The following is a 144,179-nucleotide window of genomic DNA, read 5'->3' as shown; positions in this document are numbered from 1 at the left end:
GCATGCGCATTGACCTTAAAAGTCACGGGCACTGCAAGGAATCGCCACGATTCCTTGCAGTTAGATAAAGAGTGGATGAGCCCCTATAGTCTCGCTTGCTCGATGCGCATGCGCATCGACAGGCGAGACCTAACAAGCAATTGAGGCTTGACTTAATACAGGCTACACGTTGAGAGGTGCGCACGCCTACAAATCTTCAGGGCTGAAGGCGGTAAACTGTTCACAGCATCTTGAATTAATCAAAGGCGTGCCACGCACTAACGACCTCTGGCCCCGGCTGGGCTGGGTGCTGCACAAAGCGCACAGAAACACGAGTTGCGCAGAAAACCTTTACTCACAAAACATTGTGCCTGTAGCAGGACAGTGGAAGTGCTGTCTTGATCCTAAAATTAACAAGACGGAGGGGAGGGGGGAGGAGAGATGCGACACGGCGGGAAGGGGAGGGGGCGGTGCGGCTCAAATAAACAAACAAGCCGGAGGGAAGAGAGGGGAGGGGGGAGGAGAAATGCGACACGGAGGGAAGGGGAGGGGGCGGAGCGGGTTAAATTATACAAACAACAAGCTGGAGGGAAGAGAGGGGAGGGGGGAGGAGAAATGCGACACGGCGGGAAGGGGAGGGGGCGGAACGGGGGCGGAGAGGGGAGAGAGAGAGTAGGCAAGGGTAAACAAACACGGACGTGCACGCGCCCGTGACTTTTAAGGTCAATGCGCATGCGCATAAGCTTAATGCGCATGCGCATTGACCTTAAAAGTCACGGGCACTGCAAGGAATCGCCACGATTCCTTGCAGTTAGATAAAGAGTGGATGAGCCCCTATAGTCTCGCTTGCTCGATGCGCATGCGCATCGACAGGCGAGACCTAAAAATGTGACAAATGGAGGTGTCGTACTCCATGGTGTTCCCCACTGTGTTACGGATAGTACACGCAGGGGAGACCAAGTTCTTCACTACCCCTCAAGATGTGTGGGACTGGAAAGAGGAGCGGGGATCACAAGATCGGAGATGCAGCGGGGGAGAACAGCCCGAGAAGGACCACGCACAATCGTGTAAGAAACAGGGAGAGTGTGGTGGCAGCAATAGCCTCCCTGAGTGCCACGAGCCCATGGAGCAACCCCTTTCTCTCAGGAGAGGATCAGAGGGACTCGGACTCTGACACCAGCTCGAACACCGTGGGGGAGGCCAGTCAGGTGCTGCCAGACGTGACTTCTAGATCGGCACCGACGGCATGCAAGCCTGCGATGGACACATCAGCTAGGGGGTGAGGGATCATAGCTCTAGACTACTTTGAGGGTATGGGGGCCACGGGAGGGTCGGCACAAGAGCGTACTGTGGGATGGGGGATCCGGGGGGGGGCAGAGGAGAGGGCTTCCCTCCAGCCGTGCATTTATCTAGCTACCACCTGAACGTTGGGTACTTGACTGTTACCATGCCAAAGGGCAGTTTGGATAGGGGAGATGTTCTCACTTGTCCTGGGGAGGGGAGTTGGGGAAGTTTAGTTGTTTTAAGTTTGAGGCACTGCTGTCTATAAGTTAACGGGGGCACTTGTTACAGAGTGTAGGTTACCTCACTTATCATATAGAACCGAACGCCAAGCTTGGGCGCGGGAGCCAGGCAGAGATAGACAGGTTACTCTGAGATGTCGTCACAGAAGATATATAACCACCTCTCTTGGAATGTCCAAGGGATGCATTCTATGCACAAACGCTACAAAAAAAATTCCCACTTGAACAGGTGAGGAATTTGTATAGCGATGCTGCCGGAAACACACATATTAGCTTCAGAGGGAGCGGTCTTAAATCGAAGATGGAGAGGGCAAGCGTACTATACTTCGCATTCAGCATTTGCCAGAGGGGTCCTCATTTGGATCAGGGCAGTGGTCCTCTTTCAGAATACTGGCCACAAGGTAGACCCAGAGGGGAGTTACGTGGTGGTCACGGGCGCCTGGATGGGAAGGATTTTGCGCTCACAAATATCTACGGCCTGAATGTGGACCAGGGACTCTTTCTGGAGCAACTATCTGGGACTCTGGCACCGTATTTGACAGGGTCGATTATCATGGGGGGGGCATTTCAATTGTTTAGCCGACCCAGCCCTTGACTGATCTCACCCACCACTCCGAGACGTCCCGGTACACAGGGTAGCCAAGGCGTTTAAGGCCTGTCAATCATACTGGGGGTTGGTGGACACATGGAGACGTACACACCCAGTGGACAGAGAACACTCCCACCTTTCACATGTACATGACTTACATGTCCAACTGTACACCTTCCCATGCTACCCGGATGTAAATGCCCGACTACACAGGATGGAATACCTCACTCGCATGTGTCGGACCACAACCCGATACACACCAGATTACACTGGGGTCCCAGCAGCAACCTATGCCCACTCGGCGCCTCAAACCTGAGGCACTGGAGGACCAGGTGTTCCTACAGGAGATCAGGGATAGTACTATCACATATTTTGCTGAAAATGCCCAGACCACGGAATCTAGGGTGACAGAATGGGAGTAATCAGGGGATGATGCATGGCGCTCTCCATTGGGGTGAGGCGCACGCTACTCAGATGTAGAACAGGCTGAACCAGTACTGCGAGAGGTGGAACTTCCCCACCCGAACCACCCAGAACTTCACCAAGAGTTGCTTGAGAAGAAGGAAGAAGTGGCTGTGCAAGAGGAAAGGTTGAGGTTCTTCGATTATAAGACTTACAGGGATAGGACACACGCAGACTGGGATAAGGCCGGTAGACTACTGGCGTGGCTGGCTAGCCCGACATGCAGGGGGAATACCATCATAGTGCTTGCGGTCTCTGAGGGGCACTCCCTATATCAGCAAGATGCCATTAACAATAGGTTCCGCGGCTATTATGAACAGCTTTACAAGAAGGGGAAATAGAGGACTACTTGGCGGACCTTCCTCTGCCTTCCCTGGCGGAGGAGGATGCGGAATATTTGGGAGCAGCGATCACTAAGCGCGAGGTAAGGGTGGCTATTAAGGCATTGGCCAGGGGGAATTCCCCAGGTACAGATGGGCTCCCGAAAGAATTCTACGTGGCATACGTGGATGAACTAACCCCCAAACTGGTGGAGATGTATGCAGAGGCAGGAGGGAGGGGGCACTTGCCGGACACCACTAGAGAGGCGGTTGTGATTCCGCTACTGAAGTCTGACAGGTCCCCCCTGGAGTGTGCAGCATTTTGGCCTTTGTCGATGTTGAATCTGGATTTTAAGATTCTAAGTAAGATACTGTCAACGCGGTTCCTACAGCATATGACCTCCCTGGAGCATCGGGATCAGGCAGGATTTATTCCCCGCAGGAATATGACCCTGAACATACGCTGCCTGCTATCATTACTTGAGCTTGGGGCACTGGGTGATCAGGCAGGAGCAGTGTTTACCATGAACATAGAAAAGGCCTTTGATAGCCTTGAGTGGGGGGTTCCTGTACGCAGTTATGATCAACATGGGCCTTGGGCCAGGGCTCCTGCGCTGGGTGCAGTTGCTGTATGCAGATCCAGTGGCGAGGGTCCGCACGGGGTGCACCATATCGGAGCAATACTGGGTGGAGAGGGGCACGCGTCAGGGGTGTCCTCTATCTCCCTTGCTGTTCGCCCTGGCTGTCGAGCCATTGGCATGTGTTGCGCGATCTGACAGGGCTTACTGTGGACTAAAACTGGGGGGCCAGAAGCATAATATAGCATTGTATGCAGATGACCTCCTGTTGTTCCTACAGCGTGCAGGGGAGGTCCTGCCGGGGGCACGGAGGATGATGGATGAGTTTGGTTCCCTCTCGGGCCTTCGAATAAATTGGCAGAAGTCTAGTTTGTTCCCCCTTGTAGCGGATATGCCACCACCTGAGGACCTTGGTGATCTGCGATGGGAGCCCTGATGCTTCCGCTATCCCAGCTATTATATTTGTTATCCCCTGTGTTTCTTGGGTTAGAATATACCAGTATTCAATTTGACATGGTCTTATGTTGGATGGGTCAGCACAGTATTTCTATGCCAAATATCACTCTCCCTTTTGCTTTTCAAATTTGTTTACTTTGGGAAGGCCAAATATTATGGCTCATGCATCGTTGTAATATCTCTTATCCCCTACGTTTCATGATTTGCGCTTTCGCCATTGGCCAATTGAAGTTGTCTTTTATTTGATGGAAGACTACAGTATCTTTTCAGATTTTTCACATAATTCCACGCGATTTTACATCAGGCTCCCATAGGGGATATGTGACGGGGCGGGTTCCCCAGTGGAGGTACCGACCCCGGAACTGGAGTGGTGGTCCGCCACCCCGCTCTCACCTGCTTCCCTTCCATCCTTACAGCAGCCCGAATCAAGCCTGCAGGAAGAGTGGGCGGTAGGAGACCCTGAACACTGGTGGACCGACGAGGAGGTAGAGGTACCTGGTCCCTTTAAGTGGGAGTATACAACGGACGACGACCCGCCCATGACGAGCGTCCCAACGTCAAAAGGGGAGAGATCCCAGGAAGCGACGGACGGCGTTTTCCCGGAGGAGAAAGGAGTGTTCTACAGCAGAGAGGAGAATAAGGACGAGGAGGATCGAGCGGATCAAGCCCTGCAGACCAGAGGAAAGTCAGAGAAGCCAGGAGGCCACCGTTTCCACGCGTCGCCCCGCCACGCTCCCACAGGAGGAGCGTGGCTCCAACAGGTACGGGGCAGAGTGGCGGGCTGGGTGGGACGTCGGGCCCCACCTAAGGAGAAGCCTGCATAATTGTATAGCCCTGTATATAGTCCTTAGATCCTCTCCCCTATACCTGACACAAGCACTCCTGCACTTTGAAAGTAAAAACTCACCGTTTGCACTAGGTTACCCTCACTCCCGGTCCTTGCTGTACCTGAGTACAGACATAATCAACGCAGACAAAACAAAATGTATGCTGTTTAGCAACCATAAAAAAGGTAAGGAAAAGCTGATGCCAGGCGATAAGGTCCTAGAGAGGGTTGATGTGTTTAATTACCTAGGAATCAAATTGTCAGCCAATATGTCATGGTATCCACATATCAGTAGTTCTTGCTTGAAGCACAGACAGACTATTGGTGCCGTCCTGAAAGAACACCAGGCTTCTTTCACTAAGCCAATAGTGCCAGATTCACAGGTGTATGAGCCCAAGGCACTTGGCTCAGCACTATATGGTGCTGAGCTGTGGGGCTTTGGTGACACCTCGGTTTTGGAGCAATTGGAGAAATTCTTTTAAGATCACTGATTTCCCTTCCACGAAGTACACCATTGCATCTTCTATTTTTGGAAGTGGGAGATAAAAAGGTAGCCCTTAATGTCCCCCTTTGGTCTATGTTATTCTGATGAAGATGATGGGCTACCCCAGAGCTTGATCAATATGCTGCTGCCTTACTAGTCATCATTAAGTTAGATAGAATTTAAAACATTCTCTGGTTGACCGCAACCAAAAAATTGTCTTTTTTTAGGCTTTAGAGATATTTGACACTACTGAACCCCAAATACCCTCCTAGGAGACACTAAAAAAACAGTATTGGTAATTTATACTGCAGAGGGAAAAGCAAAATGTTGCAGGCACTTCACTGACAGGGGAATGCTTTATGTTTAAATCAGTGTATGGCCTAAAGAATTACAACGACTTAATTATGGGGCCTTTAGACACAATCAATGTACAGTAGGGACGCTCCATCTGAAATCATTCACTGCAAGATGGTTGGAATCTGTCTCTCGGAATTATCTTTTCTGTCTTGATCAAAAAGAGTCTTTACCACATTTGCTGTTTGCATGCCCAGCTTATATCCAGTCACACTCTGCACTGCTGTCTACCATTTGCAGACAATTGGACACATCTAGCCACTGCATTGCTTTGAGACTATTTAAATCGGACCCTTCGGATACTGTATACCTGTGCAGTCGCAACAACTTTAGGGCGGATGTGGGCGAAGAGCAGAACTGTCATAAAATGATTATGTCATTTATATTGAATTTAGGGTAGTGATGCACTGGTATTGGTGTTATAAATTTTTTAATGTTATGTTATTTTTAACAGTTTGTGTGTTCCAATGTTGATTGATACTTTGCATTGTGACAACTTCCACAATAACAATGTAATAATGTGTCACACTTTTCTTTTACCTATATATTTCTTGTATTTCGTCAAACTTTTATGGCTTTGCTGGAATAGAGTTATATTTGACGTGAAAATTCAGGATTAAAACTGAGGTGATCTCTAACAAAGAAGGTAGTGTTAACCTTATTACTGACAGAAATGATGTCATACCGTGGATTATTTGAAATTTTGTAGTGAGTGTTGATCCTTTTGTATTCCCTGTTTGATGAAAAAATCAGAGCAAAGGGATCTGGCATTACATCATAGCGCCGACTTTGTAACTGGGAATCAGCTGTGAGTCTCGGCGTCAGGGCTCACCATCCTGTGATTCTCTGCAAATCTCTTAATCTCCCTGTGCAACCCCTCCCCTCCCAAAAAAAACATTAATTGCATAATACAGCTAGTGCTCATATGAAGGACTTGTGTGCCTTCGGGTGGAGTTTACGCTATATAAATATACCAGAATAAAAATTTTAAAAATACCACGTTGGAAGCTGTTTACAACTGTGCAATATCAGTAATTGATTACTGGCTGTAACATGAGAGTAAATAAAATACATTGGAATACCCTTAGGTACCAGATGTTTCTCATGTCTGAGCATCATCTCAAGTCTCTTGTTTTATGCGTTTTGTCTTTGGCATTCTGAAGTTTTCAGGAGAATGATTTGCATAGAAACGTACATCATTTTTTCTATGGAGGTAGGTTTGTTTTTACTCAAATATAAGGTTCTAAAATACAATATGAGCAGTTTTACCAACAGTGGTTGAAGGGAGATGGGCCATGCAGCACCTGGATATCTTTAGTGAGTCTACTGCTCGCCGAAGGTGACTAGGTATAATACTAAGGAAAGAACTACTCGAGGACTTGGTGAATCTATTTTCTCAAATGCCTGGTGAGCACAAATGAAAGTTGCAATAATGTATATTGTAGGTGGTACCAATTGCACATTGCAACTCAGAAAAGAAAAAACAATTAAACATAGTGAAAGCTGTTTAATATTTAACAGTTTGAAGACTCACTCTTTTGATACCTTAGATGAAAAAGCGAAGGGCAGGGAAAGCGCGGTGCATGCCCCTTTGTGAGAGTCAGGCCCTGACTGAGTTCCAGTCTGTTCCAAGCAATGCCTGCTTTCTCAGCCTTCCACTCTCTAGTTCCTGGCTCCCCAGCAGCGGTTGCTCTTACTCTTTATATTCCCTTTCGGCCTGGACATATGGCCGAGATACCCGCCACCCCCTCTCAACACAATCCCCAAAAGGAGGGAAACCGGAAACAGTTCTTGAAGTTTTTGGAAGTGGGATGGAGTGACCATCCCGGCCGTATTTATTAAAACAAAATTAAAACATTAAACGTTTCATGTTATGTACAATTTCATTACCATATTGCGATGTTTGGCTAACTTTAACAGATTCTCTAATACAGAGGTTCTCCTAGCCGAACTAGCATCCTACAAAACATTTCTTGACATATTGAAATTGTACAACCTAACGTTTAAGGGCCAACGGCAAGGTCATAACCGGTGTCAAGATCCCTAACCAGACTTACCCCTCCCACTTGGGCTGGGCGACAGCACGGAGGCATACCTCAAGTGCAACTATTACCAATTTCCCTTGACTTGACGGGGGCACCTAAAGACTCGACGCCAGTTAAAGGTCGTTCGAATACTCGTGTGAGGTATCTAGAAGGTACCGTAGACCTTATCCCAACCCCACACAACTTACCGCATCTGCCGTCGCAGATGTCACTGGCCCCGGGAAATTCCCCAGGAGGGGGCTGTAACCCCTCCTACAAAGGAAGGGGCCTTGACCGCCTTTCCTTTTACTTCCGGCGACCCATCCTTAGAAGGGACCGCCTCCCCATTGAGGGGCCAATGGCCACCTCTCCCGAGCGCTCCCATCCGTGTTGGGTGACGCCCACTCATAGGGATCTACTAATTAGTGCTCACCGATCATGACCTTACCGCCTACCAAAATAAATACGACAGTGCAAATTAACCTACGAATACATTGGCCACTATGACCGAAAGAGCATGCATTAAAATTCAACACTAAACTGAATATCTTTAATGGCAAACATACTCAAAACGACCATTCTTTATTAACTCAGCATCAACATGGCACTACAACCTGTGTACGAAAACCGAAGCAAAATTAATCAACTTTATTATACACTACTGGCTGTCTTCAGGGGCTGGTGGGTGGGTCAAAATTGGCACTTCGTTCTGTCCCGAGCTCACGTGCAGCGAGGAGGTGCAGCTTCAGAGCACAAGAACAAGAGGATGTCTTCTGGTCTTGCGTCCCTTTTTATCCGTCTTCAGGGCGGGCGTATACCCGCCCCTGCCTGCCCCGAGGGCGTGGCTGGCTGCGTCGGTGTCTAGGCCAGCCCACTCTAGGTCGGGAACGAGCGCGCCCCAGCTACGCCGCTTCGGGCATACCAGCTGAGACGCGCCTCCCGCCCAAAATGGCTTCCCGGGGGGATCGAGGCACTCGGCCATACGTTCGGGGGGACCGAGTTGGTCGCCCCTTTCCATATGGCCGAGATACCCGCCACCCCCTCTCAACACAATCCCCAAAAGGAGGGAAACCGGAAACAGTTCTTGAAGTTTTTGGAAGTGGGATGGAGTGACCATCCCGGCCGTATTTATTAAAACAAAATTAAAACATTAAACGTTTCATGTTATGTACAATTTCATTACCATATTGCGATGTTTGGCTAACTTTAACAGATTCTCTAATACAGAGGTTCTCCTAGCCGAACTAGCATCCTACAAAACATTTCTTGACATATTGAAATTGTACAACCTAACGTTTAAGGGCCAACGGCAAGGTCATAACCGGTGTCAAGATCCCTAACCAGACTTACCCCTCCCACTTGGGCTGGGCGACAGCACGGAGGCATACCTCAAGTGCAACTATTACCAATTTCCCTTGACTTGACGGGGGCACCTAAAGACTCGACGCCAGTTAAAGGTCGTTCGAATACTCGTGTGAGGTATCTAGAAGGTACCGTAGACCTTATCCCAACCCCACACAACTTACCGCATCTGCCGTCGCAGATGTCACTGGCCCCGGGAAATTCCCCAGGAGGGGGCTGTAACCCCTCCTACAAAGGAAGGGGCCTTGACCGCCTTTCCTTTTACTTCCGGCGACCCATCCTTAGAAGGGACCGCCTCCCCATTGAGGGGCCAATGGCCACCTCTCCCGAGCGCTCCCATCCGTGTTGGGTGACGCCCACTCATAGGGATCTACTAATTAGTGCTCACCGATCATGACCTTACCGCCACAGGCCCGGATAGTTGACCGGCTATCCGGACGACTCGACCATTGAAATCCGCCAAAAATGCTAACCAAATACGCATGTCTTGGCGGACCTCGGCCGATAATCTCGTGCGATGATGACCCTCTTTTAGGCCGACCATCGCCTGGGCAATTGAACGGGAGAAGGGGCGGGCCATCGGGATCACCCTCAGGGCAAAATTCAACTTCCCCACCAATTGCTGCAATTGATGCAGCGTAACTTTAGATGCAATAATACACATTTGCAGGGCTGCCCTGAATTTCGACACTTTGGCAGCTGGTAAACGAAAACAACCCTCACTAGAGTCCAACTCAATCCCGAGAAACTCGAGGCAAGTCGTGGGACCCACAGTTTTACCTGGTGCCAATGGCACGCCAAATTGATTCATTAGAACACAAAATTCAGTCAAGGCCCGGGCACATTCATCATCCCCAGCGGCCCCAAGGAACAGAAAGTCATCGAGGTAATGCATCACATTTCGAAAACCCGTTTTCTTCGTGTAAACCCATTGTAGAAAACTACTGAATTTCTCGAAATATGCACAAGATATAGAGCACCCCATCGGCATACACCTATCCATGTAATACGAACCTTGAAACATGAATCCCAAAAGCCGTTGGTCTTCCGGGTATACCGGGAGCAAACGGAACGCTGACTCGATATCTGACTTCGCCATCAGCGTCCCGGGCCCCAGGCGATTCAAAATGGCTACGGCCTCATCGAATGATGCGTACCGCACCGAACATATCTCTGGATCAATTGCGTCGTTTACAGAAAGGCCATGAGGCGCTGATAAATTGTGAATCAATCGAAACTCACCTGGGTCCTTCTTGGGGACCACCCCTAAAGGGGAACAAACAAAATTCTGTACCGGGGGAACACTAAACGGGCCGGCAACCCGACCTCGGGTAACCTCTTTCCGGATCTTATCCTGTACTACAGTCGTATGCTGCAAGACGGAAAGTTGGTTTTTGCACGACCCGACACCCTGAAAGTTCCCCACCGGGATGCGGAAACCATATGAAAAACCGTTTCGTAGCACCCCAGCTGAAGTACGATCTGGGTATTCGCTGAGCCAGGGAATCATCGCCAGGGTATCAATCGGGGTTGGTAAAGGCGCCCCCCGGACTATATTAGACCTGTTTGGCGCCCCCTCTACCCCCATTTTCACCCGATTTGGCTCTGCACGAGGACTCAGGATGGGATGCCCCACAACCACTACATTCGTGTTTGAATTTACAAGATCCCGGGGGCCTAGTACATTTACTTCTGTTGAAATTGAAACAGAAACCCCTCTTCCCTGTATTGCCGGCGGGTCTCGGGTAATCGTCTGTACCCGTACCCGACCGAAAGGGCGTCCCCCCATTTTGGCGGGAGGACTCACCAACAGTACTCCCCACCAACGGCACTTTCAACATCCCCGACTCTTTCATTTTATTCCATGTCAAAGAATCGTAACAGTCCCAGGTTAAACTTTTGTTATGCTCCATCGCTTTCCTGAAAAAGGTTGTCATAACAGAACCATTGGTTACCTTGGTGCGATGTCGAGTACCCCATAATTCGTGACTGATATACTGGAAATTCAGGGAGCAATTCAGGCCTACGTTCCCCCAAAATTGACGTAAAAATTCCCCAAGCATTACCCCAGTTACCAATATTCTCATTCACTTTAAAGGCGGCCATTTTTGCGCGCCAAACACTTGGATGCATCAGATCCTTTTGGCCCTTAACAGTTTCAACCTCATAATGATCAACGAGCAAGGAGAAAATGTTTACGTATTCCCCCGCCCAAATCTTTTCCTTTATTGCCAAAGGAACATGTTGCCCCAACTTTTCTCTACGAGAGGGTGTTGACTCATCCCTTGCGATCGGCAATGGCCGCTTACCTGCACCGGACGCTGCCTCCGCCACTCGTGGCTTGTCTATCACCGCATCCGACGCGGGCACCTTGGCTGTATCACGTTTCTCGCGCAACTGTTTAATGAGTGCTTGCGCTTCGGCAGCCGTGGCGCCCTCGCTACTGTCCCCCAACCACGCCGCTAACTGTGCCGCCAACTCGGGAGGCATATCTTCAGTGGATGTCGGGGTGACTACTACGGGAATCGGATTCCCCTCCTTCGGTACCGGGGCCGGTACCGGGGCTGGCGCCTCGAGCGGGGAACAGGGAACCGGGACGTCTCCCCCGACCGGCCCCCTTCTCGGCCTCTTTGGCTTCCCTCCGGCCGGTGGACGCCCCGATCCCTCCTCACCGTCTCGCTCCGCCAACCGCTTCTTAATTTCGGACATGTCCTTCATGAGGGCCCGAACCAACTGGTCAGTCGACATTCTCTTCGCGCCTTTCTTGGGCATCTTTTCAGACGAAGTATCTAGAAGACAAAAAGAGAGATTAAAACGCTCAAAATTGGCTCTTCGTTCTGTCCCGAGCTCACGTGCAGCGAGGAGGTGCAGCTTCAGAGCACAAGAACAAGAGGATGTCTTCTGGTCTTGCGTCCCTTTTTATCCGTCTTCAGGGCGGGCGTATACCCGCCCCTGCCTGCCCCGAGGGCGTGGCTGGCTGCGTCGGTGTCTAGGCCAGCCCACTCTAGGGCGGGAACGAGCGCGCCCCAGCTACGCCGCTTCGGGCATACCAGCTGAGACGCGCCTCCCGCCCAAAATGGCTTCCCGGGGGGATCGAGGCACTCGGCCATACGTTCGGGGGGACCGAGTTGGTCGCCCCTTTCCATTCTTTCCTCAGCAGTCATTGCTCTCCCTCTTCCTCCGAAAATTCTTGCCTACAAATCTCCTGCTCTAATGCGTTTCCTCCCTTGGCCCCCTAGACGCGCAGCAGTGCAAGCTCTCTCACTGTCTCTCCCCCTGCCTGCTCTGTTCTCAGTATTTCCTTATCTTATTCCCTCACTCTCCTTGGCCACTCTCCTCTCAACAGTGCCTTCTTTCTATCCTGTCCCTTCTCCTGGGTACAGCTTTCTCTGAAGTGTTGCTCTGCGTTGTAAAAGAGGGTGCTACACTTTTCCTGGTGAGACTGACCACAGCCACATCCCAGATCTTGGTGTCATGTATCTATAAAATGAATGTTATAAGGCTGTTGTGGGAAATTGGGTTATTGGTTGAGGGGAAGGGAGGTGAGCCCTTCTAAAGCAACAGTCACAATACCGGTCAGAGAAAACCTTAAAAGTTAATAAATTAATCTTCTTTAACCTTCTGGTAGCTTGGCAAAAAAAACAGTCAGGCTTAACTTAGAGGCAATGTGTAAAGTATTTATGCAGCATATAAACAGTAATAAAGTGAAACACAAGACAAAAAAAATCCCAATCCAATGTAGAAAATGTAGATACATTTTAATAAATGTAATTACACCAAAACAAATCCAATCAGCACAACTGAAGTTATGACTTTTAAAAGTTTTCAGTAAAATCTAGAGCCTAAAAGATCAAAGTGCCAACCATGGGTATTTGGTTGCGCAAGACCGGTATAAAGTCAAAAGTTAGGGTTTACTGCAATGGAGCACAAGTCAGATACACAAGGTGGATTGGATCTAGTCTTGGCTTACCTTTGGACTGAGAAGAAAGTTTGAAGAAAAGAAGAAGGAAAAGGTGAGGTTCAATGGGGCACGGCAGCAGGCTGTGCCCAAAGAGGATTCGTCATCGCTGGGGAGTGCTGGACAAAGTCTTGGTGAAGCAAATGACATTGGCAGGAAAAAGCTCTGAGCAGAAAAGGCTGAATTTCCAGGCTGAGGAGTTTGGCATTGTTGATGGAGAGCTGATCGACATTGAGCCCGGTGAAGACTATTTCCTTTCAGCTTAGACAACTTTTTGGGAGTTGAATACCTCCAGCGGGACAAAGCTACAAGATGTAGCCAAAGAAGGCTCCACAAGGCCAGATGCCATCACTGAGAAATCCAGGTGAACAGGATTTGCTGCTGAGGTGAAGAAATTAGCTGGAGCTACTGCAAAGTCAAACCAACTAGCAATGCACCTTGGGTGGCTCGATTGGCAGGTAGGTTCCAGTCTTCTGCTGGTTCTTCTAGCACTTTATGGTGAAAGGTTTTTGAAGTAAAAATATTTAAGGGTAGGTGGGAGCAGCACCTCTAACACCACTTCTAAAGGTGCAGGATGGGGGAGGAGCAGCATTTAGAGGCTGTAAGGACTAACTCTAGCAGAGTGACCAGGTGAGGGTTCACGGTCTCTGGAGCTCGTTATGCTCCTGTAGCTCACACAGGAGGCCCAATTAAACCATAGAGTCACATCTAGCTGTCCGGCTTTCAAGGAGATGGTGCAGTTCTCTTCTAGCAGAGAGGTTGGGCTCTAGAAGCAGGGCAATCTTCTGGGAAGCAAGGCGGGTCTCAACCAGCAGTGCAGTATTTTGGTAGCAACATGGCAGTCCTCTGGGGACAGCGGCACGCCTCAAGCAGCAGGGCAGTAATCTGGCGGTCCATAAAATCCTTCTAAAGTCTTCCACAGGTTCAGAGACATACTGAAAAGACGATCCGAGGTTCCAATAGTTATACCTGGTGACGGCCTATGAGGTGGAGGCATTTCTTATGCTACCCCCACATCTGGTTCTAAGGCTCTAAGAATTCTGGGGTGAAAAAGACTAGTGCCAGGTTTGATTGGGTGTGTATGCTAAAGGCATCCCTTTTGAATCGTAGGTGTGGCAAGGAACAGCTCCATCCCCAGCTATCCCACCAGCATGGCACAACCTGCCAACACCTAATCCCCTTGTGTCTCACTTGGAGTAATATACAAAGCCAAACAGCTAAATTACTCAGTCTTGTGACCCAGAAAACTGGCAGAAGGCACCAAATGGCCAGGACAAGAAAAAGTAATCTTTCTCAAAGTGGCAGTCTCTGAATTTTAACTAAAAATCAAACTTTACCATTAAAGAGGATTTTAAGTTACAATTCTTTTGAGTCCAAATTTGACATCCTTACCTGTTCCCCATCAAAAATCACATTTTAAATGTACTAGAGTAACACAATGTTATCAAATGGGCGAGACAGTCCTAACAGTAGTGAAAATTAATTTAAGAGTTTTTCCACGACCAGGACATGCAAACTTAAAAATATATGCCCTACCTTGTATTTATTTACAATGCACCATGCCCTGTGGGCTTTTTAGGGCCTAAACAAGGAATGCCATATGTATTAAAAAAGAAGGTTTCGGCCTGGCAAAAAGTCATTTCACCAGGTCGGATTGGCAGTTTAAAACTGCCATGGCAGGTTTGAGTTGTGTTTTAAAGTGCTACTTTAGTAGGTTGCAAAATCAATGCTGCAAGCCCACTGACAGCATTTCTGGTCAAATTTCTCAAAATGTCATGCAACATAGTGGAGCAAGACACCTTGCAGTGCTGCGTGACAGGTAGACAGTATGAATGTACCATATTTACCATTACATTGCGCATTACTGTTCTTTGCGTGCGCTGGTGCACTTGTGGCTGCCTATCGCAAACGCAGATACACTTGTACCATGGTGCAAATGGGCCTGCGAGGAAAGCAAGATTGTTTTTGTGCAGGAGGGGACATCTTCCTGCAGAAATACAATATTGTGAGGCTTGTCCCTCTTTCTACATGTGCTGCATTCTGAGGAACAAACAAGTCGAAATATAGATATTTCTCCTTATTATGCCTCCCCTGGATTCCGACGCATTCCCAGGCCTACCACTCATGGTAAATCTGGGAAGGCAGCCAGATTCATGGGTGGGTTCACAGGAACACCCACACTCCACCCCTGGAACGCATCCCTGGAACAGAGTAATGCAAGACAGCGCCTTGAGCTCTTAGCGTTACTCCAGGTTTACCAAGTCACCCAGCCCGGCTCATTTAAGCTGACCTTGCTTGGCCTCTTAAATCTCAGTCTAGATTTGTATCACCCTGTGTCCCGTTGCGTGGCTCTAGTACCATATAGTCAGGGCCGGACTGACCTTAGCCGGCACCAGGCTTTCCCCCAATGGGCCACCAGGACGGGGGCCGGATTTGGACGTGGGGGGCGTTTTTGTTACTGGGGGTCGGTTTTGCAGCATAGCTGCAATATCGGTAACCTGTAAAAAAAAGTGGCCAAAACTGACCCTGACAAACAGCTCTTCCGCCCCCTCTCCTCTCTGGTATGCCAGCCGAGCTAATTGCCAAGGCCGGTTTTGGTTCCCAGTCCGGCCGTGCATATACTAGGGACATACAAAAATAAATTAAATGTACCACTCAGATGTATCCTGTTTTAAGGAAAAATCACAAGCATTTAAACACTGGTTGGAAGTAGTAAAGTTGGGAGTCCTAACACCAACAAAAACTAATTAAGAAACATAAGAGATAAAAGCAAAAAAGGTTTAGGAGTGACCCCGCAAAGAGGGCCAGGTCCAACCAGTACCTTGATTATGAGAGGACTTTAGTGAAGTCATTAGGCGGCTGACCATACTTGCTTTCTCAATATGGAAGGGCAAAGGTCTAGCAGAGGACCATATTTAATTCTCAAAAATAATTTGGTTAGAGTATCAATGCCAACTGGATGAAATTCTGATCTTAATGTAACATAGAACAGATCAAGCTTTGAATTCACTTATAAAAAAATCTTTTTTGGGGGCAGGCCAAGATTGCACTCGCTAGGTCGTGTCTCTCTGTCTCTTCGCAGCCCGCTGTGGCGAGAAACAGACTGTGAGGACCCGGCGTTAAAGATACTGGGTGGCCCGAGAACTAGTCCACGAGGGGCCGGGAGAGCGGCAGCGTGACTGAGAGAGGCCCCGTATAATGCCGCACCAGCTATTGAGCAAAACAGACCGCAGAAGGAAGAGCTGTGCTGAGTCTAGGGGCTGCAGCCTCCAGTGAGCCTGGTGCACAGGAGCCTGGTGCACAGGCAGCTGTGGAAGAGAAGCTGTGCCAGGAGAGTCGGTGCCGGGGTTTTGGCGGTGCAGGGTCGCTGAAACCTTGGTGCTGTCCGGCAATGAGGCCAGCGCCAACGAGCACCCACAACGGGCCAGTCGCATCGATGAGGAGCACCACAGGCTGCGGGGCTGTGCCACCATTGCCTGGGGAGGAACTCTGGCCAGCATCCGGGCCGAGCTGATGGCCAGAAAACCTTGAGCCAAAGGGCAGGGGTAAAACAAGGCCTACAGACGAAGAGGGATGCAGATGGTGCAGGGAACTGTGGCAGCTGAGGGGAGCGTTCCGTGAATTCCGGCAGAAGCAGGCAACACAAGGCCAAGGAGGTGAGGGGCTGTGGTGGGCTGAAATTAAGAGCACAGAGATGGCAGAGGCCTGAAAAACTTTGCAGCGCAATGGCGATGCCACCCCCAACCCAACTCAAAGTGAAGTCCTTCCATGGACAAGTTCCACTCAAGAGCACCTTGCGGGGCTGGGATCCCCCACCATAACTAGGGGGGCCGTGACACCTTCAGGTGTGCGCAACGAGTGGGGAGTGCCAAAGGGGAGAGCGGAGGCAGCAGAAGGAGGACAGACCCAGGCCTGGACTCCACCACACGGTCTAGAGGACCGCCTCGTCCCCCCTGAGGGCCCCTTGATTACTGGCGATTCCCCACTGAGCTGAAGCCCTGGGAAGGACATTGCTGCTCTCCTAACTCGACCCCCAGGGCAATCTATCTAACATGCAGAGTGCTATAAGCTACCAAGGAGCCTGTGGTTTGGCCAATCTTCTAACTACACGCATACCAAGATGAGGTCGACTACAGCCTGCAAGACGGGGTGTGAACCTGGTCATGGCCTCCGGTAGAGTAAAAAAGGATAGATCGCTAAAGGACATGCTTCTCAAGACGACCCAATCGCAATCTGAGAATCACCCTTCCCTGTAACCCGCAACAGAAGTGGAGGGAGCTGAGGACGCGGAGACCTGGTCAGCCGCCCCTTTCTGGAATCCCTTTTTGCTTCCCTTCAAGAAGACCTCACCTTTATGAAGCGTGACTAATCAGCAGACCTCAGGGAGGGGCGCCGGGACTTAGATTCACTAGAAGAGAGAGTCAACTCCCTGTAAGATAATGAATCCAGCAGGGTTAAGGAATTAGAGGGCCTGTAACAAGAGGTTCTTCACCTCTGAGAACCAAACCTTGACCTCCAGGCGCACACATAGGACCTCGAAAATAGGTCCCGGTTCAACAAAATACATAGCAGAGGTATTGTGTCCGGGATGGAGAATGCAACCATGGAGCCCATGATGACAGACCTTTTCCACATGCTTCTCAGGGAGCCGAAGGACTTCCACATTAAACTTGATTGTACACATAGTCGGTCCTCGGAGGCATGCCCACCCCCTCCCGGCCTATATCCTAACTTGTGTAAACGATTTGCAGCAATAAAGAGCAGATTTTACGTGCTGCTAGAGATGATCCCACATTTAAATACAAGGGCCAGAAACCTGCTCTATACCAACACCTGGCTGCCTCAACCCTGCTGAAATGCAAAGCTTTCAGGTCTTTTACCATGCATCTCAGATCAACTGGCATCTCTTACTCCTGGGGCCATCCATTTAGAATCCTGCGTATCGAGGTCCAGTGGGAGGAAGAACCTCAACCAAACAAGACAAACAGAAACCAAAGTAACAGCCATGGATGGACTACAATTAAAGCCCCAGCAAGCAAACTGCCCCCCTGACCCAGATACCATGGCCAAGGAACGGCAAGCCATGGGAATCCTCCAGTGAATGCAGTGAATGAAGGCTGGCATAAGTGGGAGGAAATAGTTGACATTCTGCAGATACCTCTTCCTGATCCTTTTTTTTTTATGGATGTTGGGGCTGGGTTCAGGCGGGGGCAGGGTGAAACTGGTCACAAGTACCCGTTCATTGTTTCTTCTTTGGAGCACACTGCTCCAGACTGAGGTTCACTCCATGATGTTGGACATTTGCCTCATGGGTTCAATTGTTGGGGTTCATTATGCTTCTTTTTATTTTACTTTGTTTGTCCCACGAATCTCTATACTTACCTATAGACACTGCTTCCCACAGGGTGAGACTCCTAGATCTCAAGAGAAGGCTCACAGGGGGAGGCGCTGGGAGGACACTGGCGTCCCGCATGGCTTTTATTTGATATCATAGTTACATGCTGGAGAACATTAATATCCTCACACTAAATGTAAAAGGACTGAATAACCCGATAAAGCAGATAACTATTCTAACTTACTTACAACCTTCAGGCCCACACATATGCTCATTACAGGAAACTCACATCCTGGCCAGGGACACGCACAGACCTAGATTGAGGGCTTTCCCACAACAATATTTCTCTTCACACTCTAGCTAAACCAGACAGAGTTGCTATCCTCACCTCATGCCCGTTTAGGGGCAAAATAGGCATGAAACAGACTGAAATTAAGGGGAGGCTCCTGGCCCTCTTGGTTACCATTAATGAGCATACTTATACCCTAGGCACTATTTGCGCCCCTAGTGAGGGGCAGGAGGCATTCCTAAGACGGGCAGTGATGGAACTATCAGCTTCGCCAGACCGGCAACTAATACTAAGGAGAGGTGTTAGCTCCATTATCAACAATCAGTTAGACCGTTCAGCGCAACAACATGGGCAGGCCAGGGCTCTCTCACAGATGGGGCAGGAGTGGCTGCGGGATCTAGGACTATTGGGCATCTGGTGCACTATATATCCCCAGGCGACAGATTACACATTCTACTCGCATGCTCATAAAACTTATGCCAGAATTGATTATTTTATCAGGTCCAGTTCGCTACATCAGCACACGCTGACCTCAGATATTGAACCTCGTTCCCATTCCGACCAAGCCGCATTGACACTTACGCTTGTGATTCCCTCCCCAGACAGAGCATCATACACATGGCAGCTGCCCGACACACTTTTATATGTCCAGGGGTGATCACACGCCTCGATAAGGCACTAAAGGAATTCCTGATTTTTAATGATATCCCCGACACCTCCATCACTACCCCTTGGGAAACACTCAAAGTATTCACTAGAGGGGAACTCATCGCTATATCCACAGCGGACAATCAAATTAGATGGGACAAAAGAGAGGGCCTCAACAGACAAGTGCAGGAGCTAGAATGCATTCATAAATGAACCGGGACCCCTGGGTATGGTGACAGTTAGAGGCAGTGCGTCTGCAACTCACTCGCCTAGATTTGGATAAGGCAGCGTTTGCAGCCCTTAAGCTGCAACATTCTTTTTACATGAGGGAGATAGATGCGGACGCCTTTTGGCTAATGAGCTCTGCGCCCAACGCCAAGCAGCCTCCATGCATACAGTATTCAACGAGTCTGGCAATGAGTTCTCAGATGACACAGCCATAACGCGAGCATTCCGTTATTTTAATGCAAAACTATACACATCCCAACACCTTTCAGAAGAAGATTCTCTCACCTACACACAGCGGACAATTCTCCCCAGACTAACACTGGATCAGGCAGCCAGCATGGAGAGCCCTATTCACATAGAAGAGGTGATAACAGCTATAGCCTCTTAAGTTCCAGGGCCCTGATGGGTTCACCATCACCTTCTATAAGACCTTTTGCACAACATTGACGCCAATTCTCACCAAGCTTTTCAACGAGGTAGGCGATACCTCGGACATTCCCCCCCACGATGCTAATGGCCTCGGTTGTAGTGATTCCAAAACCTGGCAAGGATGTTTGACTCTGTGCCTCTTACAGACCGATATCCATTTTAAACGCTGATTTAAAGCTCTTTACAGGGGTATTGGCGGCCAGGCTAGGTCCAATGATGCCAAGATTGCTGGATCCCGAACAGTCTGTCTTTGTGGCCACCAGACAGTGAAGTGACAACACATGGAGGCTACTTCACCTTCTCGACAAAGCTGAACACCAGAAAGAGGAACGTGTGGTGCTATAGGTCGATGCTGAAAAAGCATTCAACCGAGTACATTGGAAGTGTCTGGAGACCACCCTAGCGCGGTTTGGGATGGGCGACTGTTTTTGGAAATGGATATTCAGCAGCTGTAGCCACCCCATTGCCACGGTGCGGGTGAATGGCTGCTCCTCCGACTCTTTCCCAATCGCCCGTGTCCACTCTGTCCCCTGCTCTTCGCTCTTTACATGGAGCGCATGGCCCAGAGGGTGCAGGAGAACCCGTTGTTCTCTGGGGTTAGAATCAGGGAGGACCTTCACACTATCAGTCTGTAAGCAGATGACGCAGAAGCTACACTGGACAAAACCCAGACTTCCATCCCCGTGTTTTTCGCTTAACTCGAGAGCTTTGCGGAGGGCTCTGGGTTCCAGGTCAACGTTGTGAAATCGTGAGTCCTAGGGATTTCCCTACGGCTTTCCACCCAGGAGACCCTTGCGCGTCCTGTTCCACTTCAGTGGGAGACGGAATCAATTCCATATCTAGGGATCATGCTGACGGTGTCCACATGTGCTACAGCTACCCTGAACTATGAACATCTTCTCTCCCAGGTTCATAAAGATCTGCGCCTCTGGAAGCCATTCGGCCTTTCCTTGCTTAGCCGAGTAGCAGCACTCATGATGAACGTGTTACCCAAGATATTATACATCTTTCAAATGCTCCCAGTGAAGCCTCCCACTGGTATTATTAAATCGCTTCAGCTGGAATTCTGTTTGTTCGTGTGGGCTGACAAAAAAGGCTAGAAGGAGCAAAGAATTGAGCTACAGGCCCTCCCGAGAGGGAGGACTGGGAGTCCCCAATATAGCTTGTTACTACCAAGCTACCCAATTGCGTGTTTTGGTAGAATGGTCCTGCAGCGAGTCGGAGAAACTTTGGCTGTTTATGGGAAGAGAGATCTCAGGTCAGGCGCTGTGTGGGATTCCTTTCCTTCAGATGAATCAATGCCCAGCTGGTTTATATGGCTCGCCAATCACTCACACGATTTTGCGGGTATAGGACAACACTGCAACAAGATATGTCTTAACTTCCTTCCCATCACCCCTGACACCTATAGTCAAAAATGCGGAATTCACCCCAGATCTAGATCAGAGGGCTTTCCAATTCTGGGATAGAGAAGGGTGTAGGTCAATAGGACACCTTTTTGACTTGGAGGGTCCTTTGACCTTCAAAGATCTTTGTTCCGAACTCGTCTCGGCCATGGTCCGAGCGGTACCACTTACATCAGGTACGACATTGGCTGATGCACCCCTCAATGCGACTAGGGGCCCAAAGACCACTAACCCCATATGAAAAATGGCTCCAAACCAAGATGTCCAACTCACACCTTATCACTGTACTTTATCACTTTCTGTGCCCCCAAGAAATGATGACCTCCTCAGCAGGGTAATGGTATTGGGAAGTAGAATTGGGGCGAGCACTTTTGCAGAATGAATGGGGCGACATTAACTACCACACACATTTCTAGCATTGAAACAGCGACCAAAGTAGTCACCTACTGGCACCTTACGCTCCCAAACTACACAGACACAATCCCAATCGCTTTTCGCAATGCTGGAGATAATGTGGCGCAGAGGGGACACTGAGACACTTACTAGGAGACTGCCCTGTCATTTCACCCTACTGGAATCAAATTTTAGGCGACATAGACAGCCATTTTAACACACAGATACTGTGTTTCCCGGTGTATGTCGTCTTGGTCCTAACCAACACACTTATGTTTCCCCTCAGGTCGCGCAAGGGTAGACAAATGGAAATAGCCTTTGGGGCAGCATTGCAAAACATAATATCCCACTGGGGCACAAATAGAATAACTACATACCAGGGGTGGTTGCACAAATGATGGCACGTTCTGGGCATAGAACGCATAACTCTTTCACTACAGGGAAATGGGGCCTCTTTAGCAGATCTTTGGCGCCCGTTTCTTTCCTTACTTGGCACTGGGCTGAGGGAATTCACCTGCCCTAAGTACTTGCGCCTTTTGCAGCTCTCGTAACCCCCACAAGAATCCACGCCACTGGCACCACCAGGCACAACATCCTAGTGAACTTGTATGGGTTACAGCGACATGACATTCAACTGGCCCTGATGGGAATAAGACAGGTGTAGGGGTCAGGAGCATCCAGGGAGGGACTTGGAGGGGTTGGGGTTTGGAAAGGGAGTTGGTTTTGTTTCTTTTTTATGTAGTCTGCCATGCTGTGACTCATTGCTCTCTATGACAATAAAAACAATTGAACCTAAAAACATTGTTTTCAATCCCCCTTCTGATGCCATTGATTTTTCATCCAGTTGTTTGCTAAGCTCCCTAGAAAGAGCTTGTAAGAAATTGGGTTACTGATTGAGTGGTGGTGAAACCCTTCTTAAGCAGCAACCACAATTCTTCTCAGGGTAAAGTCACAAGCAAACCCTAAACTAACCTGTGCTGAACCCTTGGATAGATTGCACAGAGCAGTCAGGCTTAGCTCAGAGGCAATGTCTAATTGTGCAACAGTAATAGAGTGAAAAAACTCTACAAAAGGATTCCAGACCAGTTTAGAAAAATACAGTACATTTTTATAAATAAAAGAAGATAAAATCAACAAAAATCAAATAAATAGAACCAGAGATATGCAGGTTTTAAGATTTCAGCAAAAATAGAATCAAAAGTCACTAAGTGTCAACTATGGATACCTGGTTGCACCAGATCAGGACAAAGTAACAGGTTCAGGCCAACCTTTGATGGAGCGTGGGCCAGCTACAGGAACCCAGTTAGGCCTGCTGAACAAGGTACCTTCAATCCTGGTTTGCACAGCATTGTGTGGTTCTGAGTCAAAGATGCATCGCCAAACTGAAGGGATGCGTCAGTTCTGAGGTGCAGCAACACTGCGGTGCAAGATCCTGCGCGGTCTTTGATGATACTATTGATGAGGGCTTGCATGCAAATTCCATATTCAAGATAGGGTTGCACTGTCTGGGCAATGCATCGGTTCTGAGGAGCTAAGAGGCTACGATGCTCCACTCTGCATCATATTCGAAGCTGCCGTCCATGAGGGATGAGAAGCCCTGCACCAAGAATGCATCGCACATTGGCAGTTCCGATGCGTCAATGGGCTGAGATGCAATACAGCTCTTTGTCACAGTACTGATCCACTCAACAGTGGCAAACATCGGTTCTGCTCAGAGTTGTGCTTGGAAGCAGTGGAGATGCATCCATTCCACTGGATTCACAAAACCTTGCAGAGCACCTTAGGCCCATTTACAAGGGTTTGGGACTGAGGTGGCACCATTTTAGAGGGTAGACTCACGAATGGCACAGTCCAAGAGCTGAGTTCAAGATTACTGGAGGCTACTGTTCCTGAGGCCCAAGTCAGGATGACCGCCAACTGACCCATTCAATCAATCAATCAATCAGAGAACTTGTACTTACCCTTGAGGGTCTCAAGGGGCTGAGGGGAGGTGGGGGTGCCGCTACTGCTCGAAGAGCCAGGTCTTGAGTAGTCTTCTGAAGGCAAGTAGGTCTTGGGTCTGCCGTAGGTGGGTAGGGAGGGTGTTCCAGGTCTTGGCGGCGAGGTCGGAGAAGGATCTGCCGCTGGAGGTCATTCGTTGGATGCGAGGGACAGCGGCGAGGGCGAGGCTGGTGGGTGGGGGTGTAGAAGCTGAGTCTGCTGTTCAGGTAGGCTGGTCCGACGTTGTGGAGTGCTTTGTGTGCGTGGGTGAGGAGCTTGAAGGTGATGCTCTTGTCGACCAGGAGCCAGGGTAGGTCTCTCAGGTGGGGGGTGATGTGGCTGCGGCCGGGGACATTGATGATCAGTCGGGCAGAGGCGTTTTGGATGTGTTGCAGTCGTCGTAGGTGTTTGGCTGGGATTCCTGCGTAGAGTGCGTTGCCATAGTCCAGTCTGCTGCTGACAAGGGCCTGTGACACCGTTCTTCTTGTTTCGGTAGGGATCCACTAGTAGATCTTGTGGAGCATGCGGAGGGTGTTGTAGCAGGAGGAGGAGACGGCGTTGACCTGCTTAGACATGGAGAGGGAGGAGTCGAGGATGAATCCTAGGTTGCGTGCATGGTCGGTGGGTGTCGGTGCTGTTCCCAGTGTAGTAGGCCACCAGGAGTCGTCCCAGGCTGAGGGGGTGGGTCCGAGGATGAGGACCTCCATCTTGCCCGAGTTCAGCTTCAGACGGCTGCTCCTCATCCAGTCGGCGACGGCCTTCATTCCCTTGTGGAGGTTGGTTTTGGCGATGTGTGGGTCCTTGGTGTGGGAGAGGATGAGCTGGGTGTCGTCGGCGTAGGAGATGATGTTGTGGTCATGATGGCGGGCCACTTGTGCGAGGGGGGCATGTAGATGTTGAACAGCGTCGGGCTGAGGGATGAGCCCTGGGGGATGCCGCAGATGATGTCGGTGGCTTCGGATCAGAAGGGGGTGTGGCAGAAGCTCTGGGTTCTGCCGGAGAGGAAGGACGTGGTCCAGTCAAGGGCCTTCTCATGGATTCCGGATTCTAGGAGGTGTGTCTTTAGAGTGTGATGCCAGACCGTGTCGAAGGCGGCTGACAGGTCCAGGAGGATGAGGGCTGATGTTTCGCCATTGTCTAGTTTGTGCCTGATGTCCTCTGTGGGGGCGATGAGGGCTGTCTCAGTGCTGTGGTTTCATCTGAATCCGGACTGGGATTGGTCCAAGATGTTGTTGTCTTCGAGGTGGCGGGCCAATTGCATGTTGACGATTTTCTCGATGAACTTCGCCGGGAACGGGAGAAGGGAGATGGGCTGGAAGTTCTTGAGGTCCTTGGGGTCCGCCTGCTTCTTGAGGAGGGCGTTGATTTTGGCATGCTTCCAGCTTTCCGGGAATGTCACTGTTTCGAAGGAGATGTTGATGACCTTCCGTAGTTGGGGTGCGATGGCTGCGTTTGCTTTGTTGAATATGTGGTGTGGGCATGGATCTGACGGAGATCCTGAGTGGATGGAGTTCATGACCTTGCGTGTCTCGTCGTCGTTGACGTTGGACCAGGAGGTCAGGCGGTTGGCGCTGTTGGTGTTCACAGGGGAGGTGGTGTCTGGCGTAGTCGGGGCGGTCGTGGTGTTGAAGCTGTTGTGGATGTCAGCGATCTTGCGATTGAAGAAGATGGCTAGTGAGTCGCAAAGTTCTTTTGAGGACGGGATGTCGTTGGTGTTGGCGCTGGGGTTGGGGAGTTCCTTTACGATGCTGAAGAGCTCTTTGCTGTTGTGTGCATTGTTATCCAGGCGGTCTTTGAAGGAGGATCTCTTGGCTAATCTGATGAGGTGGTGATGTCTGAGGGTGGCGTCCTTGTGGGCTGCGTGGTTGTCCGGTGTGCGTTTGTGGAGCCATATCTTCTCCAGTTTCCGGCATGCACGTTTGGAGGTCTGGAGTTTGTCTGTGAAACAGGTGGCTCTCTTGCTGGTGTGGCTGTTGGAGGGTCTCTTGAGCGGGGCGAGGGTGATGGCGCAGTTGTCAATCCACTCTCTGAGGTTTCGGGCTGTGGTGTCTGAGTTGATGGGGTCGGTGGGTGGGTTCTGGGCGAGGGTCGTGATCAGCTGGTCTTCGTTGACTTTGCTCCAGCAGCGGCGAGGCAGCTTTTGGGTGCGGTGGTGCGTGGTTGGTTTCTTGAAGGGGAAATGATTGCAGCAGTGGTCGGTCCAGTGGAGTTTGGTGGTGTGGTTGAAGGCGACGTGGGTGCCTGTGGAGAAGATGGGGTCCAGGGTGTGGCCGGCGGCGTGGGTGGGTGCGGTGACGAGTTGTCTGAGGCCGAGGTTGGCGATCAGGGTGGCGGAGTTGGCATCTTTGTTGTTCTCGAGGTGGAAGTTCAGGTCCCCGAGGAGGATGTAGTCCGTGGAGGCGAGTGCGTGGGTGCTGGTGAGGTCAGCGATGGAGTCGCTGAACTGAGCCCAGGGTCCGGGGGGTCTGTAGATGAGTGTTCCTCTGAGGGTGGTGTTGGGGTTGGTATGGATCCGAAAGTGCAGGTGTTCGGCGGTGTTGAGGGTGTCGTCTACGTGGGTGGGGACCTTGAGGGTGGACTTGTGGCTATTGCTCCTCCGATTCCGTTGGCGCGATCCTTGCGGGTGATTTTGTAGCCGTCCGGGATGGCTATGGCGATGTTGGGCGCCGAGGAGTCATTCCACCAGGTCTCAGTCAAGAAGGACACGTCTGTGGTGGAGGTGTCGAGCAGGTCCCAGAGCTCGACGGCGTGTTTACGTGCAGAGCGGGTGTTTAGGAGTATGCAGTGGTTGGGTCCAGTCCTTGGTGGTTTGGTGGCTCTGTCGCAGGTGAAGCTGCAGGTGCGGCAGGAGAAAGGTCCATGGGTGCGTTTCGGGGTGGCCTGGAAGCAGCTGCGGTCTCGGCTGGTGTTGAGTGCATGGAGGGTGCTGGCGTCGTATCGGAGTCTGGTGTTGTGGCCTTCGCAGGGGTTCTGGTGCTGGGCGCGGTCCAGGCGCGGACGGGCGCAGTCGGGCTTGCCTGAGGAGCGCCTTTGGCGCGTCAGCGGCGCGGCCGCGCTGCGTCCGTCATATATGGAGAGATGGTAGGGAGGAACAGCTGGGAGGCGGGAGCAGCGAGTGGGCAGGGGGCGGGGCCGCAGGGGGCACAGCGGCAGGGAGAACGAGAGGCACAGAAAGAAAAACGGGGCAGAAAAGAGGGGGAAACAGTGGCACAGAGCAGAGAAAACGGGGCACAAAGGAGGGGCAAAAACCAGTGGCACAGAAAGAAAAATGGGGCAGAAAAGAGGGGGAACAGTGGCACAGAGCAGAAAAACCGGGGCACAAAGGAGGGGGAAAAACGAGTGGCACAGAAAGAAAAACGGGGCACAAAGGAGGGGAAAAACGAGTGACACAGAAAGAAAAGGAAATGGATGGGCACAGCGAGTCTTTAGCAGCGGCAGCAGGGGCAGGGGCACACAGGTGGAGCTGCTTGGAGGGGGAGCGACCTACCAGGAGGGTCAGGTGTTGCTCTATTAGGACCATTTAATCACTTTGTGGTCCTGGGTTCAACAGATGCAGATCCAGTCCTTCTCACTCTGGCAAGATGACAGCAGGTCAGCATAGCAGGGCAGTGGTCCATCTTCCTGGCAGAGTATCTACAGCTCCAGAAGTGTACTGAAGAGTTAGTGTCTGAGGTCCAGTATTCATATCAAACTGTGCATTAGAAGTGGGGAGGAGCTTCTAGATGTTTCCCTCTAAAGTCCTCAGGGATCCTGCCTTCCCTGCCTTGGCTCCAGACTAACTACAGGAGGTATGCAGCCCTTAGTGTGGAGTCCGGACACAGCCTAATCAAGTGTAACTAGGGCTGGGTCCAGCCCCACCCTCCAATCCTGCCAGTGATGGAAACTACTAGGCACACCGTAGCTCTCTAGTGTGTGTGCTTGTCTAGGAGGAACATACAAAGCCCATCTGTCAGCTGACACCCAGTCATGTGACCAAGAGAAATGTTACAGGCACTAAATGGCTAGGGCAGGAAAATGCCGACTTTCCAAAAGTTGTATTTTCAAAATTGTAACCTAAAATCTGACTTAATCATAGGTTAGGATTTTTCAATACAACTCCAAAACCACGAAACATGAACTGGTTGCCTGCTCCCATTTAGAAATTACAGCTTATTAAAAGTAATAGAGTAACAGCAATGCTATCCTGTGGAAGAGGTATGCCTTGTAGAAGAAACAAGTGAATTTAAGGATTTTTGACCACCCGGACATGTCAACACTGCACCCTGCACCCTGTCCTCAGGGCAGTCCACGTTCTACCCTGGGGGTGTCTTATATGTATTAAACAGGAAGGTTTGGACCTAGATAAAAGGTTTTGCTAGGTTCAAATGGAAGTTTAAATGAGCTTACACATTCTGTGATGACAGGCTTAGAAATGTTCAGAGGGCTACTTCAGTGGGTGTCCCAATCAGTAATGTAGTCCTATGAGTAGCATTTAATTTACAGACCCTGAGCAAAGGTAGTGCCACTTTACTAGGGACTTAAAGGATATTAAATATGACAATTGGGGATAAGCCAACGTGAACATGTTTAAAGGATTGAGCACATGCATTTTAGCACTGGTTAGCAGAGGTAAAGTGCGCAGAATCCATGGAGGAGGAAAGCCAAATGTTTGGGGAAATCTCACCTGATGGCTGGTAGATCTATCAGAGCTTGTCACTTCATAACTACTCAAGAGGTAAACTAGGGTAGATGCTTCATGATGGAGGTGGAATATGTTTGACCCATCCATCATTTGGTGTAATGTTTGAAATTTCCAAACTAAGACATATGTATGATTTATTAGAATATCAGATCCATCTTTCTGAGTCATTATTAGGATACATTTACTAATACAAGGATCACCACACAAAAAAGTAATAACCCACTGAGATGTCCACTTAAAACACAAAGCTATCCCACAAGAATACATACTTGCATGTTACACATTGTGCTTTGCAACAGTCATATTAACCCTTAATAAAATTTAAAAACAATCTTTTATTGTGTATTTAAAGTGAAAATACAATGAATACACAATAATGCATTTGAGTCACAATTCATTATACAATGCAGCATACGTATCAAGGTGTAAACATCTTGGGGGAGGGAGGGTCATGCCCTCTGCTGGTAGTGTTGGAGCAAGATCTGGTGAGAAATCTATGCTATTTTATGATAAATAAAACCTGTAACTAGGCTGTACACAGATCTGTTCAGCAAGGACATTAACCTTCATAGATATCTCATCAATGTTATACATAGGAATTTGCTTACACAGTGATCTCAACAGCAAGTGCCTTATTGAGAGGTAATATAAAATGTAGACTATTTTTGACTGAAAAAGTACACATTTACTGTAATATGTCAATTTCTTTGGATCTGATTATATATATATATATATATGTATATATATATATATATATATATATATATATATATATATATATATATATATATATATATATATATATATATATATATATATATATATATATATATATATATATATATATATATACATGTGTGGGTGTGTGGGTGTGTGGGTGTGTGTGTGTGTGTGTGTTTGTGGGTGCGTGTGGGTGTGTGGAATTCTAACCCCTGCTCCTCCTATCTCTGCCACTTTTGACTAGCATTCATGCCAGGTTCCCCTGATCAATGCATGATGTGCTGTTCTAGCCAGGTTTTTCCTTTAATTCTCAGATTCGAAGTTCAGTGTAATGGAATAAACAGGACTACAAGTCACAGAATTTTAAAAACAAATCTGGATTGGGGACATGGGAAACTTGGCAGGGTTCCTCCAGTCCATTCATCTACCACTTCAGCCCCAATTTATGGGATCCTTTAGCCATTTTTACCACATCCAGCACCGGTTAAAAGAAAAGTCTTCAAGTGCCACAATGTGGATCTGTCCCTGTAGCATCTTTAAAGATTTGAATATGTTTTATTATTAAAAAGCCAAAATGTTTTCTTTCTCCTTTGTTTTACACGTAGTGCAGTTTAGTTCAAACAGTCAGAGGTCAAGGCAAGATAAACAAACAGTTAAGTGGGACCCTTTCTTAGTGTCCCCGTAAACAGAGCGACTGGGGCAACAGCTTTGCTTGGAGCGCTGCTGCTTCTGCCAGCTAAAGCCGAGGCTCGCCTCTCCTGAGGTGGGCAGGGCTGCTGTGGGCCAGTCCAAGATTTCCAATAGGCAGGACCTCGAAGTCTTCCGAAGAGCAGGGGATACACGATCCCAAGAGGATACCAAATATTACACAGCACCTGTTCGTTTCTGCTGATGCACCGGTATCTCTAAGTCAGAGACTTGTTTGCTGTCAGTACATTGAGGTTCCAGAGTCATGTAGCTGGGTGATGGTGATCCTGCAGCGGTTCAATCACCAAAAGATGCGTGAGCCATCAAACCCCTCCCCGTTCCCAAAAGAGATGCTATTGAGTTTTTTCCGTAACACAGTAGCCAGTGTGCCTGCTTCAAGCACAGATTGCGGCTGAGGTGATCACAGAGTCACAAGATACACTTGCAACACATGCAGTGTACTAAGAATCAAGGAAAAACCAAAGGAAATGATGGACGGAGCGTTGACAATACAAGCACTCACCCCCAGTCAACTGATCTGGGTTTAATCCATCACCGTTCTTTAGCCCACTCTGCCACCCCAGTTCAGACATGGCCATATGCAAATCAGTCTGACCCTGTGCATCATGGGAACAGTCCAGCCCGAACTGCCAAGCCATGCCTTCCCTGCACCGGAAACAAGCTACCGAGGACCGGTTTCTGGCATTTCAGCCTTCTTCAGCCCGGCTTGCTTGAATCCAGTGGCAAAGTGAGCAAGGGACTCACGTCTGAGCATACCCTGCCAACTTATGGCGAACAAAGAAAAACCAAAGGGAATGATGGACGGAGCGTTGACAATACAAGCACACACCCCCAGTCAACTGATCTGGGTTTAATCCATCACCGTTCTTTAGCCCACTCTGCCACCCCAGTTCAGACATGGCCATATGCAAATCAGTCTGACCCTGTGCCTCATGGGAACAGTCCAGCCCGAACTGCCAAGCCATGCCTTCCCTGGACCGGAAACAAGCTACTGAGGACCGGTTTCTGGCATTTCAGCCTTCTTCAGCCCGGCTTGCTTGAATCCAGTGGCAAACCTTTGGTTTTTCTGTGTACTAAGAATCATCAGTGTGCTTACAACTGGCAGACTATCTGCAGGAGAGGTGACGGGCCTAGTCAGCATGCTTTCCTTCCGAGCAGGATATAGTACACAAAAGAGTGCTTGCATGGCAGGCCTAGTCAGCATCTTATCCTTCCAACCTTGATGTAGTACGCATGGGAGTGATGGCACGAGGGGCCTAATCAGCATCTTACTGTTCCTAGCTCAATAGAGTGTGCATCAGAGTGCTGGCACGAGGGGCCTAATTAGCATCTTATCCTTCTGAGATCTATATAGTACGCATCAGAGTGCTGGCACAAGTAGCCTAGTCAGCATCTTATCCTTTGGAGCTGGATATAGTATACATTAGAGTGCTGGTACGACGGGCCTAGTCAGCCCTCTATCTTTCCAAGGTCAATGCAGTGTGCTTCAGAGTGATGGCACGATGGGCCTAGTCAGCATCTTGTCCTTCCCTGCTGGATATAGTTTGCATCAGAATGCTGGCACGAGGGGCAGAGTCAGCATCATATCCTTCCGACCTTGGTATAGTACGCATGAGAGTGATGGCTGGAGGGACCTAATCAGCATCTTATCCTCCCGAGCATGATATAGTGTACACCAGACTGCTGGCACAAGGGTCCTAATCAGCATCGTATCCTTCCGAGCTCGATATAGTAAGCATCCGAGCGCTGGCGCGAGTGGCCTAGTCAGCATTTTATCCTTTGGAGCTGGATATAGTATACATCAGAGTGCTGGTACCACGGACCTAGTCAGCCCTCTGTCCTTCCAAGGTCGATAGTGTCCTTCAGATTGCTGGGACGAGGGTCCTAGTCAGCATATTATCCTTCTGAGCTTAATGTAGTATGCATCACAGTGCTGGCACGAGGGGCCTAGTCAGCATCTTGTCCTTCAGAGCTGAATATAGTATACAGTGGAGTGCTGGTACGAAAGGTCCAGTAAACCCTCCATCCTTCCAAGGTCGATGTGCTTCAGATTGCTGGGACAAGGTGCCTAGTCAGCATTTTATCCTTCCAAGCTTAATAGAGTATGCATCAGAATGCTGACATGAGGGGTTTGATCAGCATCGAAGGTCGATAAAGTGTGATTCAGATTGCTGGGACGAGGGGGCCTAGTCAGCATATTATCCTTCTTCGCTGAATGTAGTATACATCAGAGTGCTGGCACGAGGAGCCTAGTCAACATCTTATCCTTCCCAGCTGGATATAGTATGCATCAGATTGCTGGCACGAGGGAAATCGTCAGCATCTTATCCTTCCGAGCTTGCTATAGTATGCATGAGAGTGCTGGCACAAGGGGCCTAATCAGAATCTTATCATTCTGAGCTGGATATACTGTGCATCAGAGTGATGGCACAATGGCCTAATCAGAATCTTAACCTTCCGAGCTGGATATAGTACACATCAGAGTGCTGGCACGAGGGGCCTAATCAGCAAATTATCCCTCCGAGCTGGATCTAGTACGGATCAAAGTGCTGGCACGAGGGGCCTAATTGGCATCTCATACTTCTGAGCTGTTTATAGTATGCATCAGAATGCTGGCACAAGGGCCTAATCAGCATCTTATCCTTCTGAGCTGTATATAGTACGCACCAGAGTGCTGATACGAAGGGCCCAGTCAGCTCTCCGTCCTTCCAGTGTGCTTCAGAAAGCTGAGACGAGGGTCATAGTCAGGATCTTATCCTTCAGAGCTGAATGTTGTACGCATCAGGGTGCTGGCACAAGGGGCCTAGTCAGCATCTTATCCTTCCGAGTTGAATGTAGTACACATCTGAGTGCTGGCACGAGGGGCATAGTCAGCATCTTATCCTTCCCAGCTGGATATAGTATGCATTGAAGAGCTGACACGAGGGGAATTTTCTGAATCTTATCTTTCTGAGCTCAATAGAGTGTGCATCGGAGAGCTGGCATGAGGGGCCTAGTCAAAATCTTATCCTTCCGAGCTGGATTAGGTATGCATCAGAGTGCTGGCACGAGGTGCTAAATCAGCATCTTATCCTTCTGAGCTGGATATAGTACACATTAGAGTTCTGGTTCGAGGGCCTAATCAGCATCTTATCATTCTGAGATGAATATAGTACGCATCAGAGTGCTGGCATGAAGGGCCTAATGAGCATTTTATCCTTCTGAGCGGAATTTAGTATGCCTCAGAGTGCTGGCACAAAGGGCCTAGTCAGCCCTCCGTCCTTCCAACAGTGTGTTTCAGAGTACTAGGATGAGGGGGCTAGTCAGCATCTTATCCTTCTGAGTTCGATAGAGTGTATATCAGAGTGCTGGCATGAGGGGTCTAGTCAGCATCTTATCCTTCTGAGCTCGATAGAGTGTGCATCAGAGTGCTGGCACGAGTGGCCTAGTCAGCATCTTATCCTTCTGAGCTGAATGTAGTACACATCTGAGTGCTAGCATGAGGGGCCTAGTCAGCATCTTATCCTTCTGAGTTCAATAGAGTGTACATCAGAGTGCTGGCATGAGAAGCCTAGTCAGCATCTTATCCTTCTGAGTTCAATAGAGTGTACATCAGAGTGCTGGCATGAGGGGCCTAGTCAGCATCTTATCCTTCTGAGCTCGATAGAGTGTGCATCAGAGTGCTGGCACGAGTGGCCTAGTCAGCATCTTATCCTTCTGAGCTGAATGTAGTACACATCTGAGTGCTAGCATGAGGGGCCTAGTCAGCATCTTATCCTTCTGAGCTCTATAGAGTGTGCATAAGAGTGCTGGCACGAGTGGCCTAGTCAGCATCTTATCCTTCTGAGCTGAATGTAGTAAGCATCAGAGTGCTAGTATGAGGGGCCTCGTCAGCATCTTATCCTTCTGAGTTCAACAGAGTGTAGATCAGAGTGCTGGCATGAAGGGCCTAGTCAGCATATTATCCTTCTGAGTTCAATAGAGTGTACATCAGAGTGCTGGCATGAGGGGCCTAGTCAGCATCTTATCCTTCTGAGCTCTATAGAGTGTGCATAAGAGTGCTGGCACGAGTGGCCTAGTCAGCATCTTATCCTTCTGAGCTGAATGTAGTAAGCATCAGAGTGCTAGTATGAGGGGCCTCGTCAGCATCTTATCCTTCTGAGTTCAACAGAGTGTAGATCAGAGTGCTGGCATGAAGGGCCTAGTCAGCATATTATCCTTCTGAGCTCGATAGAGTGTGCATCAGAGTGCTGACACGAGTGGCCTAGTCAGCATCTTATCCTTCTGAGCTGAATGTAGTACACATCTGAGTGCTAGGATGAGGGGCCTAGTCAGCATCTTATCCTTCTGAGTTCGATAGAGTGTAGATTAGAGTGGTGGCATGAGGAGCCTAGTCAGCATCTTATCCTTCTGAGTTCGATAGAGTGTAGATTAGAGTGGTGGCATGAGGAGCCTATTCAGCATCTTATCCTTCTGAGCTGAATGTAGTACGCATCAGAGTGCTAGTATGAGGGGCCTCGTCAGCATCTTATCCTTCTGAGTTCAATAGAGTGTAGATCTGAGTGCTGGCATGAAGGGCCTAGTCAGCATCTTATCCTTCTGAGCTCGATAGAGTGTGCATCAGAGTGCTGGCATGAGGAGCCTAGTCAGCATCTTATCCTTTGGAGTTGGTTATAGTATACATCAGAGTGCTGGTAAGACGGGCCTAGTCAGCCCTCTGTCCTTCCAAGGTCAATAGGGTGCTTCAGATTGCTGTGACGAAGGTCCTAGTCAGCATTTTATCCTTCTGAGCTTAATGTAGTATGCATCAAAGTGCTGGCAAGAGGGGTCTAGTCATCATCTTGTCCTTCCGAGCTGGATATAGTGCACATCACAGTGCTGGCACGAGGGGCCTAGTCAGCATCTTATCCTTCGGAGCTGGATATAGTATACAGCGGAGTGCTGGTACGAAGGGTCCAGTAAACCCTCCATCCTTCCAAGGTCCATGTGCTTCAGATTGCTCGGACGAGGGGCCTAGTCAGCATAATAATAATAATAATAATAATAATAATAATAATAATAATAATAATAATAATAATAATAGGGGCATTTATAGAGCGCTGAGTTACGCACACCGGCGTGTCCCCGCGCTGACGATGAGAGGGGCGGAAAACAGGGAAAAGAAACTGCAGGCCGGCCACTATCTAACATAGAGGTAGGTTTTTAATTTAGCTCGAAACCTCGTTTCTGCTGGCTCCAAGCGTAGGTCGACTGGGAGTTTGTTCCAGTGGTTTGGCGCTAAATACCTAAAGGATCTGCCTCCCATGCGAGCTTTCTTCACCTTGGGGATCCTCAGCAGTCCCCCACCCCAAGATCTAAGCGCTCGGGCAGGTTCATAGGCTTCAATCAATCTCTGCAGAGGTCGAGGTGCCCTGCGATTCAGAATCCGATGACAAGTGCAGAGAGCCTTATACTCGACTCTGCTCCTCACAGGGAGCCAATGTAGCTTCTGCAGGGCCACCTTCGAGGGCACCCTTTTGGGCAGCCTAAGGATCAAACGAGCTGTCGCATTCTGCAGCACTTGAAGGCGACCAACACTTTTACCCGGTGCCCCCAGATACAGCAGGTTCGCATAGTCCAGCTTTGCGGTCACCAATGCATGTACCAGGGTTTGACGAGCTTCCATCTGCAGTAGGTCAAGGACTTTCCTAAGCCTTTTCAAGACCCCGAAACACACGCCGACCACACGGTTGATCTGGGGCCCAAAAGTAAGACCCGCGTCGAACCATACTCCTAGATTTTTTGCCTCCTGACAAGGGGTGGGGGCCGGTCCTAGACAGGATGGCCACCAGGCCGACGACCAGGCAGACTGGGATCTCCCTACCACCAGCACCTCTGTCTTGCTGCCATTAAGTTTCAAACAATTCATGGCCATCCAATCAGCAAGATCTTTCATGCACGATCGGAAGCCATCTGCAGCAAGACAGGGCGCGTGCGACAGGGAGATGACCAGTTGCGTATCATCGGCGTAAGATACCATTTGGAGGCCATGACTCTCCACAATAGAGGCAACAGGCGCTACATACAAATTAAAAAGGGTCGGGCTCAGGGACGAGCCCTGAGGCACGCCCTGGCCCAAAAGTACCCCTTTGGAGTAGCAGTCGCCCTGCCTCACTTGGAAGCTTCTTCCCGTTAGGAAGGCCTGGATCCACCTCAGCGCAGTGTTAGCGATGCCACCTCTGTTCAGACACTGTAGCAAGGTGGAGTGTGCTACAGTGTCGAACGCCGCGCTGAGGTCTAGCAGGATCAGGGCCATAGTTTGCCCCTCATCTACACCCTGTCTCAGATGTTCTGTTGCCATGAGAAGGGCGGACTCTGTGGAGTGGCGCGGTCTAAAACCGAACTGCGTGGCGTGGAGCAAACCCGCCTCCTCCACATGTTCCATAATTTGGGTGTTTTCCACCTTCTCAGCCACTTTGGACAGAAAAGGCAGGAGTGAGATGGGCCTGTTTCCACCCCTTGGGTAACATGCCAGACTTAAAGGAGGTATCCAGGACATGCCTTATGTAGGGCTCCAGGACTTCCAAGCTGTCCCCCAACCGTTTAGGGGACACCGGGTCCAGAGGGGAGCCAGATTTTACTGAGAGACATACCTTGACTAGCTCTTCAGGAGGAGGAGAGGTGAAATTTGTGAGGACCCCCTAAATCTTCATGCCCTCCGATGTTACCTCAAACTCAGCCCCTGTGGGGGGAGGATTAGGGAAGGTTGAGTAAATTTTCTCGACTTTAGTGGAGAAGTAGTCGGCGATGCGATCGCATGTTTCCGTCGAACAACTCTACGGGTCTGCAGACGAGTCTATAGTAGTCAAAGACTTGTAAATGCAGAAGAGCTCCTTCGCAGAATTTTTTGCCCCTAGAATTTGCCCAGCATAGAATGCCGCCTTCGACTTTTTAATCAGCCTATGGTGCAGCCGCCTTTTTTCTAAGAACAGTTCCCTGGCCTGAGTGTCATATGATACCCTCCAGGCCCTTTCAGCTCGCTTACATTCCGCCTTTGTCCGCCGCAGCTCTCCATTGAACCATGGGGCGGATCTTTCCTTGCGGCCACACGCGGATGTTCGGCAGAGTGGTGCGGTCTGATCTAGCACCTCTATAATGCGCCTATTCAGGTTAAAAACAGCAGATTCTATATCCTCACCTCCAGGCTAGCCTTCCCTTGTCAGCGCTTCATTAAAGTCCTTAAAGGAGAATTTTTGCCCACTTCCTCCTTAAATAGTTCAGGGGTGCCTGACTATGTTTTATGGTTTTAGTGCTATTTATGGAGAATACCACCAGAAAGTGGTCTGTCCAGGGGATCGGCTCGACTGTAGAGACCTCAACCCCTCCCCAGTTTGCAAAGACCGGGTCCAAGAGATGACCTTGACGGTGCGTGGGACTTGAGAGCTTGAGTTCAAGCTGAAGGGCTTGAATGTCCCTGCAAAACTCCTCCACTCCTTTATCCTCCGGGCTGTTCAGATGCAAATTCAGATCTCCCAGTAGGAGGAATTTGTCCCTGCGTAGCGCTGCCTCTGTTACACTTTCTAACAGACTCCCCCTGAACTTGGTACAGGACCCAGGGGGTCTATATATAAGGAAGCCTTTAATCGTCAATCCCCCATTAATTTGTATGGTGAAAGCTCCCGCCTCACTCTCAGCGACCAGGGTAAACTCCAATATACATCCAAGACTCTTCCCTCGGTACGCCGCACGGGTGGGGGCCGGTTTTGGGCCCCTAGGGGTCGTTTTTGTTACAGGGCCGTTATTGCAGCATAGCTGCAAAATCGCCCCTGTACCAAAATCGGCCGAAAACCGGCCCCGGAAAAGAGCTTGGCGGCAACTCCAACCCCCCCGAGTGGGGAGGGGGGGCGGCAGAGCACTTTGCCAGGGCTGGTTGTGGTTCCCAGTCCGGCCCTGCTTCAGAGTGCTGGCACGATGGGCCTAGTCAGCATCTTATACTTCTGAGCTCGATAGAGTGAGCATCAGAGTGGTGGTTCAAGGGGCCTAATCAGCATCTTATCATTCTGAGCTCGATAGAGTGTGCTTCAGAGTGCTGGCACGACAGGCCTAGTCAGCCCTCCAGCCTTCCAAGGTTGATAGAGTATGCATCAGAGTGCTGGTACAAAGGGCCTAGTCAGCATCTTAACATTCCGAGCTCGATAGAGTGTACATCAGTGTGCTGGCACAAGGGCTAGTCAGACCACCTTCATTCCAAGGTACAGTGTGCATGGGTGTTCTGGAAATCTTCTGAATGCTGACAACAGCCAGATTGTCTGCAGACTAGCTAGCCTCCCTTCCTTCCAAGCTTGATACATTGTGCCTCAAAGTACCGGCACGATGGGCCTGGTGAGTCTCCCATCCTTCTGAGCTCGATACAGTGGTCTGTGCCGTGATAGATAGATAGATAGATAGATAGATAGATAGATAGATAGATAGATAGATAGATAGATAGACAGACAGACAGACAGACAGACAGACAGACAGACAGACAGACAGATAGATAGATAGATAGATAGATAGATAGATAGATAGATAGATAGATAGATAGATAGATAGATAGATAGATAGATAGATAGATAGATAGATAGATAGATAGATAGATAGATACACACTGCGCACCTTAGACACACCACCCTAGTTTTTTAAAATCTTCATAACTTTGTAAAGGAAAAATGGTTCTAAAGTACTGGCAGCATTTTGACTTGCTGTCTTCAAATAAACATCAGGGACGTGGTTCTTCATGGCTTTGGAGTGTTATCTTCCTTGAGAATCCCTTACCCCATAGTCTATCTGCGTCTCATGAAAGAGCTCGGCCTTAGGACCGCTTATTTTGTACATGCCAGGCGCGCAGCGCCCATAGGGCTGAAAGGGCTTCAGCCCTTCCCATCATGTGTCCCAGCCCGTGCTGCTGCAGCTCAAGCTGCTGTAGGCTAGGCTAGGCTAGGCAGTGTCTGGAGTGTCCGGCACGCCCGAGTTTTTCACAGGTCTTGAAAGACAATTGGCATATATACATACCTTTGTAAACTTGTCACCGACGCTTCATTTATTTTCTGGTTTCAGTACCCCCTGGGCCCCCTTACATTTGTATTTTACATTTACTGTTGTAGTATAAGAATGCATTTCATAAAAAGGAATGCAATGTAAGGTTGCCAAAAGAAAAATGGCAGCCATGAGTTGTTTAAAGAGCCTGCAAAGACAGTGTATTGACCCTAAATAGGGTTATAAATAAATAAAAGTATGTATTCATTTGTAATGTGACTTCTCTGTCTTTGTTCCCTTTAATTATCAGTCATGGATCATTCAGGCAGCTCTATAACACAATTAAAAGTGCTTTCTATATATATTTGCTGTTTGAAGTATCCACAGATAAATGCTAAAAATACAGCGTTATGTGACTGTTCATTTTTGTACCGTCTGGGACATCAAAATAATGAGCTGGCAACCCTAATTATAAGACTGGAAGTTTGTTGCAGGATCAGCACATTATTTATCTCCTCCTCCCTTGATCCCTGGTTAAGGCCATAATAGCAGGGCTTTAAGTGGGCCAGGACCTGCCGGTGCTCAGCACTGCAGTTCTTAAAAGCAGATGCCGAGACGGGTGTCTATATGGCTCTACATTTTCACCTTCATACTCAGAATGGAAAAAAATCTTAACTCTGCAGCAGTTCACTGTTTTGATGTAATTTTTATTTTTTTGCTGTTCTGTATTGCCAAACTCAAAGTGCTTTACATCAACACCAACAAGGACGTCTTCATTTATTTTTTGGTAGGCACGGGCGATTAAGTGATTTGCCTTTATAACACATGTTGAGCCGACGTTGAGACTCAAACCTGCTTACTCAGCACCAAAGTTGACAGCTCTAGCCATTACGCCATAACCACTTGCGCAAGAACTAAATCATTTTCTATTATAATACACCAAAAAGCAATAGTTGTATGTATGCATGTAGTATATTTATCTTATGCAACTATCAACCTTTGACAAAGCCAATAGTCCTGGCTTGTTGTAGGTGCAATGTTACTTATTTGGAGGCAATAACAGAAGCAGTGAATTACCAGTTGGGCGGCATATTATGCTGAGCACAGACTTTTAGCATAAATGTTTTCATCATATCATCCACGCCCCTTTGAGAGGACCCCCCCCCCATTTCTTTACCCCACTTAAAGCCCTGCATATTAGCAATAGTTTAACTTTTATCTGAAACCCTATGCCACCGTCAATAACATGCTGAGTTACTCCAAGTGTCTGGGAGTGCACCCTGCATTCAGACTACTCACTCCTCATTCTCGCCCCTTCACTTTCATGCTCACCCTGCACTCATAGCGATCAGAATGCACTCACACTGATCACCATGCACTCACACCATTCACCCACTCACCCTGCATTCACAGTTATCACTCTGCACTCATAATGCACTTGTGCTGTTCACCCTGTACCTCACCCTACAGTCACACAAGCACACTACTCACCCTGCACTTATGTGACACTTTACTCACCTTTCAGCCTCAATCCTCACTTTGCAATCTAACTCAAACAAGCCCATCACTAACCATGCATTCATTAGTCCCACTTTGCACTAACATGCACACCCAAATTCATATGGTCACCTCACTCACCCTGCTCTCACACTATTGCATCGCTCACAGTGCACTCACATGGGCACTCCTGCCACCCACACAGCGCAGAGGATTAACATGCCTGCTACCAAGAAAATATACCAATCAAATCACAGAACTGAGTGTAAGTAAACTATAAGTATCACTATAAAAAATTAAATTTTTGTCAGAAAAGTGCTACTGCGAGATGAGGTGCATTGTTGGTGAGTGGAAGTGAGGGAATTCATGAAGAAGGAGGAAATGGGGAAGGGGGCCACAAAAAAACAGTTACATTGTGCCAACCCATCCCTCCCCCGCCTCCCAAAGTTCGGGTCTTGTTGTGCCCAGGTGCGCAACGCCCAGCTTTACCAAAGCCCTTATCATTACAATAAACTAAAACATTACCATTCTACATATGATAATATACAACATAGCGCTGTGCTTACAAAGATGTAAACCCCTCTATTAATAAAAAAAACGAATGTCTGCAGGAGAGTTTCAAAATTGGAGCAAGGTACACGCATTTCACTGTACTAGTAATGCCACATTCCCTCTGTTGCTTTTAAATGAGTGAAAGCGTGTCCTAAATACAAGTTAGAGGGAAAACAACTCGTACAAGAAGGGCACATAGTGAAAATAATACGAACATGCCACAAAGCCTTTCAGGTCATGTGCACTGTTTTAATCATCCTGTTTACGGACTACTTCCAACCATACGATTTCTGTTCATTTGTAAACTGGCGGTTTCCTTTTACAATTGCCATGAGAGAATCAACACGGCGTCTTAACCCTGTATGAATGAGATGGCTCCTCGGCTTTAGAGCAGAAAGGTGCAGTCCCAACAGCAGTTTGGCTCGGCACGCTGCTGCTTCTGCCTGCTAAAGCCGAGGCTCGCATCTCCAGCGGTGGGCGGGGCTTCCGTGGGCTCGTCCGAGGTGTCCAATAGACGGGACCTCCGGAGGTTGCCGAAGGCCAGGGGATACCAGATCCCAAGGGGATACCTGATATTACACAACACCGGTTTGGTGCATTTGTTATTTAGTTTGGCCTCTTTGTCCACTATGTCTTTACCAGCAAGAAAAGTGGCAGGGTGGTGTGAAGCTGATGCCAGATTTCTTAAGTGTGGTTTTTGGGGTCACTGGCTCTAGAACTCACTTCTGTTATAGTAATGTTATGTTCTGTTAAGATCTGTTGTAGCCACCAGCAGTGATTGCATGGTCTCCATTGGTCTTGTGGTCGATAGAGCACAGCTCTGATGCAGCTCCATTGTAGGTGATAGTAGTGGTCACTTGGGTGACAAAAGTGGTCTCTTGGTGTGGCAGTGGTCTTAATCTGGGGTTAGAGATGAGGGGAGGAGCAATGGTTAAGCTGGTTTATGAGGTACCACCCCCAGTGGAGCACCAGAGACTCAATGCACAGGTGCTTGCAGAGTAATAAGCAGGAAAGGTGTATGGATGGGGTTACACAAGCCAGGCAGAGCTAGGACCAAGGGAAAAGCTGGTCCCTTAGAAGATCGCACCAAGCCAGAGATGCGATGTTTAGCAGTAGTCATGTCAGAGGTGTTCATTGGATTCAGTAGGTTTCTTATTTGGTTGACTCAACTGGATGACAGCCTAGGAGTAATTAGGTTAGCAGTAGCCCTAGATCAGAGTCAGTGCAGGGAGTGTCAATCTCATAAGGGTTTCACAGTGGAGTATGTTTCACTGTAGTATCTTCACCTTCATAGAGGGAGACATGGCATGCCTGAAGCTAAGTGCAGAATTGGCCAGAGCATGTAAGTAGCAGGAAACTGATTCAGTCAGCATACACTCAATTGGTGGATTGGGCTTGATCAGCCCTGTCCCACGATATTGATCTGATGCAGAGTGTTCCGTCAATATTCCCTAGAAATTCAGTGGATTTCATGTTCAGCCGCCATTTTAAAGTCGTCGGGACTGTAGGCAGACATGATGGAGCAGTCTCCAGGTGAGCATCTATATAACGTAGATTAGGCAGTGATGACTGAGCCCCTGGAGGGACATTAGAGCCATAAAAATCCTTACTTGACATTTGTGGAACACTGGGTCCCAATGTCGTTGCCTGTGTTAGATCGAGACGGCAGCCATTTTGCCGATCTCAGGGTGCATGTCTCTAAGCTCCGGAAGTCCGGGTTAAAAAACCATTGAAATGCAATGGATATATCTCAACCTAAGTATACTCTTCGAAGCCTCTGGTGTTTCGATCCCTGGATCTGGGGGTCATGTTGCAGAATCTGGACTATAAGGTGAGGCAGCTCGCTGTAAAAGTCTGTGGTGGCATGTACAGCACAGTTAGGACCAGATGCCACGCTGTCCTAGACGCTCTCCTTGAATACTGTTTTTTAAAGAGTTTTTCAATGAAGAACAAACAAAAGAGGAAGAAGATGGATAGGCAGTATATGTTGGGATGGAACTTTCTTTTTCATATTGTGATGTTCTTACTTTCTATTTGAAAATGTTTTAATGGTTTGCTGGTCTGACAGAGTGCATGCAAGTTAACCATAATGCTAGCCTCCTTGTCTTTAATGAAATCTCATTTTTTTAATCAGTAAACCTACAAGAATTGTAATTCCTACCCGAAGAACATCTCCATTAATTATGTTTGCTACAAATATTGACCGTGGAACTTTGAGCTCACAAGAGACAGTCATTTTGTGTCATCTGTGTACTCAGACTTTACGTCTTCTACATGCAAACCTGTTTTATAGCAAAATGGCCTAAAAATATATACTGACGGCAAATAAAGAGAACTCTAGATGCAAATAATGCACACTTCTAGGTGCATTCACTCCTTTTAACCTCTGCCAACCTCGGTCTGTTGACGCTTTCTTGCTGAATTAAGTAGTTCATTAGCATTCTTCTTTTTGCTAATATTGACGCTTTGAAGCGTGGTTGCTATAATGCGGGTGCTATCAGAAAGACTTTCACAGTAACAAAAATAGTAACAACTAAAGTTGTTAAATCCATCATATTTTATAGTTCAGAATGTATTGTGAATATTATTTTATTTACAAAATTTGGCTGTTATTTATTTTTTGCATTAGCTTGGTGTTAGGTTGGACCCTTTTGTTTGCAATCTCCTTTTGCTAGTTTAGGTAGCTTTACCTGTCTGTCAGCACATTGCAGTGAGGAATAAGCGGCTGATGTACTATTATTCTATTTTTTAAAAAGTGCCTGCGAACTGAGCACCGATTTGTTTGTTAATGTAACCTGATTTTCAAACCAACGTATATAGTACTAGATTCGGTCACTAAATAACGTTTTGTGGATGCTTGCTGCAGGGCAGCCCCATTAATATTCATTAGGCAGGTTGCAATTTGCAGGTCCCTGTAATTGGCTGCAAACTGCCTGGCCTGCATGGGGCAGTGGGCCACTATCCCTGTGTAGCAAGTTCCCTAAAGAAAACACTGCTGCGTTTTAAAAAAGGAAAGTTTCCTATTTTGGAAACCTTCCAAAGGAGAAGGCAATGGTTTCCTCCCCTGATCCAGCCAACACCATTCCCATATGGGAAGGTTCGCCTTTGAAAACCAGTTATCACCTCCCTGGAGGTTTTGGTAACCAGTCAATCTTATATGACTGGATTTGGGATCACAAACTGTTGACAGAACTGCCAACACACAATTTCAGACATACAAAAGGCCACCCAGTGAGGAGTCGAAATCACATGGTGGCAGGCAAGGCAAAAATATTTGTACAAAATATCGGAAAATGATTGAATCCTACAGTAATATTGTGTCAAGAATATCAGGATATAAAAAATATCGTCAATATGATATTGTTTTTAGTGTTGTTTTTAATATAAATGTCATAAATATCAATGTGTAAAATATTTTTGCTGTAATACAGTTTCTAAGTTGTAATTAGTTCATAATTTATTGTTGTGTGTTTGATTGGATATGCTTATTATTATCATTTAACTGTGTTCCCATTGCTATACTTTTTTTGGCGATGAAATTGTGAAATGTTAATTTTTTTAGTTTTATTAATGTACATAAATAATGTTTCAATATTTTTTTTCCAGCTGCGGGTTGGATTTTTAGGGGCTACGGGTGAGAAGATTTTTAAATACTTTTAAAAATATGCTAATCAAAAATGTAGAATTTAAAAAATGTATTATATTAATATTTAAATACATTTTAATTGTAAATTAATGACAAAATATGTCAATCTCGTAAAATATAAAGGTGAACAAAATTAGTAAATAGTATAACAATAAAAAATATAGAACAAAACCTTTAATGAAGTTCAATAATCAGAAATATTTTTATGTACAGTTTTTAAATTTGTTAAATTTGTATCATGTTTTTAAACATGATGAGCGATTCTAAATATTTTGAAAAATATATTAATTATTATTAGTAGCAATTACACATTTCTTTAATACTGACATATGTAGAGGGTGTATACCAGCAGCAGGGCAAAACGTGCTGAAAGCACTTGGAGGACCTGTGATGCTGGGCTGGGATAAAGGTTCAGGACTTCATGTGCATGTCTTCCCAGCCCCACTCACAGAGGCCCTGCCTAAGCCCACTGTACAGAAGGGTCCTGAAGACAGCATGTCCTACCCTCCATGCTCAGATGGAGGCGTTTGAGCAGCAGCAACTTGGTTAGCACATGAACGTCATTATGGATCTTGAAGTAGGATGAGAGTGCTGAAAGAGATGTACCATCTAATGTGTATTGTCACCTTTCACCTTATCAGAGTAATGGTTGCAATACTTTTAAGGTCTTTGCTTCATTGGAGCAAATGTAATGTTGTTTTCACAGGGCCTTCCTGGACTTGTAGTGTTCTAAACAAAACTGGCTAAATTACCCTTACATTTACATTTCAGTGCCTGTGTCCTAATCATGTCTAGTGAACCAAGGGCCTTAGAACCGTTGTATACTATGGTGAATGAATGGCTTGCGCAATGTCTAATGTTGGCATATGAGGAGTTTGGGTTTTTTATGCTGTATCATGCATGCCTTTTGTGTGTGTATTATGTGACCTTTCACTTAATCAGGGTAATGGCTGTAGTACCTGTAGGATCTATGCACCATTGAAGCAAACAGAATGCTGTTTTCTGAAGGCATTCTGGGGCTTGCAGTGTTGCAAAGAAACTGAATGAATTACCTTTGAATTTGCATTTCTGTGCAAGAAAGCACTTACATAATCGTGACTAGTGAACAAAAGGCCTCATGACTATTGTATGCAATGGTAAAGGAAGGGCTTGAACAATGGGTATTGTTGGTATGGGGAGGGGGTTGGAGTTTGTTGTACACTGTATCATGCATTTTCTTTTAAAAACTCATTTGATTAGACAAAATACCAAAAAGTACAGCAATGCAGATCATCAGCATCATACATTCTGGTACAGACAGTGTACAGATTGATCTCAATGTAATATTCCAGAAATGATTCTTCATCCCAGTATCTCCCCCTCAATATTTAATGGGTCTTGCGATCTTCCTTTATGGAGCCATAGCTCCACAGTAGGAGACAAGCATATTTCACCCCTGTGCATATTCCAGGCAGCCCACTTATGATCCCATTTTATGGGGCAACCTCTGTGTTTGAAAACATCCTTCTCTGCAAACTTGGCTCTGACCAAATATGCAACCCAATCTCTGGTAGTTGGTAATATCCCCACACCCCATTTTTGTGCAATGTTTCGATTTGCGAGGGCCCATTCTAACGAAATCCATGATTACTCAGTTTGGGTAAGACCCATAGTCTCCGATATGTTTAGTAATCATAGTTTCGAAGTGCAGTCAGTTTTTCCCCCCTGCTTTATCCATTTGTTCTGCGACTGCTTTCCATTATGTTTTGGCAACTGGACATTCCCGGATTGTGAGAAAAATAAGTTCCCTCCTGGTGGCACTGTCTGAGGCAATAATTATCGGTCCTCCTACCCATATTGACCAAAACTCCTGTGGCAAGGTAATTTTGTTATGCCAGCCAATTTTTTATTGACTGCATCCCAGATTTGAATTGTGTGAGCCGTCGGTCCGGTTAGGCCTGATTTGCTGGGGTTTGTGTATAATGCTTTGTGGTACATACCTTGTCCCATGAGCTACCAATCTGTGAGGAAACTCAGGTCAACTGGATCCCAGTGAGCCTAGCGGTTGACCACCATCAGTTAAGATGCCCAATAGTATGACCTAAGGTCAGGTAAGAGGATTCCCCGACATACCATCCCGCCGTTAATTTCTGCATCACTATAAGCGGCACCCGTCCATCCCACAATAGGGTGCGCACGCAGCTGTCAATGCCTGAGAAGTAGGAATCAGGGACCCTGTAGGGATTGTTTTGTAGAACGTAGAGAAATCAGGCCCATATCAACATTTTAAAAAGGGCTGCAAGTCCCAGGAGAGTCAATGGAAGGGAGCGCCAGTGTTTTATGTCAGTGAGAAAGCACTTCAGGGGCCTTGCAGATTTGTTTTAGAGAAGCGAGTTGAATCCGTTGTTATAAATTCCTAGCTAATGGAAGCCCTCCAGAGCCACAGGGATGTCATACTCCCTTGTTATTCGTGGCTGCAGGCCACGCAGTGGGTATAATTACGAGTTAGACCAGTTTGTTGTATACCCTAAGTGATTGCCAAATACGCAGAAGATGTGACGGATACGGTGGAGGGTGGATGTTGATGAGGCCATGTATAAAAGTATGTCACCCACTTAGAGCAAAATTCTGTCCTCGTGATTCTTAGTCCATTTGAGTCCCCAGATCAGAGGGTCTCCCCTTACCCAAATCGGGAAAGGTTCTAATACTAAAGCGAATATTAGGCGTGACGGAGGTTGCGCTTGAAGAGTAACCGCACCCAGCTGAAACTGTCTAGATGTGTGCCAGTTCACTATGATTTGGGCTGTAGGGCTGGTGTATAATAACTTAATTCATCTTATGAAATTGGGCCCAAAGCCCATTATTTCAAGTACAGGAAACATCTATTTCCATTCAATAGTATTGTAGGCCATTTAGGCAACAAGGTACAACAGAGCCACATCTTCCCTTATCGTGTGTTGCCTACCCAGCACACCATGCAGATGTCATAGATTCAAGATAGTGTTCTGGCCAGGCATAAAGCCTGACTGTTCCAGGTGTATCAGACCGGTAATCAATGGGATGAGTGTACTGGCCAGTAATTTTGCTATTCTCTTAGTTTCCTCCGTGAGGAGAGAAATAGGCCTGTATGCCTTACAGTCATTAGTTGGTTTACCCTGCTTGTGTATTACCACAATTGTGGCTAACTGGATCTCTTCTGGTAACAGCCCTTTCTCATAACTTTCTAAATACATCTGGCAGAGGTAGGGAGTTAATTTGGTAGCAGTCAATCCATTGGGTCCCAAGTCCTTGCCCGAACGTATGTCATATTTAGTGTGTTAAATTTCTTCTTTTCTGGGTTCTCCTTCAAGAGAGTCTCTCTCTTCTGGTGATAGGCATTTCAGATTAAAAGTGGAGAGAAGCTTCCATGCTGCAAGTGGCGAGACCGCCACTGCCGATGTATATAATGATTTGAAGTAATTGACAAATATATATCATGCATTTTTTGGAGTGTTTTTGCATGTTAATCATTATTTTTTGTGAAATTCAGTAAAGGATGACATTGTGTTACTCGTCTCACTCAAAATTACAAAAACATATCTAAGGTTTACAAATACACCCGTGATCTCAAAAGATGCATGTCTGTCATTTAAAATATATAGAAATCTAAGATACTAAGAAGCACATGTGTTTGCCAGTGTACATAACAGATGAAGCAGTTTTCTCATGCAAAACGTGACCCTGGCCATTTAGAGTGTCTGAATATGTCAAGGACTATGTCAAATATTGGAATCACAACTTAACAAAGGTCATATCCAATTAAGGCCCAGGCAGAGTTCTCAGAGTTGCGTTACACAGAACTCTATGGAGTGGTTAAAGAAATCTGCCACACTATGCAGAGGTCCACGTGCTGGAGTGGTTTGCCAGGCCCCCACTTGCATTGCCAGGCTCAATGTGGATTGCATTCTTGCATTCCAAGTAGCCCGCGCACAACACCATTTGGTTTGCTTGGGCCTGGCCATCTTGCTTTTCTACTCTGTTATGTTGCTGGGCCTAATTTTCAATTCCTTTTTAATCCTTCCCCTAGTAAACTTATCTACCCCTCATTTTCATTTATTATATTAGGCTAGTTTTTGTGTTTGTGTATTTTGAAGTTTTTGTAATTTTATTGGTGTTTTTTGTGACCTTTTGTATTTTCTTTATTTTTCTTATTACTTCCTTAGTTCTTATTTCCTTTCCTTTCTGTTCCTGGTTCTTTCTTTTCTAATCTTTCCTTACCCCAACCAGCGCCATGGCACAGGGTCACCTACATTGCGGATGGGGCTGCCACACAGGTGTGCAGCTGCGGTGATCTTCAGCGAGGAGGAGGTGGCAGCATTAGCTTTTTTGTGCAGTGCCATCTCCTCTCCATGCTGGCAACAGGCAGCAGGCCCGAGAGTGGATACACATGCAGGAACATCAGCTGCACTGGGGGAGGGTATGCTAGTGCGTGTGGCATACCAGCCAGATTCAGAGCATCGTCCATCAGCTGATACATAGCTGGGTGGATATTCTTGTCCGGGCGCAGGTCTTGCTTGACCTGCTCAATGCTGAGATTTCGGGGCTCATTGAGTATTCATTTATTTCTGTTTTTCTACAATGCAAAAAAAAAATCCAAATAGCAGCTCACACTTAGAGGTAAGTTACGTTTAGTTTATGTTAAGAACATTATTAAGTGAGCCAGTTTCTAGTGTCTGTTAGTAAGGTGCTTAGCGCTACCTAAACTATCTCTTCATTGACTCTCGCTTTGGCTGATCAATTAGAAAGCCATTGCAGCCTGCCTTCCAAGTGAATAAGCATTCTCTCTGTGACTTTGTTTATGTAGTTTGTACAGTTCCAAGCATTGCAAAAAAGGAAGTCTGAGTTGATCCATCAATTGGGGTGAGAAATGAGAATAGAATCAAAGCTCATTCACTGCAATGCATTAGTTCCAAATGTAGTTTCTTTTAAAGAAATAGGATTTTAGGATAAGTATGGACAACTCAGCAGTAGTCTATAGTTTAGGATCTGGTACCAAGTAACACTTTCCCTACGTATACCCTATTATAGTAACTCAGCCCAGCTTTTCTCCTTGATTAATTTGCAATTCCTCTGCGTGATTCTGGTATTCATTGATGGACACCACTCATTGAGGATAGCCAACTAATCTTGTGGCATGCTACTTTGCTGAAAGAAGTAGCAGAGTGGTACTTGATGTTAAGAAAACCTGGGTGGAGTTTGTGGGGTTCCGCTATGCGGACATCCGCGATGAGCATATAAAATGCACTACGCGGAGCTCCGCATGCGGCAGAGTTTCTTTAGATAAATGCAGCTTGCAGTGATTTTCAGCGCCAGGTGATTTTCTGCACTGTGCAATCATCACAATGGGCATCATGCATAGCGCAAGCGGCTGCTGCTTCCTTTCTGCTGCTTGAGTAGATTTTTACTCGAGAGGCAGCTTTCTCAACGTGAGCAGGTGGTTTCTCAGTGTGAGCGGTCCCAAACATATGTGACTACTCGCAATGAGAAATTTGACGGCCCGCATTGAAAAATCTCGGCGGAAGGTTGATTTTCAATGTTCGTGCTCACCAACTTGATGTTGACCGGGAGGTGGATTTTACTCACTTGCGCTCGACAACTTGACGTTGATGAACGTGAGCGAGGGAAAAAACTTGAAGCGCAGAAAACTCTGCAAATTCCATGAGCAGAGTAGAGTTCACCGCCCAGACATAATGTTAATCCAGGCCGTGGAAGAAGTGCAAGTTTTGCTGATGGAGATCTGGAGGAGGGAACTGCGAGACCTAGACCTCAAATTACTTTGGCAAGTATTTATGTCTTATATGCGGTCATATGTGAAGTCTGCACCACTCAGGAAGAACCATCTTTTTACTGTCCATAAGGCCCATTGGACGTCACTGAAATTCTTGAAGTTGGATATTCAGGAGTTGAAGAAGTTTCCTTAGTGTGCTGAGACAATGCAAATGATGTCCACATGTTCTGACAGTGTCCATCAATCCAAATCTTTTGGCATATAGTGGGTAGGACCCTTTCAGGAATCCTAGGTAAAGAGATCAAGGTAACCCTGGCTTTGGTAATCTTTGGGGTGGTTCCTGGAGGGGAGGGTTATAGTTGCCGTGTCAAGACTCATCAAGCCCTCATGTTTGTTTTAATTCTTCTTGCACGTAGAGAGCTGTGCATTAAGTGGATCCTCCCCTGTCCCCATATAGAGGCAGATTAGATACAATCAGTACAGAAGATATCGAATCTTGACTGGGCTAATTTTCAAGTTAGGAGAAAAAAATGCTGGGAACTCTGTCATGAATGGTTTAAGTTACATGTTATTGATTTGATCTCCTGCACTCTCCTAACTCTCCCTTTCTTGCCTCTCCGCCTCTTCTTTTATTTTCTTGTCTCTGGTGTAAAATCTACTGGTCTAATGATTAGTGGTATGCTCTACAGGTTGCATGGATGGGGGACTTATGTTCCCTTCCATTACTCTTGTGGTCATCTATTGCACCTATACAGAGGAGTCTGTTCTTTCGAGTGGCAGGAGGCTTCCTTTGGCCAGGAATGTTTTTACCTCCCTTGGTGTTGAGAGACCGGGTACTCCTTGCCACAGTCGGATAGATCTTTCTGACATCCTAGCATAAGTTGATAAGTGTGGACTAAAAAAATAAATAAAAAAAAACAGTAGTCTATAGAGTTGAAACTAGTACTGTAGGTAATCTGTTTTAGAGATGTACAACTATGTAACTGCGTTTGTCTGTCACTATAATTTTGCAGACTTTAACTGAGTCAATAATCTATTTTATAATCTTCTTCATTTCTTACATCAGCATGAAATGGCAGGAAGAGGGATAGTGCAGAGGGTCTGGGAGTAGCTAGGCTGCAGAAGCCACTTGCCACCAGTGCTGCTGCCGAGGGCTATGCTAACCCCAGTAAGTCCTAATATTTAATAATAATATCTATCTAATGTTGAGTTTTATCATTGTTGAGGGCTTAGAGTAGAATCTTGAGATGTTGAAATGTTGATTCTGGTATCCAGGATGGAAGTTGTTGCCAGAAGGCTTGTGCTGATGGGGAGAAATAAAGTTGCTCTAACACCATTAGCAGCTGTTTTCCTTTCACGTGGCAACAAGAATGCACAATAGATTACATTTTTGTTCTGTTCCTGTTATCACTGCATTATTTTTTTTCTGTTATATTACATGTTTTTTTTTTGTGTAGCTCACTTTTTCCGGGCTCCAGTCTCTATTTCACTTGCACTTTTTATGCGTGGGTGGGTAAATGGGGCCAGAGTGAGTTATTTCTTATAAAATCCTGCAGTGAGTTTGTGTTGCTCTGACCACATCCACCCAACCAAGAGTGTGATCCATTGATGGTATAAGTTAAGCCACAGATCAATAAATCACACAGCCCGGGGGAAAAGGGTTAGGGGCTTGGTGAATGGATGGGAAAGCAGATTTGGAGAAAGGTTTGACAAAGACACTACACAAGGACAACATTCATCTGGGCAATAAGCAGCACATCATTCAATATCAATATGTTGTGGAAGGGAACGAAGGAATGAGCATGACGCAGTACAGTTAAATGCATTGCAAACAGTACTTCTGCCCCCAAGACCCATGTTATCAGATGTCTAAATGTTTTGTCTTCTAGGTTGGGAGTGAACCTACCCAGTTCTCCAATTATGACTGTTAAATGAAAAATTACACTGTATTGCAAAATTAGGTGGTGCATCTGCATTCTCCTTGGAAATGTCCATCACTCTTGGGTGCCTGTCTAGACTGCTGTGATAGATAAGCAGGAGTGTTGAGCTCAGCTTTCGCATTTCGTTCATGCAGGAGATAAGAAGGCTCGGAGACAGAGTAACAAAAACAAGAAGGGGATGCAGAGTTTCACTTTTTCCACCAGTGCAACAGACAAACACACCCACACACACACACCCACTCCCACTCACATACCCATTACACATCCACACAACCACTCACACACCCATACATACACTCATAAACCCATTAACAGTCCTAGAAAACCACTCACACAGACTCACAGACCCACAAAGCCACTTACACATGTATTCATACACCTACTCAAACACCTACTTACAGAATCACTGTTGGAAACTGGGGGTCTTTACAGATGACCCCCCGTTTTATTCCTATTAGAACTGCTAGAAGCTGTTTTCTGACTCTGATGGTGCTCTGGGACCTGCTAACTAGGCTCTAATGCTTCTTCACTTTCCCTTTCCGTATATGGTACCAGTGGTATCCAGGGTAAGGATGGTAAAGAGGTTACCAGGGCTGCAGCACTACATTGTGCCCCATGTGACCCAAATAAATGTATATTTACAGATCTACCATTGCAGCCCTGCATGAGCAGCCTGTCTGCTCGAGAGTGACTCTGCATTCACACTGTGCTGCAGATCCACACCACTGTCCTAATGTAAATATGTCACTCTTAAGGTTGTTCTTCTGCGTTCAAGAGAAGCCACCCAAGTCGGCACAGAAAAAGAATCAAGTTGTCTTTTCAATGCTCGGCTGTAAATACTGGGACTCTCTGTCTATCCTTGAGGAATTCTACAGAATCTAAATGATCGGTTATTCAAAGTAAATCCAAACAATCATCTGCTGTCAGGATGAACAGGGATTAAAAAGAAGGCATTCTTCAAGTCAAACACACTGAAGGTAGTAGCAGTCGAAGGGACCAAAGTAAGAAGTGTTGTGATGTCAGAAACTACCAGGTATTGTGGCACTGCAATCTTGTTAACCTCTCGTAAATCAATGATAAACTGGTAAACTCTAGTATCGGTGTCTATCTTCATGATAGGAAGGATAAGGCTGCTGCAAACATTGTAAAGAACTTCTTCCACAACCCCTACGTCACTCAAATCATGCACGATGCGCACGAGTGCCTCTTTGCCTTCCCGAGAGATCTTGTATTGAGGAAATTGTGGCAATGAAGCTCCCTCTTTGACCCTAATATGCACTGGTGGAATAACCATTTGCCCTACATCAGTGTCCGAAGTAGCCCACAAAGTACTAGGGAGTGAAGCCAATGTGGTATCTTCTCTAAGGAGACAGGATTTCTCAGCCACCAGATTGTTATCATTCAAAATAACACACACACCTTCTGGGGAACAACTAATCGTAGCCCTGAAATATTTTACCATATGAAGACCCACAATATTGTCCGGTATGGGAAAGCAGAAATGGACATGGAGCAGTACATTTATCAACATGGAATGCAAGTGGTTGTGACAGTGGGCTAAGGGAAGGTGTGTCATCAAAACCTATCAATGTAATGGTTGAGCCAGACAGAGGAGCCGTTGGACCCAATTGTTTAGCCAAGGCTCCATGAGTAGCTCCTGTATTAACCAGAAACCGATCAGTAGAACCCAAATCTCATGCTTGAACATAGGGACCCTGCTGATCTACTGGAACTTCAACTGATTCCTTACCCCATCCTAGACATTCCTATGCATAAGCAGAGTACCTTAAATCCGAATTCAAAGAGGCAGATTTTTGGTATTGGTTACGTCTATGAAACGTATTTGAAGAACGGAGGACGCCCCACAGTCTCAAATCGAGCACGATCAGCCATACCTACTCTATGCCCTGGGGTCCCTGGGCGGCCTCTCATTTGTCCCCGACCACGCTGATACTGCTGACTGCGCAATCGAGGACATTCATAAGCTCCATGTCCGATCTCCCTGCAGTATGCGCACTGATCAACAGACAAAGTAGCTTGGGAAAAAGAGGGTGCACCAGGACGATACGTTATACGTCCGCCTCAACCACTATCTCCATAAGAGGGGCCATAAATCTTAGCCATCATAACCTTTATTTTCAAATCATTATTCTTCTTATCCTCATTTCCCTTGACTTCTAATTCCTGTTGTTCTTAATATTGAGCCATACTCAAAAGAGAGACTGTGGAAGACGTCGTCCCTGAACTCTCGCTGGCCTTTAGGCTACTAGCTATTCCTAGCAACATGTTTGCAACAAATTTATCGACAAACAGATGCCTGCATGTGTCATCTGTCAATGACTGGCACTAAAGTCATGGAAAGCTTCTTCAAAACTTGTAAAGAAATCTGAATCTGATTCATCTACCTTTTGCTTGATAGATGTTAACACAGTCCAGTCTATCTTTTTAGGATGAATAATAGTTTTCAATTTAATAAGTATAGCTTGTGGAAGGTCTAAAATTTCCTGTTGCGACTTCTGTGCTTTTTTCCCTTTCTGCATCAATTCTTTCTAATACTTTCCAAACAGCCCCAAAAACTGTATTATCATCAACTTTACAAATAGATCTCCACATATCGGGGGGTAAAATCAGCTCAAAAACATATCAATATCAGACAAAGTCATAGTGCAAGAACTAATAGCTCCTTCAACTTCTTCATAAAAAGCGTCCAGATTTTTCCGTGGGTCGGGTAAAGCAGTACTCTGCTCTAGGGAGTGTAAGCCCAATGATAAAATGAAATAACCCTTCGCATTCACAGAATTTTTATCATCATCTGTGCCCATACCCTTAGGTAGGACATACAAAGGTGCGGCTTCCCACATGGGTTTCCCATGAACTACAACATTCTTATCTGTCTCCGAAGAGGTGGCGGCCAACACGGAGGTCAGGAGTGCTTTTGCAGCTGCGTCAGCTGCCTTTTTCTCCTCTTGCAAACGAAATACATCAGCTCGCAGTTTAACCATGCGTCTAAAAAAATCAGCTACCTGAGGGAGGAGAAAAAGACTGTCACACAAATGCTTATATTCCCTTGCTATATCATTAGGTTCTAACTTTGTGGGAATATTTCCTAAACCGTTCAATTACTTTTATGCCAAACATTTCTGCAAAATATAACTGCTCCCTTTCCTGCCATTTTAGTACATCAACCAAAACATCAGAAGCAGAAGTATCATCATGAACCGCTCTATGAGCAGCAGATATACGGTCAGTCGCACGTTCAGCGGTCAGCATAGACCAAGTCTCTTGCAACTTATCCTGTTCTGAAGAAGAATCATCATCATCGGAATCATGAGTAGGAGCAGAGGGAAAGGTATATGGAGGCAGAGAACGATCTACTAAAACGGAATCATCCTGTGGTTTATTAAAGAGAGGATAGAGGGGACGCCGGATAGGGTATTTGCTATTTACCTGTAAACAACGCTCCCTATCCTCTGTTTCTTTTATCTCCTTCATTTCTTTCCCTTTTAATATCTGGGCTTTCACTTGGATACTTTTGCGTTGTTCCTTATCTAGTAAAGCTTGCTTTCTTTTCCTTCGTTCATGCACTTCTTTCTCCCACATTCGTACACAGTGAAACATACCTTGTCGCCAGTGCAACTGAGGATCCTTGCTAGTATATTTATTTCATAACGTGCTGTACATTTTAGAAGAAATACGATGTCTAATGTACATATCCCTATTAGGCGCCCGCTCGGGGGGGGAGACAACTGTTTCCTCTCAATACTGATATATCGGTACCACTACATAAGCAACACATTCTATGAAGTGTGCAAAACACAGGCATGCTTAAGAATATTGCATATATTTAATTGATCAGAGAAAAATCTCCTCATTACCTGCCTATATAAATTGCATTTTATATATTTTTTTTTTTTTTTTTTTAAGTTTTATTGTTTTATTGCAAGGAAATACAGCAGGACGTTATACTAAGCAACATAGACAGAAAAAGAACATGTAAATAAAAAGCAAGTTATATGGCAAAAATTTTGGCAGAAAACAAAATTAGAATAGCAACTGTAGAGTACATAGCTTTAAATTAAATCCAATCAGCAATTGGTGCCCATATTTTTTCTCCCATGGTTCTTTTTTTAACCCCCTTGAGCTTGTAGATAGCCGATTCCATATTAAACATAAATAATAATTTTTCCTTCCACATAAAAAACGTAGGGGGATCCTGGCTAATCCACTCTTTGGTGATACAAGATCTAGTTGCAGCCATACACAGAAAAAGAAAATAAGAGATTGGTCTAGACCAAGTTACAGTATGATCTATACCTAACAGAACTAATTCATTAGTTATCTTTATGTTACATTTCAAAATAGTAAATAAAAAAATTTCAATTTCTTGAAACAATAATGATAACTTAGGACAAAAGAAAAACATATGTAATTCATCAGCTGCATACAATCCGCATCGGCTACATTTCGTACCAGCCATCGTACTCCATTTAACTACTTTTTTGGGAGTATAGTAAAGATTGTGGATACACATAAAGTGTTGGGATTTTATCATCCCGGTTATGAGACATTCTGCAGCCATTCTAATTGACAATAAGACATCGACATTTGCTATACCTAAACTATTGGACCATTTAGTCTGACATTGGCCTAGATCATCACCAAATTCCTGCATTAAACTTAAATATATAGGGCCAATTCGAGGTTTCTTTTGTAAAAGCTCTAATAAAGAATTTTTTATCGGTGGCATAAGAGGATGGCCCTGTAGAAAACTGCGAAGTTGTAAGTATTTAAAGAAATCATTTCTACCCACGGAAAAATTGGTTATTAATTCCTGAAACAAGATCATTTGCCCATTACAAAATAAGTCCCCCACGTGCTTTATTCCTTTCTGCTGCCACCTGTGCATAATTAAATCAAAGAAAACTTCTGGGAATAACTCAGTTGATATAAGAGGAGTATAGAAATTTAATTTCGTTAGTTTAATATGTTTTCGAATTTTCTGCCAGATTCCAAAAGCAGATTTCAAAGTCTTATATTTAGTTTTTTTATAGTAGCTAGGTTCTACTATTCTCAAGAAGCTGCCCTTAACTTTCTCACCCAAAAGCAATTGATAAATTGATGGGGTCTGGCATTCCGCAAGTTCAATTCTATCACCCAAAATGAGAGGACCAATATATTGTAAAACAGCAGAAAAGTAATAAAACAGAAAATACGGTACATTCCAACCGCCACATTCCTTACTAAGAATCATTTTTTTAGCTGCTTTTCTATGCCGCTTATAGCCCCAAAGGAAACGAAATGTGGTTCTTTCTAAAATTTTAAGAGAGTGTAATGAGAAATCCAGAGGAATTGTGCGAAATAAATATAGAACCTTCGGTAGGACCAACATTTTTAAAATGTTAGAACGGCCGAAGAGGGACAATCGCAGATGGTCAAGACGCTGTAATAGGGTGTTAATTTGAGCAATAATAGGGTTTAAGTTACGCTCTGGAATTTTGTCTATAGGTAGCGAGATTTTAATACCTAAATAAGTGACTTCAGAAGAAGTGGGAATATTAGCAGGTAGGTTTTCTCCAGCGCACAAAACTTGGGTCTTATCTAAATTGAGTTTGTAACCCGAAAAGTATCCAAATTGTTTGGCAATTTGATCAATAATGGGTATAGCTGTTTGAACATCTGTAGTAGAAATCACGATGTCATCGGCGTAAGCAAGGACTCGGTAATTAGTGTTGGCTAAACGTATGGGTTTAATAATCATTTCCGAAAAAAACCGAATAATTAAAGGATCAATATAAAAAGCAAAAAGTAAAGGAGAACAAGGACATCCTTGACGGGTACCTCTAGAAATTAATAAGGGAGAAGATAATTGTCCATTAATTCGAATATATGCTTTAGGGGTAATATATAAAGTTTGCAAGGCTTTAACAATCCCCTGCCCTAGTCCCTTCCTAAGCAAAATATCCCAAAGATAGTCCCAAGCAACCCGGTCAAAAGCTTTTTCAGCATCTAAAAATACTAATCCAATATTAGACCGAGTTGCTTGGGACCAATCCAAGAAAGAAATCACCCGGCGAATATGATCAGCGGTGTCTCTAGCTGGGATAAACCCATGTTGGTATTTAGAGACTAAAGGGGAAATAATATTAGAAAGTCTACCCGCTAGGATTTTAGAAAAGATTTTACTGTCAGAGTTTATAAGTGAAATGGGGCGAAAAGAAGAAGGCGATAAAGGAGGTTTGCTTTTTTTAAGGAACACCGTAATAATAGAATCATGCCACGATTGTGGGGAGTTACCTTGCTGTGCATTTAGACATAACTCTAATAATTCTGTTTTTAATGCATTCCTGAAGTGTTTGTAAAATTCTAGGGGAATGGCGTCGGGTCCTGCAGCTTTTCCTGTGGCTAGGGACATTAAAGAGAGTTCTATCTCCTCCCAAGTAAATGGCGAATCAAGTTTCTCCTTCTCTTCAATAGAAAGAATAGTATTCAATACTGGATTAACAAATTGATTAATCTGGTCTGAGCACTCAGGACGAGCTTCATCCGTATACAACTGAGAATAAAAATCTCTAAAAACTCCCAGAATGTCTTCAGCTCTGCTAACTTTTATCCCTAAATGATTATCTATTTTATTGATACAAGCATAAGCTGCCTTCTGCCTTGCCCTCTTTGCCAAAATTTTGCCTGAATTTTCACCCACTTCATATAGTTCTGTCCTATATGCAGAGATCTGTTGAGCAAGTTTCGTAGCATGTCGATGGTAAATCGTATTTTTTAGAGTTACTAATTTCTTTGTAGTATTTTCCGTAGGTAACCCTTGCTTACATAATTGCATAAGTTTAATTTCTAAAGCTCTAAGATTTTTAAGTTCAGAAGTTACCTGGTTTCGTGTCTCTTTTTGTTTACTCAAAGAGTAACTGAGTGTTTCACCCCGAACCCCACATTTAAAAGTATCCCAAACTACTTCTGATGATGTAGTATCTTTATTATTATGAAAAAATTCTGGGATCCAAACGTTCATACGCTCAACATAGCCAGGGTCATAAAGTAATTTGCGATCAAAGGACCATGCGCGTATAGTATTAACCATATTTAGGGCAAGCTTAATTATTAGAGGATTGTGGTCTGAGATGACTTTTGGGAGAACCTCAAATTCAATTTGTGCTGGATCGTCGTATAGTCCCTTATAAACAAAAAAGTAGTCTAATCTAAAAAATCTTTGATGTGGTGCAGAAAAAAAAGTATACCCAAATATGTTTCCTCGCTTCTCATGCCCTACATCAATTAGCCTATACTCTTCGATGATCCCTTTAAGTGCTAAAAATACCTTGCATTTTATATATATCTACATTCCATATGTTGACCAACCGTCATATACCATATACATATTGTCGCATCAAACCACCTTACCATACATAGGTCTCCAGACTCCAACTGCCAAGTTCTGAATCGACCAAATGGTCTCTGCACGGCGAACACCAGAAGAGATCTCAGTCGAGGACTGGCACCACCTAGGGGGTAACATCAGAAAGACAGGAAAAACGCTGTGTGTGCCTAGACGAGGGTCTCCTCGGGCATTGATTGTCCGTAGCGAGATTCCAATCCTTTGTTTCGACCACTCCTTCGGGCATTCGAGTCGCCGATGAGCCCCACTGGTTGGGCGCCAATCTGTAGAGGTGGGCCTCAGCCAGGCCTACCAGTGCTAGGAGTTCGCCCTTCTCTGCACGCAAGTACTCAAACCAATAGATAGAAGTTGGCACGGAAACTGAAATAGTAAAAGATCTTTTATTAAACTTCAAGAGGTGGAACTACATTCACACAACACCCTTCTGTAGTGTATGAAGTAGCACACTGAATAGAAGAACCATGGATCTTTTATACCCACACAGGAGCTCAAATGAAGGAGGTACAAGCACACATAGGAATGTTACATACATAAATGGTCATACAGAAATGCACAGTCAACAGTAAAGGAGGAGCTAGCAATCGCTGACTCCGGTATAGACAACCTGACAGTTACAGACTAAAATATGTGTATGGGAGGTTACGAATTCCTCTGCGCACGAGCAGAATAGCAGAGTCTAAGTATAGCCAGTCTATTAAATAGAGCATAGGGTAAACGGCAGTAAAGAAGGAAACAGTATATTTTGAGCACATGGCATACAAAATGGCTGCCAGAAACAAAATGGCTTCAGCTGAATGGTAATATCGATCGCTGTCAATTTACCATAATATACACTCACACGCTCACTTAGACACTCGCACAGCTTCTCACATACCCACTCACACAATCATACAGCAACTCACACACCTACTCAGACCTACAAATATACTCACACACTGACTCACAAAACCACACAGCCACTCACACAAGTACATACACACCCACTCACATATTAACACACCCACTAACATACCCATAAACCATTGACACACCCATTCACACACCCATACACCCACTCATAAACCCACACAAAAACCCACAAAACCACTGACACATGCACTTGCACTCCCACAAAACCTCACACACATATTCCCAGACCCACAAAGCAATTAATAAACCCACTCACAGACCCACATGGCCACTCACATACCCACTCGCTCACCCAATCTGCCACTCACGTCTCCTCTCACAGACCTATTAACCCACTTATGCACCCTATCACAAGATCCACATAAATATACATTCAAACACAAGTACTCACACACCCACTCACACACACACATACAGCCTTTCACACACTGTCCTAGGAAACTACTCTCACACTGCTCGCAGACCCACACAGCCACTCCCATATGAACTCACAGAGGCATTTATCCATCACACACCTACTTATACAATCTCTCATATACCTATACAGCCACTCACATACCCACTCACAAACCCTCAAAACCACTCACTCACACACTCACTCACAAACCCAGACTTCCACTAACATTCCCACTCACGAACCCACAAAGCCAGTCACACACTCACTCATATCTCCACTTATGCCCCCACATAACAACTCACACGCCTACTCACACTGCTACTCACACACCTATATACACACCCAAACAACCATGACATGTACCCAATCATACACTCATACAGCCACTCGCACACCTATTCACTAAATTCCCCCACTCAAAAACACCAACACAACCACTCACATACTCAGAGACCCATAATCACTTACAAACCCAGGCCCAATACCCAGATAGCCACACACACCCACTAATGAACTCACACAACCAGTCACACATACATCCACTAACACACCCACTCACATTACTTGAAAGCCACTCTCAAACCACTCACAGACCCTTACAGTCACTCACACATGTATTCACAAACCCATTTACTCACTCACACACCCTCAAACACACCCACATAAAGACAAACACACCTTTACAGCCCCTCACATACCCAGTCGCAGATCCACAAAACCACTCATACATCTACTCACAAACCCACACAGTTCCTCAGAGACCCATACAGCTACTCACATGCTCACACACACACCCACAAAACCCTTTACAAACCCACTCACAGACCCACTCACACACCCACTTATGCACCCAAAGAATCACTCATATACCCAATCACGCAACCATATAGTCACAAACACCCCCACATACCCACAACACCACTCACACACAGCCACTCTCAAACCCACTCACACGCATACCGCCAATCCCATATCCACTTACACCCACTCAGAGAACCAGAGTCACTTGCACACCCACTCACACACCTGCTTATGAACTTTCACACAGACACTGAGTTGAAGAAAGAAAGCAGGGATATTTGATAACACAGAGTTTTCAGTTTAGTTTTGTCAGTCAGAAATGGCTTGGTTATTTTCTTCTTTTACCAAATTGTTATCTACTCACCCTAAGGAATATTTTAATAATAGGTAAGAAACATATTTAGTTCTAATAGCCTATCCTGGAGAACATTTATAAATTAATATCTTGTAGAATTATTTTTGTATCTCTCAAACAGGATATTCATCATGCATACTCCCAAATTCAATTACATATCTATAGCAATGGCCTAGTCTATATATATTGGTAAAGTCCAAGGGGCAGATTTATGAGGCCCTTGCGCCACGTTTACGCCGCTGTTGCGTCACGCAAGGCGGCGTAAACGTGGCGCATCCCTACGAACGATTTACAACGTGACGCATCTAGGCAGATGCGTCACGTTGTAAAGCCCTGCGCCGCTTGTGGGCGTTCTGGCGCAGGGTGGGCCTTCCGGGGCAGGTGCGCCTCGCAAAAGTGGCTGAGTGAAATCTATGAGATTTCACTCAGTCACTTTTAAGCCAATGCTGCGTCAAAAGCCTGCGCCTGCTTGAAGCAGGCGTAGGTCTTGACGCAGCATTGTTAAAATGAGGCACCCCCGAGCCTTGCTGGAGCTGCGTCGCGCTTGCGACGCAACTCCAGCAATGCGCCACATTTCCGGCACAGATGCGTCACGCATCTGTGCCGTTTTTGCACCATGGTGCGCCGCATTACAAATGCGGCGCACCATGGCTGGCGGAGCTGTGGCGCACTGTGGCGCATGTTAACTGGCGCATCCCTGGGGATGCGCCAGTTAACATAAATCTGCCCCTAAGTGTATTACTTATGTATACATTTTCAATAGTAATGGGGCACACACAGGCTTTATACTGAATAACGAGCCGATTGACAAATTTAGTGAGAACTCTTTTGATTATAATAACCAGATCTTTTCTTTTGGGAAAATGTGAATTCATTCAATTTTAACATTTGAATACACTATTGTAAGGTAAGACAGGGGCAGTGCACAAGCCTCAATTTTATTTACACAGTTAAACTTGACATCTTTTTCTAAATGGTAACTTTAACATGCATTGTACTTACACGATAACATACTTAGAAATTAGTTTGCTTGTAACATATTTCTTAGTAAGCATTTTATCATGTAATTCATACACTCTATTCAAGGCTAGGGAATAATGGAAAGCAATGCTCTTGCATTTTGTTTTTCGGTTGGAGAGAGCTCTAAGTTATAAGATAAACAAAGACATCAGCGCTGCACCTCTGACACAGTGCAAACAGAACAGTGCTTTTATTATATAAACCACCTCTGAATCAAATTAGACAGAGGAGCACTTCTGCAGATGTTCCAGACATGCTGTGCCTTATATGCAGTCCTGCTGAATATAATCTCTATCCTGAAAAGGGCGATAGCTTGCTGTACACCAGGTCAGTTTCCTCAAACATTACATACAGGTATGGTGGCTTGGCTGTCCCAAGTAATCTGGCAGACGGTGCTCCCTCTATGCCCTCGATAGCATAGGTAGAATTAGGTAGGAGTATATGTACAATTACAAACATAACCATAATCACACTGTAACGTTATAATGGTTGAATTGTTAATATTTTTACCATTCTTATAACGCTAGTTGGAATGCTTTGTTTCATCCTACTAATAATTGCAGCTCATGCTTTTTACACAAGAATATAATTGTTTCAATAAATGTTTGAAAAGCCAATTTTTAACTTTCTCTTGTCACCCTTTGGGCATGTCTGAGGAACAATGAAAGGTTATATTTGTTTCCACGATCTCCTTGGGGAATAATGATCATGTTCTGAGGTTGCAGAAGCCATCTCGTATCCTGTAAGGTCAGGGGTTCACATGATGCACTGTGAGCAAGCTAGGAATTAGGCCAACATACTCGGATGATATGAGTGGACTCAGTACCCATATTTTGATGTGATGTTGTCCAGATACAAAGTCCTACGTGATTTATAGGAACTGTACAAGAAATCTAAGAATTCTCTTGGTAGATGGCCAACCTCCCTGGTCCAATTAGTTGAACTCAAATTGTACAGTAAATGACCACTTTAAGATTTTCTAGGACATTTATGGACTTTAGCATCTATTCATTTGAGTTTTTCATGGCAACGGACATTGCATGTGCTTATACCCCCCATGCCTTGAGTATGGTTTGCTATGCATCTAGGACCTTGGATTTATCCACAGCTTCTAACAACTTGACATAATATGAACAGGACTCAAGTAAAATTCAGTTTTGGGCTCTTTTATTTGGTCTCTGGAAAAAACAAGTGAGTCATAGTGAGACATGTCAAAATCGTGTATTTTGAATATACCAGCCAAAATAGCATTTCACAGGACAGACAGTCTTCAACGTCCTGATTCTACGGAGTAGAGAGAATGCAGATTGACCAAATTCAAAAATTCTGCACGGTTTAGGAACAGTGGCAGGTGACCCTAAACCCCCAACCACCGCACAAGATGTAAGCCTCAAAGATAATCCCAGGTACATTGTTATCCTCCATCCTATGAGGCTTCTGCCATCAGAGAGCTATAGTTTTTTTGAATAAATATAGAGTGTGTACAGGAGGTACATCGGAGTTGGTATTGGTGCCAAATTTTAACCCTCCGCCACAGGGAAGTTTATGAAAACAATGAGTTTGCCCCACTATCACAATTGTCCAATGTTTGACCTCCCTAGCTTGACTAGCGTGTAGCAAACCACTTAGGCATCCATTACGAGTGTAGCAAACCACTAAGCATCCATTGTGAGAGCCTCAGCATAATCTCTAATATTTTCCTCTCTTGGAATTAAAGTACAGAGGGACCCTGGTAATTTTAATGTGAGGAAATTTTCGAAATTACTATTTGTTGGGGAATATCATGTGGGAGTCAGTGTTTCTATGCGGAATATTGCTCATTTCTACTAGTGCTTTACATGCTTTTAGCAATACAAATCTCCATCTGAAACACAATAAACTATAATTTGAGTGGGACTAGTAACTCTCTTTACTCGGTACATCGGAATAAATGTCTTATTCATAAACCAGTCATTTGAATGTTACTGGTTATATATTTTTCTTATATTATTAAACAAAAAGAACATCTGGCGTCAGTCTCCCTTAAGCATGCAAACTTCTAGGGAGAAGGCCAGATCATATTTGCCCCTCTTGATCTGATGACTATGGGGATACCAGTCATTGGCTTGAACATAAGAAATGATCTTGCTGGCCAATAAAAATAATTGATGACGCTCCTGCTGGAAAACTATTAATTGATTTAACAATCCTAAACATCTACCCCATATCAAATCTTTTTGTGCTGGCAGATTGACAGACTGTGAGTAGCTGGTCCAGTCCTTTCCTTGAAAGAAACACTTCCTTATTTTAATCTATGAGTTAAATTGGATGGAAAATGCCATTGTCGACTCTTCTGATCAAATCAATAGCTGTTCACAGGTGCCAAGCATTATGGTCAGTATAAAAGTTGTAGCACCACAATTACCAGTTCTCAGTCTTCACGCTCAAAATAGGTGGGTCATAGTAATCACGTGCAAATGACAGTTACCTCTTGCTAGGAGTCTCAATGATATAATTTGCAAGAAAAATTGCTTTGAATGAAGAATTTTCCTTTAAACCTATTTTGAAGGTAGGACTACCTTGTAGGAGAGTAGGGTCTGCTATCCTATGGTCACCCCAAATTTTTGCTTTTTGCTTCACTGGTTTATGACTTAATGTGGCTGTGGGCCTGCTAATCAGACCCACAGCCTGCTGTTCTCTCTCTAAATTGATGCCAATGCACTCTAGGTGCATTACGAATTGGAAATGGTTCACCTTATAGGCCCCTGTAACAGTGTACCCTAGGTACCCAGGGCATAGGTGTAGCCAAGGCCTACCAGGGGCTGCAGCTTGTATTGTGCCACCCCTGGCCTGGCCTCCATATTTTGACACAACTGGCTGATCATTCAGCTGGGGTAAGTTGGTGTAATCAGCTCTTGCTTATATATAGTATCCCTATATCTAACCTTAACTGGACACATGTTAACCTATAAGCCATTCCTATGGAAGGCCCCTGCAATCCTGGGGGCAGAGTGCGTGGTTTCATGTGAGATGGTGCTCTAGCATGAGCTGAGCCTGTCTGCAGCTGTCGGGAACAACTTCCTTAGCTGTTCTGGGATATTGCCATACCATATACTCTTAAGTGCATTATAATCCTCACGGTTATATGCTAACTTTGGTTTGGCTTTATCAAAACATGTCGAGTAAGGTGTCATACGAATTGGAATACTATCCCCTCAACAGTTCTGTTGACGGGGATAGCATTCCACCCTTCTAGAGGGACACGACATGTACAAAACCTGAACCCCGGTTAAAGTTAAACTCGAGCCTCAGCATCACAAAATGGATGCTGCCACCACAGACACAAGTCTGACCTCCTGCTGCTGTGAGTCCTTCCAGCGAGGGAGGCTTGGACAAAGGGTTTCCTGCCTTGGGAGGTGCGAGCACCACCCCAGACAGGATTTTGTGTATTGGGTAGGACAGGGCTGAATAGCATCAGACATGCCTGGGGCACACAAGGTGTCCTCGTGCATAAGCCAGTCCAAACCGGTCCTGGGACTTTCCAGATCCAGGCCTGGTGAGGAGCTGGACAAAGGAAAGGGGGTGTAACCGCCCCCCTTCCTGATCCCACCCAAAGGAGGGACCTAGAAGGTGATCCACCCCTCAGATTGGGAATAAGAGTGGGAGCAGTGCCATGGCACCTCAGATCATCCTGAATCAACTTGAAAATAAGAAGACGACTGGACTTCGACATTCTGCTGCACAGAAGACTGAAGAGAATCTCCCTTGTGGCCTAGGAGTGGCCACCCTGTGAACACAGGCACCATCCAGAAACATCAACGTCTGCTTTGCTGCCACCTCCTGCTGGAGCCCGAGCCCAGAGCCCAATGAGACCCAGACTCTTAGACTTCTCACCGCCCGATCCACAGTCCTTGCAAAGAAGGGATCCTTGGAGGCACCGAGAGACGTGGGACCGGACTTCTTGAAAGACCCCTGAGAAGCTGACTGCGCAGTACCCGAGGTATCCTTAACACTGTGCTTTGGGGATTGAGAAGCCCCACAACCAAGCAGCCCTTGCACCGAAGATCAGCCCCCCAGCATCTCCACGATCTGCGAGGGGCTCTTTTGCATCATGCCACTCGACGCGCCATCCAGGCCACTTGCCACGTGGTCAGCGGCCATCTTGAGGACGAAACCTACAATCTACACTGCGGTTCTGGTTGCTCCAGACTTGCCCTCGCTCCTGTAAAAAAGAGCACCCGCTCTGACCTTGCAGGTCCGAGTGAGAAGCTTGCATCGATTCCTGTGTGGCTTGCATTAGCCAAGGCCTGTTTGCTCCGATCAAGAAGCCGATACCGCCGGCAGCTAGAACTTTCATGGGACAGCTCGTGACCAATGCCTGTACGTCCTCGACCTCTTTGTATCCACGTGGCTGCAGAGACAATCTTCACCTCATCGCCTATTTGCACCAGACATCGCCTAGTACCATCCTGGTTCCACGGTAGTCACTGGCTAGTGACTTTAAACATTGTCCCCTCTGCTTTCAGGACTTTACCACTTCAGATCCACCCTTGGATCCACTGGAACTCTTCACATTGAGCCGCCTGCAGCATCTTCAGCTCCAAGCACCATCGACCTGCGTGACGAAACCCGACACTACTTCGCACCTATGCACCCGCTTCCTGTGGGTGAGGTAACTCAACAACGCCGGTGTTCCTAGACTTGTACACACCTCTAGTGTCTGTGTCTAAAGTTTCATTCTTCTAGGTCACTCGGATGGTTCCTTAATAACTAACTTTGTAACTTTTACGCACCATTGACTTAACATTGGTATATGCGTGCACTTTCCGCACTGCACCCGAGTCCCGCGGGCCTTTACCGACTTCATCACTGTTAGTCCCGAACAGCTCCAGCGATTCCTAGGCCTACTTCTTTTCAGCTAGGTGGTACTTATACCACTATTTTAGTATATGGTTTAGGTGGCCCCTAGGGCTCGTCAATATTGTGCAACTTTTGTATATTTAAACTGTGTTTTGTTTTAACGCATTTGCCTCTGTGCTCATAAAGAGTATAGGGGATTTTGTAGTAAATAAATATATATATATTTTCAATATATATCTGTGTGGTGTCCTTTCATTTGGTATTCAAGGGAATTGTGTATGGTAAAACAGCTTGCTTCACATGCCTTTACAGAGTTTAGCCTAAGACTGCTTTGTCCACGCTACTAGGAGAGCTGGTCTATAAGGTTGACTTACAACCAATCATCATAAGGGTTGCTTGGCATGGTACAAGGTGATCACTAGAATTAGTGAGCATCACATACCAGGCCAACTTCTCACATACCTTACTTAATGTAACTGTGGAAGCTAGTCAAGTCAAGTCAAGTGATTTATATAGCGCGCTACATACCCAGAGGGTCTCAAGGCGCTTGAAGAAGGGTGGGGAATTACTTGTCGAATATCCAGGTTTTAAGTTGCTTTCTGAATGTTAGGTGGTTCTGAGTGAGGCGAAGGTGAGTGGGAAGTGAGTTCCAGGTTTTAGCTGCCAGGTAGGAGAAGGATCTGCCTCCCATGGTGGTTTTGTTGATGCGAGGTACAGTTGCAAGGGCTTGGTTGGAGGATCGTAGCTAGCGGGAGGGGGTGTAGAAGGAAAGTCGTGAGTTGAGACATTCGGGTCCAAGTTCGTAAAGTGCTTTGTGTGCGTGGGTTAGGAGGCGGAAAGTAATCCTCTTGTTAACGGGGAGCCAGTGGAGGTTTTTCAGGTGGCCAGAGATGTGGTCTTTACGCGGGATGTCTAGTATGAGTCTGGCTGAAGCGTTCTGGATGCGTTGGAGTTTTTTCTGGAGTTTTGCGGTGGTACCGGCGTATAGGGTGTTTCCGTAGTCCAGGCGGCTCGTGACCAGTGCGTGGGTGACCGTTTTTCTAGTTTCGGTGGGGATCCAGCGAAATGTTTTTTTGAGCATGCGAAGAATATTGCAGCAAGATGATGAGACGGCGTTGACTTGTCTGTTCATAGAGAGTGAGGAGTCCAGGATGATACCTAAGTTCCGTGCGTGGTTCGTCGGGATGGGTGCTTTTCCAAGGGCCTCAGGCCACCAAGAGTCATCCCAGGCGGAGGAGGAGGTACCTAGGATAAGGACTTCTGTTTTGTCTGAGTTCAGTTTTAGACAGCTGTGCTTCATCCACTCGGCTACTTCTTTCATTCCTTCATGTAGGTTGGTTTTGGCGGTGTTAGGGTCTTTGGTGAGTGATAGTATCAGTTGAGTGTCATCAGCGTAGGAGATGATGTTGAGGTTGTGTTGGCGTGCGATGGCCGCGAGGGGGCTCATGTATACATTGAAGAGGGTGGGGCTGAGTGAAGATCCTTGTGGCACGCCGCAGATGACTTCGGTGGCTTCTGATTTGTATGGTGGAAGGCGGACTCTCTGAGTTCTTCCGGCAAGGAACGAGTTGATCCATTCCAGTGCTTTTCCTTGGATTCCGATGTTTCTGAGGCGTTGTATTAAGGTGCTATGACAAACTGTGTCAAAGGCTGCGGAGAGGTCGAGGAGGATGAGGGCGACTGTGTCTCCATTGTCCATAGATTTCGAATGTCGCCTGTTGCTGCGATGAGTGCGGTCTCAGTGCTGTGTTTGGCTCGGAAGCCGGACTGTGAGGAGTCAAGGGATTTGTTGGTTTCGAGGAAGGCGGCAAGCTGGTTGTTGACAGCTTTCTCGATGACTTTGGCTAGGAATGGAAGGAGCGAGATGGGGCAGTAGTTTTTGAGTTCGGTGGGGGTCAGCTGTGGGTTTTTTCAGAAGGGCGCTGATTTCAGCGTGTTTCCAGCTTTCCGGGAAGGTGGCGGAGTTGAGGGAGCAGTTGATGACGTCTCTGAGGTGCGGTGCTATGATGGAGTCTGCTTTGTTGAAGATGTGGTGAGGGCATGGGTCTGTGGGGGATCCTGAGTGGATAGAGTTCATCAGGCGGATGGTGTCCTCAGTGGAGATTGGGTTCCAGTCATTGAGGATGTTCAAGGGGGGTGGAGGTCCTGCGGAGGGTTGGGTGGGTTGGTCTTCGGGTCGGTTGTCGAAGCTGTTGTGGATGTCTGCGATCTTGTTGTGGAAGAATGAAGCTAGGGAGTTGCAGAGGGCTTGAGAGGGGGTGATGTTGTTGGAGTTGGCTGAGGGGTTGGTAAATTCCTTGACGATGTTGAATAATTCCTTGCTGTTGTGGGCCTTGTTATCTAGTCGGTCCTTGAAAGCGGCTTTCTTGGCAGTCCGAATCAGTTGGTGGTGTATACGGGTGGCGTTTTTGAAGGTGTCCTTGGTGCTGGTGTTTGGGTCTTTTTTCCAGGCCTTCTCAAGGGAGCGACAGAGTTTCTTAGATTTCTTAAGATCATCGTTGAACCAGGAGGCCTTTTTGCTGCCTAGTTTGATTTGACGTTTTTTCAACGGTGCTAGGATGTCTGCGCTGTTGGATAGCCATTGGGTGAGGTTAATGGCTGCTTGGTCGGGGTTTGAGGAGTGGGCAGGGGGGTTTTGAAGAAGCGATGAGGCGATCTGGTCGATGGTGATTTTGTTCCAGTTTCTTCGCAGAGTGGGTTGAGGATGGTTGTGGGTTGTGGTCTTATTGTAGGTAAAGTGAACGCAGCTGTGGTCCGTCCAAAGGAGAGCTGTGGTGTGGCTGAAGGAGACATGTTTGCTGGAGGTGAAGATAGGGTCGAGTGTGTGACCTGCAGTGTGGGTGGGGGTAGTGACAAGTTGTTTGAGTCCGAGGTTGGCGAGATTGTCCAGAAGGGTGGTGGCGTTGCGGTCGTTGTTCTTTTCCAGGTGAAAGTTGAGGTCTCCCAAAAGAATGTAATCCTCGGAGAGGAGGGCGTGTGGGGTGATAAAGTCCGTGATGTCTTCACTGAATTGTGCACGGGGTCCTGGTGGCCTGTAGAGGAGGGTGCCTCTGTGTGTGGTCTTGGGGTCGATGTGGATCTGGAAGTGAAGGTGTTCTGCGTTAGCGAGATTGACGTCAGAGCTGGTTGAGATGCGGATCGATTTCTTATTAGGTATTTATAGTGACCCATATAAATACATATAAATACTACTCTTGCTTTCGTGTCTCATCATGTATCAAATATGCATCTCATTTTGTCAAGTGATCATCTATTTGACCAAAACAATTATCAATACCAACTTACATGCACTGCTTATTTTATTCAGATTTCTGGAATTTCGGACATTTTACAGATAAGATGGTCACATGCCTCTCTGATGTCCTGATTCCTCAATGTGTATATTTATTTATTTATTATTTATATGGTGCACAAATCATCCACAGAGGGACATCTAAGCGCCCGGGGAACAGACGACAACATGCAGAATCATTTATCTAAAATAGCCAGGTTTTTTACTTTTTTCTTAAAGATCTTGAACGTGGAACAAGCCCGGAGATCGTCTGGTAGGGCATTCCAGTATTTGGGGGCCAAATAGGAAAAGGCACGCCCACCCATCCTAGCCTTTTTAATTCTCCTAGTTTGGAGGAACTTATAGCCACTGGATCTTAACTGCCTGGCTGGTGTATACCAAATTTTTTTCTAGTTAGATATTCTGGTCCCATTCCGACCAGGGCTTTAACGACCAGGAACAAATGTTTAAACACTGTTCTTTTCCTCATGGGAAGCCAATGCAACTCACTCAGTAATGGAGAAGAGGGAGTGCGTGGCAGCCTATTCAGAGCTAGGCATGCCGCCACATTTTGCACGACTTGAAGCTTTGAGAATAGGTCTACCCTTATCCCCACCAGCAGAGCATTTCCATAGTCAAGTCTGCTGACTGGAAGTGCCTGTATCAGAGTCTTTCTGGTGAAGAGAGGAATCCACAGGAAGATCTTCTTTAGCATGTGCATCAATCCCAAGCATTTGCCTGATAGAATTTTCACTTGCTCCTCCCTGGATAATTTACAGTCCATTATCACACCCAGGTTTTTAGCCCATTTTTTGGGGGAGGGACCTTCTCTGAGTTCCCCCGGCCACCATTCCTCAGTCCATAAATACTCCGCTTTCCTGAACAGTAAGATCTCAGTTTTATTTGAATTCAGTTGCAGAAATGTAATTTTCATCTACGCAGCAATTTTTGTCATCCATAATTTGAATCTGTCTCTGGTCACTCCTGGGTCCTTCTCTATGGGGACAATAATCTGCGTATCATCGGCGTAAGAGATGGTGTGGAACCTGCAAGAATTAATTACAGAGGCCAGGGACGACACATAGATATTGATTAGCGTGGGACTTAAAATAGAACCCTGGGGCACTCCCTTGTCCACAGTTGTAGTCCTGGATACAAAGGTGTCCAGTTGCACACATTGGGATCTCTCAGAGAGGAAACTCTGTATCCAATCCAAGGCCCTCCCCATGACACCAATCTCTCACAGTTTATCTAATAGAATTCTGTGAGAGATGGTGTCAAAGGCCGCTGATAGATCCTGCAGAACCAGCATAGTGGGGGTCCCTCCGTCTAGCAGCAACCTGATTGTATCTGTAACCTCCGTTAAAGCAGACTCTGTGCTGAATACAGCCCGGAAGCCTGACTGCGAGGGGTCCAGGAGGCTATGCTGTTCCTGATAATCTGAAAGTTGTCGATTCACCAGGGACTCCATAATTTTTTAGCACCCTGGAAGAAGCGAAATGGGCCTGAAATATTGTAGGTCTGCACAGCCTGCTGAGGGTTTCTTCGGCAAAGGTTCAATAAATGCCTTTTTCCATTTCAAATGGAAAGAGGTGGTTGCTAAAGACAAATTAATTGGAGTAGTCAATTCCAACCCTAAATCAGACATGATGTGGGGAGGAGCCACATCAGCCGGAAAGCCTGACTTAATGTGTTTTAGCAATGAAAGACCTTGCCCCCTCGTTATGGTTGCAAAGGTCTCTAGTTTCGGCTGGTGAGGCTTATCTGGGGCTGGGATTTCAGACCTATAATCCAGATCCTGCTTGAAAGAGTTATAGATGTTATCTATTTTACTTGTTAAATGCAAGCCTAACTCATCGCAAAATTATTGTGTAGAGGGGCCAGCCAGATTGCTGACTCTTGGATTAGTAAATTCCTTGAGGACCCTGAAGAGTTCTATGGAGGAGCCCTTAGCTTCATCTATTTGGGTGGCTAGGTGTGTTCGCCTTGCTATATTGCAGTTCCTAAGATATGCCCTCTGTGCTGTGTTATCGGCCAGTCTGTCTTCCTTTGCTTTTGTTTTCCTCCACTTACGTTCTCTAAATCTGCATGCAGCTTTCTCTGGCTTCAGGCTGTCAGAGTACCAAGGAACCGGAGTGGGTCTATCATATATAATTTTTGTTTTGATAGGGGCGATAATATCAAAAGCCCAAGTGGTGCGCAACGTTTACAACGCGCGCGTTACCACGACCTACTATTACCACGCGGTTGTGACAACGAAAGTTGTTACAACGCATTGCGCTGGGGGGCGCTCGAGGATAGTAAATCATTTAATTTACTATCCCAACACCTTCCCTACCATCCACCGGGACTGGTGTTGGAATAGTAAATTAAATGTTTTAAATTTGCGCCCCCCCAACGCAAGTCGTTGTAACGACTTGCGTTGTTACAACCGGGTTGTAATGGTAGGTCGTTGTAACGAGCGCGTTGTAACAACATATATCCGCCCTAATCATCTCTGTCTCCCGTTTGGTTATGGCTTCATTGATGTCTTTACACTCACTCAAAGACGGAGGGGAAAATAATGAGCCAAATGTTGTTGGTGTTATTTTCCTCCATTGTCTGCGAGTGACTTCACGTCCTTGAGACTGACCTGGACTACTATGGGCAGGGAAAGAGAAATGTATCGCCATGTGATCAGACCAACTCACTGCCTGAGGCGATTCTGTTGTGAAATGTAATATATTAGTAAAGATATTGTCCAGTGTATGGCCCGCTATATGTGTTGGTTCGGATACTGTGGGGGAAAGATCTAACATGTCCATGGCTGCCAATAGATCTTCTGTATCGCTATTAGTAATGGTGTCAAAATGGAAATTAAAATCCCCCACAATAAAAAAGTTTTCAGCATATAAGACATAAGGGGCCAGAGTTTCCAGTAGTGCAGTACAAAAGATCTTTTTGTTTTCACCCGGAGGGTGATACACTACCGCCCCTATTACCTTCTGACAGCGAGCAAGTTCCATCGAGAAGATCAACAGCTCCAAATTAGGAGTGGAGACAGTGTCCAAAATGTTTAAATTCATAGTGGAGCGAGTGGCTATGGCCAGCCCTCATCCCCTTTTCCATAGTCTATCCAGTCTTACTAGAGTATATTCTGAAGGAAATGCGATTGCTAGAGAAGGTGTTGAATATATCTGGACCCACGTATCGGTAAATAGACAAATGTCAGGTCTACCGACATCTAAGAAATCCCAGATTTCAGTGGTGTGCTTAGGTGTGGACCTCGCATTAATATATAGGCAGTTGACCATAGTATCCAGGCCATTCTTATTGTGAGTAGCACTTTCTAACTTAGGCTTCAGGGCTACTTGCGGTCTAGTAAAAGGGCTACTGCAGGAGCCTACAATTGTTTGTATTTGCCCTACTGTCCATTTACAGTGAGGGTAGCAGATATGAAGGTCTCCATTGTCAAGTAAGACTTCACAACTCAAACTATGCATGATGGTCCTTACCTCCAGCAACTCCTCCTTCGAGTAGGTATAGTTGGCATAGTTATATCTTAATAAAGAAGGCAGAGATTCCTGCCAGCTGTCCCGGCGTGGACGGGCGCAGACGGGCTTGCCTTTGGTGTGCCAGCAGCGCGCCTGCTGCGCTCCTGTGGAAGTGGCGATTTTATTTTTGAGGCGGCCGAGCACTAGAGCGCTGACCGCCCAAAATGGCGCCTGATTTCCGACTCACTAGGAATGGGTTACCTCTCTCCACTGAAACGGCCATGTACAAGACCCTGGTGGACCAGAGAGACCCTTACTGCCCCATTACAGGCAAATTGCCCGACAAACTCACCAGCTTTAACAAAGGTAAGTGCCCCAAAACAGTTCAGTAAAAGAACATTTTAAATTGATTCTATAAAAAACAAGTATTACAGTTTCGCAATTTTAAAAACAAACCTATATAATTGGATTTAGCAATGGGGTAGCTATAGTGTACAGGAGTGACAGTGCTTTGGTTACATTGACAGATTGGCCTGCTATTGGAACTATGTGTATTGTAATCAATGTCCCAAAATATGTGATGACCAGCGTAAGGTGTGAGCTGCACGTAGAGAGGACCTTGTGTCTCCCTATCTTTGAAGGTATTTTAACTATGCTTACTATGATGTAAATATAAGATACAATAATTAGCAGAAAGGGAAATGATGTGACAATGAAGGATGAGAGGGACACTGTTGTTCTTATCAAAGAGGTATCTGAACATGCAGCTCTTAGGACAGGCACAAAGCCACAGAAGAGATAATCTGATGACTAAAAGAATAGCAACTGATGGGGGCACAATGCCAGCCACCCAGGAACCTGATGTTATTTTACGACACAGCCTTGTGTCCTTGAGGGTAGTGCAATGTAAAGGATAACGTATTGCTAAGTATCTATCATAGGCCATTACAGTTAGAAGGAAACACTCTGCAGCAGCTGTCCAGCCAAAAATATACAGCTGCGTTAGGCAAGCTGAGAATGAAATAATGCTACCTCCTGCCAAGAAGCCGTCAAGAATCAGAGGAACAGTATTTGTTGTGTAGCATAGCTCTATGAATGAGAAGTTTCCCAGAAAGAAGTGCATTGGTGCGTGAAGAACATCTCGCAGAGACACAGTTGTGACTATCAGGATGTTCCCAGCGTCTGTGAACAGGTATATTATAAAGAAGAGGAAGAAGAGGAACATCTTCAATTCAGGAAAGTCAGTTTGGAAACCAAGGAGAAGAAATCCACTGGCGCAAGCAATATACAAGGAGGACCCTCACGATTGGGCTCGTAATTTTATTCTCCTGTTTCGATCAATAAACAGCACAAGTCGGCTCCCAGAAAGCTGGATGAGAGCCATCATTCATCCAATCTATAAAGGTGGCGACCGTAAAAACCCACCCAATTATCGCCTGATAGCCCTCATCGGCGCGGAAGCAAAATATTACACATCCCTGGTGTTAGCAGATCTTGCAAAATGGTCTGTAACCAAAAACAAAATTCCGATAAACCAGACAGGGTTTCGCCGTGGCACAGGCACAATGGCAAACACAATGGCCCTGAGCCTAATTGATAAAAAAAATCTACAAAACCACTGGCCTCTTTATGCCTGTTTTGTAGACTTCAAAGCGGCCTTCGACAGCAGGCAACTACTTTGGTCCAAATTGAAGCGACAGGGCCTGCCAGACTCAATCTTAACTCCAATCATCGACCTGCACACTAACACCTGGATACAAGTAAAGATTGACAATGGACAACGGCTAACCCATAAAATCAGTACTTTTGATGGTCTAAAACAAGGCTGCGTGTTGGCCCCCCATCACTTCAATTTATTCATGGGCGACTTTACCCCGAGCCTAGACTAGACCAACGCTCATCCACCCCGACAAGGTCATCTGCGTGTTACACATCTATCCTACGCCGATGATGTAGTCCTTCTCAGCCAGACAAAAATAGGCTTGCAACGTCTATTGCAAGAACTGTCCAGATACTCAAAACTGAATTTGCTAGAAATAAATAGCAAAAAGACAAAGATCATGGTTATAACTCGTCGCCACAAAGCCCCACCAAACTTCACAATAGATAACAGCAAACTGGAAGTGGTGGAAGGTTATAAGTATCTGGGGATACAACTAGACAAGCGCCTCAATTTCTCTACGCATTTAAATGCCATTGAAAAGAAGGGTACTGCCTTGCTACACGCATTCACCAATCTAGCGACCAAACTCAAAGACCTTATTTTTAATCCACTTTTAGCTGTAATGAAAGCCCAGTTACTCCCAACAATAGCTTACGGGAGCGTACTACATCACGGTAAGAGTGCACAGCTCATAGATAAAATACAAACAATAATCTACAAGCGTGTATTTGGCTTCCCAATTAACGCATCACCTGCACAAGTATGACTTGAATTCGGCCTGCAGTCCCAAGTACTGTTGAAAAAGTATGAGTCTGTCAAATTCTGGTATGATGTCTGGATGAACCAGGACATTGAGGTCTATTGTGCCAAGTGGGAGGCTGAAGTACCGGGTTTTTATGGACCCAGCGATGCCAGGGAGAACACCCAAAGACTTCGAGTCCTTCCTGTTTCAGACTACAGAAACACAGAGTCTTCTAGGTGAAGTCAAAGATCGTATTTATTGGCTGCAGCCAGTAACAGGTATCCTAGAAGTACAACAGCAAGTATGTTCTCAGGAGACTGCTCACATTTACAAAGCCAGCCTTCTCTTTTTATACAAAATAATAAGCTTCAGGCAAACATTCCTTATTTTATAGTTGACCATACACATATTTTCGCAACAAAGAAAAAGCAGAGTCCACATTTCAGTTTGTCCAGTTCATAATAAATTACCCGCAAAGGCCCAGAACTTTCATCAGATATCGACGGACCCCTAATAAAAACGGGCACCTCCTCCTTGAAAAACAGGTCATAAAGAAGAAACAGGGACAGGTGTGTGTGAGATTAGGCATAGTTTGTGTGCGATGAACTGTTTATGACATGTTGTACCTTGATACTAATCTCATTCGGCCACTGGGAAAGGAACTGCCCGAACAGGTTTGGCTTGAGGCAGTGGAGTCAGCTCGCCCAGGTCACAGAGGAGTCAGAAAAGGTGTATGTGTCCTTCAGATCGAATTTGGCCTTAGCTATTTGACTATGTGAGGGCAATCACAAAATGGCTGCCGTTCACAAAATGGAACCCGAGGGTTCAAGATGAAAAACTTTGATTTCAAGGTGATTTCGTCACTAGAACATGACGAAATTGCTTATGCATAATTTTTAAACCATTACCGGTCTGCTAGTACAAAATCGTCAAGATACGACTATGTTTATGACTCGAGTGCGGAATTTCGGTACCACAGAACACCTGGGTTCAGAATTTTCAGTACCACAAGGCAATCTATAATAGTCCTAACTCCCAATACGCCAAATTCTTAAAACTCTCACTTGAAACAACTGAATTGGCGGCACTTTGGGAAACTAAGCTTCCGGTTGCATCGTTTAAACAGGCAGCAAAAAAGGCGGCCAACCAGCACTCACTGCTCAATGACAAGTCAACCCTGAGTCATCGCACACATGCCTGGATGACAATTCAATCAAATAAAAAGTCCGCACCGGCTGCCTATTTACAACTCGCCTTCTCAGCGCATATTAAACATAATATATTTATTTTATTTATGGAATTTGTAAAGCGCTCCACAACCCTACGGGCATCCTGGCACTGCGTACATATGGCTGAAAAATACTGTGCAACAGAGGGGGATAATAGTCTTAGATTCTGGTAGATTAAGTTTTCGGGAAGAGCCATGTTTTCACCTTTTTTCGAAAAGGCATCAGTTCACTTGTTTTTCTGATGTCAGTAGGTATACTGTTCCACAGTTGAGCTGCCGCTATACTAAAGGCTCTGCCGCCAAAGGTGACTTTCTTAATCCTAGGTACACTAATAAAGTTTAAAGAAGAGGATCGAAGAGACCGGGTGGGTTAATACAGTTAAATTTATTTTGAAGTGGTCGGGGGCCTAGCCCATGCACTGCCCTGAAGACAATGCATAGGGATTTAAAGCGAATCCTCTGGTGTATGGGCAGCCAGTGCAGGTCAGCCAGGGCGAGGGTGGTAGAGGATCTTTGCACTCGAGATAGCGCCAGTTTTGCTGCAGCCGCCTGGATGCTCTGAAGCCTGGAGATCAGGTAGACTGGGGATTCCAGTAAAAGGGCATTACAGTAGTCCAGGCGGCTGAGAATGGTGCTCCTAACTACAGTGGCTCTAACCTGTGAAGGTAAAAGGGGTAGCAGATTGCGCAATCCTCGCATTAAAGCAAGGCAGCTACTAACCTGTTTTTTTACATTAGCCTCTAGGCTCAGACTGTTATTTAAAGTGACTCCGAGGTTCCTTACTGAGTTCACTGGTGTTAGTGAGTTTCCTAGCGCCGGAGGCCAAAAATCTGTACGTAGACTTTTGGGGATTCTTCCTACCATGCAGTGCAGTATTTCCGTCTTGTCACTGTTAAATTGTAGTGAATTCTGATTTAGCCAGAGCGTCATTTCCAGCATGCAGGTGTGAAAGGTCTCAAGAGAGTCTGCATGAGCACCATCGAGAGAAATCATCAACTGCGTGTCGTCTGCGTAGTTAATCACGCTAATGCAGTGAGTCTTGATGATGCTTATCAAGGGTTGCATATATATGTTGAAGAGTATAGGACTAATAGCACACCCCTGTGGGACCCAATGTGGGACTTTGACAAACTCTGACTCATATGGAGGGATGGCTACTGCCTGCCATCTGTCCATCTGGTAGGAGCAAAACCAGTCAAGCACAGCTCCCCCGACTCCAATGTTCCCGAGTCTTGTCAGCAGGACGTCGTGACTCACCGTATCGAATGCTTTGGACAGGTCCAGCAAGATTAAGGTTGCTGAGTTTCCCCTGTCCCCCCGCATTCGTAGGTCGTCCAGAACTGCCAGCAGAGCTGACTCAGTTCCGTGAGCTGGTCTGAATCCAAATTGCTCCTCTTCCAGGATGTTGTTAGTTTCCAGGAAGAGAGCTAATGCTCAGCTTACCCAGCGCTCTATGATCTTTATAGGGTATGGCAGGAACGATATAGGTCGGTAGTTTTTTTGGCAATTTGGGTCTAGATTTGGTTTCTTTAATAGTGGGGTGACAATCGCCAGTTTCCAGAATTTTGGTACGATGCCCGTGCCGAGAGATTGGTTGCACAACTGATGTAGTACTGGGAGGATTTCATCCCCGAACTCCTTTACTATTTTGTGGGGTAGAGGGTCCAGAGGGGAGCCCAATGTCGTATTAAGGGCTATTCTTAAGAGTTCTTGCTCTGTGGGGATCTCAAAATTTTCCAAGATGGCCTTTGGTGATAGACACCTCACATTTTCCTCATTTTTCTCCCTGCTCTCCGGATTGCTATCACTATTGTCCTGCCCCGGAGGAATAGGAACATATTTCATTTCCTCGATAATTTTATTGATTTTCTCCTGAAAGAATAATGCTAGACCGTCACACAGTTCTTGTGAGGGCTTGATTTGGCTATTCGTACAGGCAGGATGGGATAGCTCTCTAATTATCCTAAAGGTGTCACAGGATTGATTGGAACTATTTAGTATTAGGTCTGCAAAGTGGCTTGCTTTGGCTAAAAAGATTTCTTTCTTGTATTGTACAATTGTAGATCTCCATGTTAATTTCTCCTGTTCCGAGTAATTTTTCCTCCAGAGCTTCTCTGCCTTTTTACAGGCGTTTTTCAGTTCTTTCAGTTTGTCCGTATACCAGGGCACAGAAGGTTTTCCTCTTTTCCTGATAGTTTTCAGGGGTATAGTATCATCAAGTTTCTTAGTTATCTCTTTGCATAATGAGAGATAGTTTGTAGTGACATCGCTCTCTGGGTTGAATGAAATCCCGACTTGACTAAAGTCCAACTTTCCTTCCTTTTTCATTTTTTGCAGGCTCTTCCAGTTACGGCCGATAAAAGACCTAGTCCGCACGTTTGTGGATCCTATATTAACCAGGGTGTGGATACTGAATAGAAGAAGGTGGTGGTCTGACCAGCCTACTGGAAGAATTGTGCCCATAGTAATTAGATCCTCCGCGGCGAATATTAAGTCCAGTATGTTTCCTTGCTTATGTGTAGGGGTAGTTATCCATTGTTTCAGCCCCAAGTTATTACAAGATTGAGTAATGTTGTATAAGGCCGTGTGTAGTTGGTCATTGTCCCAAAGGTTAAAATCTCCCAATACTAGCAGCCTGCTATGAGACATTGATATATTGTTGATAACAGTAATCAGTTCCTGCTGTTGTGTTGCGTTGATATGCCCCGGTGTCATGTAGCAGATTAGGCCCGTGAGGCAGTGGCCAGAGTCATGTTTGATCGAGACTCCAAGAATTTCAGCACATGAGACTGAATCAACATCCATGGTAGCAATGTTTATCTCCTCCTTGAAAATGATTCCTACTCCTCCTCCCCGTCCTATATTCCTGGGTTTGTGAATAATCTTATAACCAACAGGATATGTTGGCCCTAGCTCTGATTCCATTCCCGCGGCCGTCCATGTCTCGGTTAGAAATAAAATGTCTAAGTTGTTGGACTCAATCAATAACTGTATTTCAGTGGCATGTTTTGGGAGGGATCTGACATTTAATAATCCGCTGATTCATTTTCCCTTAATAGTATGCTTAGATCCAACAAAAGTTGACGAGATATGTCTGTTATCGAAGAACACATTGGGTCTCAGGAGAGATCTAAGAAGGAGGGAATTAATGTTTGGCAGATACCCTCGGCAGTTAGGACAGGAGTTCTTGTCCTACTGAGCTGTGTTTGGGACTAGGCGTGGGCAGTCGGCAGTGTCTGCCAATGGATTTAGCTGCATGAGTGTTTCCCTGCTGTATCTGTATGCCTCAAAGTCGGGCGCTAGTCGACCATGGGGGGTTGCCCCTGGCCCGGTCTCAGCGCGGACGAGCGCAGACAAGCTTGCCTTAAGTGCGCCTTAAATTAAGGTTGGGTAACCTCCCAACAAACGCTGATCAACCTGAATGGCGGACCCAAGAAAATAAAGGGTGCGAATTATGTGGCGCAGGAAAACAAGATCTAATTCACCTGATCTGCATCTGTCCCGCAATCCTTCCAGAACGACAGAGCAGGCTAAAGGCCAAGTTCAAGGAAACTGGAATACGTACCTGTCGGTCTGCGATTATAGAAATCATGTGCACTGGGGATCCCCAGCTTATCTGAGGAGCAGTCCAATTTATTACCAACTTCGAGAAAACGAGAGGAACTTTGGTAAAGTCTTAAATTACACGATAAACCCTCATAATTTACGTGACTGCTCCTCCTGAAGAATGAGATTCATTTTTACAAATTTTTAAGATTGACTGTATTTGTAACTGTAGACTAAAGTTTATATTGTGCCTTTTAAATACTCCGCATTTTTTATATTTTGTAATGGTTTTTATTAACTATTCAATAAAGAAATTATTATTATTATTATCATTATTATCACTGGCGCAAGTTATGTTTCCTGGACATTTTTCATTTGTAGGGTCCACGATCTAAAATGAAAGGCAATAAAACAAATAAATGTACAGAAGGTAGTTTTAGTTTCGAAATTAAGAATCAACGTACCACATCTAAGTTTCACTTTCTATATATGTGACTTTCTAGTTTCAGAAGTGAGTTGAATCTTTATTAAATTTGGTAAATACCATTACCACAGGGCGAGGTATTTATCACTTGTACAAATACATCCTATTCCGAGTTTTCAACTAGAACATGAGGCATAAAATGCAAAAGTGTTTTTGACACATTGAATTCCATGTTTTCACTTTTTCCGTGGTATTTTACACAACTTTCCACCACTGTTTGGACCCAGTCATAAGAAAACCAGTTGTGACCCTGCTTCAATGGGAACAGTCTAGCCCAAAATGCAACACCAGTAGGAGAGGCCGGTACGGGTAAGCGCGGTGGGGCAAGGTGGGGGGAGTCGCCAGATGAAAATGATGGAGCCCATTCTCAGGCTTACCGGAGCTGCCGTTGGGGCCATCTTCATTTGCTGCTTGACTCGCCGGGACAATTGCACCAGTCCTTGCAACGTGAGGGGAGCTAGAACCACCATTAATGCCCGCCGCCCAGGAAACTACAACCCTCAGCATTCCGTGCGGCACTCACGCCCCACACCTTACCGCACCATGAGCGCCAGGAAGTGCTCATAAGGGGGCGAGGGCTCCCATGGTGTGGGATGCGCGCGGGCATGCCCGGCTGCAGCCCAGTCAAAGCCTGGGCCAAGGGCGGGCCTGTCCATGCCCGTCAGGGGCTGGAAGAGGCTGGGCTGTGCTAAGTTGTTTTCATTTTTTTAACAAATATATATGGTTAACCACTTATATCCTATGTTGATTGTTTCTCCCTTTGTTTGCAGGAGGCGGTTAACACATATTATTTGAGTTCCTGCATGCAGGAGAACTGGCCGCCTAAGGGGGTGATTGTCATATAAAAAAAGAAAACATTTAAAAAAAAATTGTACTGGGGTAAACTCATCAAAGGTTATAAATAGTGGGCCATCCCATCTTCATCTTCTAATTACATAGGGTAGCAACAATGGAGAGGAGAAAGACCCAGGTGACTCATGTAGGGTCTATAGTTGCATCGGTACACAGACAAAATATCGAATTTTAAATATCGATATACAATTATATCGAAGTTTAAATATCGATGGGACAAAATATCGAAGGTAAGTAATATCGACAGTCTTAATATCGATATTAGTATGATATCAGTAATATCGAAGTTTTAAATATCGATGTCAAAAATATTGAAATAATAACTTCAATGTTACTAATATCAATTTTTAAATAAATTTAGTGTATATTATATTGTATTTAGTATGTTTTATTATTTATTTTTAATGTAATTTAATTAAATATTGTCTATTACTACTGTAGCGGGTTGTGGGTTTATAGGGGAATAGGGTGGGAAGTAATTTAATTATATTAAATTAATTATTAATTAGTAGGAATTATTAATTAATTGAGAATTAATTTTTAATTAATTTTAATTAAATGATTAATTGATAAATATGTTCTGTAGCGGGTTATGGGTTTATAGGGGAATAGGGTGGGAAGTAATTTAATAATAATTAATAATTAATATATGTTTGTACATATTTTATTTAATAATTAATTGGTAATTAATTTATAATATTTAGTTAATTAATTAATATAATTTTGTACATATTTTTAATTAATAATTAGTTGGTAATTAATTAATATTAATTAGTTAATTACATTAATTAGAGTAATTTTTTAATATATCATTTTTTGTTATTCTTAATTAATTAATTGGAAAAATAATATTAATTATTAAATTAAATTAATTACAGCTAATGTGCTAATATATTTACTTTATTGTTATTGTTAATTAATAATTAATTGGTAATTAAATAATATTAATTAATTTTGGGTAAAGGAGTATTTTTAGGGTTCAGGGTCAGATTTCAGTTTTTGGGTAAAGGGGTATTTTTAGGGTTCAGGGTCAGTTTTCAGTTTTTGGGTAAAGGGGTATTTTTAGGGTTCAGGGTCAGTTTTCAGTTCTTGGGTAAAGGGGTATTTTTAGGGTTCAGGGTCAGTTTTCAGTTTTTGGGTAAAGGGGTATTTTTAGGGTTCAGGGTCAGTTTTCAGTTTTTGGGTAAAGGGGTATTTTTAGGGTTCAGGGTCAGTTTTCAGTTTTTGGGTAAAGGGGTATTTTTAGGGTTCAGGGTCAGTTTTGGGTTTTTGGGGTACAGGGATATTTTTAGGGTTCAGGGTCAGTTTTGGGTTTTTGGGGTACAGGGATATTTTTAGGGTTCAGGGTCAGTTTTGGGGTTTTGGGGTACAGGCGTACATGGTAAAAATAAAAAGAAATTACATTAAATCAATTAAATGAAATAAAAAAAAAGAAAATTACATTAAATTATTAAGTGTTTTATTTATTTTAAATGTATATGTATTAGTTTTAATTTTGTTTTAATATTTTTATTTAATATTTGTAAAATTATATGTATTTTAAAATTATTTTTACATTATTATTAATACATTTAAAAAAACGATATTTTTAACTTCGATATTTTTGTACTACGATATTATTTTTTCGATATTTTTGTACTTTCCTTTATGAAGATATGACTCCGATATTTTTGATGTCGATATTTTTGTGCCGATATTTTTGTATTTCGATATTCTGTCTGTCGATATTATGTCAGACATTCAGTTGCATCAAAAGCAACAGTAACCACCATGGACACCTTTTTGTCAAGGGCTGCTTCAGTCATTGACAAAGAGATTGAATTGGTTAATAGGCATATATCCAGATCCCCCTCATGTGTTCTATGCCCCCTTCTGGGTGGCTCTAATAATTGTTCCAAAGATTCTATGGATGAGCTAGAGAGTAATCCTCTTTCCTTGGGGTTGGGCAGTGACATACAGGCAAAGGACGTGCTTTCCCGCATACCAGAAGTTGTGGGGGAGGTACCCCCTAGGCCCTTGTCCCCAGAAATGATAATTGCAAATTGGAAGGGTGCTGCACATGCTGGTACTTTGGGGAAGGGTGGGACTGGTGGGAAGAATAGTGACGCTCAACCAGAGGTCCCCCATGGTCCTTTTCCACCCCAAAATTCGGGGGAGGCTAGTCGTTCCGCTGGCAGCCTGAAAAGAAAGTGTAAAGCAATTGGCAGCCAAACCAAAAAGACCAAACCCAAAACGCTGCTATTACCTCCATCAGATATAGGGGGGGGTCTCAGATTGTAGTTTCTCATATGGTTGATTATCAGACGTTGGAAAGTCTCAAATCTATGTTGAGCTCTATGTTGGAGGAAATGTTGTCCCCTATTGTGGCCAAGTTAAATGATATAGAGCAAAGTATAGCAGTCCAACCTAAAACTTTGCAATCAACCCGCACGTTAGATACCATTAATAATGTGTCAATTAAACCAAAAACTGCAGCAGGCATCTCACAATCAACAGGGGTACCCAGGGACGCTTGTTTATCTAGTATTACTGCTACCCGTGGTACAATCCACATAGAGAAGCTGTCTGAGGGTACTATAGAGGGGATGGTATCAAATGGGGCCCAACCAGTAAGGCAACAGGGTTAGGCCCCCCAGAACTTGGGGAAAAACACGGAAAAGTTGCTGGGAGGTCCCACGAATGCCCCACTAAACTCTGTAGTCATTAACTTACCACCTCAATCAACTCCGTTGGTGGTCATCCTCGGGAAAGTCCCACCACTCTCTTGGGGTATTAATGAGGATTTCACCCAACTCAAGAAAAAGGTTACCCACTGGTTCTCCATCAATACCTCCGTAGGCTCAGCAGTGGAACGAAATATTATAATGGTGCGCCGTGTTGGATGGGTGGGTAATTCTAGAAAAACAAGAGGGGGGGGGGTATTTTATAATTGTAAATTTTAATAATCCAACTATCGTCGATAGAATATTTAGAGAGGTCCGTGCCGGTCTGGCTAACAGGGATCCAGGTATCCTTTAGGTTTTTTTTCATAAGCCTGAGCCTCTAAGGGGTAACAACTTAAATTCTTTATGTAAATGGCAGATACATGGTCCTGTCGAAGACCATGGGACCAGTCAATTCATCCCCCTGTAGTGAGGCACAACATCTCGGGGGCCCACTACTTTTCACCTATCCCTTAGGGGACAAACAGATTTGCAGTACTCTCGAGGTTGGAGGCCTGCGACTGGCTGAATGTTAGTTTAGAATCCAATGTGCCATCTATGGAACACCAGGTGTCCCCTCAACCCCCCCATCAAAGTGCTGGTCCCCTTATGTAGATGTTGCCCCGAGCGCTTACTTCCGAGCCAACAGAGGTTTTTTTTTAATGCACCAGCTGGGGAGTTTATAGATCAAGTAGATTATAATGTTCTTTACTGGAACATTGCAGTGTTAGCGGGGAAGCTTCAGGATCCAATGTGGGTGCTGTTCATCAGGCGATTCCCTGTGATTTGCCTGGCGGAGACCAGGCTGGTGGACTTTAACCTATTTTTAGAGGGTTACAAAGCATTTTTTGTCCCGGCCTCCACATCAGTTAGTGGCAGAGCTAGGGGTGGATTGGTTATTTATATAGCACTAGCCTTGAACGGCAGGATCAAGGAACTTCCCACCATCCACAACGATCTCCAAGCTGTCATCTTAAAGCGAGGAAATGTGAGCCTGTGTATGATTAATTTTTACAATGCAGTAAACACTTTGGGGGTTTGCAAGATTGCTTAGCTGGGTAACTTTGTTAGACAGCATTGCAGATATGTCGCCCATAGCTTTATGTTAGCAAGTGATTTTAATGTCCATCTGCGTGGTGACATTGCGACAACTAGTATGGGAGAAATGGGCTGTGCTAGGATGCTGGGACTTCATTTTGAGCATTTGGCTCAGGGTGATGCACTTAATAATCTACTTAATTGTATTGTATTGTATTTAATATTTATACCGCGCATCTGTCACCCTACGGGTATCCTGGCGCCAGAAAGGAAAATTCAGATGGAAAAAACAATACAGAAATGTTTGTGTCAGATGGAAACAACAGTCAATGCAGTTTGATGAGCCTGAAAGTAGGTCTTTAGGTTTTAGCAAAGAGACATGTCTTTAGACTCTTTCTAAATTCTAGCAGGGTATCGGTCAGTCTAATATTTTGAGGCAGTTCGTTCCACAGCCTTGATGCCGAGGTACAGAAAGCTCTACCACCTAGCCTTGCCTTCCTAATCCTGGTGGTTACTGCCAGCCCCAAGCTGGCAGAGCGCAGAGACCTGGCTGGTTTGTACCAGGTGAGCCTTTCCTGTAATGGGATAGGTCCTGTGTTGTGTAGTGCTCTGTAGACAATGCAGAGAGACTTAAAAGCAACTCTGCTCCCAATTGGCAACCAGTGTAGTTCTCTAAGTGCCAATGTGGTGGAAGAACTACAGGGTCTGTTTAGAGCTAGCTTGGCCGCCATGGACTGGGCTCTCTGGAGCCCCTGTAAGATGTAAAGAGGAGCTCCCAGGTATAGGGAATTACAGTAGTCCAGTCTTGCCATGATCACACTTCTGACCACTAGTGGTCTAGTCGCATCGGGCAGAAGAGGCAAGATCTGTCTGAGCGCTCTCAGTAGGCCGCAGCAGACACTGATGGTTTTGTTTGTCTGTGAGGTCAATTGAAGATCGTCATCCAGCGTAACTCCCAGGTTACGCACGGTCTTCACTGGGATACAGGGCTCTGCTCCCGGTGTGAGCCTGATCTCGCAGGACGGCTGCTGGCTCATTTTCGGTGTTTGGCAATAGACTACCTCAGTCTTCCCCTCATTAAATTGGAGAGAGTTTATTTTCAGCCACTTGGAGACCTTACTCATACAGTTCTGGAAGGTCTCCATGGTCGCTGCCTGCTTTCCCTCTAATGAGAACACCAATTGGGTGTCATCGGCGTCGTTAACCAGATCAATCCCATGTGACTTTATCATAGGGATCAGAGGCTGTAGATACAAATTAAAAAAATCGGGCTAATCGAAGAACCCTGTGGTACTCCGTGGCCAACCGAGACTTGGGTGAGGTAAATGGGGCCAGAGTCACTACCTGCTGTCTGCCCATCAGATATGATTGGAGCCACTTTAAGGCCCTGCCCTTCACGCCCAGTTTCTCCGGTCTGTGAACCAGGACAGCATGGCTGACCGTGTCGAATGAGGCCAAAATTTCCAACAGTACTAGTACTGAGGAGTTGCCACTGTCAGCTCGCATTCGTAGAGTGTCCAACACGGTCGCCAGTGCAGTTTCGGTTCCATGTCCTGGGCGGAAGCCAAACTGATCCTTGTCCAATAGGCAATTATCTTCCAAGTAGCATGACAAGGACCTACTGACTAATGAATTTGACCTGATTTCTATTATGTCTTTTGGTGCTGAATCTAGCAAACAGTCCGTTCCATCATTTAAAGGACGCACCGGTGGGACCTTTATCTATACTACTATTATAAAGAGAGAACACAAACCTTTTGGCAAGGTAAACTCGGGAACCACAGTGCCAATCTACACACCCAATACATTGTTGTAATCCTCAGGGTGAGCAGATGGACATAGGCTATAGAGAATTAAACAAAACGTAAATTTAAAAACATAACTTTAAAAAAAAAGTAGTGCCCTGAAAGTAGCGCCGGCCGTGATGCTGCGCTGGCCGCAACGTAGCGCTGGCCGCAAGGTACGTAATGACGAGAAGGAGCGGCGGTGAAGTGAGGAGGAGCGTCGGCTCAGGTAAGGCTCTGGGACATGGGAAATGCCGGGGTGGGAGGGAGCCGGTGCGGGAGGTTGGCCCTGAACAAATGTGGCTGAGGTAAGGCTCAGGCTCTGGGGGCAGGATTTCAGGCTAACGTGCACTCCCACCCCGGCCCCCGCCCGCCACGACATTGTCCGGGACACAGACAATGTAGTGGCGGGCAGGGGCCGGTGCGGGAGTGCACACAAGCCTGAAATGCTGCCCCCAGCCCCCTTCTGCCCCAGGCAACACTGGGGCGGGCTGCTAGTAGACCATATTTTGATTGCAGCTGGCTTCCAGTCTATTCTCCAGGGATTTATAATCTTAGAAAGTATTTTTAGTAATCATAACCCTGCATGTGTACACCTGGATGATGGTTTGTTGAAAACGCAGGCAAAGGTGGTAGCGCCCGGTATGACAAGACTCACGGATGGGAGGCGTCACCTCAAGTGGTCCCAGGTGAACCCGGATCTATTTTATGATGACGTACATGAACTATGTGCTTCAGAATTAGCATTATGTGTGTCCCCTGATTTACTTGCCGTGGGTGTTCCTAAAGCTTTTAAGGCGATTGTTTCAAAGGAGGGGGCCTTATTAATTGTCCCCACACCAAGCACTTTGTTTAGGGATCCCAAATGGTTTGACTCCGCATGCTCTAAAGCTGCCAGAGAGCTAAAGGCAGCTTTGAAAGCTAGCCCAAGAGACCAACTACGGATCCGGGTCCTCTGTCTTAATTATAAAAAGGCCTTGGCAAAACGCAAAGCGAAATTAAAGGATGCAACATTGAGAGAACTCCTAGATCTAAGCACACTAGGTAACAGCACAAGATTCTGGGGACTAATTAATAGATCTTTGTGTGAGAGGGAGGGGCGGATGATATTGGCACCAATATCACTGAAGTTGAATGGGTGTCCCACTTCGGGTCCATATTTAAGAGTGCCAGAACCCAGATACATCCCAAAGCGGGAGGTCAAAATGAAACTCTGATTCCATTCACACTGAGCGAGGTAGAGAAAGGTATCTCGGGGTTGACGTGCAATAAGGCACCAGGCCCGGATGGTATGCCTCCCGACCTTTTCAAATCAAACCCATCCCTCTGGGCCACGGTCCTTGCAGCCTTGCTTAACGCGGCAGCTGGGGCAGGCTGTCCAGAGTCATGGGGCACCTCAACAGTTGTCTCGGTATTCAAGAAGGGTGACCGTAACAGTACTACTTGTTACAGACCGATCTCCCTTATTGACTCCGTGGTTAAGGTCATGGGTTGGGTAGTGCTGAACAGATTGGCAGCCTGGGCAGAAGGTAACAGGATCATTTCTGATATCCAATATAGGTTTTGCCCAGGGCACTCTACCTTAGCATAATGCCTTAACCAGTACATGATTCTCGGAAAGTACACTGTTGTCCGTCAGGGTACAACCTACATTGCGTTCATGGATCTTTCCTCCTCTTTTGACAGTGTCATTCGGGGGAAACTATGGCAGTCCATGTGCACCATGGGTGTGGAGGCCACCTTGGTTAACTTCCTGAGGGGCCCGCATAGAGATACAAAGGCAAACATAAGATTTTCCCAGGACCATAAGTATCAAGGAACTTTAATGTCAAAAGGGGAGTAAGGCAGGGCTGCATGTTGGCCCTGTTTCTTTTTAATCCGTATATTAATGGTTGGACAAGACCCTGGTGGAAACTGGGGTCAATTTCCCCTATGTTTGGCGCAGAGGTATGCCCGTCCTGCTTTATGCGTGCGACGCGGTCCTCCTCGCTAAAACCGCAAGAGATCTGCAGTCTTTACTCAACACCTTTCGTAGTTTCATGCTGATCGCGACCTAGCCATAAACAACACTAAATCTTATAGAATGCAGGTTGTGCCGCGTCCCAAAAGGCAGTACCCTTTTATGGTGAACGCTGGGAAAGTGCACATAGCGACAACCTTCTCATACCTGAGCGTCCTCTTTGATAACCATTTAAATTGGGGTGCTCTAGTACAGAGAAAAAGAGGGGAGATTACCAGAGCGAACACAGGTATTTTCAACTTTGCAACAAAAATGGGTAAAAGCGCCCAGTTGCGGCAATGTTGAAAATATATCAGGTGAAAAGTATCACAATCGGTAGCTATGGCAGCGAGTTATGGGGATATGTAGCATCCGAGGGTATCCAGGTGGCAGAGAACAACTTCTTAAAACAGCTCCTGGGAGTACCCAAAGGAGCCTCAAATCTAGTAGTTCATGAAGGAAGAGGGTTACCTTTTATTTGTGACACCCTTGCAATGCGTCCCCTGCTTTTCTTGCTTAAGTGCTGGCTAAATAAAGATCTAGATCTTAACCACCAGTTACTGAAAGAAGTGTGGTGCCTGGACCACATGCTTAACATCCCTTGGCTAAAATACATAAAAGGCTGTTTTATGGAGCTGGGGCGTCTGGACCTTTTTTTTAAGACCTGATTCTATTACCGCTGCGGATGTGGAGTTTGTAAAAAAGTATTTTATCCTACTTAAAAAATTCAATAGAGTTGGGGTAGATTTGGCTAAACCCAGCTTCCGTTATTTTGTGGTGCTTAAAACTACTAAAAAAAACACACATAATGTCACTGGGTCTAAACAACAAAAATGTGGTACTTCTAAAGATATGTGAGTGAACTTACATCTAAATAATTGTAAGATTAGGTGGGCACCTTGTGAACCCTAACAGGGTACCCATCAGTCACCACTCGGAACCGCCCTTCATCATTTGGGATTCCTGTATTGCCATATGTTAGGAACAGCAAGGGTTACACAATGGAGGTAAGATGTAAAACCTCTGATAAACCTAATGCTGTCCTATATGGTAAGAGTCTCACAGGCTATTCGTTAGCTGGACAAAAAGGAGGGTGACTGGGTGTGCAGTGCATGTGGTGAGAGTGCTAAGTGAAACTAAAATTGGGTGAGGGAGCAGAAAATACCTTTATTCTATGTTTTGCTCGCTCCTCCAATGTTAAAAAGAAGTGAAGGTAAATTAAACAAATATTTACCCAGATGTAATGGTCAACATGTTTCTGCAAATATAGGGACCACAGAGTCCGTTGCATTCATCAGGACCTTTCTTTTAAAAAAGCTACTGCAAATTATTATGTGATAAGTGTGATAAAAAGTGACTACAAATATCAATCTGCGACATGAATAAAGATCACCTGGATCCCTAGGTATCGTCTGATTTCGCAGTCGTTGTATGTCACTAGTGAGAAGAAGACACAGACATAAAAAGAATAGTAACCACATTAATTTGTAAACAGTTAGAATGTGTTTAGTACATATATAACCACAAATGATTTTGTCAAAAAACATTTCAGTTTTCAGTTTTTTACCACATGAAGATACTTAAAAATCTTTCATGGGAGGATACTTCATCTTACCATTGTGATCAAAGTAGAAGGCTGCACCTCGCCTGGCAACGGCTCAGGATACGAGGGAAGCACCGCTCTAAAAAAGGAAGCAAAGAGCAAGAAATGTCATCGCTCCCTTGGTTTGTCTGAAGAAAGGGTACGCATCGGCACAGCGACAAGAGGCAAAACTACTGCACATCAAGTGATGTTTCAAGTGGATAATTGGCACCTAGACGCTGAGTCCGTGTACCTTGCGTTGCTCAGTACTGTTTGTTTAAGAATGAATACAGGGGAGCACTCGTCATATTCACCCACCTGAAAGGAGTTTTAAAGGAGTTTTAAATGCAGCACAAGTGGGACGCCATAGCGTACAGCGCTGACAGGCTACTCATCGGCGAGTCAGCACTCGTCATATTCACCTGCCTGGAAGGCGTTTTAGATGTAACAAGGGCGGGACGCAATAGCAAGTCTCATGTTCCCCGCGTGCAAAGCTAGAAGGGGTCAGCGATTTAAGAGATGAAAAGGAAAGAAATGCCGATTCCTTGAAGTGCTTACCTATCCGTCGGTACTTCGCTGCCTTCCTCTGAACCGATGGGGAGGCAACGAGGTACCGCGGACACACGGGTTAAGAGCATGCCAGAGATTGGTCCGGGTCCGGTCAGGTGGTATCGGCGGACCAATCAATGCGCTTCTACTGTCAAAGTTTGGAAAGGACAGCTTACACGTGCCGTGATTTGTTGGCGAAGAATCACATGGTCGGACTCCTGGTCTGTATCGAGTAAATTCATAGGTAAAGCCCCGGTTGCTATGGGTACACTGCCTGTTTATCTTGTCAATAAAGAGAAGCTAAGAGTCCTGTTTATGCAAGAAGACATTTATTTATTTATTTATTTATTTATTTATTTATTTATTTATTTATGGTTTTTCTAGAGCGCGTAGTCACCCATAGGGTATCCCAGCGCTGAACCTCCTACTCACAGGGGAGGATGGTCAGGAGTGAGACTGGCTCAGGGGAAGAGTAAGGTTTTAAGCGATTTCCTGAACCGCAGGAGGTTTGGTTCTGCTCTGAGGCTCAGGGGGAGTACGTTCCATTTTTTTCCCGTATTGACCGAGAAGCGACGGCCACCTATACGGGCCTTCTTCACCTTGGGGATGGTGATGAGGTTTCCGTGTTCGGAACGAAGCGCTCTTGTGGGTCTGTATGGTGTGATCCAGTTGTTTAGGATAGGGGGGCCGATGTTATGAAGTACCTTGTGGGCCAGACAGAGGGCTTTGAAAGTTACCCTTTCCCTGATGGGGAGCCAATGCAGCTTCCTCAGTGCGGGCTTAGCAGATGTTCTGGCCGGGGTGTTTGTTAGGAGTCGGGCTGCGGCATTTTGGGCTTTTTGTAGGGTTTGGAGAGTGGATTCTGGAGCTCCCAGATAAATAGCGTTGCTGTAATCCAGCCTGGATAAAATTAGGCCTTGGATCAGCAGGAGACGCGACTGGAAAGGCAGTAGAGGGATTACCTTCCTGCAAGATCTGAGTAGACCGTAGCATGTGCCGGCCGTCTTTCTTGCCTGGGTCCTGAAGGTGAGGTCAGTCTCCAACAACACCCCGAGACTCTTGACCTCCGTCTTGGGGGTGGGGGGTTCACCCATACAGGCGGGCCAGATGTTCGGGGGAAGGTTCGTGGTTTTTTGCCCTAGAAGCAGGATCTCCGTTTTGGAGCCGTTTAATTTCAGGGCAGAGTCACTCATCCACTGATGTACGTTGGAGAGGCAATCGTGAAGGTTGGAGGGCTTAAGCTTGGGGTGGGAAAGCGTCACCACCAGTTGAGTATCGTCGGCGTAGCTGACGATGGTGACGCCGAAGGGGGAGACTAACTCCTCCAGTGGGGCCATATACACGTTGAACAGCGTGGGGCTCAGGGATGAGCCCTGTGGCACACCGCACTGGAGGGGGATGAAGGGGGATCTGCTTTCACCTTCCCATACTTGGAAGGAGCGTTGGGACAGGAAAGACGCGAGCCATTTCAACGCCCTGTCTTTTACCCCGATGTTGTCGAGCTGTTGGGTTAAGACCTGGTGGCTGACCGTATCGAAGGCCGCGCTCAGGTCTAGGAGGACCACTGCCACTGATCCTCCTGTATCGATGATTTCCCTGGTCTTTTCTACTGCTGCAAGGAGAGCAGTGTCCGTTCCCTGACCTGGTCTGAAGCCTGTCTGTGATTTATTGAGGAGTTGATTTGACTCCAAGAAGTGTGACAGTTTTTTGTTCACCAGTCTTTCGGCTACCTTACCTATCCAGGGGAGGAGTGAGATAGGTCTATAGTTGGAGAGATCTGCCTGGTCAAGGGATGGTTTTTTGAGAAGCCCTTTTACAACAGCCTCCTTCCAGTTTGCAGGGACCTCTCCCTGTGTCAACGAGATGTTAATGAGGGCTGTCAATTGGGAGGCTATAGTCTGCAAGATGTTTTTAACGAACCGTATGGGGACTGGGTCGCCAGGGGCTCCGCTCTTAGTTGCTCTGAGTGTCGCCATTACTTCCTCTTCTGTGACTGGGCCAAATGACGCTAGATATGGCTTGTCGGGAGAGGGCGGCGGTTCCTTAGCTCTTTCTATGGGGTTCGGGTTAGCAGCAGGGAGTGAGGCGAGGATTTTTTTGATTTTTTCGTCAAAGAAGGTGGCCAACTTGATGCATTTTTCTTCCGCTGCTTTGGGGTCTATGGGTTCTTGCGGGGGGGCAGGGACATGGAGGAGCTCTTTGAGGATGGAAAAAGTTTCCTTGGCTGAGCAGGAGGAGCTTTTTATTTTTTCCTCATAGAAGGTGCTTTTTGCGTCGTGTAGGGCTCGCTTGTACGCTTTCATGGAGGATTGATAAGCACTTTTCTCAGTTATTGACTTGTTTTTCCTCCAAGTGCGTTCTAACTTTTTACATTCCTTCTTCAGGGCGTTGAGGGAAGGAGTGTACCAGGGAGCAGGGTTGATTCTTTTGACATGTTTTAGCGAGTTTGTAAGTGGGATCAGATTGTCTAGGGGACGGGCTAGCCAGTCGTTGAATTCTCTGTCCGCGGTGTTCGTGTCCGTGGATAGAGGGCACGCAGTTTCACGTAGTTTCGCTTCCCATTCCTCTGGAACTAACTTATGCCATCGACTAGTTCGTATCCTAGTTTTCTGTCTGGGTGCTGGCGTTGTTTTGAGTGACCAGTGTATTGGAATCAACATATGGTCTGTCCAAGGTAGAGGGGTGGGGTCCTGGGTGTTTAGGTTCTTGATGTTGGTGAAGATGGGGTCCAGGAGTTGCCCTTTGACATGGGTGGCTTTAGAGTTTCGCAGATGGAGATCGGCTGTAGTAAGATCAGCTAGTAAGTTGGCTGCTGCGTTGTCAGCAGGGTCCAGGAAGTGCATATTAAGGTCCCCTAGGAGGAGAAAGTTCGAGACTGATATGGTCTTGAGTGAGATGTAGTCCATTAGAGTGCTAGTGAATTCTCCTAGTGCGCCTGGCGGACGGTACACTAACAGTCCCGAGATGGAGATTGATGGGAAGATGTGGATAGTGAAATTGCAGTTCTCACAGTCTTTGACGGTACCACATTCTATTCTGCATTTAAGATGGTCTTTGAAGAGTATGGCTAGGCCGCCACCTCTACCTACTGGTCTGTTCAGGCAACAGATTTGGTAGCCGGGGGGTGTTGCATTGACCGTGTCGAAGTCACTGTGCGGGGTTAACCATGTTTCAGTCAGAAACAATATGTCTAACATCAAGTCCTGGACAAGGATGTAGGTTTCGTGGGCGTGTTTAACTAGGGATCTGCAATTCAGAAGGCCAAGCCGAAGTCCTTGGTGGCGTTCCGTTTCCTCTGGTTTGTTACAGAGGATACACCCTGTGAAGGGGGCGTCTTCCTTGAGGATGTATTGGCACTGGGGGTGTTTTTTTGGGTTCCAGGCACGCAGTGTCTCTTGGGTGTAGGAGATACGTTCCTGCGAATTGGGCATAGTGTCTAGGCCTGAGGCCGTCTGGGCCCGGATGGGCCCAGACGGGCTTGCCTTTGGCGCGCCTTCGGCGCGCTGACGGCGCGCCCGCTGCGCCCGTCCGCTGCGCGTCCGGTAATTGCACATCTTTATATGGGTGGAAGATGGGGCGGGTGGGCGTGGCCTATGTTAGGCGTGGCCTCGATTCCTCGCCTTCAATGGCGTCAGATTGTTTGTTTTTCTCGTGTTAGTTGCAGCGAAGAAGTCGCTGTTTAGGCGTTTTAATAGCCCGTTCCGGTTGTGCCAGGGGGTGAGTACAATTTTAAAAACAAGATATTTGAGGGATAGGTGATACACGAAATACAATTTTAAAATAAGTGGACTCCCGGCTTCCGCCTCAGGAGTATAGCAGGTTCTAAAGTTGTGGCGCTGTCAGCAGCGTTTTATACTTTGTTGGGCGGGTGGGCGTGGCCTATGTTAGGCGTGGCCTCGATTCCTCGCCTTCAATGGCGTCAGATTGTTTGTTTTTCTCGTGTTAGTTGCAGCGAAGAAGTCGCTGTTTAGGCGTTTTAATAGCCCGTTCCGGTTGTGCCAGGGGGTGAGTACAATTTTAAAAACAAGATATTTAAGGGATAGGTGATACACGAAATACAATTTTAAAATAAGTGGACTCCCGGCTTCCGCCTCAGGAGTATAGCAGGTTCTAAAGTTGTGGCGCTGTCAGCAGCGTTTTATACTTTGTTGGGCGGGTGGGCGTGGCCTATGTTAGGCGTGGCCTCGATTCCTCGCCTTCAATGGCGTCAGATTGTTTGTTTTTCTCGTGTTAGTTGCAGCGAAGAAGTCGCTGTTTAGGCGTTTTAATAGCCCGTTCCGGTTGTGCCAGGGGGTGAGTACAATTTTAAAAACAAGATATTTGAGGGATAGGTGATACACGAAATACAATTTTAAAATAAGTGGACTCCCGGCTTCCGCCTCAGGAGTATAGCAGGTTCTAAAGTTGTGGCGCTGTCAGCAGCGTTTTATACTTTGTTGGGCGGGTGGGCGTGGCCTATGTTAGGCGTGGCCTCGATTCCTCGCCTTCAATGGCGTCAGATTGTTTGTTTTTCTCGTGTCAGTTGCAGCGAAGAAGTCGCTGTTTAGGCGTTTTAATAGCCCGTTCCGGTTGTGCCAGGGGGTGAGTAAAATTTTAAAAACAAGATATTTGAGGGATAGGTGATACACGAAATACAATTTTAAAATAAGTGGACTCCCGGCTTCCGCCTCAGGAGTATAGCATTGGGACAGTGACCCTCGTAATTTGTATTGAGATGTTTCAGTGTTTATATTGTATGCGCATGTGTTTAGCGTATCACGTTTGAAAACCAATTATTATCAAAAAATCGAGTGTCACAAATTAGCGCATAGTGAGCCTGCAAGGATGTACTCAATAAGATGTTGGAAGACTTGCTATGCATCAGGGTTGTTTCACAGGAAAAGCTACTCTGAGATGCATGGTCCTGAGGTATCTTTGACTAGTATCGGTTAATGAATATTTTATGACTGCAGTCACAGAGCCAGCGAGGATGTACTCAGTAGGATGTTAGGGAACTCAGTAGGATGTTGAGAGACTTACTATGCAACAGTGTTGTTAGTAGTTTTACAGGAAGAGCTCTTCTTTAATGCACGGTTTAGGGCGTCTTTGACCAGTATCGATTGATGAATATTTATGTCTGTTGTCACAAAGTTATAGAGTGGACCAAGCGAGCAAAACATAGAATAAAGGTATTTTCTGCTCCCTCACCCAATTTTAGTTTCACTTAGCACTCTCACCACATGCACTGCACACCCAGTCACCCTCCTTTTTGTCCAGCTAACGAATAGCCTGTGAGACTCTTACCATATAGGACAGCATTAGGTTTATCAGAGGTTTTACATCTTACCTCCATTGTGTAACCCTTGCAGTTCCTAACATATGGCAATACAGGAATCCCAAATGATGAAGGGCGGTTCCGAGTGGTGACTGATGGGTACCCTGTTAGGGTTCACAAGGTGCCCACCTAATCTTACAATTATTTAGATGTAAGTTCACTCACATATCTTTAGAAGTACCACATTTTTGTTGTTTAGACTCAGTGACAATAATTGTGTTTTTCAGTTATTTAGGGAACATGCCACTGCTAGGTCTCTAAATTCCCTGCGGGCCCTCCCCACCCTAATTTGTTCAGTTTTGGAGCAGCTGCTGAGCTGCGGGCCGTTCTTACAAAGAAACACATCTTTTGTTTCGTTCAATCCTACGAAAGGCAGGGTTGATTTGCTCTTGACCAGGTTTGTCTGACACGGGGTCGCATACTGGTACCTCTGGCGGAGGTCCTTTTCCAATATACACACATAAGCATCCAGCCACACTCAACCAAATGGCGGAGAACCATGGTCTGGCTTTTGGCGAGGAGGATATACAACAGGTTCTTGATAAACATCCCAACCTGTTAGACTCCATACCTGCAGTCGCCAATAACAACACGGACGACTGGGGCAAAATCCTTGCCCTAAAAAAATCCCAAACATGCACGACTCTACACGGGGCAGTCATGGCACAATATCTAAGAAAAAATTGTGCACCATCAGGTCTGATTGTTACCAATACTCCAAGGCTATTCCTCACGGATAAAGAGTTCCTTAAAAATTGGTCTTTAATAGCATGGAGATGCACAAGAGACTGGCTGGTGTTGATCATTCAAACATCACAACGAATAGCGGACACTATTATCATAGAAATTCAAGTTCTTGAATCTCAAATCAAGACTACTCTAACATCTAAACTCTTTAAACAGGGCCAAGATGAGTCAAACAAGAACAATCAGGAATTCAAAGAATTTACCCTTTTTACTAAAATGGAGAAATTCAAAAAAGATCTTGAGAAATTCAGTTTTGAGAAAGTGTACCCCTACACGAGCAGCTCCTATGTACCTCCTGATTCCAACAACAAAGGTAGAAAAACAGGATCCTCTTATGGGTCCACCACCTCTGAGGACAACTCTACAGACTCGGACTCCTCGAACCAAAGCAACTTTCAACAAAGAACCCGAGGTAAACGATCACAGAGAAACTGGAGAGGGAATCAGTACCAAAACCAGACATGGTGGCAACCAGCTCCCTTGCAATTTGGTAATCCTATGTTCCCACAACAAATGGGTCCTTATCCGCAACAGATGGGACCATTTCCACCACAACAGTTTGGAAGTGGATTTGGGGGCCAGCCGCCTTTTTTAGGGTTTGGCCGAGGGAGGTCTCGAGGACGGAGAAGAGGCGCACAACCGCAAGTCCACTTCAGTCCGCCACCAACAATGAGGAATCTGAGGAGTGCAACAACGAAGACCAAGACGACAGCACAAACGAACATGGAAGCGGGCTCGTCATCAATCTGAGTGCCCACACCATTACCCCTATTGAAGAACAAGTCCTTAATAGAGGGTTAGGTTTTGTGCCCACAATGAAAAATGACCACTTTGAGACAAATATCGAGATGGCAAAATTCTTCCGCAAGATCCGCCTACAATTTCTCTTCTCAAAAACTGACCAAAAAGAACGAACTCAAGAAGAAACCAACACAGGTTTAAAGAAGAAATCGAAATTCAACCCAGGACCACAGATGGTCCCTGTACAAGTTCTGGCATTTGAACAGGCCGTTGAGAAGGATATTGACACTTTGTTTTCAACTAATAAAGAAACCTATAGCAATTTCTCCAAAAGTGAACAACAGGCTCTAAAGACTTTGACTGCCAACAACGAGTTAACCATAAAACCGGCTGACAAAGGCGGTGCGATAGTTGTTATGAATACGAGTGACTATCGCGCCGAATGTCTGCGACAGTTAAATAATAGAGAAGCCTACTGTCCTTTGGAACAAGATCCGACACTAGACATACAAAGGCTGATTAAAGGAATGGTGGAAGAAGCGCTGGCAGAAGGCTGGGTCACTCGAAATAAAGCTACCTTCTTATGCACGGAACATCCGGTGATGCCCTACTTTTATTGCCTCCCCAAGGTGCATAAAGAGCAGAGACCTCCACCCGGACGGCCAATAATCTCGGGTATTGGATCCGCATTAGAACCGCTTTCCACCTTTGTGGATCATTTTTTACGCCCAATGGTATTTGAGATGCCCACCTATCTCAGAGACACAACTGATGTGTTACGCCTTCTTCCAGAAATTGAATTCAATGTAGACACTGACCATCTAGTTTCATTCGACGTGGAGTCGCTGTATACATCTATACCCCAAGATGAGACCCTAGAAGTCATCTCCTCTCTCTTGAGGGCAAGGGATCTGAACAGCATAACACCTGTCAGTTTCATCATGGACTGTGCGACCATAGCCATGAAAAGAAACTTTTTCAGATTCGAGGAAACAGTGTATCTCCAAATGTCTGGTACCAGTATGGGGAGCGTTTTCGCCCCCAGCTTGGCGAACCTTTATGTTCATCATTTTGAACAGGAACACATCTTGAATGACACCAATCCATATATCACTTCCATAATCATATGGAAGCGGTATATTGATGATATATTGGTAATCTGGAGAGGGACACTTGAAGACCTTATGACATTTCACCACTGGCTCAACAGCAGAAATAATTTCCTGCGATTCACTGTGGAAGTGAGTAAAACTGCCATTGCATTTTTGGACCTCAAGATTTTTTCCACCCCAGAAGGCTTGCAATCAGAACTTTATAAAAAACCGATGGCCAAAAATTCTCTACTCTGCTTTGACAGCCACCATCCTAGATCTCTTAAAGAGAATCTGCCCTATGGACAATTTTTGAGAGTACAGAGGAATTGTTCGACCAAAGAAGGCTACGCGACACATTCTAGAGCCTTACAACAATAACTGGTAAGCCGCAAATATCCTCCAAAATTGGTTAGAAGATCAATGAAACGAGCCGGCAATAACAACAGACTGGCTCTCTTTGAACCACCAGTGGAAAAAACTACATTGAACAGACTTACATGTGTCACCACGTTTGGTACCTCATCAAATGACCTCCAGAAAATAATAAAAAAACACTGGCCAATTCTCAATTCAGGAAAAGACACTATTGAGAAACCGCTGTTCTCCTTCAAGAGAGGTCCGAATTTGAGAGACCGCATTGTTCATACAAGACCACGGAACAACACACCTAGGGCTCTTGGAACTATCTGGAACCTACCACCAGTAACAGGCCACCATCCGTGTGGATCATGCCAAGCTTGCCCCCAAACAACTAAATCTATCGAGGTTGACATTGGCACCAACAGACCATGGAGACAAGTAAAATTTACAAACTGCAATAGTGATAATCTAATTTACTTGATCACTTGTCCTTGTGGTCTTAAATATGTCGGAATGACTACTCGGAAAGTAAAAATCCGAATCTCCGAACATAAAAGTACGATTCGTCGAAAAAGACAAGCTACTAAGCCGATGAATCACTTTATAGAAAAACAACATGATCCTACTGCATTTGTGTGGACCGTTCTTGAACAGCCATATATCCCTCCACATGTAACTGACCACACCAACTTTCTCATGCGTAAGGAACAAAAATGGGTATTCAAGCTGGGCACAAATAGAAGTGGACTCAATGATGAGATCCCTTGGTCCACTCTATAACTTTGTGACAACAGACATAAATATTCATCAATCGATACTGGTCAAAGACGCCCTAAACCGTGCATTAAAGAAGAGCTCTTCCTGTAAAACTACTAACAACACTGTTGCATAGTAAGTCTCTCAACATCCTACTGAGTTCTCTAACATCCTACTGAGTACATCCTCACTGGCTCTGTGACTGCAGTCATAAAATATTCATTAACCGATACTAGTCAAAGATACCTCAAGACCATGCATCTCAGAGTAGCTTTTCCTGTGAAACAACACTGATGCATAGCAAGTCTTCCAACATCTTATTGAGTACATCCTTGCAGGCTCACTATGCGCTAATTTGTGACACTCGATTTTTTGATAATAATTGGTTTTCAAACGTGATACGCTAAACACATGCGCATACAATATAAACACTGAAACATCTCAATACAAATTAGGAGGGTCACTGTCCCAATGTCTTCTTGCATAAACAGGACTCTTAGCTTCTCTTTATTGACAAGATAAACAGGCAGTGTTCCCATAGCAACCGGGGCTTTACCTATGAATTTACTCGATACAGACCAGGAGTCCGAACATGTGATTCTTCGCCAACAAATCACGGCACGTGTAAGCTGTCCTTTCCAAACTTTGACAGTAGAAGCGCATTGATTGGTCCGCCGATACCCCCTGACTGGACCCGGACCAATCTCTGGCATGCTCTTAACCCGTGTGTCCGCGGTACCTCGTTGCCTCCCCATCGGTTCAGAGGAAGGCAGCGAAGTACCGACGGATAGGTAAGCACTTCAAGGAATCGGCATTTCTTTCCTTTTCATCTCTTAAATCGCTGACCCCTTCTAGCTTTGCACGCGGGGAACATGAGACTTGCTATTGCGTCCCGCCCTTGTTACATCTAAAACGCCTTCCAGGCAGGTGAATATGACGAGTGCTGACTTGCCGATGAGTAGCCTGTCAGCGCTGTACGCTATGGCGTCCCACTTGTGCTGCATTTAAAACTCCTTTAAAACTCCTTTCAGGTGGGTGAATATGACGAGTGCTCCCCTGTATTCATTCTTAAACAAACAGTACTGAGCAACGCAAGGTACACGGACTCAGCGTCTAGGTGCCAATTATCCACTTTAAACATCACTTGATGTGCAGTAGTTTTGCCTCTTGTTGCTGTGCCGATGCGTACCCTTTCTTCAGACAAACCAAGGGAGCGATGACATTTCTTGCTCTTTGCTTCCTTTTTTAGAGCGGTGCTTCCCTCGTATCCTGAGCCGTTGCCAGGCGAGGTGCAGCCTTCTACTTTGATCACAATGGTAAGATGAAGTATCCTCCCATGAAACATTTTTAAGTATCTTCATGTGGTAAAAAACTGAAAACCGAAGTGTTTTTTGACAAAATCATTTGTGGTTATATATGTACTAAACACATTCTAACTGTTTACAAATTAATGTGGTTACTATTCTTTTTATGTCTGTGTCTTCTTCTCACTAGTGACATACAACGACTGCGAAATCAGACGATACCTAGGGATCCAGGGATCTTTATTCATGTCGCAGATTGATATTTGTAGTCACTTTTTATCACACTTATCACATAATAATTTGTAGTAGCTTTTTTAAAAGAAAGGTCCTGATGAATGCAACGGACTCTGTGGTCCCTATATTTGCAGAAACATGTTGACCATTACATCTGTGTAAATATTTGTTTAATTTACCTTCACTGCTTTTTAACATTGGAGGAGCGAGCAAAACATAGAATAAAGGTATTTTCTGCTCCCTCACCCAATTTTAGTTTCACTTAGCACTCTCACCACATGCACTGCACACCCAGTCACCCTCCTTTTTGTCCAGCTAACGAATAGCCTGTGAGACTCTTACCATATAGGACAGCATTAGGTTTATCAGAGGTTTTACATCTTACCTCCATTGTGTAACCCTTGCTGTTCCTAACATATGGCAATACAGGAATCCCAAATGATGAAGGGCGGTTCTGAGTGGTGACTGATGGGTACCCTGTTAGGGTTCACAAGGTGTCCACCTAATCTTACAATTATTTAGATGTAAGTTCACTCACATATCTTTAGAAGTACCACATTTTTGTTGTTTAGACCCAGTGACATTAATTGTGTTTTTCAGTTATTTAGGGAACATGCCACTGCTAGGTCTCTAAATTCCCTGCGGCCCCCCCCCACCCTAATTTGTTCAGTGCTTAAAACTACGCCATCAATGGAGCCATATCTTTTGTGGCCCCTGTCGGCCCACGAGCGGTTCTTATTAACCAGGTTTCGGATGGATTATTTCCATCTTTTACTTGCTGTCCCGAAGGAAAGCCACAGAGACCAGGTGTTACCTTCCTGTGGCTGTGACAGAGCCCCTCCTCAGGATTTGGTGCACTTTATGTTCTTTTGTTGCCTTTATGATGCTCCCCGGAAGTTCTTTTTAAAGCCCCTTTTAAAAAAGTTGAATTTTACTCAGGTCCGCCCGGCCCTTTGCTTCTTGCAAATGTTAAAGCCACAATGCACTTTTTTCTTGATTGGATATTTGAAATCCTCACTGAAAATCATATATCGCATTGAGAACTAATATATGCCTAATCTTTAGCTGTCATCCCAGTAGTCTTCCTTCAAGATTTTACATGTATTTTATAGGTGACTGTTTTTATTGTACATATTTCCCCTTATCTCTATGGGAAATAACCTTTTACGCACTGTGATTATGAATTATGTATGTGTTTTTAAATGATTCATCACATTTTAATGGTGGTAATGTTGCTTTTATGGTTTTTTGATTTGCAAAACCGAATAAAGTATTTTGAAATTGAATTGAAATTGACAATGAGGGGAAATGAAAACAACTTACCTTGTGCTCGCTGTATCACCGACCCTCCTTGCAAGGGCAAGGTAAGTGGTTTTCTTTTTTTTGATGTTATTTTCTGTCATTGTCATCGGTCGACTTCTACTCACTCCACCGCACTTAACTGCACTGGCCGGTCGTTCAGACCAGGTTCTAGCTTTACCAGAACACAAGCAACACAGGACCGGTTTTGCTCTAGTTAGGGCCCATGAGCTAGGTATAGCTTGGTTTCAGTGATACAGTGTGAACTATGCTAAGGCTCAAAGGAGATCCACTTGTTGGGTGACCTTGTCCTTACTTCAGGCTTGGAGGAAATTGTAAAAGAAAAATCTATATCCTGAGCAGATGGATGTGTTCCATGGGTGGGAGAGAAAAGAATCCTCAAGTAAATACATCGGCTCACAGAGCAGACCCAACTGTGGGTATAATCAGTCCTTTCTGAAGTGCCAGCTCTTGATCTTTTTGATAACTGTTTTGGAATATTTATAGCAGTAGAAACTAGAGGGTGACACCTAAAATCATTCACGGACATCAAAAAGGCACTCGCAGCTTATAGAAACAGTGTGGTTGGAGCTCCTAGAGTTCAACCATTCTTGAGTCTCTGAAGGGAAAAAATCTACAAAACCCTGGTGAAAAACTCACTCCCACACTTGAACACATTTAAAAAGGTACTGGAAACAGATGTGATACCCCCTTAAGGATGCGGAATGGATGTTTGTACTCATGACATCAATCGAGGCATCAATTTTCAATAGTGCTTCACTCAACTTTGCTACACAGTTTATCACTTTTTTGAATATCGGGAAGAACTGCCAATGGGCATGTATGGACGACATCAATGCACCTACTTCATTCTGTTTAATGACACCCTTGCAAATCCAATCTCATTGGAGCAAGAGAAAGCCACTATATAAAAGTCAAACGTGTCTGATGTGCCCGGAATGTTTCTGTTGCAATTGTACAGCTTTTTTTTCTTTAAAAAATCAACAAAGAAATTAGTTTAAAAAAAATAATACCTGAGCAGTTAATGATAAGGCAGCAGTCATGAGGAACTGCTCTGTAGTGGGTAGCATAATGGCAGCTAACATATTTGTGACATAGAGCTTGGTATAACACTGATGCTTAGAATGTGATGAGATCAGACAAGATTTTCTGGGAGAGAGAACATTGAGAGAGAGTGACAGTTGGACAGTGTCGTCGCTGGATGAGGTGTAAGTTTAAAGCTTGTCTTGCCTCATACTTGTGTCTCACTCATCATTCTGTGGACATCACAATATTATCAACACCATTGGTAACTGCTTTATTGTATATTTCTGTTGACCAGAAGCTATTGGAGTTTCTGCTCCAGAGTCTAATGGTGCAGAGTGCCCACCAATATTGCCCTGTGGAAGGGAGTGGGTGAACAAAACTTGTGGGCTGGTCGATGCCATGAGTAAAAAATGACTTTTTACTCCCAGTTTCCTTCATTGTTGTGGAAACTGTTTGGTATCGGAAGGGGCAGAAGTGGCTGCAGAATGAGATAATGTTTGGGTCTCACACATCAACCTTATGTTATCATGGGGATGAGGAAATCCTCATTCTATACATATCCCCTCTGCTTTGGTAATGTTGAGAATCCCTTAGTCTCCATTTGTTCTAGTTTCAGAGTTGTCAGGTGGAAGATCTACTTGACCTCTGGATGAACATGTGATGCTGCTATGTTTCTTACTCCTCCATGTTGCTGATGCTTGGAGCTCACCCAACATCTGAAGTCTCTTACTGCTGGTAAGGGCCTATTTTTGTGTCCCCGCTTGGTGACTGCATGCAAAGGGAAATAGAGAGGATGCCATGTTATGAATCGTAATGTACCCCAATGTAGGCCTGGGTAGTCACCTAACCGTTCACCTACATTTCGCCTCCCATTATACTTCATTACAGTTTTTAGTATTGACCTTATACCTGGTGCTGCATACATGTTGTTTGGCTTTTCCCAAAAACAAGCCTTATTTATTATGCATTAGGATTCTCCGAATCACAGCAGGATTACAATATTCTGCAGTAAAATTACGTATAAGGTTCATCATTATCGTCATCCTGGGCCGACATGACACAGCAAGATAGAACCCCTGAGGAGACCTTTTTGAGCATATTAACACCATATCATTGCTGAGTAGAAAGACTTCCATGCTGACACGCTGACACGAGATGCTGACGTTCCTGCATGCAGACACAGCAGCACTCAGTGGTCTGACATCCCTCACTGGGTGTGCATCGCGAGACCAAGATGAGGTCCTTCATTCTCTCACATCAGGTAATGGGATTGGCTTCATCCTAGGTGGATTCTTGGCTCTACACCTATATACATGCTAGGCATAGTTGGATACATCTAATTTGGGATAGCATCGTAGGAGTACGTATATTACCTGTCATGTACCTGCATATATCTATTTGATTTAGCAATATGATATAAATCTACCATCCATTTACTCTTTTGGTGCTTATAATCATTTATAACTGCTTCTGTCTTATGGTTGTTGCATCACACATATTTTACACTAGGATGACGCTTGCTCAATAAATGCTTATTGAAAACGTCCCCATCATTTATTATGTCAATCTTTCTGAGACAAAGTGAGTACAAGTGACTCAATGAAAAGTATTGTACTGTTTCCACGATCCCTGATGAGATGGGTTGTCATGTTTGATAGTTGCCAGGAACTATTCTCTCCTTGGTGAGAGAGGTTCATAGTGGCACTGTGAGCTAGCTGGTATACAGGCAAACATATCCGGTGGGGGTGTCTTGAATCAGTCTAGGCACCAGTCCCACAGTTTATATTGTCTAAACACGCAGATCCTATATAGATTTATAGGAACTACACGACAGGCCCAGCACTATAAAGACCACTAGCACTATAGATACCAACATATGACAATATATAACAATGACTAGAATATACAATAACAAATTTGAGCTCTTCTTAATATGCACACAGTTAATCTTGTACCAGTTATAGGCTTTCAATCCTAATATGTGGTATTCCCTCCACAAGATGATGTTCACACTCACGTGGATGTTGCAGATGCTAAAGCTAAGTATAGTGTTTGCATCTGTGGCACAGCAATGGATACCTGTGATTTCATCTGTTTGTCACCATTGACATTAAGTTTTTATTTTTTATTTTTTATTAGTATATTTTCAAAAAGAAAAGGAACAAAGTACAGTTATTCTAATCAGAGCTTTTGGTCAGGTTATTCCAAGATGTAGAAGTCATTCGGCAGAACGTAACATTACACAATTTGGCATGACAAAGATACATAGTCATGACAGTAAGTTAAAGTGCATTCTTCCACTTGAGTACTGCACAATTATTTTAGATGCATCTTCAAACTGTTCCTCTAGGGATGTGAGAAATATCAGATTGTTTTCTGAAAATGTTAAAATATTTTAGGACATGTAGTAACTCTTTTGCCACAAAATGTGGTTAACAGTATCGCACAATACATTTTTGACACAAGGGCATATACCTCGTGAAAAAAGACACAAAGACACAAACTGGAGACTGGTCAAAGAAAAAAAAGGGGCACTTAGTAAGACATTTTTGCATGTACCAAAAAACATTTTGCATATTTGCGTAAAGAAAAATTCAGAAGTGCATATCTCCTCTTTTGACCGCAACACCTTTTGCTAGCAAAGAAACAGCTATCAGCCTGCAGCAGGGGAAGAGCTATCAGCATGAAAAAGGTCTGTTTCTCCTATTTTCATAATGCGGATGTGTGGCGTTTTGTTGCTTTTTCATGTACACTATATCTTCATATAGCATCGCCAACAATTTCAAATTTCGACTCCCCATGATCGCAGTATATACTCAAGCCATGATTCCCAACAATGCTACAGACAGAGTTACACACCAAACAAGAAACACCTGAGTACAATTGAATGTCAGTCTTGCAGTTTGAGGGTTTAATGTACTCACTACTGTGCTGCTGATCATGCGCATGCAGATTATAATTAATATATGTCCAGGAACCAACTAGGCCTCTCCAATTTAATGGGGTGATCTGGGAGCTTTTCCCAAATCATCAGCTACGTTTACCCATCCCGGTGGTAAACTCAGCGCATTGCACTTTCTAGCAGTGGGTGAAGACTTGAGCCTACTTCTTTATTCTGTTATAATTCAGTTCTCATCAGTAATATGCCATGAAAATGCTTCCACAATATTACCCTCGGTGCACAGATTATTGCACACAGTAGATGCAGTATTAAGAACAGAGTAGCTGAAAAAGATAGGAAGGCTGGGAGCTGATTAAGGTGCAGAAATCTACTGACATCTGTGGGCATGCTTATGCATTCTTTAACGGAACATTTGAGGACAATACATTGCACAATCAGCACCGTTGTGTACTTCATATTAGACTCTACACTGTCCATTCAGTGAGGTACCACATAGTTCTTCTGATGGCAGCATGCAAATGGTAATAAAAACTATCATAATGGAAGACCCAAACCAAGAGTAGCTGTCTACGATCAGAGAGAAAAAAGGGAATCTAGTTTAAAGCTGATTTTGGTGTTTCTACTCCCTCTTTCAAACAACAGAATATTAACAATTAGGGCCTAATTACAGTTTGGCCGTGCAGCACCTGGTCTCCCCCACTGAAACCCCCAAACCCGTGGTCGGGCCACCCGCCTGATTATGAATGTAACTTGTGTCTGGTGGGCTTTGTTTGACGTTCCCACAGCGGTGACCTAAAAATGGACACCACAGTTGGAACAACAAAAAACAGTTCCAATAGGCTGTGCAGGAACTGGGGTGCATGCAGAATATGTACCCCCTTGTATGCACCCCATTGCATAGGGGCACAAGGGGACCATGGAGGGCTTCCTTTGTTTTCTCTCACCAGGGTCTTCATGGAGGAGGATCCAGCATTAAAACCTTGGCAGAGAAAAAAACGTAATATGCTTGCAAGGCCCGCAGCTGACCAACCAAGCATATTGATGGCTACTGACTGCCGCAACTCCACCAGTGAACGGCGGTTCCCTGGTGGCTGCAGCGGGGCAAATGGGGGTCCGACTGCCCTAATTGCAATAGGGGGGATGGGAGAGAGCCATCACGGTGCCCCCACAAGTCTGGCAGTCCATGTAAGGTGCTGATATATGAGGGAGAAGCTGGGTAGTTTGCAGGAACACAAAAAGATCAGTGAGGAGTTCAGTTTTAGGACAAATCAAGGCCTCTTGCCTGATTCAAAAGACTTGGAACAAGCCTCTTTGGGAGGGATGAACGTTTCAGGTTTGTCATGTCAATATTCAGAGTGGAAAAGCTATTTTTCATTAAAAAAGTAGTTGGCTAAGCATGAATGTACAAGGTTGGTCATGTCACCTTTCAGATTAGAAAAGTTATTGTTCATGTAAACGGCTGGTGAAGGTCCCATACGTAGTCAAGCTAGTGTTATTGTTGATGCCAATTTTGTGATCAATCCGTTCATTCATTTAAAAGTGGTGAAGTAAGACCCAAGTTTATTAATTAATCAATCAATCAATCACTGCATTTGTAAAGCGTGCTACATACCCGTGAGGGTCTCAAGGTGCTGGGGGGGGGGAGGGGAGCCGCTACTGATCGAAGAGCCAGGTCTTGAGGAGTCTTCTGAAGGCCAGCAGGTCCTGCGTCTGTCGTAGGCTGGTGGGGAGAGCGTTCCAGGTCTTGGCGGCGAGGTAGGAGAAGGATCCACCACATGCGGTGGTCTTCTGGATACGAGGAACTGTGGCGAGGGTGAGGTTGGCTGAGTGGAGGTTTCGGGTGGGGGTGTGGAAGCTGAGACGGTTGTTGAGGTATGTGGGTCCGGCGTTGTGTAGCGCTTTGTGTGCATGGATGAGGAGTTTGAAGGTTATCCTCTTGTTGACTGGGAGCCACTGCAGGCCTCTCAGGTGGGATGTGATGTGGCTGCGTCGGAGGATGTCGAAGATCAGTCGTGTCGAGGCGTTCTGGATTCGTTGGAGTCGTCTCAGGAGCTTGGTTGTTGTTCCTGAGTATAGGGCGTTCCCGTAGTCGAGTCTGCTGGTGATGAGGGCCTGGGTGACGGTTTTCCTTGTGTCGGAAGGGATCCATTTGAAGATCCTACTGAGCATGCGGAGGGTGTTGAAGCAGGACTCGGAGACGGCGTTGACTTGCCTGGTCATGGAGAAGGTGGAGTCGAGGATGACCCCTAGGTTGCGTGCGGGGTCTGTGGATTCTGGGGCAGTGCCTAGCGATGTGGGCCACCAGGAGTCGTCCCAGGCTGATGGGGAGGGTCCGAGAATTAGGACCTCTGTCTTGTCTGAGTTCAGCTTCAGTCTGCTGTCCTTCATCCAGTCAGCTACGGCCTTCATTCCTCTGTGGAGGTTGGCTTTGGCGGTGTGGGGGTCTTCGGTGAGGGATATGATCAGCTGGGTGTCGTTGGCGTAGGAGATGATGTTGAGGTTATGTTGTTGTGCGACGTGGGCGAGTGGTGCCATGTAGATATTGAACAGCGTCGGGCTGAGAGAGGATCCCTGTGGGACGCCGCAGATGATCTCGGTGGGTTTCGTGCGGAAGGGTGGGAGGCGGACGCTCTGGGTTCTGCCGGAGAGGAGGGATGTGGTCCAGGCCAGGGCCTTCTCTTGAATTCCGGCGTCATGGAGGCGTGCGGATAGGGTACGGTGGCAGACTGTGTCAAAGGCTGCTGATAGGTCCAGGAAGATCAGAGCGGCTGTTTCTCCTTTGTTTATCAGGATCCTCATGTCGTCATCGGCGGCAATGAGGGCGGTCTCAGTGCTGTGGTTGCTGCGAAAACCGGATTGGGATGGGTCCAGGATGTTGTTGTCTTCGAGGTAGCGAGTTAGCTGTTTGTTGACAATCTTCTCTTTCACTTTTCACGGGAACGGGAGCAGGGAGATGGGCCGGAAGTTCTTGAGGTCCTTAGGGTCCGCCTTGGACTTCTTCAGGAGGGCGTTGATCTCGGCGTGCTTCCAGCTGTCTGGGAAGGTTGCTGTCTCGAAGGAGCTGTTGATTGTTTTTCGGAAGTGGGGCGCGATGGTTGTGCTGGCTTTGTTGAAGATTTGGTGAGGGCAGGGGTCAGATGGGGATCCGGAGTGGATGAAGTTTATGAATTTGATGGTGTCTTCATTACTGATGTTGCACCAGGCAGTCCGGCTGCTGGTGCCGGTGGTGGTCCCAGGGGTGGTTGACTCGGTGGTGGGTGCGGGGGTGTGGGAGTTGAAGCTGTCGTGGATGTCGGTGATCTTGCGGTGAAAGAAGGCAGCCAGGGAGTCGCACAGGTCTTGTGATGGTGGGATGTTGTTGGTTTTTTCCCCTGGGGTTGGAGAGCTCTTTCACGATGCTGAAGAGCTCTTTGGTGTCGTGTGCGTTGTTTTCTAAGCGGTCCTTGAAGGCGGTCCTCTTGGCGGTCCTGATGAGTTGGTGGTGTCTGCGGGTGGCGTTCTTGTGGCCTGTGTGGCTGACTGGTGTTTAATCGTGGAGCCATTTCTTCTCCAGATTCCGACAGGTGCGCTTGGAGACCCGGAGGTCTTCAGTAAAGCAGGCAGCTTTCTTGTTGGTGTGGTTGGTTGTGGAAGTCTTGAGAGGGTCGAGGGTGTCTGCGCAGTCGTTGATCCACTGATTGAGGTTGGTCGTGTCGGTGTCTGGGTCGGTGGGGTCAGCGGGTGGTTTCAGGGCAAGGGTGGTGGTCAGTTGGTCCTTATTGATCTTGCCCTAGCAGCGGCGTGGCAGCTGTTGGGTGCGGTGGTGAGTGGTGGGTTTCCTGAAGGTGAAGTGGACGCATCTGTGGTCGGTCCAGTGGGGTTTGATGGTGTGGTTGAAGGAGACGTGGGGGCTGGTGGAGAAGATGGGGTCCAGCATGTGTCCGGCGGCGTGGGTGGGTTCCGTCACAAGCTGCTTGAGTCTGAGGTTTGCGAGGTTGTCGATCAGGGCGGTGGAGTTGGCGTCGTTGTTGTTCTCGAGGTAGAAATGTAAGTCCCCGAGGAGGATGTAGTCTATGGAGGTGAGGGCGTCGGTGCTGACAAGGTTGGCAATGGTTTCGCTGAACTGTGGTCAAGGTCCGGGAGGTCTGTAGACGAGTGTTTCTCTGAGCGTGGTGTTGTGGTCGGTGTAAATCTGGAAGTGCATGTGCTTGGCGGAGGTGAGGGTGTCGTCGGTGTTGGTCGAGATTTTGATGGTGTCTTTGTGGATGATGGCGATTCTCCCTCCTACCCCATTCATGCGGTCTCTGCGGGAGATTTGTAGCCCGATTTTCACCAGATAAGCACCAGCATCTAGTAGAACAAGCATTGGCAAAGCCTATAGGTTGCGCCTATGCAAGAATTACAGCCTGATTCATCATTGGGCCGTTTTGCGAGTCTGAAACAGCGATTCATAAGGAATCGCTATTCCAGACTGGCAAAACGGTATTCATGTAGGAATCGCAAAAAAAATGTGATTCCTACACATTCCTTATTTGCGATTAGCAAATTGCTAATCGCAAATAAGGAAAAAAAAAACCATTCATTCCTAAGGGCCAAAAGGCCCATAGGAATGAATGGGGAGTACTCCTTATTTGCGATTAGCAATTTGCTAATCGCAAATAAGATAGCGATTTGAAGGGTGCCAGGGGTGTCCAAAGGACACCCTGTAGCACCCCTTAAATGCACATTTGAACAGGTGTTGCGCACACACATGTCCAAAGGACATGTGTGTGTGTAACATGCAAAAGAAAAAAATGCACTAAAGTGCTTTTTACTCTTTTTTCGCAATTTACCACCAAGTCAGACTTGGTGGTAAATTGCGACCAAATATTGCGATTTTGCATTTTCTAATTGGTTGATGAATTGGATTTAAGGAATCTCTATTAGAGATTCCTTAAATCCAATTCCTCGCAAATATGCGATTTCGGTAATAGCAATTTTTGCATTTGGGATGATGAATCCCAAATGCAAAAATCGCACTCGCAAAGGGCCAGGTTCTCAGAATCTGGCCCTTTGCGAGCGCAAATCAGCTTGATGAATCAGGCTGTTGTTGGCTTAGCAAATATGTTTTAGCACAGGTTGGACACCACATTAAGAGATGGAATGAAGCTTCATTAAAACTCAGAACATTTTTTACAGATTTTGGTGTTTTGTTTTCTTTGAAGAACAACAGATATGTTCACGTTAAGTGGCACATGTTGTTAAGAAAATTTCCCTGCGCTTGTTTGTGGCCTCGCCATTGTGTCTGGCAAATTATGTTTTCCTGGCCTACTAGCATTTGTACACATGTTAATTTTAGAGAACAACTTCTTACAGCACAGTCACAATATCCCTGCTACTTTCATTTCAATTTAGTGATTTCATTGTTGAACAATTTGTTATTAAAATTCAAAGCCTGCTCTGGTCATCTAATGATATAGTGTAGTTCCTATATCCCTGATAGGCTCTGCGCATTGGAATAATATACACTAGTTTTGACATAGGACTAAGGTCAGTATGCCTCTATTGAGTACATTATACTTAATACATGTGGCAGCTAACTCAGAGGTCACTAGAAACTTTTCGAATGAACAAGAAGGGATTAGTTTCTGACAACCGCATAAACATGACAACTTTGTTTCCCTTAGAGTCGGAACAATCTCTTCCGAGTCGTGGAAACAATAGATAACCGTTTCACTCAGTCAATCATGCATGCTTCATTTCTACAGAGTAGCATGGAAATAGATAGACGGGCGTTTCAATAATAAGGGGTTTATTGAACAGTCCTATTTCTCATGCAAGAGATATGAACTGCTACAATTGTAAGACAGAATGCGAAGTAGAATATGTACAGTTTTAGCAGTAAGATGAAATAATACTGCAATAGCATGGTCTGTAGCTATGACATATATTCATAAAAATATATACATAAATAACACAAGCTAAAATACTCATATGGTGCTTCTAAAATAATCCTACCATAGTGTCATACCAAGAACATGAAAAGGGACCCCAATGAGGCATTTGTAAAGATAATACAATAACTAAGTACAAGTAGATCAGGGGCCAGAAGACAATTGCTTGATGACTGAGAGAGCAAAATTGTTAACAACCAGGTATTAAGAGCATTACAAAAGGCAAGTTTATTAGAGCTGATTCAAATTGACACAATTAGTGCAATTTAAGTTTTAGCTGCAAGACATAAAAAAGAATGTTCTCCTAGTTTAGCTTGCCTGCTGTTCAGCAGAATTGGAAAGTACAGAAAAGAAGATCTCAAAGCCTGAGATGAGGTTTAGACATCAAATAGGATATGTACGGAAAGGAGGATAACATGCTGGCAGTACATTTCTTCTTCTTTATTAATATCTACATAAGTAGGTGGAAACATGATTGACCAGGCAGGAAAACCACTACAATTGCCTGGTTTGGTTTCAAACATAACATTCCAACCATCACTGGATTTTGACCCTGAATCCAGTCCCAACACAGCCTCCCGTTCATACTGATTATGACAAGCTCAAAAAGAAATATCTAAAACATCAAAACAAAATGCAAAAGAAAACGTAAAATGAAATATGCCCATAGGTTGTGAAACAGCAGTTTTCACAAAGAGAGAAACTACTGAAATAAAAATTATAAATAAACAGACCGCACACAGTCCTAACATACAGGAAGGACACATGACAACACACACTACACATAATCCTAGAACCAATGCTAAATGTGCAAATAAAGAATTCTATAAAATTCTCAATGAATTTTGGTAACCAAATTGCCTAGAAGGTGCTCATCCCACTACTCATAATTTCATAGACAATTTGACAAGTCATTAGTCTTCCAAAACAGAAACGTTGGACTCATGCCTAAAACAAAGACAAAACACCAGCACTGACTTTTTTCCAAAACAACAAACCAAGAATACTGTAATCCAGCTACTCCATTCCATTCAACAGATTTCACACGATGAATGTATGGACCTGGTCAAAGCAAGCAGGCCTGCCGGCAGCCCTTCTGACCCGTGTCCACCGTAAACCTTCAAGACAATTGTTCTAACAACATCTGCTGCTGCTCCAGTAAGAAGAATCATCAACAATTCCTTTAGTACTGGAATATTTCCAGAAGAACTAAAAACGTCATACATATGCCCATTACTGGAGAAAGCAAACTTGGCCCACTGAACCCTGACAACTACAGACCAATTACAAATGGACCTGGGCACACTGATAAAAAGAGCACCATTCACCCAGATGTCACAATTCATTGAACATAATGCCATTATTTCAAAATTCCAAACAGGATTCTTCCCTGGAAGATGCACAGTATCTGCCTTCCTTGGCATCTGGTATGACCTGAAGAACCAAGTTGACCGCAACAGGGATGCTGCATTACTTCTCTTGGATCTCTGCTGCTCTACTTCTCTTGGACCTCTCAGCTGCCTTTGGCATGGTTGACCATGACAATCTTATACAAAGACTCTACCGAACTGGCATACAGGGGACTGCTCTAGACTGGATCATATTCTACCTTCGCAACAGAGCTAATGTCATCCATCTGTGTAAGGCATTTGAGTATGCCCCATTTATCCAAATCCATGGTCATAGCTTTCCCAACGTCATCCCCTCATCTCTGTCTTACATATTCATTGATCTGTTTGTACTGCTCAAACAGATGTTGCAACATGTAATATGTCTAGCTCCAATGCATTGTTAATACCTCTAACAGGGCATTAACCAGTGCTCTATTAGCACGCTGAATAATACGCAACTTCCTCTGAGCTTTAAAAGAATGGCTGAAATTAGTGCAGATTCTTCTGCAGATGGTCAATATGTTTCCTACGATGTCTTCTTTTTTTAGAAAGTCTTACACCACCAGGTTGATGCACTGGGCCCAACACAGAACCCTGAAATAGCCACTGTCTGATATGGCCTTCACTATGTTACTGTCATTGTCAGTGGCAACAAATAAAATTATGAGACCTCTGGGTCGCAGCCATTCATACACCTTGCTGTTAAACTTGTCTAAGATGTCTACATCTGTGTTGGATTTCTCCATGACAAACATGGCCACTTTTGCATGCTGTCATGGTTGTGGCAGGTGTGTGGCATAGTTATATCAGGGGTACACACAGACATACACTCGCCTCATTAGGCTACCACAGAATGACCGGGAAACGAGTGCCTGTTGAACTACATTTCCCAGCATCCTCTGGGGTTGTCATGGGAAGAGGCTCCAGAGATCAGCAGTCGAGGGAGGACTGAATATAAGCCCTCCTGTTTTCTGACCCGGTTCTTATCGTTCCGGGTTTTGGGTAGATTATCCTGTGACTTGCTGTTCCTGTTTACTACCTGGTGGGATTACCTTGGCTCGCTTGAGCGGGCGTTGAGCACTGCTCTCCTTAAGCACATTTATTCCAGTTGTGGTTGTCCCTGCCCCTTACACTATTTCCTCAGGCGCATTTGAACTTGGAGTTACACCTTCACCTCAGTGAACTTATCCCTGCCAGCAGCGGGCGCCGGCATCGGCCTGTACCTATAGTCCCACTTTCTCAGTATTCAGAGGTCTTACAGGATTAATGTAATCCAGTCTTCTCTACTGCTTCGGTCCTGTGTAAGTATGGGCGAATTTTGCGGATTTGCGGTCCGCAAAATCTCGCGAAATGGCAAATAAATCCACGAGTTCACGGGAAAATCCGCAAACTCGCGGATTTGCACAAATATATACTAGAGTTCTGTTTCTACTGGTTACTCAGTAAGTGCTAGCTCGTTGGGTAAATGCATAGTGTTTTTCCTACACTGCAGCTGCGTAAAGGGCCAGAAGAGTTGTCTCCAGTGACCACGTGTGTCTGTAACTTTGCCACCGTGCCGGAAGGCGCCGAGGTCCCTCGAGTGAGCTGTCCATCATAGTGAGGAAAAGACGCAAAGACGTTGCATACCCTAGTGTGTGTGGGGTGGGGCCAAACAAACGGGGCTTCTATGCGAGTTCACATTCCTCTTGTTTATAGAGGGGCAGAGACCGATCAGAGCAGCAGATGAGAAGGAAGCATCCTCCTAGTCACAGGTAGTACACAGTGATTGGGCTCAAGAGACTCTTGGATGCAAAGACCTCCATCAAGGATTACATCTAATTGTAGACTGTAGATATAGGGAGGAAGCACACCTGCCTAGCCTCGACCCTGCTCACTAGTTGTTTGGGCTGATTATAATGCGTTACTGAATTTGAGCTTCAACTCGGGCACCTGATTTATTTATATTTGTAAGTGCTTCCATTTGAGGTTTAATTTTTGTGACAGGAGCATCGTGCCAGAATGAATCCTGCCTGCATATTTATCCATGAAGATGCCACCGTGTTGTGCCATACCACTACTCAACTGGAGTACTTTCTACTGGCTAATAAGTGTTACCTCGTTGAATAAATGCATAGTGCTTTGGCTACACTACAGCTGCATAAAGGGCCAGAAGATTTGTCTCCAGTGACCACATGTGTCTGAAACCTTGCCACGGCACCGAAAGGCACTGAGGTCCCTCGAGTGACCTGTCCATCATAGTGAGGAAAGGGCACGAAGATGTTGCAAACCCTAGTGTGTGTGGGGCGGGGCCAAACGGGCGGGGCTTCTGTGCGAGTTCACATGCCTCTTGTTTATAAAGGGTCAGAGACCAATCAGAGCAGCAGATGAGAAGGAAGCAGCTTCCTGGCCACAGGAAGTACACGGTGATTGGGCTCCAGAAACTCTTGAATGCAAAGACCTCCATCAAGGATTACATCTAATTGTAGACGGTAGATATAGGGATGAAGCACACCTGCCTAGCCTTGACCATGCTCACTAGTTGTTTGTGCTGATTATAATGCATTACTGAATTTGAGCTTCAAGTCGGGCATGTGCCAAAAAAAAAAAATCCGCCCGCGAGCGGATTTGCGGATTTTTCTGAAATTTTGCGAGATTCGCGGATCGGGAAATTGCAGAAAATCCGCAAATTCCGCGAGCGGAATGGATCTTGTGCCCATTCTTAGTCCTGTCACCTCCTATGACGCAATAGGGAGCTTCTGTGTTCCGGGATCAGATAAGTGGAAAGAGCGCTTTGCATCCCACTCTCTTTGTTTGTTTTTGACTTTTCGTTCTAGTTTCCCATTTCCCTTTTCACGTGCTGTGGCAACTCCATGGGAAGAGCTCTATTTTCTGGACTTTGGATCTCTCTGTCGGATCTCGTATGTGGCATTTCCTTTGCATATTAACAAAGTCTTGCTGGACATTAAGATAACCTTTCACCTGTATCTTGTGGTATATGCTGGGGATGTGAGTATGATTATGAATGAGAAGGGTGACAACTTAAAGGTAAAGAACATCTGTGTGCTTTTCCTTGTCTCCTCCCTTGCACACAGGGTCCTTCTGCCACAGTAGATGTTCTTCTGTGTCCTGAGGGTCTGCCATATCTCTGAGAGGTCCAACCAATGCTTCCGCAGTTCAGCAGGTTTTATGGTTTTCTCCCTTTCCCCTTTTCAGCTGGTGCACTGTGCAGCGTGGAATGGAAGTTGGGGTCAAGCAGCTCTTCATCATCCCCACTTGGAATTCCAGAAGGTTAGTGGCATTTCTGTCTACTATTCCCAACAGAACGACAACGTTGATAACCAGCCTGGATAATGGAACCCGATGATACACTGACCTCGGTCCTAGAGACCCTAACCACATTACAGATTGAGGTCCAGGCTTTCAGAGCAGAAAACCAGGATTTGTGCAAAGAACGAGGGACTATGCATAGGGAATTAGCAGGGTTATCAAGGAAGAGGGCCATATATCATGCACTCTGCTGTCTCCCTTGCATGCAGAAGCTGTCTTTTTGACCATCTTTCCCCTCAGGCACATGAAGGGTGTAGTCCCAATCCCAGGTTTTTTGCTGCTAACCATACCTCCCCTCAATATGAAAGCAGCCTCAAATTTCTCTTGCCCCTCCTGAACGGTTCTTTGGGGACCCAAAGAAATTCTGATTTTTCTTGAACCAGTGCCGGTTACACTTCCTCTGCAAACCTGCTGCATTCCATGATGACCAAGCCAAGGTACTGATCGAAAGGAATGATCTATTTTTGTATGACTTTATAGCATTCTGCAATGAAATGCGTGAACTATTTTGACAGGAGATCCCACTACCTATTTGGGGACGGTGAACTGATCACCTTGAATCAAGGATCACAGGACATATTAACACATATAACCAGCTTGTAATTGAAACCGACTGTCCTGTGGATAAGAGAACCTCATTATTTTATCAGGGATTATGGGGCGAGTTGAAAGATGTACTAGCCCAAGTGGTTCATATGCCCCAGTCCTGTGAAGGGTTAATTGAACATATGGTACAGCAGGACAATTGTCTTCAAGAGAAGAAGGGCGTTAAAGGGAGGATAGAACCATGTTATGTTATACCTCGACCTAAATCAGTGGCAGAAGAGGTATCACACCCTTCCGATAGTATGGAACCCATGCAGATCAATAGGATTTATGGTCCCTTAACTCTGGATGACAGGGAAAAAGACGTAAACAACATCTATGTTTATACTGCGTGAAATAAGGACATTTCCTTAGGGACTGCAGGGCCCAAACGAGGGCTGTGGAAAAGGTGACAGCAGCACAAACACAAGCAGTCCTGCAACAAGACTGGAATCTATTGGAAAATTTGGAAAACTGAAGAACTCGAGCAAGGCTGACATCCCTTGTTTGAGTGAAAACCACTCTGAGATCTCTCCTGTTGTGGCCAACACTGTGCAAATGGTGGTAGCCCACATCAATGTTGTTACCCTGTGGTTGTGTCAAGAACTTCACCAAAGAGTACCTACTTTGCTTGATTCTGGAGCCACAGGTCATTGTATCAAGCAAACCTATGCAAAGTTGTTAGGCCTACCATGTGAACAGAAGAGCACCCCCGAATTTGTGAAGGAGGTAGATGAAACATCTTTAACTTCAGGATTGTTGAAGTACCACACTCAGCCTTTGTTAATGCAATTCGGAGAAGACCGCTATGAAAATATAAAATTTGATTTGATTGATGCTCCCCATTTCCGCCTCATTCTGGGCAAGCCAAGGTTGACCTTATATGATCCTTATTTTATTGTATTTATTTATTTATAAAGTTTTATATAGCGTGAACGTGATCCCGAAGGATATCAGAGCATTTTACAATCTGAGGGAGAGGAAGGTAATAGTTGCAGTACAATCATCAAAATGAATACCAACCCAAAGAAATCAAATATGCATATCAAATGAAAAGGTTACAAACAAAAGGGACAACAAATGGTAAGATAATAATTGGTTACTTCGTGTGATTAGAGGAGCACCTCTAATCACACGAAGTAACATTTTGAGAATCTGTCTACACGGAGTGAGCACCATGGCTTATGACCAAATTTCAAGTATGACAGAAAACAGGGCTAAAATACTAGCCTACACATCAGAACTAGCAGACAGTATCTACACTTTAATTCAGGACGTAAAATCATCAAATGTGCAAGGCAATACCATTATGCAACAATTAAAGCAACTTGAATTTCTTGCAAAGCGAGAGGTAAACCAAAAGTTACATGCATCAACTCTGGTGCAGTACCACAGAGTCAAAAGGATTCCACGAGGTCTAAGGATGTCCATAAAGCCAATGTTACACAGATTTCACCTAAATAAGGAGTTTATGGAGAAATGGTTCTCAATTTTAAACAAATGCTCACTGGACTTGATTCTTTTATTGGTAGAAGAGCTGGCAAAAGTCATTCATGAATTATCCAACGAAATTGATGAAATAAAACACAACCTGGAATCTCGGATGGACAAAACAGATTTGGACAAATCACTTGAGGAATTAAACACAAAATTAGAAAGATATCAAAAGGAGCTTCAAGAGGGTAAATTGAGGAAATTTAAACGCGACACTTTGGATTATAAGTTGAATGAAGTGTACACGTGGGCGGAGGTTTATGCCCAGCGGAGAACATTCCAGAGGAAAAAGCCTGTTGTGACCTCAGAAGAAAGTTTAGTTTCCGAAAGCGAATTGAGTACAAGCAGACCGGCAGCTCAAACCCAAATTGCAGAAACAAGCACTGGTCAAACATCAACTGAAGCCACCAAATCTACTACCACAAGTCAGCCTTTTTTATCCCAGGTAGGGGATACAAGCCAACCACCAGGGAAGCAACCGAAAAAACAATCAAAACAAGGAGAGGAGGGAGAAGGAGTCCGAACAAGAAGCACGAGGTAAACTTGGTCCTAAACATCTCAAAAACTGAATTGACAAAGGATGAAATGAGAATGCTGAACAAAGGGTTAGGATTCGTTCCAACATACGACACCAATAACTTGGAAAATGAGATTGCGTTTTTTAAATTCATGAGGGTTCTTAAACTCAGACATTTCTTCACTAATGTGGTACCTGAACAAATGGTGAGAGAAGAACCAGAACTCCTCGAGTTCAAGCCGAAATCTAAATTTCAAGCCCCAGTAACCCATAAGATTTTGGACGCCTTTGAAAATTCTGTTCTGAATGAGATGGAGAGTATGAACCTGAAGAAGTCAAAAAGGAAAAATATTTCAATCTATGATAGATCCATTATAAAAGGCCTTCAGGAGAATCCGAACATCCACATACAAAAAGCTGACAAAGGAGGCGCCATAGTTATTATGGACAAATCAATGTACTACAGAAAAGTGAACGAACATGTAGAAGACACCATGACATATCTGAAATTGGATAGAGACCCTACAGATGAACTGCAACGCACCCTCTCTGAAATCTTGATCAAAGCACTGGACCAAGGCCATATAACCGCCACAACCAAACAATTTCTAACGGTGACCAATCCCAGGAGACCATCACTCTATATGCTCCCCAAGGTGCATAAAAATCTCCTAGACCCCCCCATGCGTCCGATTGTGACCGGGTGTGGCACCATTTTTGAACCACTCGGTCAGTATATCGACACATTTTTACAACCATTCGTTCAAAAATGGCCATCGTATACCAAAGATACCAATGACTTTCTCTTGACGTTAAAACATGTCAACATAACGAGCCCAATACTATTGTGTACAATTGACGTCAAGTCATTGTACACTTCGATTCCCCACCTTGCTGGGTTGGAAGCCGTAGAATGGGCTTTGCTACAACAGAATTCAATTAGAGCCAACAAAGTGTTTATTCTAGAGTTACTACATTTTTGTTTACACCACAGCTATTTCAAATGGTCCTCTGATTATTTTCTTCAACAGCATGGAACATCCATGGGATTTGCCGGGGCCCCGGCATATGCCAACACCTTCATGGCAAAATTCGAGGCAGATCATATGTACAACAACAAAAACTGGAATGATCACACAACCTTGTACAGGAGATTCATCGACGACATTTTTCTGATGTGGTCAGGAACTAGACAAAACCTGGAACTGGAGATAGAAAGGTTAAATTCATGTTCAGAACACATTGAATTTACGCATGTTATAAGTGAAAAAGAACTCCCTTTCTTGGATGTATTAGTTAAAATTGATGATAAAAGAATCTCTACCACCATATACAGAAAACAGACTGATGTCAACAACTCACTACTGTACCAAAGTTTTCATACCCAACACTTGAAAGATAACCTCCCGGTATCTCAATACATGAGAATCAAGAGGATTTGCTCTGAAGAGGATGAATGTAGAAAAAACCTAGACTCACAACACCAACGCTACAAAGACAGAGGATATCCAGATGAAGTATTGAGAAGAGCTGAAGACCGCATTAAAGTTTGCAGTAGAGAGAATTTGCTCATTCAAAAACCAAAGAAATTTCAAGACAGACAGGTGTTTGTTTCCAAATTCTCTACAACTTCCAACAAACTGAAAACAATAATAAATAAACATTGGACTCTCCTGAGAAATGAAGTTGATTTTAATGGGATATATAACAACACACCCATCTTTGCTTATAAACGGTCAAAAAACCTGAAAGAGTTACTTATGACCCCTGTTAGGGCAACTGAAGAAATCAACAGAGGTATGAAGAAATGCCAAAACTGCGTACATTGCTCCAATGTAATCGTAGGCAATACGGTAAATCATCCGCAAACAGGCAAAGAAATAAAACTACATTACAATGGAGATTGCAACACAAAAAATGTGATTTATTACATCAAATGCCCGTGTGGCAAAATCTACACAGGCAAAACTGAAAGGAAATTAAAGACTAGAATTTCTGAACACAAGAGTACAATCAGAAATAAAAACATCAAAAGTAACTTAGCTCGACATTGGAATGATAATAATCACAGCATTGCTCAGATAAGGTATTCCATCCTAGAGGTAGTTAAAATTCATGAGGGGGTTGATCTCACCAGATCCCTCCTCCAGAGAGAAATTCACTGGATTAAATTTTTATTGTCACAAGAACCGAAAGGCCTCAATGAAAAAATAGACTTTTCATGTTTTCTATAATTATCCTTGACTTTGCCCCTGTACCAGAGTATACTGTCTGTGACTTACATTGCAACATTGTATTGAATTCTATGTATTTTTGAGGCACATCTCATTTTCATTTTTATTTTCCTATTTTTACTAACTCTATTTTCTTTACTTTCACTACTTTTCCATTAATCTTCATGTTATTGCCTTCATTTATTCTACTTTTTGCCATTACAAGATGGCGCGGATTAGCATTTAGAATTTTTGAGTTGGTAGTCCGTTTACTATGTTTGTTGACACAGCCCGGGTTTAGAATCGGCGAGATTTGTTCACTCGCACTCACTGGTCCGAGAGAGAAAGTACGAGTGACCCACAGAGAGGAGTTCCGTTTCATACGTAGAGGAAGTGTTACGAGGTGAGCTTGCTGCGTTACAGCAGCGGTGTTTTAGACATCGGTCAGGGTTAGTTTGTCTCCCGATTGACAGACATGGGTTTTTCTGTCATTTTCAGGTTAAACACGGCAGTACTGGGAGCACAGTATTTTGAACAGTGGATTTTAAGATAAGGTAACGTGGCGTCTAAACGGCTTGGGTTGATGTTTGTTTGAGCTTAGACCACGCTACAGCTACCGTAGTGTACACGTGAGTTAGGTTTCATGTTCTTGGTTTTGTTTTTACAGAAGGATATAGCGCTTGAGGAGCGCGATTGTAGTAAGTTGTGTTTCATGTTTTTTTACACGAGCACTTAGGTGGTGGTGAAGGTTATTCTTTTTCTGGAGTGATGAGCTCTAATTGGCTACTTTATACTTTTGATGTGCCTTAAGACTCTAGAGTGATAGTATTGCTTTCCACATTATATTTTTACAGGCCCCCGACGAAGAGCTGCTTTCAGCTCGAAATGCATTGGGCACACAGATGAAATGGACATACAGATGAAATGTTACATTTGAAAAAGAAACTGATATTGAAGTTTTTTTTGAATATTGTGTTAATAATCACATGTTGTGTTTGATACAAAATGAAAATACGCTGTGTTTATTTGTAATGTTTTGAAACTATATTTTTTGAAAAAAAGCACTAAACCAAATCTGAAAAAGCGTTTAAGAGTGTATATTTAATTTGTAGCGCGTTTAGCGCTTGAGCAACAGTGCGCTAAGGTTAAGTGTCATTCACACTTAAGATAAGATAATAATTGGACCATAGAGAACTGGGAGGGGAGCAATTGACTAGTAATTTATTTATTTATTTTATTTATTATTGCATTTCTTGAGCGCTCAGCTACCCGTAGGTTTCCCGGCGCTATGGGTGTGAAACAATATTAAAGATGAGAAGGGAAGGAAATCAACGAACTTACATATTAAAAAGCCAGGTTTTGATTCCCTTACGGAAGGTAAGGAGGCACATTTCGGAGCGCAGAGGGGGGGGTAGAGAGTTCCAAAGAGAAGGCGCCAGCAGAGCAAAAGAGCGACCACCCATTTTTGCTCTCTTGATGCGTGGGATCCTGAGCTTATTCTGGGTGGAGCACCTAAGTGTACGAGGTGGAAGATATTGCTGCACCAAAACAGATAGATAGGGAGGGGCTTTTCCTGTCAGGATTTTATGCATAAAACATAAAGCCTTGAATTTAACCCTGCTCTCAATCCGTAGCCAATGTAGGTTACGCAGGTGGGAAGAGGCTGAGGATCTGGCGGGTAGATTGCAAATCAGGCGGACCGCCATATTTTGTACTACCTGGTACTTCTTAGTGACCTCCTTACAGGCACCTAGAAGTAAGATGTTGCCGTAGTCCAGGCGTGAGATGACAAGAGCCTGGACTACAGATTTCAAGGTGTCAGCCGGCAGCATCCATGAGATTTTCCTAAGCCACCTGATGATGGTAGTACAGGTGGCAGAGACTTTCACGACATGTTGCCTGAAAGACAATTGATTGTCCAGGAGGACCCCGAGGTTACGGGCAGATGAGGTTGGAATGGGAGGAGGGCCCATCTCCGGAGGCCAATGATGTGGGCCCCAGAGCGAGGTGTCGGAGCCAAACAGGAGCAGTTCTGTTTTCTCCCCGTTTAGTTTTAGTTTATGCTCCAACATCCATGCCGCAATCTGCTTTAGTCCAGTTTGGAGAGAAGAGAAAGGGAGATGTTTGTTGGTGGAGAGAGAATAGATGACCTGAGTGTCATCAGCGTAGGAGTAAATAGAGAGACCTGCCTGTTCCGCCAAAAAAGCAAGGGGTCTCACATATAAATTAAAAAAGAGAGGACTAAGAATAGATCCCTGAGGGACACCGTGCTTAGAGGGAAAGATAGAAGAGATGGAAGTAGAGGAAAAGACTTGAAACGAGCGATTAGATAAAAAGTTAGAGATCCAGGCCAGGGCAGCACCATCGACATCCACCTCTCTCAGGGTGGACAACAAGATGGAATGGGAGACGGTGTCGAATGCGGCACTCAAGTCAAGCAAAATGAGTGCCACCGTCTCCCCGTTGTCCACTTTCAGCCTGATGGATTCCGACACACCAAGGAGAGTGGTTTCAGTCGAGAAGCCAGCCCTGAACCCGGATTGTGAACCATGAAGAAAGTTAGAGGACTCCACGTGAAGATTAAGCAAAGAATTGACATGTTTCTCCAAAATTTTAGAGAAACATGAAAGCAACGAAATAGGGCGGAAGTTAGAAGGGTTGTTAGGGTCTAAGTTGGTCTTTTTTAATAATGGGACCACCATAGCGTGCTTCCATTCGTCGGGCACGATCGCTTCAGAAAGGGAGGCGTTCAAGACTTTCAAAATAATAAGGAGTAGGGAGGGATCCAAAGAACTCAGGATTTGAGGGGGCATAGGGTCGAGCGGAGACCCAGATTTTATATCCTGTAAATACTTTTTTAAAAGCGGAAGGGAGATGGGATCCCAGGCAAGAAGTTTGGGAGGCATGGGGGTACTACAGAAGGATGTAAAAACTGGGGGGGTATCTACAGGTAAGACAACCTGAGTGGACACAACGGGAGAGGAGTCGAAAGTATCATAGATCTTCTCGATCTTTTCGACGAAGAAGTTGGCCAAAGCTTCACACTGGAGGGTGTCAAGAATGGGGGCCTTGGGTGCAGCAGAAGCCCCTGACAGCTCCTTCACGATTTTGAACAGAGCCTGGGGTCTATTCAGTGCTGTAAGAAGCGTGGTGTTCGCAAAGGAAGCTCTCGCACTATCACATGACGTATGGTAGATTTTAAGAGCGGCCTTATATTCTGCTTTCTGACCTGCATCATAATTGGAGCGCCATATGCGCTCCAGTTTTTTGCATTTAGATTTTTCTAGGCGGAGAGCGTCAGTTAACCAGGGTGCCGGTGGATGAAGAATATGTTGTTTGTTCTTTTGCATAGGGAGACAAGAGCCCAAAGCATTAATCAACCAGCGTTTGATAGAAGGAAGTTCCTCTGTAGACAGGTTCATAGACAGGGAAGGCTTGGAATTAGAAAGACACAGATTGAGTTTGTCTGCATCTAGGCGTTTCCAATTCCTACTGTCTTTAAGGGGATGAGTGGGCATGAGGGGGTTAGAAGAGGCCATTTCGATAGAAAAATTTACAATAAAATGATCCGACCAGGGGACCTGTAATGAGGATTGATATGAAATGGTCGAAAGGTTGGAAATGATGGGGTCTAAAAGGTTGCCGGCCTTATGAGTAGGGTCAGAGTTGTGGAGATGAAGATCTAAAGCTGCCAGATCCTGTAAAAGACGTGTGGAAATGGCACACGAAGCAGAGTTGAAATGAATGTTAAGGTCTCCAATGACCATAAAATTATTGGATTGAGCCAAAAGTGGAGCAACAAGATCTGGGAGGGAGGAAGCCCAGTTACTCGCTGCGCCAGGGAGGCGATAGATCAATGTGCCGGTCAGAGTGAAATGTGGGGTAAGTGATAGCTTAAATAGACCAGCTTCACAATTGGGGAACTCAAGGTCTTCCCATTTGCAGGAGAATTCTCTCCTAAAAATGATGGCAATTCCCCCACCCTCTTTAAGAGGCCGGTTTCGCCCAACATAGGTGTAATCCTTGGGGAGAGCCATGGCGATGTCAGGGCCAGAGCTATCATTTAGCCATGTTTCCGTCAGAAACATGGCAGCTGGACTAACAGTCTGTAAAAGATCGAAAATGTCTCTTTTATGTTTTACGAGAGAACGACAGTTACTGCTAATAAATTTGAAAAAGGGGCCGGAGTTGGGTAATTTGGAAGGGGGAGAACTGCACGAGGGGGCAGGGTTCCAAAAGGTGGAAGACATAGAGTCTAACCGCGAGGGGCAGGAGTCCAATAAAATATTACAAGAGGGACAGGAGGTTGGAGCATTGTGACAATTAAATACAAGGTGAGAAGTACAAGGGGGTCCCCTCAACCGTAGTAAAGCAGATCGGGAATACGTGACACGGTTTGGGGCATCGGGACTGAGCCCTGTGCCCGTCCTGTCGCGGACGGGCGCAGACGGGCTTGACTCTGGTGCGACTCCGGCTCGCCTCCGTCGCGCCCGCTGCGCACGTCCGCTGCGCAGACGCATGAGGCCCGTCTAAATAGGCAATGACGCCGGGGTGGGAGGAGTCAAGAGGGCGGGGTGGGGTAGGAGGTTAAAAACAACAAAAGTGCCACTCACCGCTTGTAATCAGTGGGAGAAATGGAATTAAGGTAAAGCAGAATAACACCAAAGGCAGGACTTAGGGTGTAAATCCAAAGCATTAGAGCAGACGATTCAATACCCTTTTAAGATAGGAACTTGTTCATGAGGAATCTTTTTACTTCCAATTTGAAGGAAGCCTTGGAGGAGATACTGCGTTTTTCCGGAGGAGAGTGATCCTTATGAAAGTTGGTCAGCTCGCTCAGTAAGCATGAACTCTCCATTCTGTAAAAAACATTGGAGCACTAATGAAGCATGCCAGAAGAAGGTACAAGTAACACAATCAAGTTACCTTAAAGCGTGATGCAGCATTCCCCTGTGTTGTTCTGTTGTTTCTGTTCCTCCGGAGTACGAACAATATCATGCAGTGTTCAGTAATCAACAAGCAAGTCAATTACCCCCTTGTCATGAATATGACTGCAGAGTAGACCTATCCCTAACAGCCACCGTTACATGCAGCCAAGTGTACGCCATAATGGAGCCCGAAACACCTAAACGAATATGTATAGGAGAACCTCCAGTCCGGATTTTTCCGTCCTTCATCCTCACCATCTTCCTCGCCTCTTTTCTCCATCCCTAAGAAAGAGGGGGATCTCCGGACCTGCATTGATTAAAGGGCAATCAACCAAATCACTGTGAAGAATCACTATTAGTTGCTGCTCATTCTTGTCCTGCTGGACCAGTTGAAGTGGGCTTGGATCTTCACCAAATTGGACCTTTGTGGTGCCTGTCACTTGGTGCATGTACGGGGGGGGTGATGAGTGGAAGACAGATTTTTGAACCAAGTTTGGACTTTACGAATAGAAAATGATGCCCTTTGGGCTATGTAATGCCCCCCCCCTGCCTTCCAGTATTTCATGGATGAGGTATTACGAGAATACCTCCATGTGTTCTGCTTTGTCTATATAGATGATATTCTTATCTTTTCTGCCTTCATGGAAGAGCACATTAGACACGTAAGAGCAGTGCTGGGTCGTTTGCAGAAGAACGCCCTCTATGCCAAATTGGAGAAATGTCTGTTCCATGTGCTAGAGATCGAATTCTTAGGGTGTATGATAAACGAGAAAGGAGTACGAATGGACACTAAGAAAGTGTTGGCCATCACTCAGTGGAAGTCGCCTACGAATGTGAAAGGTTTGCAGAGCTTATTGGGGTTCGTAAACTTCTACAGGAGGTTCATTAAGGATTTCTCTCACATTGTGCAACTGAAAGAAGTGGCCTAATTAGGGTCACTCGGATCACTCAAGGCCACCTCTTAGCCTTTCATTCCAAATGAAGAGACGGTCAGACAGTACAGCATACAAACCAATATCTGTTTATTAACCTCTTAAGCGCTGCTGACGGCCAACGGTCGTCACGAGCGCTACCTCCCTAGTGCTGCGCCCGACCATTGGACGTCCATTCAGCACTAGTTCCAATGGACAGCACAGCACTGGGGAGGGATATTTGCGAAGCAGCTAAGGTGTTAAGGTACATTCAGAGTTTAGCTCAGTCTGCCCATTCGCTAGGAGTGCCGCAGAGGGACTGACATCAGCAAGCACAAAGATACATTATGCACATTTCAGAACCAATGAAGGCACGCCCACAATGGAATTTTCAAAGCAGATGCAGCTTAAAAATGAAGTGCAGAGGATAGCTTTTGATTCTAAGGCCGGGCACACACTATCTACTACTCAAGGTTGCTCTGCACTTGCCTGCCACTAGACAAGTGGGAGAAGGCCTCTATCTAGAGGGAAAGGTATGTGCTAATAAGAACAGCGTATTCATTATTGAAGCAAAACTTAGCCTTGGAGAAACATAACTCAACAGAGGCCTGGTCTCAGAACTAGCAAAGTAGAAGTTTCAATTATAACTCAAAATGGCGCCAGCATAGAATATGGCACTGAGAATGCTAACATACATAGAACAATGTATAAACATGAATTTCTCTATTTTAACAGACCATCCTTTTAGCATGAGCTAAACATTTACTAGTAATTGCAAAACCATATAAATCAATAAAACAGAAAATCATAAACTTCTTAGGAGCACTCCATACTGTCAGCATCAGGGAGTGAGACCGTAAGGATGGAAGAAGTCTCGAAAAATGTCCCATCTAGCTGCATGAAGTCATCAATATCCTTCTGAACCATAATTGCAGCATTGGTGTCATGAATTGATGTTTTCCTCTTAGGCGTGAGAAGAGTGGTGCAAAAAGAACAACAGAAGGGAAGGCATTTCACAAGCACACAGCAAGAGACCAAGATCACAATGAATTACCCTTTCAAGGAATCAACTCCAGCTGCCAAAAAGAGACCAATTCTATTTACTACTTTCCATTACTTTAACATTTTCTAAGTTGTCTAAAATGGGTTGGGTAATATTCTTTCCCATATTTGTGATCCCGACTACACACTAGTCTCCTACTACTGTGCACACACCACCACTCTTAACTAGGATGAAATCAACTGTATATCTAGTCTGCTCAGGATATATTCGCTACTTTCCAATTGGGTGGTGATAAGACGCAAAGCTGCTACTGTGGAGTTAGACAATATTTGCAGATTACATCTGAAATATTCTCTAGCTTTCTCACTCCTGGACATAGCAGGTAATTAAGTAGGGAAGTATATATCCAAAATTAATACCATTACTATAATTATTAACTTTGAGATCTTTCACTCTTTCACAGAATTTCTTGGTCAATGTCTTTTTAACACATCTTACTTTAGGCTTTGCATGTTTGCAAGATACACCCAAAGGCAGTACCATCCCAAAAGCCACATCATTTGTACCAATATGAATATTAGAATAGTCCCATTAGACAGAAAGAAAAAACCAGGGTGTGCATAAATTGGTCTATCATAATCCACAGCAGAATATTGGATATTCCACCCTAAGTCCTTTGGATTTACCAAAGAGCCAATGCCCTCACGGAATACTATCCCTGAACAATTAATATACAATATAGTGTCAGTCAAATTGATAATTGGACAATAAGCAAGGTAATACCCAGCTTCTCAGGGAACTGTCAACTCCTTATACTGGTAACCCACCAGGGTTACATTCTGTTTTTCCATATAGAAGTTGTTGCATTAAGTTTTGTTATCGCACCCCAGATAACCCATGCCTTGTGGCTTTCTATGGTATAGGTAAGGCCCTGGATAGCCACACCCAAATACTTATTGCATTTTTATGAATTCAAGGGGCAGAGTATAAGTATAATTGACATTTGACAATGGATATACTGTCCATAGACTAGTGCCAGATTCAGTGGGGTTACAAGCAGTCCCTTCTCCAAAGAACCTCTTGTGTGTATCTAGAAATACATTGCTTGGGGCTGTCCTGTCTTTCTGACTTGAGGAGCATCCTTATCCTTACCATGTAAAGGTACACTTTGGTCACGGTCCAAAACTCATATACCCCACATAACATGATTAACAGCAAAATCACAAGGGCAATACATGATACCTTTTGTTTACGGGTCCATACTGCATTTTGCTGGGCAACAAGAAGTACTGGCTGCTCTTCCTCAGCAACAATTCTACCAAAGGGATGCATAACAAATGATGAAATGGGGGCAACATACAGAGAAATATGCAAGTTCCAGTGTACGTCAGAGCCTCACAGGTACAAGCTCCTATTGTCCATCAATACGTTGGTGCTGCTGAGCACCCCGCGGTGGACTTTGCTCTGTCCTAAGCTTGTATCCGCCATCAACCGGGATAATCTACCCCCTAAGGGATACTTCAGTCTATCCTGTCAAATGTTCAAACATTGCACAAAACTCTCATCACCCTAAACTAACTCTGTTGGTACTATAGCAAAGTATGTCCTGACTTACACAGTCCATCCCTAACCAATCTTTCTTCTCCTTTGGTCCACTGTCCCTCAGCCAAGGTCGCACATTGAACCTAGTGGCTCCAGGCACAGAAGGCTCCTGGATAGCACATATTTGCGGAGGAAGTGTCTCATTCAACACGTCATCTTTTTCCTTGTCTATTAGTGTCCAGGTCAGTTTGGCATCACTGAAAGAGACAAACTGAGACACCGTCTTGCACTCAGAGTCCCCTACTCCATCATTTAACCACCGGTCGTAGGGCATGGTCAAAGCAATCCCCTGCAACAATGAGTCGCTTGAATCCAGTTCTTTTGGCCAGCAACTTTTACTACAGTGCACATTGCTAACAGGACCTGTTATGGCCCCCTCCAACACGGCTCCAAGCATTTATACCTCTTGAAGTTTTTAATCAACATGAATTCGCCAGGCTGAAAGTCATGCCCGAGCCTCTCTAGTGTAGCTGACAGGGTTTCCTGGACCTGTTTGTGAATAGAACACAAACTTTCTGTTGATTGGCCAAGATAATCAAACAACAATGGATACTGAATATCAGAAAACTGCTGAGGTCATGGGATGTCCCAGACATTTGCTGGGCACCTAAATATGACCTCATATGGTGACAATCCTGTCCTAGAATGTGCTGTTGTTCTTGTTGACAAACTAGCTAACGGTAAAGCATCTGGCCACTTTAACCCTGTGGTCTCCTGAATTATTGCCAATTTGAGCTTGAGAGTACCATTGTACTTTTCAACCAAACCTGCTGACTGGGGTGATTGGCAGCATGGAACTTTTGCTTTATGTGTAAATCATCACAAATCAATTGGATCACTTTTGCATTAAAATGACTTCCGTTATCACTCCAAATCAATCGGGGCAAGCGACTCCTTCAGGAGTACCTTTGCAGTCGTAATAGCTATATTGTCTTCAGTGAGATAGGCTGCAACCCATTTAATAAATGCGCAGACAACCTTCAAAACATGCATCTTTTTAACTCAATGTAGTCCATTTGAAGAACTTCAAAAGGTAAAGTAGGTGGTGAAAAGTTACCAGTCGGTGTAGGTGATGGAGCGAGATTACCAGCTTGGGTTATTCTAAAACACAATACTCACCTGGGCCCATAAACCTTCACACAATAAGCTGGCAATCATCCGCTGGAAATCAGGACTCAGTTTACCCTGTAATATAATTTACCGGTACACCGTTTTTTACCAAATCTTAGCACCGTAGCTCTTAATTTCCTGTGATCGATAGATCAGGTTGTTAGCATAGTAGGCATACATAACATTTACGGGAGAGTTTTAAATACGTTATGCATTAATTTTGTGAGTCAAATACCAATACACGTCAAACACCAACTTTCCAAGGAGAAAATAACAATCAAAGTAAAACATAAAGACAAAATAAAATCTCATGACGTTGGTACCTGGGAAAGGTGGAAAAGGAAACAGCACAAGGACATACCACATAGATTTATATTTACCTAGAATGGTGTGAGGACCAGCCCCTGGCCAAGGAGCTGGAAAAGGGACTCCTGAATACTCAGGAGTCATCAGATGAGGACAGGTTCAGGACATTACAGGTAACCTCTTCTAAGTGCAACACCAGGGTTACACCCCTCTCTGGTGCTACTCTCCTCGATTCTTCCCCTTCTAGTTGGACAGGTTCTTCTCCCTCACCAATCTCTCCGAATCTTCTCTCTCCATCTTTCCTTCTCGATTCTTCTGTCAGAGTGCTCGAGCAGTTTCTCTGACCTCTGTGGCATCCGCCGTCTTCTGCCGCAATGATGGGTCGGTGACAGGTCCATGACAAGTCTGACAAACTAACTGACTAATCCTACCTTAGCTATACTATTCCCAGTGTGCGTACCACCCCCAATGATTCAATATTCATGTATTCCCTAGAGATGATTGGACAATGGGAAGGGGAGAAGTCATCACACCATCCAATGTAATGTCGTTTCTGTAAGGTTTATTGTTCTATGTTTCCTCCCCTTACTTTTTTCCCATGCTTTATTTCCCAAACCACACACAATCAATTTAATCAGCAATGTATGCAAAATGTCTCTTTTTCTTCCCCTCTCCGGGTCAAGAGGTGCTGTTAGCAGGTGCTTTTCTGGTTCAAGTGTCCTTGGCTGGGTTTCAATGTCACAGAGCGGAGTTTGAGAGCGTCCTGTGCGCATGTGCACCATTTAGCAAGATGAAGTTTTCAGTCACCCTCCAGGCCCAAATAAGAACTAATAACAAAGTCAAAGAAAAACATGTCAGAATACAAAAATAAATGAATGCACTGTATACCACTTATCCCTGCTATAATCCCTTTGATTTATTTGAACTATTGCATTTGTGGTTAAGAAGAAATGCAAGGTTTATTTTTAAGTATAGCCATGTTCATTTGCATGTGAGGTTTCAAGCAGCCATCTTATTACTACTGCGCAGCTGCAAAGATTTCCCACCAAAGCAAAAGACGTCATACTACGTAGATGCAGTAGACGTATGCACAGAAGATTCCCGCATTTTTGGCAGCCATATTATGTCACTCGGATTACTTGTTAGTAAAGCACATTTAAAAGCTTCCCCTAGATGAAATAAATTTCGTGTAATGCAGTTATTAATATCCACAAAACATATTGGTTACATTATTACATGTTATTCGAGAGGATTGAATCAGAGCAAGTTTCTTTAAGTATGAAACCTTGCTCCATCCATCATTCTATGCATTCACTAATCACCATCTATGCCATCACTAATTACCAAACCAGATACCAACTTTAGCAATTTTCCATTTCTATTTCTTCGATCACTTTGGAATTTCGCTTTCTGTTTCTCTTTTGAAAACCCGTCATTCTTTGGTAAATATCTCTTTTTATTTCTTCAAGCTAAATATCATCATATTTTGTTTTCTTTCCCTATTCATTCACAGCATACCATGTTTTTTCCTGCAACATTTGCACCAAACCATTATAGTCAAGACTACTAGGGTTATTCGCATTATCGGCATCAGTATTTGACCTATAATACTTATTATTAGTGGTTTCCCCACTTCTTAGAAAACCAACGACCTATAGAAGAAATACTATTTGTTAGTTTCTTCCACACACTGTCAACTTCCAGTGGTTTTAGTTCTTCTTCCAAATTCGTATTATTTTTGACATATCTCCCAATTTCAACACTTTAGTCAGGTATGTAGGTGCAACAATGTTGCGCCTTCAACATTTTACAGACTCTCCCCTCTTTTGCCAATAATATGTCAAGAGCAAGTTGATTTTGCAAAACCATGGATCTTACCGCAACTAATTTGGTATTAATCAATAGGAATCCTCCAGCAGTGTAAGTCCATAAGCGATCCACCACTGTTGATAATTTACACATTCTTTGTGTATTCAGAAGTACTCCCACTGAAGGTATCAATGCAATGAATATGTCTCCTACAATTTCTGAAAAACAAGCTCTTTTCTTGCGTGTTAGTCAGTTATTTTCTTCATTGCTTCCAGTGATTCATTTTACATGGTATACCTGTGGGAATACTATTCCGAAATAGCAACTCTCATACCAGCGGTCAGGCAGCTTAAAGTAAGCCTTGTTCCCACAAACATAATAAACTCTAGGAAATACTGTATCAGTTCCACCTTTTAGGCCCCATCCCCATATTATCGGAAAATTGTGCTTAAATTCACTGGAACCAATAAATATATTGTTATATTCTGTTTTTAACCTATAAAGACAGATGTTCCCTTCCTTTTTAAGGCTTAGGGACATAGCAGCATGAGTCTTGCCAGTTGCAATAAAATCTCCCCTCTCAGCCCACTTAGGTATCTGAGGTTTTGGTTCAGTAGCCCTTCTATGGAAATCCTGTCTTTTTTTCTCTACTAAATTTAAAAATATAGGGGCATATTACCAACGATTAGCGATATTTATCGCTAACTAGGCTTAGCAACGATTTTTTTATCACTAAGCATCGCCGGAAATTATCGCTGAGATAACGTGCTATTAGCAACGTTTATCTCCAAAGCGATACATTTTCCGGAAATAGTGTGAATATCGCTGAGGATACAGAGATATTCACGCATTAGCGACGAAATGCTCTTAGCCATATTATCCAGCTCCCATTGGATAACATGGCTAAGAACTGGTCAGTGCAGGCGTTAGTTTTTGGCGATAGCGGGAATATTTCCATTGCTACGCCTGCCTTGCTAATAGGCGATAGCGACGTTAGTGACTGCTTTCAGTTGCTAACAGGTTGGGTACTCCCACTTTGCATGTCATTAGCGATAAATATCGCTGACATGCAAAGCGGGACCCAAACCGCTCGCTATCACCAAAAAGCTGTCACTAACTGCTGATAGAATTATCGCCGCTTAGCGGCCGAAAACGGCCGCTAAAGCGGCGATAATTGCCTATCGCCCTGCTTAGTAATATGCCCCACATTTTCCTCTTCATGTAACTTACATGTTAAGTTATGCTTATGTGCTTCAGCTATATCTATGGTTTTCATTGTTATAAAATATTGACCCACAAATTGTGAATCTCTACTACCAAGGACAGGGTTCATATTTTTACGCAGGGGAATTTCAGGAAAATCACATCTATGTTAGAATAATAATATTGTAACTTTCCAGTTCTATAAAATAAGCGAGCTAAAATACTACATGAAATACCATATGTAAATAGTAAATGATGATATGTTACTCCTTCTGCTACTGATGTCGGTAATTTCATATATACATAACAGTCACTAACTTCCATTGTTTCTACATAGTGTACTAAAAAGTTATCAAAAACATTTAAATCTGTATCATTTTTATACACACGCTGATGTAAATCTGTCTTATCTGGTGTTTCTAATTCTACTCTGTCTTACTTGATTTTAGCTACCTTTCCATGTGCATTAGTGTCATTCTGTTTGTTTTTTTGTCTTTAGGTAGGGAATGGCTATTGTCAGTACTAACCGTACTATAAGCACTAGTAATATGCTACATATGCACATTCTATAGCATCTTTTTACACAATTTCATTTCGGATTTCCAGAAGCTCCATAATCAGCCATTTCAGATATGGAGATTTATCTCCCCTCTTTGATCCTTTTATACAGAATACAACCTGAGGAGCTATTTCTTCAAGTTGGTCTCACTTCTTCGTCAATTCGATCAGCATTCAATTCTTCATCACTATCTCCACATATTTCCAGATTCTCAAAATCTTCATGAATAACGTATGTCCATTCAAGACTTTTGAATGTGTTATTCAATCTTTTCAATTGTGGACTTCTCCTTCTTGGTTTTTCTTTTGCTGGTCCAGATTGACTGGTTACTTTGTTTACTTGGTCAGGTTCTTCACGTATTGTCTTTAGGAGATATTTTAGTCTCTTGATACTACTAGGCCATGTATCTCCTATTCTGAGTCTTTTAGCTTGCACTCTTCTTTCAGTTTCTTCAAGAGCTCTATTGTTTACATTGATTTGTGGCACAACTTGATTATTTCTATCTTCTGAATTCCTCTCTATCCGACCTTGTCTAGGTCTTATTACCTTAGCCGTTCCTCCAACCAAAATACACTGAAGCACACCAAATAGTTATAACTATTATCCAAAAGCACAAAACAACTCAATACATGAGTAAAGTTTTTTCCACACTGTCTGGTTCAATTCGCTATAGATCAATGTCCTCTTTGTAGAAGTCCACAAAGAGTCTTGAATCAGGTCATTTTGTTTGTTTCAGTTCATTTCTTTAAACATGGAACACAGCAGCAGCCAACGTACATTTCGCCCCCGGGCTTTCTCAAGGCTCAGTTATGAAGGTTGAATTCATTTCCATAATTCCATAATATGGATTCTTCCAGATGAATGTGTTAGGTGCAATGTCAATCAGGCGTTGCTGCCAGTTACGAGGAGCGGAGAACACAGAAAGACGGAGAGAGGACTTATCAAGTTCCCGAGTACAGAGTAAAGCGACATTTTGAAGCATATCCCTGAGAGGATATGCATGTACTTTAAAGAAGCAAACACCACTGCCAGTCTGATTGACATTTCACCCAACACATTCATACTGGAAGAATCAATATTGAGGGTAGTCAATCAATACCATGCGTTTGAAATTATGGAAATGAATTCAACCATATCCCATCCTTGAAAAAGCCCGGGGGGGTGAAACGTACGTCGGCTGCTGCTGAGTTCCATGTTTAAAGAAATTAAATAAAACAAAACAAAAGGACCTGATTCAAGACTCTTTGTGGACTTCTACGAAAAGGACATTGATCTATGATGAACTGAACTACACAATGTGGAAAAAACCTTACTCATTTATTGAGTTTCTTTGTGCTTTTGGATAATAGTTACAACTATTTGATGTGCTCTGGTGTATTGTGGATCAATATTGTTCTAGGCTGTTTCAGTCCTAGTGGAAACATACCCTGGTGGGTGGGTATTGTGACACCATGGGAGCACCCTAAAAATTGTTTGCATTCAATGATGCAGTTGAAATTTGTTGTGAATGGATGTGCAGGTCATAGGGCAAAACCACAATTTTTGGAATACACCATCGCCGTTTCTGCCTTGATGTATTCTTCTTTTCTATTCTGACCCTCTTCAGGATTTTGTTCGATTTGACTTTGTTCTCCTTCTTCTTCTTGAACTCGTCTTTCTTTTCCTATCTGGCCTGCTCATTCTTATAATTTCTTGATTTTCTTCTGCCTGGGAGTTTTCTCTAATGCCTATCTGTCCCTCTAAGACTCATGGATGTTGCTTCTATTTTCTTCTGTCTGAGTAAATTGTGCTTTCCTTATCTGGTCTCCTCAGATTCAACGTTAACTCTATTTTGTGTAATCTGAGTGCTTTCTTCTATTCCTGTCTTGTCCTCACTCTCATTCTGTCTTTCTAATTGAGTTTGACTTCTCGTTCTTACAATGATTTCAGATATATCCACCACTGGGATCCAGTCGTCCTGACTAGTGCTAGGTTGTTCTTGATCAGCTACTTCAGGATCGATTACCTGTGATCCTTCGGCTGTACAACCATCAGCTGTCTCAACTGTTTCAGTTTGTTGTGGATCTACTTCATCAGGTGCTGGTACCCTCTTGGTATGGCTTGCATGAACCTGATTAGGCAAGCCTGCACATTTTACAGCTGTTGTAACCAATGTAACCTGATGTGCTTTTTCCCACTTTGGTGCTAGGCATAATTCTCGTGTGTGCATTTTCACTAATACCCAGTCACCAGGATTCAGATCATGCGTTTAGTTCGGCTGTCTGGCTAGGGTGTCTTCCCCAACCTGGTGAGAGATAGAACACACTTTTTCAGCCAACACTTTGTAATACTGAAGAACCAAATGATCAGATATACTCAACAGCTTGTGTCCTGGTATACATGCTTGCATCATTGCCCTTCCCATGAGTATTTCATGGGGACTCAAGCCTGTATTTGTGTCTGTGATACATCTGAGTCCCATCAGGTCAAGAGGCAAAGCATCAGGCAACTCCAGTGAGGTGTATGCACACACCTTTCCCAGTCTTGACTTGATCATGCCATTCAGTTGCTCTACCACTCCAGAAGCCTCTGGGCAGTATGCACAGTGCAATGTTTGATCGATTTTAAATGCTTCACAAATTAATCAAATTATTTAATTATTAAAATGAGACCCTCTATCAGTTTCAATTGTTACTGGACAACCGAAACGTGGAATCAGTTCCCTCAGTAAAAGTTTGGCCACTCTCCTTCTGGTCGGGTATGCCTCCACCGACTTTGAAAATAAACAAACAATGACAAGTACAAATTTCAATCCTGGACAAGCAGGTAACTGAATAAAATCAATCTGAAGTCTTATGAATGGACCTTCAGCTTTCCCAATCTTTCCTGTGCAGACTACAGTTTTCCTGCCGGGATTAATTTGTTGACAAGTTAAGTGGCATCGCTGACAAAGGCTCTAAACAACATTCCTGAACCTTACATTGAACCAATTTTGACGGAAAATTCTAATCATTGCATCTCTGCCTATATGTGTGTCTCCATGATACATCCTAGCCATGGAACAAGCATACAGTCAGGTAACACAGGTCTTCCATCTAGGTAAATTAACACCATCATCCGCCCTTCTCTGACAACCTATACTCTCCCACTCCTCCTTTTCTTTCTCCTCTGCTTCAACTTGTAAGTCTCTCATTTCCTCCCATGTTCCTACATTCCCAAGTAGCATAAGTTGGCAGCTGATTCCACATGCCTCAATGTTCTTCTTTACTGCTATTTTGTATTTAGCACAATGCTGGGTAACTTGGTCACCATAACGATTACCAGCTGTCACCTTATCATTTCCTTATTGGTGAGCAGCACATTTGACAACGGCGACTTCTTTTGGCAACTGAATTGCTTCAATTAATTCTTTTAGAAATGTTCCCATTTTTCATAGGGGTTCCTTAGGAAGTCATGAAATCCCTTTGCACCCAGAGCTGGCCACAGTCATGCACAACCCTGTAACCATACCTACTCTCAGTGTATATGGTCACTCCAATTTTTCCCAATTTTGCAAGGTTTAATTAAAGCTATCAATTTGGCTATTTGTGCAGACTTGACTCCTGGTAAATATGATGCTACGACTATTCCAGCCAATGTGCACACAGCATAAGAAGCACTCAATACTCCTTCCTCATGGTCCATAAACGAGCCATCTACAAACAGCTCATGTTCTGCATTCTTTAAAGGTTTTTCCTGTATGTCTGGACGTGGTTTGGTACTTAATTTAGTACCCTCAAGACTTTTATGATCAACGTCATCCATTACTTCTTCAAAATATGGATCTGACAACAAGGTTGCTGGGTTTAATACTGTACATCTGACTATCATTACATTTTCAGCCCCTAATATAACTCGCTCATATTTAGTCAGCCGGCTAGGAGTAAGGTACTGAGTTTGAGTTCTTGTTAATAGATTTAGGACTGCATGTGGGAGTTGCACCTTTACAGGGTGTCCCATTACAATGGATTCACTTTGTTCCAAACTCATGCATGTTGCAGCTACTGCTTTTAGATACCCTGGCAATTCAGATGCCACTGGGTCCAATGTATTAGAAAAATATGCTCCTGGATGTCGCGTCAGGCCATTTCTCTGTGTTAGGACTGAAATTATCTCTTTTATCACAGAATAATGCAAATTATTTTGAATAATCTGGCATACCTAGAGCGGGTGCTTTACACAGACAGTTTCGTAATTTTACAAAGGCTGTCATGCTTTCATCATCCCAATCTACTGAATCCTTTGCTCGTTTCTTAGTCAATTGTATTAAAAGTTTGGCCAGTACTACAAATCCCACAATCCTCTGCCTGCAATAACCTACAACTCCAAGAAACATTCTTATTTCTTTTTGGGTCTGTGGTAACTGCATATGTCTTATTATTTTTATTCTTTCTGAGGTCACCCTTCTGACTCCTCTTTCTATTTGGTGTTCCAAGTATTTAACCGAAGTGGTGCAGAATTGTAATTTCTCTGGTGACACTTTATCTCCAACTTCAGCTAAAGGATTTAGCATCTCAATCAAATCAGTAACATAATCACTTCGAGTTTATGATGCGATTAATAAATAATCAATGTACTGTTCCAAAACTGATTGTCTGGGAAGCACAAGAGATTCAAGACATCTTTTCAAAATTTGGTTAAAAATTTAAGGACCCTCAGTATACCCTTGCCGAACACGATTCGAAACATAAACATGCTCATTGAATTTGAATGAAAATAGAAATTGGCTATCAGGATGCAATGGAATGGAGAAAAATGCATGGCATAAATCGTTTACAGTAAACCATCCGGCATTCCATGGAATCTGATATAAAATAACTGCTCTATTTGGCACTATTGGACAACATGGTAGGAAAATGTTATTAATTTTCCTCAAATCTTGGACCACCCTATATTTTCTGTTAGGTTTCTTTATACCAATTATAGGCGAATTACAAGGGCTGCTCATTATTTCTTTCAATATGCCTTGCTCGACCAAACGTTCAATTTCTGCTGCAACAACAGCTTTAATTTCCTGGCTCATTTTATGTTGTCGGGTATGTGGGTAAATTGCACCTTCATTTACAGTTACTTTTATGGGGTCTAGATTTGCCATTATTCCTACTTCTGTTTCGGTAAAATCCCACACATCAGGATTTACTGTAGTTTGGACTTCGTCTGGTAACTCATTTGGTGTCATCATGAAAACATGTCATTTACTTCTGTTCCCTGTTTAGCTAACATGATCTTGTATACTCCATCTTCATCAGGAGTCTGAATTGCAACACCATCCGTTTTGCAAAATATTGTGCAGTTTATTTTGCACAACAAAACCCTTCCTAACTATTTCACAGGGTTTGAGTCGCACACCACAAACTTGTGCAGTTCTCTAAAGTTGCCAATACACACCTCCATTGGTTCCGTAATTGGAGTCCTAATTTGTTTATTATAAACGCCCACTACTTGGATCGCCTCTCCCAAGAGGGGTAGGTTTGGGATGTCTGCTGTTCTCACAGTAGAACGGGTAGCACTAGTATCCAATAATAAGGTGATGTCATTTCCTTCAACCTTACCATCTATGTGTGGACCTAACTGATATACCGTCAGGATGCGCCATTCACGAATTCCTTCCCCCCCCTCTCAGGCACCGTCATTGTTGTTCTGCTTCAATAAATGAATCCTGCAAAAGAAACTGTGATGTTACAGAATTTTTCTGACCACTTCCCTCCTGGAAACTGGTGTCCACACTGTACTAGGCTTGACTTACAAAATTTGGCATTGGGGAAGGTGGCAATTGACTCTGTACAACCTGCTGCGGTTGCCTCATTAACACCTCATTCTGGGTCTGTGGATTCAAATTTTGATTTTGGACACTAAAATTCTGTATAACTTACACTCTTGCTTCCAATGCCCCAATTTCCCGCACCCGTGACAAGGAAACTTTTTCTTTGCCTCTTCTTTGCTCATTCACCCTCTTGATTTTCCCCCACTATTTTCACCTTGACTTTGACCCTTTCTTTGGTTTTATGCCTGATTACATAGCTGAAGTTCTTGCTAATTTAACTTAAGCCCATATTACCTTTTCTTCTAACTTCTTTTGTCTATATTCAATTTCGTCTTTCCCAATACTTTGCATACTTGAGGATTTCATCTATGGGCTTTGCTTGCCAGCATAACATGTGCTGTTTAATCATTTGTGATATTTCCAAACTTAACCCAGACGGAAAACGATATGCAAAACATGTCACGTCTTTGTTTTCAATGCTTTCGAACCCACTGTACTGCTTGAATACCTGTAAAAGTCTCTCATAATATGCATGTCCTGACTCATATTTTTCTTGGGTTGTTCTGTCTATTTTTATCCAATCAGTTTCCTTTGGGGGAATCTTACCTTTCAGAAAAGTAACTACCTGGTGATATATTTTCATTAAACCTTCTGACGGGGCATCTGTCTTTGGATCTCTACGGTACTCATCACCAGGCCAATCTATCGTAATTTTACATTCTGCCCATAAATCAGCAGGAACAAGTATGTCAAATAAACCATCTAAATCGTTCAACAAAACTTTCGTAACTTTCACAAACCTTTCAACTTGCCCGTACCATTCTACTGGTTTTTCTCTAAGCTCTAAAAAATCATTTGTAAATGATAAAATATCCTGCCGGGTTCAAGGAACATGTACATAACCTCCTACTGGAACTTCTTTCATTGAACACAACCGTTAAACCTTTTCTGCCTCTTTCATTATATACTCAGATGTCACTCGATTTGCCTGTGCTTCTTTTTTCTTTGTCCACCTTGTTTTCCGT

Source organism: Lissotriton vulgaris, unplaced genomic scaffold (assembly GCF_964263255.1).
Source record: "Lissotriton vulgaris unplaced genomic scaffold, aLisVul1.2 SCAFFOLD_2668, whole genome shotgun sequence".
NCBI lineage: Eukaryota > Metazoa > Chordata > Amphibia > Caudata > Salamandridae > Lissotriton > Lissotriton vulgaris.
The sequence above is the reverse complement of the archived record's forward strand: the minus strand, read 5'-3'. Positions refer to the sequence as shown.